The 144,179-nt window shown below is 43.8% G+C and overlaps 1 protein-coding gene across 3 annotated transcripts; it reads left to right on the top strand.

Moving 5' to 3' along the window:
- Positions 1–35,961: 35,961 nt before the first annotated feature.
- Positions 35,962–109,739, top strand: TSC22D2 (TSC22 domain family member 2). 3 transcript variants are annotated; one of them, XM_068280802.1, is made up of 4 exons: positions 35,965–38,220; positions 56,507–56,575; positions 96,865–96,916; positions 107,026–109,739. In XM_068280802.1, exons 1-4 carry the CDS (start codon positions 36,488–36,490, stop codon positions 107,269–107,271), a joined length of 2,100 nt encoding a protein of 699 aa, XP_068136903.1. In that variant the 5' UTR covers positions 35,965–36,487; the 3' UTR covers positions 107,272–109,739. The 3 variants fall into 3 exon arrangements, 2 of the variants coding, with proteins under 2 accessions (XP_068136903.1, XP_068136904.1); XR_011031376.1 differs by lacking the exons at positions 56,507–56,575; positions 107,026–109,739 and adding an exon at positions 60,899–61,054 and having other exon boundaries at positions 35,962–38,220; positions 96,865–96,915; XM_068280803.1 differs by lacking the exon at positions 56,507–56,575 and having other exon boundaries at positions 35,966–38,220.
- The last annotated feature ends 34,440 nt before the right edge of the window (positions 109,740–144,179 follow it).

Genomic DNA, 144,179 nt, shown 5'->3' on the forward strand with positions numbered 1-144,179 from the left:
GGTCTGACCAGATGACAGTGAGTATTTTAGCTCTACTTATCTTGGACAAAATCTGCTGATGCAGGAAAAGGTGGTCAATCCACAAAAACTGTCATGGGGGTTGGAATAAAATGTAGTCACGAGTATTGGGATTAAACTCTCTCCAGACGTCGAAGAGGTTCTGGGTATGGAACAGTGAGCTAATGGTTCTGGGGCACGGGATTCGAGGAGCCCTGGGGGAGCTGGGTTGACTAGTGGGCTGGGACCTATCCAGGGCCTCGTCTAGGACGGAATTAGGGTCTCCACATAGAACGAGAGTGCCTTCTTTGTGGCGGCTAATTACCTGGATTAAATGAGAAAGAAAACGCTCTTGAAAGCTATTTGCTGCATAGTAAGATACCAGAGTGAGAATTTTGTCTCCCAAGGTCCCTATTAAAAGCACGTATCTCCCGGTTGGGTCGGATATAGAGGTTTTACATTTAAAGGGAAGCCCCCTACGGAATGCTATGGTCACTCCCCTCACTTTTTCTCGAGCCCAAGAATTAAATGTCAGTGGAAAATGATAACTAAGGAAAGAAGGGAGGGAGGAGACCGAGAACATTGTCTCCTGTAAGCAGATAATGTCTGCCTTGCAAGATTTGTAGTAGTTAAATGCTTTAGTCCTCTTCTGCGGAGCATTGAAGCCTTGTACATTGTGGGAAATGATAGGGAAGCCTCTAACATCACTGGCTACAGCCATGAAATCAGCCTGGTGTAAATAAAGTTCTACTTCCTTCCTGAGAGGACAGAGCCGACGACCTTGGAAAATTAGGGGTTAGGGTAAGAAAGAGAGATTAAAGAGGAGAGAAGAAACTTCCGGGCACAAGTGTGCATAACGAAATCACCTTTATTCTAAGCTCCCAACACCTTCAAGACGTATATGCATAAACCTGACAGCTGTTTCGCAGGATAACCTGCTTCTTCAGAGGCAGCAAATACAAAGTTTGACACAAAACACACGATATATATAGTATACAAAGATAATGGCAGGTCTTACCCCATGCTGCCATCAGCAGCATGAACCGATATGGACAGACTGTTGTAAGTTGATTCCTGTTGTTAACCTTTCCATTTCAGGTCTTTATCCCCTTTTCAGTAGTCTGCAGCAGGTTGTTATACAGTTAGAGTCTTGCTGCGCGAATCGCAGGAGTGCATTGAATTGTTTGATTGCCATATATACTGTCGTTTTCATGTTTTCATTAATGATGCCTAATGATCACTGTGTTTTGTTAAGATGTTTTTAATTCCTTCTATTTTTGTATTTCAGGTCCCCCCAAGCGTTCCTAGTTGCTAGGAAACGCTATGCGGCGACTCTTCGTCTCCACTGATACCGGCAGCCAATCCTGAATAGGAGGAAGTGATGTAAGCGGATTGCGTAACACGTATTACGTGACGCTTGGGGAAATCCCTCTACACGCTCCCCGACAAGGGGGCGTGCCTCCTCCGATAGGCGGACTGATCGGCTCGGGACGGCGCTGGATACTGGCGCGCGCTCGGCAGTGGGGGCTGATCGCAGCATGGGGTAAGACCTGCCATTATCTTTGTATACTATATATATATCGTGTGTTTTGTGTCAAACTTTGTATTTGCTGCCTCTGAAGAAGCAGGTTATCCTGCGAAACAGCTGTCAGGTTTATACATATATGTCTTGAAGGTGTTGGGAGCTTAGAATAAAGGTGACTTCGTTATGCACACTGGTGCCCGGAAGTTTCTTCTCTCCTCTTTAATCTGATACAATTGTCTACTGGAGGCACAGTGGCAGCCCTGCACCTGCTGCTCCCAACCTGTCAGAGCTTCATCTTGTGCCGATTTTTCCTTGCCTTGTGGATTATATACGATTGCTGCCTAATCTGAGCACAGATGTCCAATCCGAGTGTAATAAATCACCTTTAGCTCCGGCACCAGCAACTCATCAGAGCTGCAACTCACAGCGACAGCATACAGGAGATAGAGCGGAGACAGCCTTCTTCACCTTTCAAAGGGGTTTATTAAGCATCTTGTGTTACAGTTTGATTTCTTCAAAGTATAAATAGTCTTTCCTATGTCCTATGTACATCACATATATTTACATCATACATACAGGAAGCTAGTATTCTAACTAGGAAGCATAGAGAGCCGGATAGCTGGAAAGTAGAGTGCCCCCTTTTCCCTCCGTGCTCCCTCTTTATATGAACCAGAAAGAGTTAAATGTGACCTCATCTGAGGCATCTATGATTGGTTCAGATCCCTTGTGATGTCAGGACACACACCTACTCGATTAATATTCAATAAGATATTATGCCCTAGTTGCAAGAATGTTGTGTTTTATAAATATGGCCCATGTTGATTGTTCTCGTAGTCCATTTGTCTGGGGCAGTGTAGGCCTAAGACCTTGGACTAGGAACATCTTCTCAGTATCTGCTTGTATCATTTGCTTCAAGCAGACACTGAGATGCTTCTGCCTGCATCACGAGAAACTCTATTTAAAGGTATATTCTGCGAACAAGCCTTTTACCTAAAACTCAGTCCCAATAACTGAGGCCTACTTAAATTATAACAATCCCCCCTAAAATGGCTTGATCCGCAGGTCCCAGCTTCGGAACCCAGCAGTACCTGGTTTATTTCCTTTATGTTTCACTTTTCGATGTTCGTGCTCACACAACTTCTCTGCTCTAGACGGTTACCCCTTGAAGAGAGAGAGAGCACGACCTCTTGGTCTTCCTGTAACCAGGCTCTCTGGGGAGGCCCTACTTCTAAGTCCCTCTATACCACATGCTCAGCATTTGCGTCACTTGCGTATCACTCACAAACTTGCATGACCACAGAAAAGTGAAACTTGTGTGTTTGTTACTCAATGGAGCAGTGCTAGGTGCCTTCTAAAAGAGCGCCTTTATACAGTCAGCTCCATCACCAGTACTACTAAACCTATACCTGTAACCCTGTATATCCCTTAATTTAAAAATATTCGTTCATGAGATTGTTTATGAGGCACCAATCTCTGAACCAGGTTAATTTGTTTTACGTAATTTTAACACGCAACCTCACCTGGATAATGATGCCCAAAGTTGTCATCCCCATCCCGACGACCGGTGGGTGTAGAAAGAAATTTTGAACTGCAGAGGCCCAGTCCGAGTGTCCCTGGAACATCGCCGGAAACCTTTTCCACCAGGTCAGACTGGAACTCGCCTGCTTATATTTGTGTTCTACCTTGTTAAGATCACCTGGATCATGGTGAAATCTTACCTCTAACTTAGTGTTCTGTTTGTTTAACCGTTGTAACAAAGTGTGGACGTCTTGGGTCAAAACCTGTTCCCATTTGTCCCATGTCGTGTTATCTTTCAGGAGGGGAACTTCCCGTGAAACTTTGAACTTTAGAGTTCTCTTAACAATTTGAGAAATAACGTCATCCAACCTGGATGACTGGATCCATATGGGATCTCCACTCACCCAATATGTTCCCCTTGACAGATCCCCCTTATTGGAACAATTATGAACATGTACCTTGAATGTGTCCTTAGACAGGATGCTAAAAAAACAAACCTTTCCTTCAGCCACCGGAACTATAGGTTGGGCTTCAGGGTGGATCTTTTGAATGGTAGCCTCGCATTCTGCGTTATTGAGCCCGCAGGCTTCTTCACTAAATTTGACTTGCCCCGGCCAACGCAGGTACTTCTGCAAGAATTGCCCGCATGAGGACAACTCTACTTGTTTCACCTCCCCGTCTAGCACCAAAAAAGGTTGACCTCTCAGGTCCTGGTGGAAGACACGGGTTGAGGTGGGAACTAAGGAAGTGGCGGTGCCTAAAGGAATGTTGCACCGTTTCCATTTGTTCACCCAAACATCTCGAAGCTGCCATGCAAAAGATCCTTCTCCAGAAAAATCGATATACCTCCCCTTGTCCAATCTCAGTTGCACAGGATCTTTAAGCATCTCCCTGACAAAATATGCCCCCAACTGTCCTGATTGGACCTCTTCCCCCCTTATGTCCTGAGGCACAATATGTACCTGAGGTCGGGAAGACTGTACTCTCTGCAATCTTTCAATTAAGAGTACCTCTTCACTTACCCAACTAGCATGAGGATAAGTGGCTGCATATGGACTGTGTAATATCGTCCCCTGTGGTGACCCGTGTGGTGTGAATGGGGTTCCCTGTGTTGGCTTTCCCTCCCCCGGGACCGCTCTCCCCACCCTCTTTGTCACCTGGAAATGTGGCTTGATCTCGATTTTTACTTCTTGTTTCGAGAATCACCAACCCTCGGCTTTCCAGCCTTTACGTGTGTATAGTTGTTTCAGAGGCACTCTCTGTTGGTAGCTCCAGAGTGTGATGTTGTCCCCTGCGTCTCTCCGGTAGGAGAATTGACGCCTCCTGCTCGTTCCTCTCCAATCTGGAACCATCTCACTCTGCATAACCAAGACAAGGTACCCCTGAATTACACACTCCACCTTTTGCATGTACCCATTGTACTGCAATGTACCTTTTAACAAAACTTTGGATCGGTGCCTCGATTCTGGGAGTGTGGCATTCAATAGCAGATTTACACTGCCATTCAATTCCCACTGCCCGCACACCTGACCCTTCAGACCTTTCACCCACATTGTGCCCTGAAATTTGTTTTCTCCTGGCACAAGTGCTCTTTTCCTCCGTCCCTGCATGGTCCATCTGTGCCAAGCGAAAGGAGGTGTGAAAGGATTAGTACCTTTGTCACCCAACATTAACATGTTTGGGCCTTGCATTCTCATTAACCCCTTATTATACATGAGAATGTCCTCTCTTCGTTCTCCTAGGACGAAATGGCAACCTAGGATCACCATCAGCACGGTACTCTTCATTATAAAAGCACCACCTTGGGAAAGAAAAACATTAGCAATTTGCACTATGCTTTGCTCAGTCAGTTTTTTTAGTCGTTTTCCCATCTCCGGAATCTCATTTTTTTAGTCTCTTTCCAATTTCAGGAATCTCGTGTTTTCCAAACTCAGATTGGCATCTGGAACTTTTCGCTTATCCGACTGACATCTCCATCTTTACTGTCAGCACTGCCGCTGTCTCGATTCCATATCGCCAAACTCCTTATCAAAACCTCTTGCGGTGTGTGGCCTCTGTACCAGAAACGAGCTCTGAGTCTCCCAGCAATCTTGGCCCAAGTTTTCCTCACAGGCGTCGGATGCGCTGAAGGTCCTAATGGGATCTGGTCAAACCCATTCTCTTGGACTGCCTTCCCCTATGTGTGGCGTACGTCCACTCCAATTAGGGCGCCCACATCGACCCTGCCGCTAGGATTTTCCCGACTCACTCCGCACAGAGCTTATCTCTGCTTGATAAGCTTTGCACTTCTCGTCTCTGGCCTCCGTAGTCCGCTCTTAACTCTTCCAGCTCAGCTCGCTCTGAGCTTCTCCTGTTCTCTTGTGCTTGCCTCACAGAGATCTAAGTTGCTGCTTCAAGAAGTCTCAATTAGACTGACTCTTGTGCCCACCTGGATCACCAATCAACGACCTGGGATTGGCCTAGGGTTTTCACGGCACCAACTGTAATAAATCACCTTTAGCTCCAGCACCAGCAACTCATCAGAGCTGCAACTTACAGCGACAGCATACAGGAGATAGAGCGGAGACAGCCTTCTTCACCTTTCAAAGGGGTTTATTAAGCATCTTGTGTTACAGTTTGATTTCTTCAAAGTATAAATAGTCTTTCCTATGTCCTTTGTACATCACATATATTTACATCATACATACAGGAAGCTAGTATTCTAACTAGGAAGCATAGAGAGCCGGATAGCTGGAAAGTAGAGTGCCCCCTTTTCCCTCCGTGCTCCCTCTTTATATGAACCAGAAAGAGTTAAATGTGACCTCATCTGAGCCATCTATGATTGGTTCAGATCCCTTGTGATGTCAGGACACACACCTACTCGATTAATATTCAATAAGATATCATGCCCTAGTTGCAAGAATGTTATGTTTTATAAATATGGCCCATGTTGATTGTTCCCGTAGTCCATTTGTCTGGGGCAGTGTAGGCCTAAGACCTTGGACTAGGAACATCTTCTCAGTATCTGCTTGTATCATTTGCTTCAAGCAGACACTGAGATGCTTCTGCCTGCATCACGAGAAACTCTATTTAAAGGTATATTCTGCGAACAAGCCTTTTACCTAAAACTCAGTCCCAATAACTGAGGCCTACTTAAATTATAACACCGAGCACCAGCGTGGAAGGGAACCAGGGAACGTCTGCGATTGAGACAACCTCTGTGAGTACCGCTGTGCAAGCCGGACGGAGCGACTGGCAGACCTTCCTGACTTATACTGCAAAGGGCTCGGCTTCCAGCAAGGCCCTAGGAGTCAAAGTTGTGGAACAGCGATTAACCAAACTATCCGAGAGGGAATTGCAGCTCTTCTGGACTGTTGCAACCCTTAAGAAATATCACGATAAGCAAATTGCAGCAAGGGGTTTTTGTAAGTACAGTGAAGCTATTGAGTATCAAGATGATGTTGAATTTATGACAATCTGGAAAGCTCAGCAACTTGATAATGCATTAAAACTGCAGAAGATTGTATTGGATCGCAGTGAGAAGGAGTATAATAAAGTTTCTGAGGAATTTAATGTGTGCAAACAGGAACTAACACAACTCACAGCTACCACTCAATTTACCGATATTGTCAATAAAGTCGATTTACGTCTGGGACCCCTACAAGATAACATCAAGGAGAGGAAACTAAGGAAGTTCAGACGTGACCAGGAGGACTTTCAAACAGGTCACTTGTTTGACTGGCACCTAGGTGGGGGTCAGGCACCAAAGAGAACACCTTCCCGAGGTAGGAGTGGCCGAAGAAGACGCAAGCGTTCTGGCTACTGGACCACGGACTCTGGTTCCGATTCAAGTCTTGAGGATTCAAGTACCCCAAATCGGTTGAGACCAGTAACCCCCCAAACATGTGTAAAGGCCCCTTTGGGCGAAGGACAAGGAGGGGAAGGAGAAAGCCCCCACAGACCACCGGCGAAGAAAGTAAGGTGGCACCAACAGACCTCTGGTCGGAAGTACTGGAGGAAGAAGTAGAAACACCTAAGGATGATCTTCAAATCATCAATTTGTCAGGTATTTCCTTACCAGATGGGTGTGATACACTCCTTAAGAAAGGCCTTGGTTACTCTATCACATGTGGGTTTGACAATTTTAGTTTTGAAGTAGACTGGTACAGGGCAGTCAGACGATTGAATATATCTACCTTCCAGGGATCTGTGGACAATTCTGGTCAATCTTCTGATAAAAATGTGGGGGAACTTGGTTTCACACCCTTTTCTGGTGACCTACAAGCCCTCAAAGATCTATCTGATCTATGGAAGGAAAGTAATCCTGAGGATCAGTTTGAAGAGCCGCAACCGGACTCCAGACCATCCTTCATCCCCTGTAAATCCACTAGGGACTTCCCTGTCACCCCAGGAACAGATCTTGATGCTTTCAGTATTAAGACAAGGGAGGAATTGAGAGCATTAATTTATCCTAACAGTGTATCCAATTTAACCCCACAAGAAACCCATGCTTTGAACTGGTTGAGCAAAAACAGACAGATCATTGTGAAGAAGGCTGATAAGGGGGGTAACTTGGTCTTAATGTCAAGGGAGTATTATTTAAATGAAGGTCTGAGACAACTTGAAGGTTCTGAAGGCCACTATGAGAGGCTCAGTAAGGACTCTACCATGCAATATTTGAAAATCTTGCGTACCCTCCTGAGACAGGGTGTTGAGCAAGGGTGGTTATCCCGCAGATTAGGGGAAGGCCTACTTCCAGATTTTCCACGGATCCAGTGTGGTACTTTCTGCCTAAAGTTCACAAGAGTTTGGAGTGCCACCCGGGTCGGCCCACTGTGTCTGCCAAGGGTTCGGTCACTGAACCGTTATCTCGGTATCTGGAATACACTTTAAGACCGTTTCTGGAGGAAATACCCTCCTACCTGGCAGACACACTGGCCGTCCTTAGACTACTACCCACGATTGAGTGGAAAGATCAACACAGGCTAGCATCAATTGATGTAGAAAGCCTGTATACCAGAATCACCCAGAGATTGGGAGTTACGGTAGTCAAGTCAATTTTGCTGGAGAGGGGCAAGGATTTTGAGTGGGTTGAATACATTGGCCAATGTTTGTCCTATGTGCTGAACCACAACGCCTTTCTCTTTAACCATCAGTGGTACCGTCAGGCCTCTGGCGTGGCGATGGGGACTTCTGTGGCCATCACATTTGCTAATCTTTTTTTGGCACACTGGGAGGACCAATACATCTATCCATCCTCCAATCCCTATCGCCACGCCATAGTGTCCTGGCATCGTTATGTGGACGATGTACTTCTTGTATGGAATGGCAATGAGTCCCTGTTTTCGGAGTTTGTGGATTGGCTGGGGTCCATTGATCTTAACATGCGGTTCACAGGTGTGTGGGGTGGATCTAGGATCGAGTTTCTGGATCTGGTTCTTTATGTGGATGAGGGGCGCCTCCTGTCCAGGGGCTTCAGGAAGGCCACCTCCACTAACTCGATCCTGGCTTACAACAGTTACCACCCCCGCCATGTGGTGAATGGTATCCCCTATAGCCAGTTCCTGCGATTAAAAAGGAATAACAGTAAGCAAGATGACTTTATTTCCCAAAGTAGGGAGTTGGGGTTTCGACTCCTTAATCGAGGGTATCCTCTCCCTCTTCTCATTGAGGCCTTCAATAAGGCCGATGGGCGGAGACGGGAGGATATTCTGAAAAGAGGTAGAGGTAGAAAGAATAAAAATGTTCCACTTGGTGATCTTGACTTTTCCCGGACAGATTTAATCAAGAAGACTAATGTTCCCTTTGTTTTTGACTTCTCACCAATGGCCGATAAAATCCGGAGTGTTGTCTCCAGGAATTGGGTTGAATTGCGCAGTCGCCCAAATTGGGAGAACAGACTGGCGGAAAAAGCGATGGTCACGTTTCGCCTAGCACCCACGATTGGTGACAAATTGGTGAGGAGTGAGTTTGGGGACGCTGGTGAGCCCGATTGGTTAACCAGTGCAAGACCCAAGGGTAACTTTCGATGTCACAACTGCTGTCATTGCAATCAGTTCTGGCCTTGTAAGAATATACGGCTGGGTGGGTACACAGTTTCGATTAAGGACTGCATACACTGTGGGACTGAATTTTGTGTATACGTTGTGTTCTGCCCATGCATGAGGTTTTATATTGGTAAAACCAACCGACCCATTAAAACCTGATTCCAGGAACATTATAAATCGGTAGAAACTGGGAAAGGGGCATGTAGACTTATTGCACATATTAGAGATGTCCATGCAGGAGATGCTGATTGCCTCAAAACCGTCCCATGTCCACACAGGGGGGGTTTCAGGGATCAGGCACTGAGGAGGGCAGAAGCCAGATTAATTTATCTGACAGAGGCCTGTGGGAGGATGGGCCTCAATGAAAGAAATGTACTGTGGTGTTTTTTAGACAAATATTGACTAGTAGTTTTTAATCTTCTCCTTTGACCACCGTCTGGGGTGCATGTAATCCTGTTTACATGTACCGATATGGCCAGACTGTTGTAAGTTGATTCCTGTTGTTAACCTTTCCATTTCAGGTCTTTATCCCCTTTTCAGTAGTCTGCAGCAGGTTGTTATACAGTTAGAGTCTTGCTGCGCGAATCGCAGGAGTGCATTGAATTGTTTGATTGCCATATATACTGTCGTTTTCATGTTTTCATTAATGATGCCTAATGATCACTGTGTTTTGTTAAGATGTTTTTAATTCCTTCTATTTTTGTATTTCAGGTCCCCCCAAGCGTTCCTAGTTGCTAGGAAACGCTATGCGGCGACTCTCACCGGCAGCCAATCCTAAATAGGAGGAAGTGATGTAAGCGGATTGCGTAATACGTATTACGTGACGCTTGGGGATATCCCTCTACACGCTCTCCGACAAGGGGGCGTGCCTCCTCCGATAGGCGGACTGACCGGCTCGGGGCGGCGCCGGATACTGGCGCGCGCGCTCGGCAGTGGGGGCTGATCGCAGCATGGGGTAAGACCTGCCATTATCTTTGTATACTATATATATCATGTGTTTTGTGTCAAACTTTGTATTTGCTGCCTCTGAAGAAGCAGGTTATCCTGCGAAACAGCTGTCAGGTTTATGCATATATGTCTTGAAGGTGTTGGGAGCTTAGAATAAAGGTGACTTCGTTATGCACACTGGTGCCCGGAAGTTTCTTCTCTCCTCTTTAATCTGATACAATTGTCTACTGGAGGCACAGTGGCAGCCCTGCACCTGCTGCTCCCAACCTGTCAGAGCTTCATCTTGTGCCGATTTTTCCTTGCCTTGTGGATTATATAAGAAAGAGAGAGCAGAAGAATAGAAAACACAAAGGAGAAAAAAGAAACCATAACAAGGTGCATCCCCTGGAAGGAGGCCAAACAGGGGGATGCGTAACAATCTCAGGAGTTGGCTGTCCCTGTGATCAAAGAGCACAGGGCGAGCCAAAGTTTTGCCTGGCATTGCTAGGAGTCTAGCCAAAAATATGGCGGGGGAACCTGTGACCCTGTCCAGCTATGAAGCTTAACTTAACACTTTAAACCGCTATAGAATAGATGCTTGTCACAAAATAAACTGCCATAACTAATACCATTTTAATAGTATATCAATTAAACTGAACACCATTAGAACATTAACTTGCATAAGTAGGAACTGATGTGTACTGCATGAATATAAAGCAATTCCTGACACGCAGGAACAGCTATTTACAGTGCATCCCATCCATGTAGAGATGAAAGCATTTCTCAGATATGCATAGGTAATGTTTAACGGCAATGGGTAAAGGCCTGAAAAACAATCCAGGCCTATTACTTAAGCCAATCTTTATAGGAACCACAGTATTCAGCCCGGATCAGTCATCCTAGGAGAACCCCTGGTCGCTCGACGTCTGGAAGTAGTACGGCGTGATTTGACCGTTTCCCATACGGGTGCAGAACGTGTGGAAAGTTGGCTGCGGGCAGGGAAACCGGCTGGCAGACACAGACGCAAGGCTTTGAGTTGTTGTTGGGCTTCCTCAGGTGAGGCCACGGCCACTTGCTTGTTCTGGTAAGTGAAAATCAGTTTAAAAGGAAACCCCCACTTATATTTTATGTTATGGGCCATCAAGATTTGTAGATAAGGCTTCATAGCACGCCTACGCTGGATCGTAGTGGGGGCTAGATCTGTGAAAAGCTGGTAAGTATACCCTTGAAAAGTAAGGTTATCCTTGTCTCGTGCAGCCCACAGTAAAGCTTCTTTAGTGTTGTAGAAAGTGGGCTTTACTATCACATCGCGGGGAGGACCATTAGGCTTAAGTGGTGTGAGAGCTCTGTGGATCTGATCAAACTCCAATCTAACGATCGGTATAGCTTGATCAAGTTCTTGAAAGAGAGCAGTAATTGTAGAAGTAAGGTCAGTCACTGACTCTGGGACCCCACGGATCCGGAGGTTGCAGCGTCAGGCCCTAATTTCAAAATCCTCCATTTTTAGTTGAGCAGATTGCATGTCTGTTTGCACTGCCTCAATGTCTTTCTCGTGAGCATCCAGAACCACAGAGGCATCATCCATTTTTTGTTCAAGAGCATTGGTGCGAGCACCTAGCTCTCTGAGCTCTTTTTAAGTTGACAGGTAATGCATGTGGAGGCCTCATCTAGTCTGCGCTGAAGGATAAGTTCAAACTGTTCTAACAGTAACTTGTCCCGAGCCTCTATATCCCCAGTACCTTTATCAGTAGTGGTCGGTTCCCAGTTGTGTTTGCTCTGCCAGAGGAAAAGATACAGCGCTGCTTACATCCGAGGCCGATGCTGGAGACTCAGCCCGATGTTGTTCAGGCGCCATCTTGGCCCTGCTGTTGGGAGGAGGAGATGGCTGCTGTGACTTGCTCCCGGAGGTTTTACCTCTAGCGACAGGTGTCTGCTTCTGCTGTCTGCGTTTCGCTAGCTGTGAGGATGTGAAGCTGCCATCCTCAGAGATTGGAGCCGGGGATTCCGCACGTTGCTCCTCAAGCGCCATCTTAGTCTTGTTGCCGCGAGGAGGGAGAGGGCGACGTGTCTTACCTTTGGGTGTTTTACCGGAGCGGTGGCCGCCCATCTATGCTCCGGAGCCTCTTAGAGCCTCTGTCGGGTAGGTCAGCTAGCTGTAGACCGGCAGGTGCAGAGCGAGGCTATCGTGCGTCCATCTTCCTCGGCTGCTGGCCACGCCCAAATTATTTTATTTTATAAGCATTTTAAAGCGAATAAGAATAAATAAATAATTATTTCTCAGTTTTCAACTAATATAGTTTAAAAAATAAAACATGCTACCGTAATTAAAACCCACACTTTTTATTTGCCCATTTGTCCCAGTTATTACACCGTTTAAATTATGTCCCTAGTACAATGTATGATGACAATATTAATTTTGGAAATAAAGGTCTGTTTTTTCCATTATGGATTTTGGGTACTCTAACAATAATGTAAGCCCTTATTTGCAAAAAAATAACAGTAATACACACTCATAACATACATATTTTAAAAGCATGACTGTCATTTTTACAATGGAATGATTGTGTTGCTTGTTGCAACAGTAATCATTTCAATTTAAACACTTGGGGCTTGATTCAGAAAGCAGTGCTAACCTACTTAGCACGTCTAAAGTCTGTAGACTAGTTAACCAGGGTGCTAAGTAGGTTAGCACCGGATTTCTCAATCAGATAGCGTGCAAAGTTTTGAGCGCAAAGTTTACGCGCGCAAAGTCCTATGCGCTCGCTAAGTCCCATAGGCTTTAATGGGCACTTCGCGTGGAGCGCCCTGTGCTCTGTGCAGTGCGCGCATAAAGTTTTGCGCGCGAAAAGCTGGTTTAGACGTGCTAAGGGGGTTTTCACAGGCATGCTAACAGTTAGCACCGCTTTGTGAATCAAGCCCTTGGATTGGGTTTAGGAACATATGTCCACATCTGTGGACTACCATGGGGGCCGCATGCGCACCCATGCACGACGGGTGCACACAGACGGACGAGGAGCTCAGGTGAGATTTTTAGGGACGTAGATATTCATCCCACTGGAGGGGAAGGGGTTAAGAGATACTATATAAAATGATATATCGCAAAATATTCTAATTTCAGTTCATCAGCAAGAGTTTACTAAACAAAGATCATTAACATGCTCAGCTTTTATGAAGTGGTAAATACAAATTTACAGCTCGAGAAAGCAATAGATATAGCATACTTGGACTGCAAAGGCTTTTGACACTGTTTTTAATGTTATTAATGCTCTATTAGAGAGAATAGGGAGTAATGGTTGCCATGATACAAAATTATGCAGAATTATAAACACTAAGCTGGATAGTGACATATTACTACTGGATCTCAACATCATAATGGGCAGGTAGATTAAATGTAATGTCGGCCATGCACCTTAGATTTGCCAACGGTAGCACCCATTGCAGGTTCTGCATGTAAGTAATGTAAGAAATAGAACTTTTTATATATATATATATATATATATATATATATATATATATATATATATATACCACAATTACAAACAGGGCTAGCTAGAATATGGCCCTGTAGCATGGGATGCTGCAGCAGGAAACTTTTGGCCTAGCAGCAAAGCATGAAAACTGTACAATAAGTGACCATGTTAAACCCTGAAGGTAGAAGTAGACCTAATATTAACTTAAGCTGGAGTACAAAGTTATGTATTAGATAATGTATACAAACAATTATTAGCTTTACCTCTCCCAGTATTGCATAAGTAACATAGTTTGTAATTTGTAGTTATGTTGAAACAAAAGTTACAGCATACGTATGCAGTCTTTGCATAAATCATATTTTTGCAATTGATTCATACTAATACTTTACTGTTTAGAGTATTCTCTTGGATATATATATATATATATCTTGAGTATATAGATATCAGATATGCATGTTTTAAATATCCAGGTGGATTATTTTCCTCAGATCAGTATGTTAATCTCCCTTCAGGAGGAGGACAATTTCAGGAGGTCAAGACAAGGACATTTCTGCAATGCCACTGTCTAACTCACAAATGTAAATATAAGTGTTATGCTGATATTAAAGCTTATGTAAATGTTAAGCTGATATTAAAGGGGACCTAAACTGAGAACGATATATATTTTTCTTTTAAAATAATACCAGTTGCCTGACTCTCCTGCTGATCTTGTGTCTCTAATACCTTTAGCCACAGCCCCTCAACAAGCATGCAGATTAGGTGCTCTGACTGAAGTCAGACTGGATTAGCTGCATGCTTGTTTCAGGTGTGTGATTCAGCCACTACTACAGCAAAACAGATCGGCAGGACTGACAAGCCACAGGTATTGTTCAACCCTTTGCGGCGGACCGACCGCCTAACCCCACTTAAGGACCAGGCAAATTTGCATGGGGGGGGGGCGATTGGGGGGGGGGGGGTCAGGCAGCCGGATCCCTGCAGGTGCTTGCTGGGCATCATGTCCCCTATGTGGCCAGGTGTCCCCCCTGTATGCAGCAGTCTTTACTCAACTCCCAGGCTCCAGCGATGAGCCGCTGTGGACCCTTCTGCTCTAGCCGGCATCCCTGCTCGTACTGCTGCTCAGTTCCGAGTCGTGGCTTGATGACGTCCTCAAGCAGGGACCCGGCACTGACATCAGAGCATGCGGGGATGCGGCCAGAACGGAGGGGAGCGCTGATCTTTGTGGGAACAGCAGGGATGTGAGTGAATCCTCCTCTTCCCTCCCTACCGCCGCAGCTGTCACAGTGATCACTATGATGCACCGCCGATCATAGTGATCACGTTATCAGAAGCCATATGACAGCTTCATCTCCCATCTCGGGTGCGCACGATCCCATCGGGAGCAGAAACAGCGGATGGCGTAGCTCCTACGCAGCATCAGGCTAGAGCAGCCACAAGTGCGGCGTAGGATCTAATAGAGGGGGTCCGCAACAGGTTAAAAGGAAACATCCATGTCCCTCTCATTTAAGGTTCCCTTTAAAGCAAACCTGTGAGGTAAAAAAAAGTCCAGAGGCTTACCCTGTCTTCCTCAACCTCGCTGTTCTAGCAATGGGGCCCCTGAAGTTCCCACCCACTCCGTAGGTGGACGAGTGTGGCTGCACTGTGCCTGCACATAGCATGGACCCAACTGCGCTTAGGCAGAAAAAGCTTGTTGACAGTTTTCAGAAGGACACAGCGCTGGAACGGCCTGGAGGAGGAGGATGGGGGAAGCCTCTGGATGATTTCCTCTAATGAGGATAGTACCCATTTGGGGCACTTTTTTCGCTACAGTTACATGTATGCATGTTCTTCGGGGGACTTAGATCGGTGAATGGGAATTATATTCCCATTCACTGATAGGAGGTGTAACGGCAGGCAGCGGGAGCGTGCGCGGGAGCCCGCCCGATCGCGCGCCTCACACAGTGGCAGCAGCACAGTCCTTCTGGACGGATATATCTGTCCAGATAGACTTAAGTAGTTAAACAAAGTTCTGTCTGTATACCCTGGTATGAATAGAAATGGTCAGTTAGATACGGATGCAAATTTTATGCAAAAATATATCAACTGCAGTGCATAGTTCCTGGTAGCGTGATTGTACGCTCCAGGACTTTTTTGACTGTGGCCATCTTGTGGCCAAATAGTAAACTGCACCCACATACATTTTTTAAATAAATAATTAAATTATATTACATCTAAAATTAGCCATTTCCTTCCCAAACTAAAATGACCCAAATACATTTTTTAATTAAAAAATAAATAAATAAATTACAATTTAAAAAAAAAACTACATAAATAGTTACCTAAGGGTCTGAACTTTTTAAATATATATGTCAAGAGAGTATCTTTTACATTTTTAAAAATTATAAGCTTGTAAATAGTGATGGATGCAAATTGAAAAAATGCACCTTTATTTCTAAATAAAATATCGGCAAAATAAATTGTGATAGGGACATAATTTAAACGGTGTAATAAGCTGGACAAATGGGCAAATAAAATACATGGGTTTTAATTACGGTAGCGTGTATTAATTTTAAACTATAATGGCCAAAAACTGAGAAATAATGAATTTTTCCATTTCTTTCTTAATCTTCCTGTTAAAATGGATTTAGAAAAAAATAATTCTTAGCAAAATGTACTACCCAAAGAAAGCCTAATTAGTGGCGGAAAAAACAAATTACTTTGTACATCGCTGCGATCTGCAGCAGCGCTGTACTGGGGACAGCCGTTTGACATGGCTGGTCCCCCTGGGAAGTGATCAGCTCTCATAGGCTGAAGCCGATGAGAGCCGATCTCATGATTGGCTGGCTGGGGGGAAAGAGGGAGGGGAATGGGGGGAAACAAAAAAAAGTTAAATTTATTTAAAAATCGTTTATATAAACATTGATAAAAAAAATAAACAATGTGGGGGCGATCAGACCCCACCAACAGAGAGCTCTGTTGTTGGGTGGGAAAGGAGGGAGGAATCACTTGTGTGCTGTGTTGTGCGGCCCTGCAGCTTTGCCTTAAAGCTGCAGTGGGCCAATTGAGTAAAAATGGCCTGGTCACTAGGTGTGTGTGTGCGTGTGTGTGTGTGTGTGTGGGGGGGGGTTAACACTGCAGTCCTCAAGTGGTTAAAGTCCATGGGAGTGCAAGAAATTTGCATAGCAAAGAAAGGAACATGATGGCCACATCAAAAGTCTTGTGTATGAATAATCTTCAAGCTTACAACATACCAAAAATTATAATAAGCATTCATGTGTCATGTGTATATAGAGGACGCCCATGAGGGAGGAATGTTTCAAATCAGTGCCCAGGCTCTGTACATGTAGCCAATGCTCTATGTACAGAATACTATTGCTATAAGACTGTTCCAAAATTCAAACAAATGAATGTAAAAGTAATGTTCTGCAATTTTGAAAAAGGTGCTTCATTTCAACGCCTGCCATTTTCAACACCTTGCATATCCCACAGACTCTCAACTAAAATGACACTGCAATGTTTTTGGTTATCACCCTACCCAATTCTATCATTTTTGCAAAATGTTCTATAAATAATATTTTACCTCCTAATCTCCCATTAAATATTGTTAACGATAGATTAATTAATCCTATTTCTGGATATCATGGAGTAAATTTAAAGAGGAACTCCAGTGAAAAAAAAGTGCTTCATTTTTACAATAATTATGTATAAATGATTTAATCAGTGTTTGCCCATTGTAAAATATTTTAAATCCCCGATTTATATTCTGACATTTATCACATGGTGACATTTTTACCACTGGCAAGTGATGTAGCTGCTGCTTGCTGTTTTGGCAGTTGGAAACAGCTGTAAACAGCTATTTCCCACAATGCAACAGGGTTCACAGACAGGAAACTGCCAAGAGTACCTCGGTACTCAGAGCTTCTTGTGGGAGGGGTTTCACCACAATATCAGTCATACAGCGCCCCTTGATCGTCTGTAAAAAGGAATAGATTTCTCATGTAAAAGGGGGTATCAGCTACTGATTGGGATAAAGTTCAATTCTTGGTCGCAGTTTCTCTTTAAAGTAGCCTGAATCTCAGCATTTCTTCTGTGCTCTAAAAGATTCCTTACAAACAAACAAACACAGAACATTTATATCGTGCTTTTCTCCTGGCGGACTTAAAGTGCCAGAGCTGCAGCCACTAGGACGCGCTCTATAGGCAGTAGCAGTGTTAGGGAGTCTTGCCCAAGGTCTCCTACTGAATAGGTGCTGGCTTACTGAACTGGAAAAGCCGAGATTCGAACCCAGGTCTCCTGTGTCAGAGACAGAGCCCTTAAAGGGAACCTGTACTGAGTAAAATTATTTAAAATAAACACATGAGGTAACTTCAAATGAACATTACATAGTTACCTTGCCATCAGTTCCTCTCGGAAGCTCACCATTTTCTTCTGACAATGATCCCTTCCAGTTCTGACAATATTTTGTCAGAACTGAAATATACCAGATGCTGTCAGTTATATATCAGTTGCTGTCAGTTACAGCTGAGAGGAGAACTGATGTGTCCATGTTTCCCTATGTCTCAAGTGGGTGATGTTACAGTTTAACTGTGTGCTGACCAGGAAGCTGTTATGGGGTAATAGCCATTTTCAAAATGGAGGACGGAGATTCCATTTATCACAGTGGACAAACAGGACGCAGGAGAGGAAAAAGAGATTGAGGAGTAGACTACACAGGAGGTAAGCATGACTCGTGTATGGTTATTTTGACTTTTAATTTTCAGTTCATGTTTTCTTTAACCATTACACTATCTAGCCACCGCTTACAGCCTCAAACCTATTAGCACAAACAAAAATTGTAGCAGAACAGCATTCAAACAGTTAAACACAGCACTTTGTCTTGCCACGGGAAGCCCCTTCAGCTTAGGATCCATCAGAAGTGGACATGACAGTATCTTTTGTTTACATTCCTCAGTTGTTACATAGTGTGTAACAACTGAAAAGGAGCTGTCCGTGTGAACGCACAGTTCAGAACAGCTCACTAGAAGATTTTAATATATAATAAAAAGCAGCTTGAATAAAATGCAATGGCAGCTTTCAGAGCAGATAAACTGTAGTTTGGGAACTTGTAATTTGTAAACAGACGATATTACTTGTGCACAAAAGCAAACATATTGTGGGTTATAAACTGTGGGTAATAAAAAGTAGGAAAACACATTTTTATTGAATCTTATGACAGAGTTTCAGACCACTTTAAAGGAGTTATCAGGGAAAATGAATAAAATAAGTGCTACTTACCCGGGGCTTCCTCCAGCCCCAAGCTCTCAGCATGTCCTCGCCGCAGCTCTGCTCGCAGCCGCTCACCGCAGCTCGCTCCCGATCCCCGGCGATGACGTCAGGCCAACCTCCAGGTCAGCCTGCGTGAGCGGCGCTGTCAATCACCGCCACGTGGGCCGGAGCGGACTGTGCAGACGCAGGACTACTGCAGCGAACGGCTGCGGGCAGAGCTGCGGCGAGGACATGCTGGGAGCTTGGAGCTGGAGGAAGCCCCGAGTAAGTAGCACTTATTTTATTCATTTTCCCTGATAACTCCTTTAAGTAAACTTTCAGAGGGAAATTATACAACTCCTAAGCCATTCTTCCATTCATTTTTCTCCAAAGATTTTTCCTAGGTTATAATTTCACACCTTATCAATAAAATGCTTTTCAAGCCTCCAGCAAGCAAGAAATTACCCAATAATTTTTTATAGTTATTTGTCACCTACATTTTGGTACTTTTTCAAGGGCGGATCACCCACTAGAGATGTAGCGAACGGTTCGCCGGCGAACGGTTCCAGGCGAACTTTGGGGGTTCGCGAACTTTTGCGGAAGTTCGATTCGCCCCATAGACTTTAATGGCCGCCGACTTTAACGGTTAATAGCAAAGTCCCCTTACATAGTAGAAACACCAAAATTGTTGGGAATGTTAAGTGGAATAGTGGGAACAAGAGTAAAAAAAATTTTTTCAAAAAGACCTTATACTTTTCGAGAAAGTCAATTTTAAAGTTTCAAAGTAAAATGAGGCGATTCATAAAAAAAAAGAACTGATTCATTAAAAAGAACCGGATGATTCAAGAACTGTTAGTATAGCAGAGAATGCGTCCTGAGCAGGACGTGAAGCTGCCGGCTCGCTGCTGTCTCTCCCCACCTGCCTGCACCTGTCACCCTCACCTAGCCTGGCACCCAGCGCACCCATGGGTGCCAGGCTAGGTGAAAGTGACAGGTGAGGAGGTGACAGCAGGAGCCGGCAGCTATGTGTCCAAAAGGAGGCATTCTCTGCTATGTGGGAGGCGTCGGAGATCTTCAATCAACTTAATTGAAGATCGCAACATAAAAGGGATACAGTTCGTTGGATCGTTTACCGTGGATATTGGCGTGGGAAAACTTTTTTAAAGGTACAGGTAAGTATTTATGGTTAATTTAGAATAATAAAATACTTTTCTCGTGGTTGTGTTTTTATTTAATTTAACCCTTTGTGGAAATGGGTAAAGGGTACTTTGTACCCCTATACTCATTTCTCCTCGGAGGGGGGTGGGCATCTGGGGTCCCCTTCTTAAAGGGGACTCCCAGATGCCACCATGAACCCCCCCCCCCAGGGAGTCATTGCCCCCACCTCCTCCTGGGGCACCCGAGGTGGGGAAGAGCCCCTTGTCCATGGATTGGACAAGGGCTCCGGGGAGGGGAAGGCTTGGCTGCCCCCCCCCCCCGGAGCCCCCCATACCATGGACCATGCGGGCTGGTATAGCTCAGGGTGCGAAGCCCCAGTCGGCCGGGGCTCCACATTCTGGCTATCCCAGCCTGCATGGGGGACAAGGGGTTACAGAGGCTCGGGAGGGAGGACCCCACGTCATTTGTTTTTCATTTATTTCCCACACTCGGCACATAAAAATAATAATAAATATATATATATATATATATATATATATATTTTTTTTATATATATATACACATATATATATATATATATACACATATATATATATATATATATATATATATATATACACACATATATATATATATATTTTTTTTAAAGGACTTACGAGGCCACAAGTATGAAAAAAGTTAAATACCATTTCATAATCCAGATCCATTGAGGACGCCATTTGCGCCCCCCTGTTCATTCCGCCATGGCACCTGCAGTAATACCGGCCCCGGTCGGGTCCCGACCCCTCCAAACGGGTCGGGTTCTCATTCCTCCCTCAATATGGCCGCCACAGATTGCCGCGGCTGCGCAGTCCGCAAAGATGCGATTGCGGCTGCGCAGCTCTAGGTCCTCCTCCCGATGCGTCCGATGTATGCACGCATATTGATGACGCGGCAGGAGGAGGCCCTAGAGCTGCACAGGTGCAATCGCGTCTGTGCGGACTGCGCAGCTGCGGCAATATGTGGCGGCCATATTGATTGGGGAATGAGAACCCGACCTGTTCGGAGGGGTCGGGAGTTGGGACCCGACCGGGGCCGGTATTACTACGGGAGCCATGGGGGAATGAACGGGAGGGCGCGGATGGCGTCCTCCATGGATCTGGATTATGAAAAGGTATTTAACTTTTTTCACATTTGTGGCCTCGGAAGTCCTTTAAATATTTTCCTGCTATCTTTTTAACATATCCTGCAAATTTGGTGTTGCTAGGATGTAAGGGGCCTTTGCTATTAACTGCTAAAGTCAGCGGGTAATGATAACCAACCAGAATTATAGGGGTGCAAAAGTGCTGAATTCTGCCATAGGCTTCCATTAGGCTCCCTATTTCACTTTCAAAAATCTCAAATCTTTTCAAAGGGCAATTGCTCAGCAGTGGCAAATTTTCTAGCATTGTAGGAACTGTTAGGGGGATCAAAACTGGTGAGTTTCGGGGCCCTAGGCCGAAGAGGTCATAGCCTAGGGTCACAAAAACCTGTTTATTTGGGCAATTTCAATGGTAGTGATGCTGACGTACATAAATCGCAGTCATGGCCGTTAGCAACATCTGAATTTCACGAAATGTCTCATGCAGGTAGAAGACATATTGTTAGACTTGGACTCCAAAGATGGGGTCCCTACATCTCTGCAAACCAGAGTTACAGGGGTGCAAAATTAGTAAAATCCCCCATAGGCTTTCATTGGCTCCCTATTTCACTTTCCAAAATCTCACACCTTTTCAAAGGGCAATTGCTCAGCAGTGGCAAATTTTCTAGCATTGTAGGAACTGTTAGGGGGATCATAACTGGTGAGTTTCGGGCCCCTAGGCCGAAGAGGTCATAGCCTAGGGTCACAAAAACCTGTTTATTTGGGCAATTTCAATGGTGGCGAGTCTGACGTACATAAATCGCAGCAATGGCCGTTAGCAACTTCTGAATCTCACAAAATGTCTCATGCAGGTAGAAGACATATTGTTAGACTTGGGCTCCAAAGATGGGTTTCCTACATCTCTGCAAACCAGAGTTACAGGGCTCCAAATTTGGTAAAATCCCCCATAGGGTTTCATTGGGCCTCCTATTTACAGTTCCAAAATCTCACATCTTTTCAAAGGGCAATTGCTCAGCAGTGGCAAATTTTCTAGCATTGTAGGAACTGTTAGGGGGATCATAACTGGTGAGTTTCGGGCCCCTAGGCCGAAGAAGTCATAGCCTAGGGGCACAAAAACCTGTTTATTTGGGCAATTTCAATGGTAGTGATGCTTACGTACATAAATCGCAGCCATGGCCGTTAGCAACGTCTGAATTTCACGAAATGACTCATGCAGGTAGAAGACATATTGTTAGACTTGGATTTCAAAGATGGGGTCCCTACATCTCTGCAAACCAGAGTTACAGGGGTGCAAAATTGGTAAAATCCCCCATAGGCTTTCATTGGCTCCCTATTTCACTTTCCAAAATCTCACACCTTTTCAAAGGGCAATTGCTCAGCAGTGGCAAATTTTCTAGCATTGTAGGAACTGTTAGGGGGATCATAACTGGTGAGTTTCGGGCCCCTAGGCCGAAGAGGTCATAGCCTAGGGTCACAAAAACCTGTTTATTTGGGCAATTTCGATGGTGGCGAGTCTGACGTACATAAATCGCAGCAATGGCCGTTAGCAACTTCTGAATCTCACAAAATGTCTCATGCAGGTAGAAGACATATTGTTAGACTTGGGCTCCAAAGATGGGTTCCCTACATCTCTGCAAACCAGAGTTACAGGGGTCCAAAATTGGTGAAATCCCCCATAGGCTTTCATTGGGCCTCCTATTTACAGTTCCAAAATCTCACATCTTTTCAAAGGGCAATTGCTCAGCAGTGGCAAATTTTCTAGCATTGTAGGAACTGTTAGGGGGACCATAACTGGTGAGTTTAGGGCCCCTAGGCCGAAGAGGTCATAGCCTAGGGTCACAAAAACCTGTTTATTTGGGCAATTTCAATGGTGGCGAGTCTGACGTACATAAATCGCAGCCATGGCCGTTAGCAACGTCTGAATCTCACGAAATGTCTCATGCAGGTAGAAGACATATTGTTAGACTTGGACTCCAAAGATGGGTTCCATACATCTCTGCAAACCAGAGTTACAGGGGTCTAAAATTGGTAAAATCCCCCATAGGCTTTCATTGGGCCTCCTATTTACAGTTCCAAAATCTCACATCTTTTCAAAGGGCGATTGCTCAGCAGTGGCAAATTTTCTAGCATTGTAGGAACTGTTAAGGGGATCATAACTGGTGAGTTTCGGGCCCCTAGGCCGAAGAGGTCATAGCCTAGGGTCACAAAAACCTGTTTATTTGGGCAATTTCAATGGTGGCGAGTCTGACGTACATAAATCGCAGCCATGGCCGTTAGCAACATCTGAATCTCACGAAATGTCTCATGCAGGTAGAAGACATATTGTTAGACTTGGACTCCAAAGATGGGTTCCATACATCTCTGCAAACCAGAGTTACTGGGGTCTAAAATTGGTAAAATCCCCCATAGGCTTTCATTGGCTCCCTATTTCACTTTCCAAAATCTCACATCTTTTCAAAGGGCAATTGCTCAGCAGTGGCAAATTTTCTAGCATTGTAGGGACCCTTAGGGGGAACATGACTGGTGAGTTTCGGGCCGCTAGGCCGAAGAGGTCATAGCCTAGGGTCACAAAAACCTGTTTATTTGGGCAATTTCAATGGTAGTGATGCTGACGTACATAAATCGCAAAAAAAATCCCACGCCAATATCCACGGTAATTGATCCAACGAACTGTATCCTCTTATGTTGCGATCTTCTATTAAGTTGATTGAAGATCTCCGAAGCCCCCCCCCACCCACATAGCAGAGAATGCGTCCTTTTGGATGCATAGCTGCTAGCTCCCGCTGTCTCTCCCCACCTTTCTGCCTGCACCTGTCAACCCCCACCTAGGTTGGCACTCAGTGCACCCATGGGTGCGCTGGGTGCCAGCCTAGGTGGGGGTTGACAGGTGTAGGCAGGTGGGGAGAGACAGCAGCGGGAGCCAGCAGCTTCACGTCCTTCCGAGGACGCATTCTCTGCTATACTAACGGCTCATGAATGAGCCGGATCTTTTTAATGAATCGGTTCTTTTTTATGAATCGACTCTTTTTTTTTTAAATTCAAAATCGATTTTCTCAAAAACTATAAGGTCTTTTTGAAAAAATGTTTTCCCCTTGTTTCCACTGTTCTTCTTAACATTCCAAGTAATTTTGGTGTTGCTAGCTTTTAAAGGGGCTTTGCAATTAACCATTAAAGTCGGCGGGGGTATATTTTCCCACGGTCAGAAGGAGAGTTTACATTGAAACTTTAAAATTGATTTTCTCAAAAACTATAAGGTTTTTTGAATTTTTTTCCCCCCTCTTGTAGTCACTGAAAGATCTCAGGTGTTAGACACCTTGAAACATCTTTTCCATCACTTTTCTGGCCAGCATAAATGTTTCTAGTTTTCAAAGTTCGCCTCCCCATTGAAGTCTATTGCGGTTCGCGAACTTTTATGCGAACCAAACCTTCCGTGAAGGTTCGCGAACCGAAAATCGGAGGTTCGCGTCATCTCTATCACCCACGGCAAGTCTTTCTCGTTACAGATGGAGAGGTGGTACATACAACAGAAGTGATGGAGGAAGTCCGACGGCATTCACTTCGGTTTTATTGCTCAAAGATGTCATACAAAAGCCAGGTAATGCAACAATGCCAAAACAGGTTGAATACAGATAATCTATACAAAAAGATTAACATATTAGCAAGATATGCAAATACAACATCAGCAGAGAACTGATCTTAATTAACTGACCAAACTCTGATTGGCTTTAGCAATGAGACAACAAAAGGGAAAGAAATAAGTGTATAAAATTCTTAAAGAGACTCCGTAACAAAAATTGCATCCTGTTTTTTATCATCCTACACGTTCCAAAAGCTATTCTAATGTGTTCTGGCTTACTGCAGCACTTTATACTATCACTGTCTCTGTAATAAATCAATGTATCTTTCCCCTGTCAGACTTGTCGGCCTGTGTCTGGAAGGCTGCCAAGTTCTTCAGTGTTGTGGTTCTGCTATGAACTCACCCTTCCAGGCCCCTCTCTGCACACTGCCTGTCTGTTATTTAGATTAGAGCAGCTTCTCTCTTCTCTCTTATCTTTTACAAGCTGGATAAATCGTCCTTTGAGCTGGCTGGGCTTTCACATACTGAAGAATTACAAACAAGGGCAAAGCTGTTTGCAGGAAGAAAAGAGCAGCCTGAAACTTCAGTGCATGGGGGAAAGAAACACACAAATGATCTCTTGAGATTCAAAAGGAATGCTGTATACAGCCTGCTTGTGTATGGATGTATTTTTCTATGTGTGGACATACTGTACATCAACCTACTTCCTGTTTTGGTGGCCATTTTGTTTGTTTACAAACAAACTTTTTAAAACTGTTTTTAACCACTTTTAATGCGGCGAGGAGCGGCGAAATTGTGACAGAGGGTAATAGGAGATGTCCCCTAACGCACTGGTATGTTTACTTTTGAGCGATTTTAACAATACAGATTCTCTTTAAAACCGTAAACCATTAGTAAACAATCCAATGCCAATCAAGTACTGGAGTTGGCTCGTGCCTGAGACCAGCCATCCAAAAGTATATGAAATTTCCCCATGGAGTCCTGTATCGTGTAAAATATATAATCAGTAAGCATAATGCTGTCCACCCTGGTTAGCACAAGGTTAAACTGAAGGATCGTTCTCTTCCAAGAAAGTGCTATCACCCAAAGCATAGCACTAAGTAATGCATAATACACTCTTCTCCAGGCCTTAGGAATTCTGTTGTACGGAGCCAAAACAAGGCCTGGGTCTTGGACAAGACTATCTGGTGAGAGACAAGTCCCCCAGGAAAGTCTTGGGCCCAAAAGGATACCACCACAGGGCATTCCCAAAAAATGTGAGACATAGTACGAGCCTGTTGGCAACCTCTAAAACACAAGGGGGAAATCTGAGGGAGAAATTTATGTAATCTTGCTGGTGTTCTGTACCAACGTAGGGCCACCTTTAGGACCGTATCTTGTACCGTGGCGGTTCTGGTTACCTGCTTAAGATGGAGGAAAAGTTTGTGCCATTGGGATAAATCTAGGTCTATCTGAAGTTCTGATTCCCAGTCCAACATACTCTTTGTCTTGGATTCAGTATAACCCCCAATAAAGTGCAAATAAAGCACAGAAATAGTACCTGATGAAGGTTGGTCAGAAATGTACAGGTTTTCAAAAAAGGTTGTATTATATAAGCTACCATAAATAGAGTTCCTAATGTAAAAGTGTCTAAGTTGACAATATCGAAAGTGCTCCTCCCAAGGAATAGATCTATTAAATCATAAAAGAGAAAAAGGGATAATATATCCAAAACCTATTGGAAGTGGTATAAAGGTTGTCTATCCACCAATGAAAGGCAGAGCTATCCAAAAAAGGGAATCTGTCGAAATTCACATGAAGATGATGACAGAAGATGAAAAATGATTTCCTACTTAGAGAATAGAATACTTAAGAGAAAAAAAAAGTGAATTGAATAAGGGCCTACATGCAAATAAAATGATTTCTCAGCATTTTACAGTTGAAAAAGTATCCAAAAGTTGGTAATAAAAAAGTTTTCAGTAAAAAATTATGTTGAGTATTTCTTTGCTTACTGGTGGTTTAAAGAGCATTTTATGACAAAATGCGAAAATATCACCTAGGAGAAAAGTCAGGAGAAAAAATGAATTGCATATGGGCCCTAATGGTTTAAAAGAAACTTGTGTTTCTGAGATTAACAATATGCGCGCATTTACAATACATATATAATGAGTAATAATAAGGAATGTGTCACTGACTGTCCATCTTTTAATTCATGTTTTCATTCTCTGGGAAAAGGTATATGGCTATACTATACACCCTGCAGTTGTCTTCCTCTATATACGGTATGTGAAAATGATTAGCGGTTGTTTCTCCTAAACTATTTGTCTTACTTCAATGTGTCAATGTTACAGTGCTACTGTAATTTGCAAATGAAACAAGATATATGACTATTTGCTATTGCCGAGATGCAAAACATTTCCCACATATGAGGCCCTGGCTGGCAGTTTTATCCCTCTCATAGGAAATGCTGTTGTAGTGCCCACTAATCCTAGCACCAGTATCTCATGACTAGTGCTGATGACAGTTAGGCTATGGAAGCAGATTAAGGAGGAAAAGGTTGACACAATTTATAACTCAGGCCTGGAGTTTTATGCCATACACACAAGTTAAATGACAGACCTTAGAAAAATACTAGTGCATCGCAGCACAGGATTTGGACACTTTTTCAGGTTAAAAATGATATACTGTTAATACTTAGTCGATACCAATTACAATATATGTTAACCTGGCAATTAAACTACAGGTCTTTTTAATTTCCTCGACATTCCATCGACATTCCTAAGAACTGTTTGCATTTTTCAAATATTCTAAACTTTATAGACAATCATGAGAAAAAGAAAAGTACATTCTCTTTCAATGCTAAGGATTTTTACTCAGTAGGGCATAATAAAAAAAAGAATCATCTGGACCTTAGCAGATTCTAAAATTATATAAATCGAACCTGAGGTGTAACAAAGCATATAAAAGATTAAACCATGTTGTTTATTCAACAGTGATGAAGCCAAAAAGCAGACGCCACAAATGAAACACCCATAATTCAGTAGTTAGATGAACCACCTTTAACAGCAATAAATTAAAGTAACTGTTTTTCGTATGACCATGTCAGTGTCTCACATCCTTGTGGAGGATTTCTGGCCTAGTTTTCTTTATAGCATTGGTTCAGTTAATTGAGGTTAGTGAGCATTCCTTCATGCACCGGTCTCTTAAATACCTGCCACAGTATTTTGACTAGGATGAGGTCTGGACTTTGAGTGGGCCAATGAAACATCTTAATTCTGTTGTAGACATGCTTATGTACTTGGGATCACTGTCTTCTTGCATGACCAAATTTCAGCCAAGCTTTAGATGATGCACAGATATAATCATATTTAAATCTAGTACTGCGGTATACAGAGGCCAACTCTAAGGCTAGGTCTGCACTACGCCAGATGCACAGCAGTGTATTTACAGCGTATCTGCTCTGTCAAAGGGTCCATTGAGATATTCACTTTCACCATCGTTGTGTATCCAGTTCACCACTGCTGCCGTCCTTTGGGTCCTCCTCCGCTGCTGGGCTTGGGGACAAGCACTGGGAGACCGGGCAGAAGCATAGGGCTGCCATTGTGTTATAAAAGATCAATGGGAAATCTACCTAGTAATTGTGACGTCATGTGCAGAGCACTCCCGGCTGCGCGCTGTAGGACGCGTACAGCCGGACCAGTGCCTGCGCACTAATGCTCGACTCTGGCGACCTGGAAGTGGCTGCCCAGGGGCATTTAGGTAAGAAAGATGGGGACAGATGAGAATGGGGGAGTGGTGGCCATCATGATACCTCCCTTTACATTCAAAGTTAGTGGTCGGGAGAGGCACACCTTTCCATAATGTTCGGGTGCATAACCACGGATGCCAAACAACATCCAGAGAACAGTCCAATAGTAGAAGAAATTGGTTAGCACTCCAGCTTCTCAGTGAGCAAAGTTTTATTCTCCAATCACATGTCAACACTTAAGTTAACAATTGTTTCGGGGCCATCAGGAGTCCCCTTCTTCAGAACAGTGCACTGTTCTGAAGAAGGGGACCCCTGATGGCCCCGAAACTATTAACCTCCCTTTACATGCCTGCTAACCCCGTTTCTCCTATTTGTTTCAACTCTGATATCTTTTAAAGAAAAGGTTCACGGACATGTTTAAAAAAATAAAAATACTAATCCACTTACCTGGGGCTTCCTCCAGCCCGTGGCAGGCAGGACGTGCCCTCGACGCTGCTCCAGAGGTTTCCGGTCTTCTCCGGTGGCTCACCCGACCTGGCCAGGCCGGCTTCCAGGTCGGGCTCTTGTGTGCTCCAACGTGCATCTCACGCGATCGCGCTGACGTCATCGGACGTCCTCCAGGCTGTACTGCGCAGGCGCAGTAGTTCTGCGCCTGCGCAGTACAGTCTGTAGGACGTCCGATGACATCAGCGCGACCGCGTGAGACGCACGTTGGAGCGCAAGGAGAAGTCCGACCAGGAAGCCGGCCTGGCCAGGACGGGTGAGCCACTGGAGAAGACCGGGAACTTCCGGAGCGGCGTCAAAGGCGTGTCCTGTCTGCCACGGGTTGGAGGAAGCCCCAGGTAAGTGGATTAGTATTTTTATTTTTTTAAACATGTCCGTGAACCTTCCCTTTAAGCTCACCAACTGTGCCAAACAGGGACAGAATTGTACTTTTTGCCGCACAAGGCCCACTATTACCAACCACCCCCTGACCAACAGAACCCACCCATCCCCCTGCATGCACAATTTATACACACCCTTTTCCCAGCAAAAGCAGGTGGGTTCCCATGAATATTGAACTGAATAGCCACTATATTCACTGGATACAGAAATTACATCGCCATAGCCTCCCTAAATAATAGAATTAAGTGACCATATGCTGTAAGAATTACGTAGTCACATGCTCCCGAATAAAAGTACTATGTATTCACGTACGTATTCCTATAGATAGTATATAAAGTAGTCACAAGTACCCAAATTAAAAAAAGAGTCACATGCCTCCAGACAAAAGAATTGATCAGACCTAAAAAATGTAATAATGAACAAACCCAGGGCTTGATCCACCCCCGCCCCACCGTAGTCCGTGAGGTCCCTCGGCGCCCTCTGTTCTCCCGCTGGCGGTTCTGTTAGCTGTGCAATCTGACTGTAAGTCATAAGCAAATGTAAATGGACTGCCCATCTGCGTACTTGGCTCCATCACATGCCTGTACCCGTGGGTGCTCTGTGCACGGAGGTTCATTCTTTTGAAAAGTTGACACGACTCCTGGCCGGGTCGTGCAACCAAAAGAGCCATCAGTGGGAGAATGGAGGGGACCCAGAGGCAGCTGAGGGACCTTGAGAGCAACAGCGGGTTGGAGGGAGCCCCAGGTAAGTTCAGTATTCCATTTTAAAGGTTTGTTCAGGGTCACTTTAAGTAGTCAGGTGTCTCAAGATAACTTAGCCACTTAAATCTATCTGGACGGATATATCCATCCAGATAGACTGTGCTGCTCCTGCCTGAGGCACGCGATCGCGCGTGCTCCCGCCGCCTGCCGTTAGCCCCCAGATAAATGAATAGGAATATAGTTCCCATTCATCGATCTAAGTCCCCTGCAGAAAAAACAACGGTCTCTTATCAGAGACCTCGGTCTTTCTGCACAAAAAAAAAAACGTTTTCCGTCCTCCTAGTGCTTCCTGGAAGCGAGATTGTCTGCTTCCAGGACTTTTTGACTGGCCATCTATTTGGCCACCTTGTGGCCAAATAGTAAAACTACACCTACATACATTTTTTATTAAATAATTACATTATATTACATTTAAAAAATTTTGTTTACCTCCCACACCAAAAATTACCCGAATAAATGTTTTGATTAAAACAAAAAAATGACAATAAAAAAAAACAACAACATACATAGTTGCCTAAGGGTCTGAACTTTTTGATAATGCATGTCAAGATAGTATATTAATATAATTTTTTTTAATTATAAGCTTGTAAATAGTGATGGACGCAAATTGAAAAAAATGCACCTTTATTTCCGAATAAAATATCGGCGCCATAAATTGTGATAGGGACATAATTTAAATGTAATAACCTGGACAAATGGGCAAAAAAAATGTGTGGGTTTTAATTATGGTAGCATGTATTAATTTCAAACTATAATGGCCAAAACCTGAGAAATAATACATTTTTTCCATTTCTTTCTTAATCTTCCTGTTAAAATGGATTTAAAAAAAATAATTCTTAGCAAAATGTACCACCCAAAGAAAGCCTAATTAGTGGCGGAAAAAAACAGGGCTGTGGAGTCGGAGTCGGAGTCGAGGAGTCGGGCAATTTTGGGTGCCTGGAGTCGGAGTCGGGAAAAAATGCACCGACTCCGACTCCTAATGAATTTGTAACTGTAATTAACCACTTTACCCCCGCGCGTACGTATTTCTCCGCCCCTTTTTCCATCCTTTAAAAACCAGGGACGGAGAAACACGTACTTTCCGCGTTCCCGACGCTGCCCGCGCTCCCGCTCGTAAACACGCCGCCCGCCGCTAGTAAACACGCCGCCGCCCGCTCGCCCAGAGATCAATGAACGGGAAAATCCATTCCCGTTCGTTGATCTAAGCCCCGCAATGATCAGCTGCTCTCCTATGGGCAGCGCGATCATTGTGAGAAAAAACTCACGTGTCCAGCCTCCTTATTCTTCCTCCAAGCTTCCGGAAGCTTGGAGGTCGCATTAAAACAAAAAGTTACTGTGGCTATCTTGTGGCCAAATAGTAAACTACACCCTACACATTTTTCACATACAAATAAATGACTTTTACACATAAAATTAACTCATTACCTCCCACACTCCCCATTTTTTTTTTTTTTTTGTAATTAAAAAAAAATTAAAAAATTTGCAATTAAAAAAAATACATAAATAGTTACCTTAGGGACTGAACTTTTTAAATATTTATGTCAAGAGGGTATAACACTGTTACTTTATAAACTATGGGCTTGTAATTAGGGATGGACGCAAAACTGAAAAAAATGCACCTTTATTTCCAAATAAAATATTGGCGCCAAACATTGTGATAGGGACATAATTTAAATGGTTTTATAACCGGGACAAAAGGGCAAATACGTTTCATGGGTTTTAATTACAGTAGCATGCATTATTTAAAAACTATAATGGCCGAAAACTGAAAAATAATTATTTTTTTCCCCACATTTTTCCTATTTTCCCATTAAAACACATTTAGAAAAAAATAATTCTTGGCATAATGTCCCACCTAAAGAAAGCCTAATTGGTGGCGAAAAAAACAAGATATAGTTCATTTCATTGCGATAAGTAATAATAAAGTTATAGACGAATGAATGGAAGGAGCGCTGAAAGGTGAAAATTGCTCTGGTGTTCAGGGGGTAAAACCCCTCAGTGGTGAAGTGGTTAAAATAGAAAATATGATAAAATGTTCTATTTCTCAGATAATAGTCATTAAAAATAATGTATATATACAGTATATATACAGTAATAGCTTAGTCCACAAAAATGAAATAAACCAATCAAAATTAGTTACTTGTGCTGCTGCAATAAAGCAGTCCCCGTATTTTTAAGGTCAGATATACATATCTGATTGTGACTGTATATATGATGTGTACACAGGAATCTCTTATATATACTAAATAACATCTATGCTGTAAGAATAAAGCCTGATGTGTAGCTGTGTCACTAATAGAGATGGTCAATGAGATGGAAATAATTCTGCACTGATGCTGATTTATGCAAATGTATGCACTCCCTTTGCTGATGAAATCAAAGAATGTGATATGTTATTAAAATTTGGTTTGGTGACTACAAATTAAAGGGTAACTGAGACGGATGAAAAGTAAAGTTTTATACATACCTGGGGCTTCCTCCAGCCCCCTTCAGGCTAATCAGTCCCTCTCTGTCCTCCACCACCCGGATCTTCTGCTATGAGTCCTGGTAATTCAGCCAGTCAGCGCTGTCCGGCCGCATGCCGCTCCCACAGCCAGGAACATTCTGCACCAGCGCAATAGTGCTGCACAGGTGTAGTATGCTCTTGGCGGCGGAGTGTGTGCATGCGCACTACGCCTGACTGGCTCAAGTACCTGGACTCATAGCAGAAGATCCAGGTGGTGGAGGAGGACAACGAGGGACTGATTATCCTGAAGGGGGCTGGAGGAAGCCCCAGGTATGTATAAAACTTTAATTTCATCTGTCTCAGGTTTACTTTGTTACACAGTAGTACTATACTCTACATATGCACTCCCCACAGAGCTGCAGGGAATCCACTGAGAATGCTGTGCACATTGAACACAGAGGTGTTGTCTGTTTACAATCTCCTCATTCCCCTGCAGAGTACCTGCACATTATTCTTACATGTACCCACACTTACATTGCCTAGGGCCTGATAGATGTTCTTTGTTCCGGTTTGTACCTTTTACAAGTACTCTTACCAAGGACTAGTTTTAGTCTAAAGGGAATAAATATAGTAGTCTACATATCCTTCTCACTTCAGTTGTCTTGTAAAATTCCTAAGCGTTGGCAGTTAAGAGACGAATTTCATGTTACATACTTTTAATCAACAAAAATGTAATATGCAAATTAGAGGAGTCGGAGTCGTGGAGTCGGTGGAATCCTAAACTGAGGAGTCGGAGTCGGAGGATTTTTGGACCGACTCCACAGCCCTGGAAAAAACAAGATATAGCTTAATTAATTGTGATAAGTAGTTATAAAGTTATTGGTGAATGAATGGGAGGTGAAAGTTGCTCAGATGCATAAGGTGAACAACACTGTAGGCTAAAGAGGTTAATGAAGCCGCAAGTTGCCTAAGGATAACATAATTAAGTTGCCCCTAGATATTAGTCTCAGGTAGCCAGACCTCTTCCCACCTCCCCCCAGTTATGTATAGGTAGCCAGATATGCCCCCCCAGCGATATATAGGTAGCCAGACCTATCCCCCCATTCCCAACACCGAATTATAGGTAGCCAGACCTGCCCCCCCCATGATGTTTAGGTAGCTACACTTGTCCCCCACCCTCAGCTATGTATAGATAGCCAGACCTGCCCACCCTCCCCCCATGATGTATTGGTAGCCAGACCTGTCCTCCCTCCCCCCTGTGATGTATAGATAGTCACACTTGGCCCCCCTACCCCCAGCTATGTATAGGTAGCCAGACCTACCCCCCTCCCCCCAGTAATGTATAGCCACCACCTGCTCTCCTCCCCTTTGTTTGCTGTCTCTTTCCCAGCATCAGATCTTAGATCTGCTGTGCCCGGAACTCACAGAAACGAGCTGTACACAGCAGCTCCACATACAGAAAGTGATGTCACCGCTCACTTCCTGTATACAGAGAAGCTGTGCACCGCTCATTCTCCTCATCTCTGTGAGCCCCAGCAACTGCTGATCTGAGGTCTAATACCTGGCAGGAGGCAGCGTCAGCGAGCCAGAAGGAAGCAATGCAAAGAGGTATGAGATGCAGGCGATGGATGGGCGGCAGGCGATGGAAAGGAGGACAGTGATGATGAGCCTACACACTGCAAAAAGCCCCAGCATTCCCACTGCTCTAGGCACAGGCCTAGGTGGCCTTTCCTTAAATGCGGCCCTGGTGCCAAAGTGTCCATAATATAGCGAGTCCTACTCTAGTGCAAAAAGTGTTAGTTGTCTTTATGTCTTTCTTATCGGTACAATGCCAAAAGCCTTTATGTCTTTCTTATCGGTACAATGCCAAAAGCCTGAAAGTCAAATACATGGTAGTGAAATTCAAAAACACCTTACCCTCCAATTAACTTCTAACTGAGCTCTCTAGACTTGCTCGTAGTTATGCACGCTCACTGGAATTTATAATAAATATTGCAGGGGATGAGCAGCACAAACCTAATTTAATGCAATGTATGTAATGGAGTACCCGGATGCATGCATGCGCCATTGAAAAATACATAAATACAAAGATCTGCAGCACACAGCAGAAGAGCAATAGGAGCTCATGGTCACACTTTACAGTATTAGTACAAAACTGTAATGAAAAAAATTTGGAGGCTGCCTGCCATATTTATTTCCTCTTAAACACCAGTTGCCCGGCAGCCCTGCTGGTCAATTTGGCTGCAGTAGTGTCTGAATAACACCAGAAACAAGCATGCACCTAATCTTGTCAGATTTGACAATAAGGTAAGAAACCGTTGATCTGCTACATACTTGCTCGGGGTCTATGGCTAAAAGTTCTCCCCATACTCGTACTACTGGGTATTTGGTTCATTCCACCAGTGGTGTAGCTAAGTTGCTGTGGGCCCTAATGCAAGTTTTACAATGGGGCCCCCCCAATAACTCTATACATAACAATTGATACAGCGCACCAAAACCTGCCAATGGCAACTACAGTGTCAGAGGTACAAGAAGGGGATGGGGAACAGTTTGTAAGTGATTACCACTATTCAAAGTATCTACAGAAGTCATTATTATGAGCACAGGACCAATAGAGAGCCAATACTGTAGTTGCTGGAGGGCCCTTTTGGGCCCTTCTGTTCCAAGTGCCACGATGCGGTTGCAACCTCTGCAACCCCTATTGCTACACCCCTGCATTCAACCTTAAAGTGGATCTGAACGCTTGCATGGGACAAAATGAAAACAGAGAAATGTATCCTGTATGTATTTAGAGAGTTTAGCCTGTTTAATTACTCATTTGTGACTAAACACAGATTGTAATTTGATCTCTCCACTGTATCACATGGCTGCCAATGGCAGACGGCATATAAGCCCATTTTAAAGCACAGGCTGTTAACAATGTCTTCTTCCATGAATATGCAATTAGACAGTGCAGATTTATTGTAGGATTTGTATCAGCTGTAACAAAGAAATGTTTTCTTATAGGTTATTGTGCTGTTGCGTATCTTTTAGAGCAGAGAGGATGTTCTGAGTTCAGGTCTACTTTAACAATAGATATACTATTCCGCACATGGGGACGTCATTGTATGCTGGTAACCTGTGGAGCTGCACTCTTCAACCTATAGGGCAGATTAAGCCGCATATTGATAAAGCATCAGCCGTGCAGACTGGATGCAAAGCCTGTGCAAAGACCATCTGTGCTGTGGAGGACGGTCCGCTTTAGCCTCCGGCGTAAATGGATGACATAGATCTTGCTATACTGGCACGCACGGGTTAAAGAACCCATGGAAACACTGCGCAATTCACTGCGAGCCCAGCGTCACAGACATCTCGGCAGCAACAGAACCCCGTGACCAGCCGCCTTGGACTGAACCACCAGCGCCACTCCCCACTCCTCCTCCCGCTAGAATGTCCCAAGGGAATGGTTTCTCCCGAACTCCAGCCCCCAACACCTCTTCCTCCTCACACACTCCTCTCGTGTGACGTCGCTTGCTTCCAGCCAATGGCAAGCTCCTATCACTGACTGAAGTCCAGTCCGCTTCACATGCTTTTCCCACAGCGCCCCTGTCGGCCATATTCAGCGGAGAAAGGCGAGAAGGGGGCGGACAAGCGTTTTGAATTTCAGCGAAGCGGAGGTGGAAGGAAGCGACGAGGGCGGAGCCTGGGGCTCCAGGCGTCACTAACAGACATTTATCTCCCTTGTAGTTTCCCTCAGCTTCCTCAGCGTCTCTCACTTCCTCTCCGCGCTGTGTCTGGTGACTGAGAGTTTCCAGCCGGAGCGCCGTATTCTTCTGACATGGCAGCCGTGCCAGAGCGCAGCTAGGGGAGAGCCGGGGGAGCCTGTTCCCCCCTCCTCATCTCCCTTCTCTTCCTGCCTGGGCTGGAGTGCACCGGTTGTCCGTGGCCTGTCCGTCTGTGGTGACAGGAGGAGTTCGGGCCTGCTTGGCACGCCGCTATTGGAGGCTTGGGCCGAGTGCTAGTCAGAGCCGCGATGTCTGGCTTGCGTTAGAGCCGCGTACGTAAGCAGAAGAGGCCGGAGCGGAGCCGCCACATCTCCGGGGAGAGAGGGGAGCGTGTCCGGGCTCTGCCCCCCTCCTCCGTCTCCCGACATGTCCAAGATGCCGGCGAAGAAGAAGAGCTGCTTCCAGATCACCAGCGTGACCACGGCCCAGGCCGCCAACAGCATCGCCGAGGACACCGAGAGCCTGGACGATGAGTCCCGCACCGAGGACGTCTCCTCCGAGATCTTCGATGTGTCCCGGGCTACGGACTACGAGCCCGAGGAGGTGGTGGAGAGGAGCTCCTCCGAGGAGACCCTGAACAATGTGGGAGAGGCCGAGTCCCCCGGGGCCATGTCACCCAACGTGCCGCAGGAGGCCCCCCTCATCGGATCTAATGTGACTAGCAGGGTCGTCCCTCAGAGCCAGCCTACCCCTGCAGCCTCTACAGGCAGCCCCCTCCCGGCTCACCCGGCCACATGCAGCTCACGCTTCAGGGTCATCAAACTTGATCATGGCTCCGGGGAGCCGTATAGGAGGGGCCGCTGGACATGCACGGACTATTACGACAAGGACTCGGATAGCACTTTAATAACAAGGACTGGAGACACCATACGGCACAGCAGCACCTATGATCACTCTGCTGATAGGGACAGTGGGCTGGGCGCAACAGGGGGCTCATTGGCGACGTCTGCTGTGCAGCTAGGACATGCTCCTGACTCTATAGCTGACAGCTCACTTACTGCTGTGTCACACTCGTTTCACACCGACAAGATGAACCAGCCCTCCCAGCAGCAACATTTTGTCATTGGGCAACAGCCCTTAGGTGGAGCAGTATCTCAGGGTTCTGCTCCAGCAATGTATCCCGGTGCTGCCGTCACTTCTCAGCAGATGATTGCTCAGCAAGGCCAATCTTATGTCTCTACACAAAATATTGTTCAAAGTGGACACAACGGCGTAGGCCATGCAGCGCAGAATGTATCCACAGCTCAGCCAATGCTGTCTGCAAGTCAGCAGCATAATAGTGTTCCAGTCAGTCAACCCCAGCAGTTCATCTACTCCCAATCACCCATGCAGTCAGGGCATATGGTCACACAATCCTCTGGTCAGGCTGAGTACATGCAACATATAACAGTTATACAGTCACAAGGAACAAATCAAAAAGCTGCAATGTCAGTTACTGGGGCTCCATCCAATCTTCCAGACCAGCATCAGCAAGCCAGTGGAGCACAACTTATGGGTCTTCATTCTATACCTAGTGACACAGTGAGCCAAGGAACGGGACTCGTGCAGAGTGGGCAAACTCCCCAGAGCAATCCAGCTCATATGCAACAACTGGGAGGTGTGGCACAGCAAACTGTGACCCCTATTGGTGTAGTGCAACAAAAACCTATTAGTCAACAAGTGAGTGGGAATAGTCCTGTGTCTGGAATTCTGGGCAGCCATGCCATGACTTCTGGAGTGCAGAATGTGCCCAGCACGAGTGTTTCTGGACTAACGAGTAGTGTGCCTAGTATGTCTGCCATTCCTGTTACTATGCCAATTACTCCCGCTACCTTTGCACAGTCTCCGTTAAGTAGTCATACTTCTGTTAGTAGGAGTAACAGCCTAATACCAACAGTTGGGCTTCTACCAGTGCAAGGTACAAATGTACATACAAGTCAGTTTCAGGCACAGTCACTGACTGGTCAAATAGATGATAGAAGAAAGTCGGAACCACTACCTCAGCCGCCAATCCCTCTGATTTCTGAGAAGTCTTTTGTGAAGGTTCCTATTATGGACATTCTACCAAACCCTCTTCAATTACCCGTATTTGGTTTACCTGTTGATGGTGAGGATGACAGGTATGAAGTATTTCATATTTGTCTTTACTCTATGAATACATTTTGTTTCCAGGAACTTTAGCATGGTTTCTGTTTATATACCGGTGAATGACACACTCGAACAGCAGGTTTGTAATGTGCTGAAGTATGAATTTATGCAATTCGACTAGGGTTATAAGTCTACAGATGTTCATCTATGACGTTTTTACTGCAGTGAAGATAAGGTGCTTTTGTATAACCGATATGTGGTTTGTGCATTCATTTAGAACACCCCATGCTGTTTGAGTAAATAAACTCTCTCTCTCCTCAAGGAAATGCTATTCCCTCAACATTCTATAAAGTGATCAGTGTAATTCAGTTATACAATGAAATATTGGCGTCTGCATATATCATCTAATTTTATTGTAAAATGTCATTTTCTTGTGGTTTTTTTTTTCTTTTCCCTCTGCTGCTCTCTGAAAACATTGCAGAGTGTTCAGTCTCATGTGACATTTGTGTTTATTAATAAAGTGTGCCAGAAGTCTTCCTGATAAAACAAAACATTGAGCAGATTGTTGTGCATAATTTAGGATGCATAAAAATGTCGTCATAGTAACGATTGTTATGAAAGTAGTCATTTCAAGGAAGACAGCAATATTTTTATTAATGTTTTATTCTTTTGTGAGTTACGTCTCTATAGGACTTTCTATTTATAGATAACCCAGCTATAAGCTTTCACACTGGCAGAGTAGCTGACTCCTACCAATTTTGTTAGGGCTGCAGCATATGGGCAGTGGTAGTCACATGTTGAATACATTAACCTCTTGTTGGAAATCATCCTGTTTGCTGCACATGGATTTTTGTTTTGACAATAAATTGATTGCTAGCCATCATGAAAGCCTAGGCCCCTAAACTACCTGGATAGATATGCATTCAGTGGTAGTTCAGTCTACTAATTGATGAATTTGATCATTTTAATGGACTCTGCCTGTAATTGGATGTCCTTTTAAAAACCAAAAGGGCTGGAACCCACAAGGGCGTTTTTGTGAGCATTTAGGGAGCACTTGAAAAACGCTAGCGTTTTCCAAAAAACGCTCAGCTAATGTTAATGGATGGGGCAACTTCCACAGGAGCGTTTGCGATTTGGAAAATCGCAAGCGCAGGACATGTAGCATTTTGTTAGCGTTTGCGCTTCAATGTAAAGTATATCATCGCTGGCGTAATCGCTCATCAAAACCTGCACGGAGCGATTTTGCTAGCGTTTTATAGTTACTGCACACTGTAACAAAATTAAAATGAATTGAAAGGACCAGTCAGACTTTAAAACGCTAATCGCTACACAACCGCTAGCAAATTGATACACTTTTTAAAAACCCTCCCTAAAACGCTCATGAAATCACTTACAAACTGCTCATACAAAACGTTGTAAATTAGTTTGCAATTTTTTTTTTTGAATTGCTATGTGATGAATTGCTATGTGATGTGCCCATTAGGACACATTTGGATAACGTGAGCCTTTACAGTGCAGATATGTGAACATGCCCATGTTGTTGTATGGGCAGTGGTGATTACATTTTCGACTTTCAGGTTGATGTGTATATAGTGCAGAGTGATGCTTTGATCATTCTTCCTTGATCAGGATACCAGTTTAATATTGGAGATGCTTATTGGGCCATTGTTGCTTCTACTTCTACCTTCATGGGCATCAGGTGGTCATTTAGGGCCAATTCATACCATGTATTGTGTAATGTGCATGTTATGTTAAATCTGCAATTGTTGGCATTATGTGTGTGACAGTGTGTTTAAAAATGTTAAAGCCAAGTAGTGTTAGCAGGCATAGTCAGGGTTATTAAAGACCTGAGACCAAATAAGTCTCAGATTTTATACTTACCTGGGCTTCATTCAGCCCCCTTGAGGCCACTCGGTCCCTGGCAGTCTCTCCGGGTTGCTCCTCTCTCCCGTTGGACGGCCCAGTACTGTGGCCGATAGAGATGGGAAGTTCGGATCTTTTCAATGATCCGGATGATTCGAATCGGATCATTGAAGAGATCCGGATCTTTGATCCGAATCTCGGATCATTTTACTACCGGAAGCATTCGGGGGTGAAATGAACAGCAGGACAGGTCTGTGGACAGGAGAAGGGGAGGGGGGGTGGACACACAGAGAAGGGGAGAAGATGGACAGAGGGCAGGGAGTGGACAGAGAAGGGAGGAGGAACGAGCAGAGAGCAGAAATGTTTGCACGTAATACCCACATGCTGAAGTCATATGCTTTACATATATTTCACCTATATGCTCATCTGTACACTTTGAAAGAAAAGGTCGCACAGTGAAAGAAAGCATTCCCAGAAGATAAGTGCAGCTGTTTAGTGCCCAGTGCAGGAGGATTATATTGCCTTTCAATCACACTGTCTGCAAAGTTACTGAGCTGTGCTGAGCCAAAAGCTTCCAATGTGATCACTGTGCAGCACTACGGAACAGCCAGCCTATAATGGGCAGCACGTTACAGCCAGTATGTGTGCTCTACACATATCTGGCAGTGGCACCCATGTCCCCTCTCTCTCATCTACCTGTCTCCCTGCAAGGCTGCCTCCCATCCAACAGAGCGATCCCTGCTTCCAGGACCCCGCTGCCCGCTGAGAGGGGGCGTGTCGCTCCTGGCCCCGCCCCTTTTGCGATCCGAATCGTTCATTTTGATGATTCGGATGATCGACTCATAAAAAAGATTCGGATCAAAGATCCGAATCGTTCATGATCCGGACAACACTAGTGGCCGAGTCATGCTTCGTTGCCTGTCCGCACATGCGCGCCGAAGTGTGATTAAGCTGTTACTGGTCATCCAGCAGGGGACAGTATCGGCCTGGGGTTATGGTGAAGGACCGAGTGGCCTCAAGGGGGCTGGAGGAAGCCCCAGGTAAGTATAAAACCTGATACTACTTTGGTCTCAGGTACACTTTAGGGCTCCGTCGCACGTTATAAAATACTTTAACGCAGAGTAAAGTCTGCAACATTCACAGTGCATACGTTGCGTTAGTGTGTAGCGTTATTAAAAAGTGCTGCATGCTGTGCGTTTAGCAATGTATCTGCTGCGTTGTGTTGCACATGCTCAGTTAAAAAATTTTTAAATGTAAAGCAAGTGCCGTTTTCGTTCCATCAGTATGCGACGAAAACTGCGCAGCAAGAGACACAACGCAGTGCAAAATAACGTCCAATTTCATAACCTACATGCACTGCGTTAGGGGGATGTTGTGCGACTTTAACATCGCATCAAACACAATGTCCCACTGTAAAAAAGGCCTAAAAGGAGCACTATTGCACAAAAAAAATTCACAAAACTTAAAATGCATGTAAACACATACAGATGAGAAGTATGTTTTCTTGTTGCGGTCACTTACAGTAGGTAGTAATCTGACTGAATTGGTTTTGGACTAACCCATCTCCTCATCGGGGTTCTAAGGGTTTTCTTTAATTTTCAAAAGCACTTAGTGAATGGCAGTTGCTCTGTCCAACTACCAAAAAGTGAAGAGGGTAGTGAGACTGGCCAGCATCTTTGTAGAAATCCCTTTTAGGGAGTGCCTTATAAAGATTAAAGGCCATGCTAAGAATTCTTCCTTGAAGGGATGGACTGTCGGTTCTGTCAGATTTCTACTATCTACTGTAAGTGGCAGCAACAGGAGAAAAGTGATTTATGGCTAATTATACTCTCAAAGAACCGTACTTCTTACTTTTGTGTGTACATGTATTTTAAATGTTACAAATTTTTTTTTTTTTTGCGCTAGCGGTCCGTTAAGAGAGGGACAATTAGATCGGAATGATTTGGGCTTTCATGCAGACTTGATGCAAATTGTGTAGTGTGGAATTGGGCCACTGAAAATTGACAGGAAGTGACTGGCCTACCTCTAAGCGGCATGCAGTTTGTATTGAACTTGCGCGCAAACCAGAATCTTTACCCTATCATTGATCATCTCTAAAACTCACAAAGTTGTGAGCAGTGTGCATCTGTGCGTTTTTTTTTTTTTTTTTTTTTTTTTTTTTTTTTTTTTTTTTGTATAGTGTGAATGGGCCCCTTGCATTTGGATAGGGAAACCTGAATGTGTGTGCAGCAACTAGTTTTTTATGTCCACACTGCTTGAGGGAAAAAAAATTACTTTACATTTTTACCCAGCTTGCAACTGGACTAATCAAAATGGACAAGGAGTGCATTGGCCTAGCTCAGGGCACCGTAAACGTTATGATCGCATATTGTCCACCTAACGCAACGCCTGGTGGTGTTGGATGTGGATGTCAGAGCGAGCCGCGTTGTGCAGCTCTCTGGCGTCCATGATGCGTACTCTTGGACTCATGCGGCATCACGTGGTCCCGCCAGCCAATCGCCGCACAGAGCGGCCGCTCCAGGAAATACTGCACACGTCACAAAGTGCAGTGAATATTAATTAGCCATGTGCCTGTCCGCTCTCCCCTCCTCCCCAACATTACTGAGCATGTGCAAGCAGTCTAATGCGGCTTAGCCGCGTATAAAGTACTGCATGCAGTACGTTCTCTTGACGTGCCAGCGTTACAATGTAACGCAACGTTGGCATTGTGAACAGCCCATTGATTTTTCCATTACTGTGCAGTGGGCTGCGTTACAGGCTGCTCTAACGTGCGCCTGTAACGTCCCACTGTGAAAGCAGCCTTAAAGAGGAACTCCAGTGAAAATAATGTAGTAAAAAAAAAAAGTGCTTCATTTTTTTTACCATAATTATGTATAAATGATTTAGTCAGTGTTTGCTCATTGTAAAATCTTTCCTCTCCCCGATTTACATTCTGACACTTATTACATGGTGACATTTTTACTGTGGGCAGGTTATGTAGCTGCTCGTAGCTGTTTTGGCTGTTAGAGACAGCTGTAAACAGCTAATTCCTGTCTGTGAACATTGTTACATTGTGGCAGTTTGCCCAGAGTACCGTGGTACTCAGAGTTTCTTGTGGGAGGGGTTTCAGCACAAAATCAGTGATACAGCGCCCCCTGATGGTCTGTGAAAATCATTATATTTCTCATGTAAAAGGGGGTATCAGCTACTGATTGGGATAAAGTTCAATTCTAGGTTGGAGTTTCTCTTTAAAGTTAAAAATTGTAAGTTATATATTTCCAGGATTCTTCACCTTTTATCTCATGTCACTTGTAGGTTCTGGTACCCTTTAAGCTCTAGCCCAAGGCAGAGTGAAAAAAAGTTGGCTTTTACTTACCTGGAGCTTTCATATTCTTAAAGGTCCCTTGGTGTCATCCTGGTGCCCCTGTTTGTCCACTGTCAGTCCCAGTAAAGTCTGCAAGTTGGCTGGGTCGCACACTATAGCACGTGCTGTCCTGGCTATGCACCTCTTCAATTGTGAAGGATACATCCAGGCTAAAAGAAAAATCAAAATTCACTTACCTGGGGCTTCCTCCACCCCCTGGCAGATGTCCTGTGCCCTTGCCCGCAGCTCTGGTGGCTCCCAGTGTCCTCTGCTGCAGAAGCCGACCTCACCTGGTTGGCTTCTTGTGCGCTCCACTGCGCAGGTCACGTGGTCTAGCTGACGTCATCAGGTATGTACTGCGCAGTAGTTCTGCACCTGCGCAGTACTGACCTGATGGCGTCCGCTAGACCATGTGACCTGTGCTGTGGGACAGGGAACCTTAACTAAGAGGGATATGGATGTTTCCTTTTAAACAATACCAGTTGCTTGGCAGTCCTGCTGATCTCTTTGGCTGCAGTAATGGCTTAATCAGACACCTGAAACAAGCATGCAGCTAATCCAGTCTGACTTAAAGTGAACCTGAAGCCAGGACTGCTGCAGGGGGCTGGTAGAAGCCCCAGGTGAGTAAAACATTTTTTTTTTCTGGCTTAAAGTGGACCCAAACTAAAAATACAAGATTACAGAAATAAAATCTATTTTCTAAATTATAATAGCAGCATTTTTTCAGCTGCATGATGACAAATATAAAATATTTTACATTTATTGGAGAAACCCCTCCCTTCCTTTCATATTGCCGGCAAACAATCCGGCAAACTGGTGGAGTAGATGGTGTCCAGCAAAGGAGGAATTGCTAATGGCTGCCACGTGTATAACCCTAGTTATGCAAAGAGAAGGGTGAAAAGCATGCACTGAAATGCTCATAGGCTTGAAGGAGTGTTTATTTATATTTGTGTGTGTGTGTGTGTGTCAGAGTGGTGCAACTAAATATTTTGAATTAAAAAAAAAAAAAAAAAAAAAAGTTTGGTTTGGGTCCGCTTTAAGTGTCCCTTTAAGTTAGAGCACCTGATCTGCATGCTTGTTGAGGGGCTGTGGCTAAAAGTATAAGAGACAAAGGATCAGCAGGAGAGTAAGGCAACTGGTATTTTAAAAGGGAAAAATCCATATCCTTCTCAGTTTAGGTTCCCTTTAAGTAAAGATGTGAAGAACGCTCAAAGCAGTAATGGTACACTATGATCAGCTTATTCCTTAAGGTGCATAAACATTGTCACCTGCAGGGATCAGGACTCCATTTCCTCTGACTGGGGAGGAATGATGTACATACACATGTGGCTACAGTTTTGCAGCTGTAGAAGGGGGAGAAGGTACTCCAGTGCAGCGCATGCCAGAATGGTTTGGGGGGGGGGGGGGGGAGTGTAAGAAGCAGAACCATGTGCTCAGACAAGATCCAGCACTTTAGATCTCAGTAACACATTAGGGACGCTGTGCATACTAGATTCTCGGCAGAGATGGCCCTGACTGGTCGCCTAAGCGGATTCAGCCTTTCCTGATTACTTCCTAGCCTTCTGTACTCTGGGCCTCAAACTGTAAACTACTCTACTGGAAAACATAAGTGATCCTGCAATATTGGATCCTACAAAAACTTTACCATCACACAAACCTACAACCATATTTTTACTAACAAATTATTACATAACCAAGTTAATTCAACTAAATTACCAACAAACCAACAGTGGGCCTCTGTGGTTGTGTCGTGCATGTAAAGGATGTTAAACACTATAGTCCCTTACAGATCTTTTCAGCATATGTGGATGTGATCTGTACATATAGATTTATAAAAACTGATAGGTTTACTGATTGTTTAGAGGAATTTAAGTGTGTTCTGCTTTCCCTTAGTCAGGGCAGTGGTTATTGGTGTTCTCTGGTTTCAGTTTACGTCATTATAGACCAGGCAAATCTCACCAGTGTTCTCCCAAAGCCCTGTTTGGGCGCTCTGCCCGGCTAATTGTGGCAAGCGCCTGGCTGTGAGGGCTCTCCTATCAGTGGAGGCAGGGCCAGCCAGGATAGCGGTGAATAATAATTAGGAGGCAGGATCACACACTCACCTCACCATTCCATTTGTCAGCAGTTCCCATCTATGGCTGCTGCTAACAGGACAGTGAGCTGTGAGTGTGTGATCCCGCCTCAATTATTATTCGCCGCTACCTAGAGCGAGTGTAAGGGGGCGGAATGGAATGCCTGCTCTGTGCACTTCTTGCAACAATAAAGACATGTAATTGCTCTTTCCGGTGTCACCATGTTATGCCTGTCATTCCTTATCAGTCAGTTATCCTATATCATAAGGGTAGCACTAGACAAACTGTCACTTGCATGCCTGAAGTTTAAGTCTTTCCAGCACAAAAAGAAACGGCCTACTTTCTACTGTGCTTGGCACTGTCACCTTGGATACGCTTGAAATTACCTTTTGCATTTTAATATGCAGCCAGCTAGCAATTTGCAAAGCATACTGAATAAAGTATGCTAATTTTCTGGTCTGGAATCTGTACGGTTTCATTGCAGTAGGCCAGGTATCCTCTAACTGCAGGAGTGAAGAACACTCACAGCCTGAATGATTGATTTGAAGAGGTTGCTTATTTAATTTTACGTTAGCCTTGAGGGGATCATGTGCACCATTTTCCCCCTCCCCTGGTTATTTTGGCAAAAGTGTCCAGGCCTCCGCTTTTTAGTTAATCAAAATTATTAAATTGTCCAGTGTGGTGCTAGTCATCGCTTAAACCAGATTCCTTTTTCTGGGTAGCTACTTAAAGCTAATGTAAATGTGTTTGTCCATTTAGATGTATCTCTGTTATGTACTTTTTTCATATAAAAGCATATTCTGAAAGGAGCTGTAGTGTCAGAGAATTATTTTTTTTTGTGACAATTCGTTTTGGTGTGGAGGATGTGCATGCAGGAGAATGTTCCTTGAAAAGTCCTCCACATTTGGCACCTAGGTAAAATATGACTGTTGGAATAAGAACAGAGTACAGATCATTTTCCACAGATAGCTGACCAGTATAAACTGCACAGGCTGTATTCCAGGAATAGGAATGAATGAATGGATGTGATTGTGAACTGTTGGCTTCAGTGGCTAGGCAGCTGAAGACCTGATTGTAAGACCCTCATTTTTAGGTACCTGTTGCTTCGTTTTGCTTAAAGACTTGCTTGTAAACTGTTCATTGAACCAGATCAATTATACAATTATAAGTTTTGAGACTCAATGCTTGTTTCGTTCATAGTGTATAATATATTCAACTAGAAAACAAAATCTATATTTAATGAAAATTGAAAACCCTGAGGGGGGGGGGGGGGGGGCAGGCATGTGTAGTGGGCCCTCCTCCATGCCCACCGCTAACTATAAAGCCCCACCCCTCCGTTCTACTTCGACCCATTCTATTTTGATGCTTCGAAGCTACTTCCTTCGGCCGAGACCGCACAGGTGGTGCACGGCGACACGTGTCCTTTGATCATGTACCCGATGTCGGGAGTGCCCTGTGCAGGTGTTGTACGTCACAACTGCGTAGTGTGTCTGCACGCCCACGGCAGGGAGCGCTTTGTGCAATCAAATGATGCACGTCGCCGGGCAGCATCTGCGCAGTCTTTGTCGACTCTCCCGACCAGGAAATGGCTTCAGAGGGGTCAGTACATCATAAGAGGGGGAGGGGGCATGGAGAGACCCCCATGCTGCCATAATTCCTTCTTAACAATGCCAGTTGCCTGGCAGCACTGTTGATCTTTTGGCATAAGTAGTGTCAAACCCTGGAATAAGCATATGGCTAATCCATTAAAACCTGAGTCTGAGTACGTGATCTGCTGAATGCTTGTTCAGGGTCTATGGCTAAACGTATTAGAGACACAGGATCAGGAGGACTGCCGGGCAACTGGTATTATTTAAAAGGAAATAAATATTGCAGCCTTCATATCCCTCTCACTTCAGGTTCCCTTTAGGTTTTTAGGAAAATATAAAGCAGTGGTTTCTTGATAATTTTCTGGCACATTGGCCTCAATTCTGGTAAGTTTAGTCTTTTACACCATGTAAGTGGTATTTTACCGCATGCAGTAAAAATCAGTTTGCTATTCTTAGATTTTAGTCATAATTTACCGTATGCAGTAAATTGGGTCATAACCTGTGCGGTATTTTACCAAAAGTTGGAATCCTCATGAAAAATAGGGGGCATGTAGGCACATAATTTACTGATCAGTTTAAAGTGACTCTGAAGTCTCTCTAAAATCCAATTTTTACTTAACCTCCCTGGCAGTTAATTTATTTTGCCAAATGGGCAAAAATCTTTTTTTTTTGTTTTTTTTTTTAGTTTTTTTTGTTTCATGTAAAGCTACCAGAGTGGTAGCTACATGAAACACCACTAGAGGGCGCATGTGTCCCTCTAGTGCGATCGTCGCCGGCATCAATAGCAAACGGGGGGCGCGTATATAACGCGTTCCCCTGTTTGGCTTCTCCTGTCGCCATGGCGACGATCGGCATGACGTCATGGACTTCAGCCGACGTCCTGACGTCAGGCGCACTCGATCCAGCCCGTAGCGTTGCCCGGAACTCATTGGTCCGGGCAGCACAGGGCTCTGGCGGGGGGGGGGGCCCTCTTCCGCCGCTGCGGGCGATCGCCGCAGAGCGGCGGCGATCGAGCTGTGCGCGCGGCTAGCAAAGTGCTGGCTGCGCGCACAGCACTTTGAATGGGGTGAATCGCCCCAACAGAGCCTGAGAAATCCTCCTGCGCGGCATAGCCCGAGCTCAGCTCGGGCTTACCGCCAGGGAGGTTAACTTAATTAGCCCTAATGCCCTACCTAAAATACTGCATCCCCACGGCTGAAATTGCAATAAAACCCCCACGAATTCCCTGTGGGGAGGTTTGGGCAGCGCTTCCTGTAGAGGCAGAGCTTTGAGCAGTAGCTCTGCCTCTACGCCCATAAATTCGGCTCTGATTGCTGCCTCTCTCCACCCTTCTGCCTTCTTTCACTGAGAGGGGCGGGGGAGAGGCAGCGATTTAGCGCTGATTGACGAGAATGTAAGCAGAGCTACAGCCTGAAGCTCTGTCTCCCTGGGCAGCAAAATCCACGACCAAGAAAGTAGTGGATTTTTGCCCTGGGATTCAGGGGATATTATAGCGATTTCAGCCGCGGGGATGCAGCCTTTTAGTTAGGGCATTAGGGCTAAAGAAGTTAATTAAAAAACAGGATTTTAGCGAGACTTCAGTCTGCTTGTACTTGGCGGTAAAGTCATTTTATATGTATTTTGCAGTTTAGTGGAGTTCCTGTTCCTGTTTTAGTGGATTTCCTATTCAGGCTGTGTTCTACAGAAGAATAGTAGAAATATAACTGAACTATTTACTGGATTTTGATTGATTTTGACTATCCTAACTTATGACAAGTCAATTAAAGAATATTATTTACTGCATGGCAACCGCTGGAATACCGCACGTTTTCCCGCATTTACCGCACATTGTACCATATGTTGGAAAATGCAGAAAAATCTCAATTGCCAAAAAACCCCCCAGAAAATGCCACATGAGGTATTTTACTGACAAATATTTACTGCACATAGCTACCAGAATTGAAGCCTTGGGTGGATAACTTGTAATCTGCATGATCAGTTGAAATGCCGGTGAACCAGTTTTACAGCTTTTAATCTAGTAAAGGTGGCCATACACTTATAGATTTGCAGCAGATTCGACCATCAGATTTCTGTCAGATGCCTGTCAAATCGAATCTGACAGGAATCTATCTGATGTGTGCCACACATTAGGAACAGATTTCCAATAGATTTCAGAATACTTATACATTATATGTATATGTCTTGTCACTAACTGTCCCTCGGAGGAGCTCACAATCTAGTCCCTACCATAGTCATATGTATATATTGTGTAGTTTATATATTGTAGTCTAGGGCCAATTTAGAGGGGAAGCCAATTAACTTATCTGTGTTTTTGGGATGTGGGAGGAGAAAACCGGAGTGCCCGGAGGAAATCCATGCAGACACGGGGAGAACATACAAACTCCTTGCCGATGTAGACCTGGCTGGGTTCTAAAATCTGTTGAGGAATCTGTCACGTGACCTTGTAACCTCCAGAGCAGAACATGGGTAAAAGCATTTACTTGTTATGAAGGAAAGAAAAAATAAGGGGGAAAAAAAAAACAGGGCTGTGGAGTCGGGGCAATTTTGGGTGCCTGGAGTCTGAGTCGGGAAAAAATTCTCCGACTCCTAATGAATTTGTAACTGTGATTAAAATAGAAAATATGATAAAATGTTCTATTTCTCAGATAATAGTCATTAAAAATGTGTATATATACAGTAATAGCTGTGCTTAGTCCACAAAAATGAAATAAACCAATCAAAATTAGTTACTTGTGCTGCTTCAATAAAGCAGTCCCCGAATTTTTAAGGTCAGATATACATATCTGATTGTGACTGTATATATGATGTGTACACAGGAAATATATATATATATATATATATATATATATATATATATATATATATATATATATATATATATATATATATATATATATATATATATATATATATATATATATATATATATATATATAATTTTTTTATATTAAATTAATATATTATAATTTTCTAGCCAGAACCCGTAGTGTGGCCACTTCGTGTTCTGGCTGGCCAATGTGCAAAGTGGCCGCAGCGCAGGGACCAATGTTAGAAATGTTATGTTTACTCTGTCTCGCTGCGGCCAAATTTATTACAACTTGCTTAATTTAAATATAGCCGGCGGCCACTTCGCACATTGGCCGGCCAGAACCCGAAGTGGCCACACTTCGGGTTCTGGGCGTAACATCTATACTAAATAACATCTATGCTGTAAGAATAAAGCCTGATGTGTAGCTGTGTCACTAATAGAGATGGTCAATGAGATGGAAAAAATTCTGCACTGATGCTGATTTATGCAAATGTATGCACTCCCTTTGCTGATGAAATCAAATAATTTGATATGTTGTTAAAATTTGATTTGGTGACTACAAATTAAAGGGTACCTGAGATGGATGAAAAGTAAAGTTTTATACATACCTGGGGCTTCCTCCAGCCCCCTTCAGGCCAATCAGTCCCTCGCTGTCCTCCACCACCTGGATCTTCTGCTATGAGTCCTGGTAATTCAGCTAGTCAGCGCAGTACAGCCACATGCCGCTCCCACAGCCAGGAACATTCTGCACCTGCGCAATAGTGCTGCACAGGTGTAGTATGCTCCTGGCGGCGGAGTGTGTGCATGCGCACTACGTCCGACTGGCTCAAGTACCTGGACTCATAGAAGATCCAGGTGGTGGAGGAGGATAACGAGGGACTGATTATCCTGAAGGCGGCTGGAGGAAGCCACAGGTATGTATAAAACTTCAATTTCATCTCTCAGGTTTACTTTGTTACACAGTAGTACTATACTCTGCACATGCACTCCCCACAGAGCTGCAGGGAATCCACTGAGAATGTTGTGCACATTGAACACAGAGGTGTTGTCTGTCACACATAAACCTTGTTCAGATTGCGCATGAAGAATGTGTAATAGAGGAATAATCTCCTCATTCCCCTGCAGAGTACCTGCACATCATTCTTACATGCACCCACACTTTGCCTAGGGCCTGATGCATGTTCTTTGTTCCGGTTTGTACCTTTATTTATTTATTTATTTTTTTTACAAGTACTCTTACCAAGGACTAGTTTTAGTCAAAGGGGAATAAATATAGTAGTCTACATATCCTTCTCACTTCAGTTGTCTTGTAAAATTTCTAAGCATTGGCAGTTAGAGACAAATTTTCACGTTACATACTTTTAACCAACAAAATTGTAATATGCAAATTAGAGGAGTCGGAGTTGGTGGAATCCTAAACTGAGGAGTCGGTGGCTTTTTAGACCGACTCCACAGCCCTGAAAAAACCCAGATCGCCGCCGGTAATATTTACCCGTCCGCGATGCCGCGAGAGCCGCAGCTTCACTTGACGCTACGACGATCGTACATGACGTCATGCGCAGTCCTGAGCCTCCTCGCGAAGCCTGGAGGTGAAGGCTGCGCCATTGCGGGATCCCTGGGGGGTATGTATTACGGCGTTGTTTGCGGGTGATTGGTGGGGACCGGAGGCACTTGGGGGACATCATTAGCAAAGTGCTAGCTTAAACATATAGAGCTACTTTTATTTAAAAAAAAACAAAAAAAAAAAAAACCTCCCGGGGCTAAGTGATCCCCTGCGGCGGCTAGCCTGGCACTGTCGGGCTTACCGCCAGGGGGGTTAAAGGAGTTATCAGGCTATTTTTATCAAAATAAGCACTACTTACCGGGGGCTTCCTCCAGCCCCAAGCTCCCAGCATGTCACTCGCCGCAGTGCTGCACGCAGCCGTTTGCCGCAGCTCCGTCCCGGTCCCCGGCGATTGACGTCAGGTCAGCCTGTACTGTGCCTGCACGAGCGGCGCTGTCACTCACCGCCACGTGGACCGGAGCGGACTGCGCAGGCGCAGACCTACTGCGCCTGCGCAGTCTGCTCCTGGCCACGTGGCGGTGATTGACAACGCCGGTCGCGCAGGCACGGTACAGGCTGACGTGGAGGTCGGCCTGATGTCATTGCCGGGGACCAGGGCGGAGCTGCGGCGTACAGCTGCGTGCGGCGAGGGACGAGCTTGGGGCTGGAGGAAGCCCCCCCCCTCCGTAAGTAGTGCTTATTTTGATTAAACATGGCCTGATAACTCCCTTTTTAAGTTCATTCTGTGGACATGCATACCATTTGAATCAAGACTACTAGTAAACTGCAGCTCTGTAGGACATTCTTGTTGAAGTACAGTATTGCTTGGCTTTTTCCTTTTTACAGCTTTGTTTAAGCATAACACTCCTAATTCTTGAGGCCAGAAAATTAGTGATAATGCTGCGTCCTGACTTCGTTTAGAATCCGTGTTATAAAGTGGTATTTGAGTTTGAGAGTGTGAGTGTGTCTTTAACTTTTTTTTTTTCTTGTAACTATTCTGCAGCACCTGCAACAAAGCAGGTAGAAACTGTTCTAGAATAAAGCTTTTTCCTTATTTTTGTTGCCGTGGATTGACTGTCTAAAATGATAGTTTTAAATAGTTTTCCCTGAGGAAATCCTTTAGCACTTGCATAAGTAAATCTCAAACTATTTGGACATTTAGGGATTTTAAAACGGTGTCCCAGTTTTTGGGCATTCTGTCTGTATGTTACACCTGCAATACTTACACTAGCTTCTTAGATAAATCCTAGTGACTGGCCTGTCATTCTGCTGCTTGACCTCTGGCTTCTCAGCATAGTGCTGTGCATATGGGAGCTCTGCACACACCCTTCACAAATACTGTATGACAAAATAAAATGCAGCGACCCACTTACTGAATTGAAGGGGAAAAGGCTGAGTGGTCATCTGACGTCAGGTGGTTTTAGCAAAGGAGCCAGGCGCTTAGATGAGCTTAGCATTTTCTTTTTGTAATGTATTTAAAATTCCTGTCCAGATGAGTGAAGAGCAATCTATCCACCGCTCCTTTCCAATTGCATTACTACCTGCACATGGAATCCATTTTATTTTTTTGGGATTGTGACCAGCACCATGGCTACTGCAGAGTCACTGGTCTAAAGTTAATCTTACAGCAACTTTGGTAGGAACTGGGGTGTGACAGCTCTCCACTAGCTGGGAATAGCCACTTAACTGTCAGCTCCATGCTGACAAAGGGCATTTGTCTACAGCAGTTGTGTCAAATGTCAAATTGGCATTCTCCTGTATATATCTATACTAAGAATTTAAAAAAGAAAAAAAAAAGTGTTGGAGTTGTTTGTATGTCAGCCTGCAAACCACTGGAAATGTTTGTAGTTATGTCATTGTGAATTCTGCATAACAGGTCAGTGTTCTCTCAATGTAATCGATTTTTATTCAACCATATGTATGTTGTGTACTCAGGTGTGCAAGAGCACACGTGTCCCAATTTCTGTGCAATAAAAATTAGTACCAACCATTGATAAGGGAGCACAGAGCTAATATAAACTTGTTTATTCAAAAACTTTAAGTTGCAAAAAGACACAGACTGACAAACCTATAAAACCCCCCTTAAAACCAAAAATGATCAATAGGACTTGCAATGAGCATGTGTCCCTAAATAGGAGTGCACTTCCTATATATCTAGGATTTAGAACATGCATGCAAAATATCTTCGGGCCCAGCTTGATCAAGACTACATGACATCGAATGCAAGGTTAGGAACCGTGTGATCTTCAATACTGGCCCCCGTGTGCAGCTGTGCACGCCTCTGAGTTTTCACACAACCATTACTGACACATAGCAGTTTGTATGTCAAACCTCAACCGGCTGCTCTGTATGCTTTTACTTTGCCAGACTTGGTCACTCACGTGTACCCTCCACGACGGACTGGGGCTCACCACTCGTTTCCTCACTGCACAGACAAACTGGTGTGGCGTGGGAGTTCCTCCATCTGTGAACCAAGAGGTGGTGAGCATTAATTGTCGTTCCTCCGGCTGTTAGTGATGATCGTCAGACGCCAGGAGGAAGGTTGCGGAGGCACAGGGGCACAGTACCACGCCTACCGAGCAGCGGACGTCGCGTATCACGTGACGCGTTTCATCCACTTAGGATTTCTTCAGACGTCTGAAGAAATCCTAAGTGGATGAAACGTGTCATGTGATACGTGACGTCCGCTGCTCAGAGGCGTGCACAGCTTGACATACTCTACAGTGTACAGCTTGACATACAAACTGCTATGTGTCAGTAATGGTTGTGTGAAAACTCAGAGGCGTGCACAGCTGCACACGGGGGCCAGTATTGAAGATCACACGGTTCCTAACCTTGCATTGGATGTCATGTAGTCTTGATCAAGCTGGGCCCGAAGATATTTTGCATGCATGTTCTAAATCCTAGATATATAGGAAGTGCACTCCTATTTAGGGACACATGCTCATTGCAAGTCCTATTGATCATTTTTGGTTTTAAGGGGGGTTTTATAGGTTTGTCAGTCTGTCTTTTTGCAACTTAAAGTTTTTGAATAAACAAGTTTATATTAGCTCTGTGCTCCCTTGTCAATGGTTGGTGCTGGTATGAGTAATGTATTAGGTGAGACGAGCGCTATATATAATTTATAGCTTCTGGTTGATATCCTGTGTTTTTGCAGTGTTTCTCAATAAAAATTAGTGTTTTGGACATAATTTGATGTGGCGCGTTTATACCTGAAATTTTTTTTCTTTTGATTAAGGGCTTGTTTCCACTATTGCGGTGCGGAATCGCCTGGATTCCACCGCTGATGAAATCGCATGCGGATGCGATTTCCCATGCGTTTTTGCCGCGAATTCGCATAGGTGAGGGTATATGCGAATTTAACCATGTCACTGCCTGTTTGAATTACATTGGTACCTATGCGAATTCGCATGAAAATTCGCATACCATAGCCGCATGCGAATTTCCTATTAAATACATTAGCGGCGATTCGCATGCATTCCACTCGCAGGCGAATTCGTTGGCTCTTTTGTGCGTTTTTTTACCACTGAAAAAAACGCACATCACCAACGCAACAGTGGAAACAGGCCCATCCACTTGCATACCATGTGCGAATCTGCATGCGTTGGACGCATGCGGATTCGCGATAGTGGAAACGAGCCCTCAGTGTTTTCTCAAGGCTGTTTTAGCCGGGTGCTCCACCCGGCTAATTTTGGTGAGCACCCATCTGTCATCGGCTCTCCACCTAATCTTCCTCCAATGCTGTAAGCATAATTGCGGCAGCCCTGCATTCCCCTGTTGCGCCCCACCCGGCTACTATTACCTGCCACCCGGCAGGAAAAAATTCTGGGGAGAATACTGCGGATACTTAAGAAGGTGGGATTTTCATATAGAAAAATGCACAGGTTTTTTCCACATTGCGGGGCTATGCGACTATGTACATCAGTAGCATGATGGCAACACTCACACATGGGTGAAAACCAGGCTGCATTAATCACCATTGGGAAAGAAATTGTGGAAACTGTGGCAAGCACAGTTAAAGCTCTGATGCGGTGGCATTAAGATGTGCCTCCATGGGGTGGACTCCTCTCCACTGCCGGTGCCAAGCATTTGCAAGTGCCGTGTTGGTGTGCAGGAGCTGCTTGACAGGTGGTGACTGTGCCACTTGTATTTGCCGATGTAAAAAAGGTGGGAAGGCTAGGGTGTAACACATGATAAAGAACACAGCTTTTATTTTTTTTTTTTTTTTTTTTTTTTTTTGTTTTCCCTAGCCTAAATATACTTGTACAGTGTTTACTGCTTTCAGATATTACTATAAACTATGCTAGGAAACTGTAAGCTATAGTTTTGTGAAGACTCAGTGTGTGTGTGTAATGCTGCATACACACTTGAGATAAGTCTTTGGAAAAGCCAAGATCACAGACCAATTTTTACCCCATTCCATGTAGTATGAGTGCCATACTCTACACAGTCTATTCTATGGAGCTGAACTCCCCATCAGATAAAATCTTTGCAAGATGCTGCACACAAAGATGCCCGTACACATTCAAAAGATCATTAGCTGCAAAAGATCTGTTCCTGCAAAAGATCCATTCCTGCAAAATGCATTCATAGTCTGAGATCTGCAGATCATCATACACACCTTGTTTTTAACAGGCAATCCTCTGCAGATCAGATCCACCAGGATGGATTTTCAGATCTGCAGATGATTGTGAGATATGCAGATGAAGTCTGTTAAACAAGGTGTATATGAGGATCTGCAGATCTCATAGACTATGAATGCATTTTGCAGGAATGGATCTTTTGCAAGAAGTGATCTTTTGCAGATAATAATCTTTTGAATGTGTACGGGCATCTTTGTGTGCAGCATCTTGCAAAGATTTTATCTGATGGGGAGTGCAGCTACAAAGCATAGGCTGTGTAGAGTTTGGCTCTCCTACTACATGGAATGTGGTAAAATTGGTCTGTGATCTTGCCTTTTCAAAAGACTTTTATCTCAAGTGTGTATGCAGCATAAGTCATTGTCTTGCAGTTTTTGTTTGTTTTTACAAATTTTGCCTTCACGCTGTATTATGCTGGACACATTTTAAACATTTTAACTTGGTTCTTGGGTCTCGCAGGAATCCTTCCTCTGCTTTCTATGAAGCATTTCAAGTGAAGTTCCGTGGGTCAAAGAAACTGGGTGATAGGTATGACCTTACATGACCACGTGCAGACGTTTGCATGGACAGCTTGCAACGAGCTTGATTCTTGCATTAACCAAATGGGAATGGTGCTATCTAAATGATTCAGCTTTTGCAGGGCAATATAACTGTTTGGGCGTGGGCAGCTTGTGATGCGATTTGTTAGAGTTCAATTAAGTAACCATTCTTCCCTCCTCAGGATTTTCTTGCTCCCTTCAATGCTGAAATCCAGTTCTGGTCTTCCATATATTTGGACTTGATTTAAAAAATTCTGCAGAAACTTTGGCTGCTATTTTTTTTTCCTCTTGATTGGTTAGGTCCCAAAATGGAGAACGCTAAAACCCTATAGAGCATTAAATTTTATACTTTTTTGGGCTTTATGATTTGGAAATAAAGTGAGGTTTGTAGATGGTATGTAAGATGAGAGCAGATCTTTCAAATCCCACCCTACCCCAAGCCAAGCTAGTTTTGGTTAGTGTAGTGTTGAACCCTACTCCAGCATTGTTCTTTGCTGACTAGAACCACAAAATTACCATTTTGATTTTGGCTTACAAGTTAGCCTTGCTATTTGTAGCAGTCCTCTACTATTTCTTGCATTTCGTTGTATGTTTTGTACCATGGGGAGTGGGAGAAAAGGTAGGAGGCTTTCTTTTGCACATGAGAGCCAAGTTGTCTGGAAAGCTATGGACTAGCTATTCTCCTATGTGTGGTGTAAAAGATATGGGGATACCTATACAGAAATCGAACAATCATTTTGGTTGTCAAGTTTGTCTGTACTGAGACAAGTTTACCACAGCAACAAAGCAGGAAGATGGCTTAACGAATGATCAAAGAAACTGTTTTTCTGTAAACCCCACATACCTATAGCGCTTTTAGCCAGCAGCACTAAAATGCTTTTTGGAGGTCTCTCATCATGGGCCAGTGTGGGGAAAAAGGCCTTGTTTACCAGCTGTTTTATACCAATTTTGTGTCAGGGAGGCAGAGCTGAACTGTAACCTGGCTGTAAGGTGTTTACTTTACACTGCGTGACAGACACACACACAGGAACACAGAGCTTCAGCTGATGATTTACACCTATTTGAAGCTCTATTTCTGCTTTCTATCATTCTGAACAGATTCCACTCACTATTACAGCCACTGCAGATTGTTTCTATGTGCTGGGCACAGTCCTCCGCAATAGTAATGCTCACAGTGAGAACTGTTCTATGTAAATGTCATTTTCTTCATATAAAACATGAAAAGATGGGAAAAAAAGCCTTTGTATTGCTATTTCTAGTAATTACTGGAAATATATGTGGCATTTAGAATTTTAGTGAACTTTGATAGTTGTCCTTGAAAGAGGAACTGTAGTGAAAATGACAAATAATATTGCTTAGTTTTTACAATAATTATGTATAAATGATTTAGTCAGTGTTTGCCCATTGTAAAATCTTTCCTCTCCATGGCTTACATTCTGAAATTTATCACAGATGACCTCTTTAGTTTTTGCTAGGTGATCTGTGCGGAATGTTCTATGCACAGAGGGAGATACTGGTTGCTTGGCAGTTGGAAAAAGCTTCCATTTCCCATAATGCAACAAGGTTCACAGACAGCAAACTGTCAAAACCATGGTCATGACATCACACTGTGGGAGGGGTTGTTTCACCACAATATCAGCCATACAACTCCCTGATGATCTAATTAGAGAAAAGTTTGATTTCCGATGGGAAATGAGGCATCTGCTACTGATTGGGATTAAGATCTATCCTGGGTTAGTTATTTAAACTTCCACTGAAGTCAGTGTTGAACACCAAAAATTGCATTTGTAAAATACTTTTTACAAATACGGTACACCCAAACATTTTAGTTCTAAAGATAAATGCACACTATTTAAAAGAAGCATTCTTTAAGCTGGCCAATAACATCAAATCTTCTTCATAACATGACTGGGTTTTAAGGTTCCACCCTCAACTTGCGAACAGCTGCATGGCTATAATTAGTATAATACCCAACAAAATGATGCACTGAAGGAGAGGCAAAGCAAGCTCAACCTGTGTTCACTTACTTTCCAGTTGTGTAGAGAAGTACATGGTTTTGCAGTACCAGAGGTTACCGTCAGAGGCCTGCTTATGCAAATTCTTGACCACAGTAAAAACGTGTCAGTTGCAAAGCTTTCTGTATGGGGAGATGAAGGAATACGAGACCACCTTGTGTTAATATTTGGAGCCGCAGGGCTGCCACCTTTATTACAAGAACTAGCAGAGAAGGGGACTAATTTGGGTTACATTGGGAAGTACAGTTAGAGACCCATTAATGTTATGAGGAAGCCACATAAAAGGCTTGCTCCTTTACTATTTAGAATACTACAGAAAGTGATTACTAGATTGTGTTTTTACACAGGAAATTGAAATTTGTGTGCTGAGTTAAGCAGAAAGAGGTGATCCTTCTGTGATTGCATTGCAAATGAAAAAATAAATAAATAAAAAAAATAAAAAATCAGTTGACCACTTTTATTTGAAGAGCTAAGTCAATGTCGCCCCCTTTATGGTACCACATGGGATGCTGAAGGAATGGGTGACCCCTTTCATAATCCCCTTAGGGTATTGCGCTAAAGGAATGTTACCCTTTGTTACTGTATGGGGAGCTGGAGAAGTGGGGTGAGACCTTTATGGAATTGCAAAAGCCACTGGAGTAATTGGCCCCTATATGGCACTGCATGGGCCACCAGTGGAATAGGTCACCTCTTTGTGGTGTCGCTTGGCCTGCTAGAGTGATGGGTGATCCTTTTAGGACATATGGAGAAAAAGGAATGTAAGACCAGTTTACTCCTTTGGTGGCACCACTATTGTACTATATGGTGAACTGAAGGAATTGGTGACCCCTTTATGATCCCACATGAGAAAGTGAAGGATTGGGGACCATACTGTATCTCATGGAAATGGCTAAAGGCAGGTTTCTACTCTTCCTGTCCACTTTAAAGATTTTTCTTTCCAGTCTGAAATTTATCAGCTATGAAGTAACACCTCCCTCCCCTCCACACACATGCTCGTGCACACACATATGGTCCGCTTTGCCATTTTATTTTTGTCATTACACCATTTCTTTCCCCTTACAAATTATTGTTGAAGTGTTTCAACATTTAAATAGTAGCGCACTGTAACATAACTTTTTATAATATATATTTTTAAGAGTTGCATTGTATACTATTGCGGTGACAACGTTACGTAGTTTGGTTGAAAAAAGACCAATTCAAGGAAGTTGCAGAGCTTAAACTGGGGTTGCCTATGTGGCTATGCATTTTGGCAGAGCTATGTAAATACTGATCCTAGCGTGGCAGTTAATTTGTGGGTATAATGGTTTATACAAGTATTTCGCGTTTTCCATTTACCCGCTTTTTATATTGGTATTTTAAACTAGTAACTCCACGTTTAATCATGTAAGCTTGGCCTGTACCCACCCAAGCTTTTTTTTTTTTTTTGTGCCCTTTAGTAAGGATTAAACCTTTGCAGGAAAGCCATCACAAATTGCAAAATAAAAGTGGTAACGTTGGAGGGTTGTGTTTTTTGTAAGTATAGTATTAGGCATATTATAAAGGTTGAGGTTGAATTATGAAATTTACCTAAGCATGACATTGGCACTTGATGCTAAGCAAATCTCACTTTGTTTTTTTTTTTAATGTTTAATTGGCACTCCCATGAAATGTATGGTGGCCATCTCTAAAATGTGATTTGTCCAAAACCTTTCAAAAGGCCAGATGATGCCTAACATTTGAGATCATTTACTGTACTATACACACAAGACAAATTTATCAAAACTGGTACAAAGAACCGTTTAGCAGAGGGAAGCAGTTGCTCAGAGCAAACAAAGCTAATATTTATCTTTATCTTTAAATGGAAATTGAATAGTTACACTGGACAGTGGCACTCAAAAATCTAATCTCGTGATTGAATAGTTATCATATTGGGTCTTTTGCCACTTTGTGTGGTACAGATCTATTTCCCATAAAGTCTTGAAGTGTACTTCAGTAGCTGATAATGTGGGCTAGCTGACGGCTGTACACGATTAAAGTCTAGACACAAACACACTATTACTGAATTTGCTGCAGTGCTCAAATGAAGTAACATTTTCTGAACAATTACTGGATCTTAAATAATATGAGATTCGTGTTCATCAGGCCAGGTCATCTCATTATCGCTTTATTCACATCATTTTGGTTGATTTCCACATCCAAACCGAATTACAATAATCCATTTTTTTTCAGTCCTCCGTATCCTCAGTTCCTGATTCCTAGATCCTTAATACATGTTGAGGGAGCTCTCTAATCTAATTTTGTACAACTTTTTTCTTTAGTCTTTTAGATCTACAGTATTTCTATTTTGCTTTGGAGGACCCTGGAACTGGATTATAGCAGTCAAGGGAGCAGGGGCTACCGTAAAAAGAAAAATAAGGTTGTGAACACCGACCGATTTTAGCATCTTATTGTGTTCCAAACGAAAAAAATGAAAGGTAAGATTGATTTCCATGATTGTAGTAGGTAGTTAGTGAAAAACATTACATGCAGAGTTTTTTGTAAACTCTGGGTTCATAGTGATAGTTCAGTTCACAGTGGAATGCTGTACCATGAGACGCTTGGAGCGGTGACTGTCCGCTAGCTTCTGTTTGTAAGGTCAGCAGCGCAGTTCAGCACTACACTAAAAATGTAAGCTCAAAGGCTGTGTGGTCACCATATCGCTGCATAGCATCAAATGCAGTATTCCTATCTGTGCCTCCAACCCTGTTTACAAAGGTGACTGGATTTCAGCTTTGCATAGGGGGTTTTGAAAACTGATCAACTACTTTTAATTACTGATTTAGAACTGTTAGTAGCTTTAAAGCTTTGTATGCAAATATGTAATTTTGTTCAGAAACTTGCCTTACTAACCTTTTGGTGCATAGCAAGTTGGTGGAGATTTCTGATTTTAATTGATCATGCTTCCGTGGACTGGTCTTGTGTGTTGCATAATTTGTTCTGTCTTTTGTATCTTCGTTCTTGCACTTTGGTTTGAATCATGTAATGCATGTTTGTGTCTATTTGCATAGTGCATTGCTTACTTTGACATTTTACCTATAAAACTGTTATGTTTTACACTGTTTTAATTCTGTTTTCAGCCCCATGTATACACTGGAAGTGAAATTTAAGTGTTATGATGCATATGATTTGCAGATTAATGAATTGGTTATTCTTCATATTGTTTCCTAAGGGAAGCTTTATTTTAAGCCTTGCTGGCGAGGTTGCTGTGTGACTTATCCCTAGAGTAACCAGTTCATCAACTGGTATTCACAAGTAGGGCCCTATTTGTTTAGTGGGTGTATTAAGGTTTACAGCACCAGAACCCAAAAGCAACAAGGCAAAAGCAGCATAAGATTATTACGAAACATTTAAATTGTATTAAGATTAAGCTAAACTGATTGCAAAACGCAGGTTAGAGTTTAAAATCAGGGAAATGGCATCAACTGTTTCAATTAGTATGATCCAACCGCGGTGCACATTTCTCCCAAATGCAATTGTCATCCTACTGTCTTGGCTGCGATTGAGCTTGTTATACTTTTTATACAGAAGCTCAATCGCAGTAGTGAAAAATATGAAGAAATGCAATCCAGTTTCATAGTGGGGAAAAAAGCCCTTATTTAGCTTGAGGGGGGGGGGGGGGGGGGGGGAGAGAGACAGAGGGGATATGATAACATGTACAAATAGAGGGCAATATAAAAGCTTGGCAGGTGAGCTTTTTGTCCCTGGGCTTGTACAATGGACAAGGGGTCATGATCTGTGCATGAAGGAACATTTTTGCCATCTATTTAGAAGGGGTTTGTTTTATCGTAAGAGTTGTTAAAATCTGGAATATTTTTCCTTAGGAAGTAGTTGTGGCAACCTGTCTGAATTTTGAATTTAAAGAGGGATTGGATACTTTTCCTATAATATCTAGCTAATTCCAGACAGTGTTCTCCCCAGGCTCTTTTAGCCGGGTGCTCCACCCGGCTAGATTTGGTGACCACCCGGCTGTCATCGGCTCACCTCCTACTATGCTGTAACCAGAGTTGTACAGAGAAGCAACGGCCCTGCATTTTCATCTCGACCCACCCGGCTACTTTTTCATGCCACCGGCTACTATTTCCTGCCACCTGGCTGGAAAAAAATTCTGGGGAGAACACGAAGACATTTAATTTAGGAGTTTACAGTATACAACTATCTGGAGCCTGAAAGGAATTGGCCCAAACCTGTGTTTTTTTTTTTTCCCCATGCCTTTTTTTTTTCATTAACTGGGATATGTACGGGTTCATGTTTGAGCAGGTGATGTGTGCTTCTCTTTCCCTGCCCACAACATGTCTTTTTCCCTGGACAAAAGAGCTGGTGACGTGTGCATCTCTTACCCCGGGCACAACTGTTAGTTTCACTTGTGCTTAGGCCAGATTGAAAGTTTATTCTCCCTTTTTACTGCATGCAAAGAAGACATTGTGCATGCACTTGTGCACAAGGAGATGAGGGGGGGGGGGGGGGGGGTATATAATGTAGGTCAGCAGCACAATTGCTATGTCAACATGTACTGCTTGCTTTGCAGTAAGACGCATCCACAGCATGAAAGACTATAGCCAAAATAAAGTAAAAATGTGGTGGTCTTTTTTTTTTTTTGTGTGTGTGTGTGATAACTTTTGATGCTAGTAAAACTTTTTTTTTTATCTGATGTGTGGTGGGCACGGGAGCCATCCTCATTGATACATTGAGCTCCTATCTGTCTCTATCCACTACTTCTGTATTCCATATTGTTGTGCCATTCAGCTTTTTTGTGATAGGGGTGCTTTATACTGTTGTATTTTTATTCAAGCCCTTTTGGTTGATGCGGCCTATTTGACATAATGTGATTTTATGGATTTCCTCTATCTGCTCAGTGTCCCAGAAAGAATCCTTCTGCTCATTCCTATTTTGACACATTGTTTGGTCTCCCTGCTCCCATCTTACTTTGATTTATAATTGTTTTTGTTGCTGATCTCTCTAAATACAATTTTTGATTATCTTACTCTGCCTTCGATTGTTGTTTTTAATATATGGATACTTTTTGTAACTATATTATGACTTCATCCATAGTTACCTCGTTTTGTTTATTGGCTTGATTTTTGCTTTGTACTTTAGTGTTTATAGGCTACTTTATTACATAAAGGGACAATAAAATGTATTCTGATTTTTCCATATGTGAAATGGTCCAACGATGGTGAATTATGCAAGTCGTGTTATACAGTAATATGCTGTTTTAAATTCTTGTTTTAATTTTTTTTTTCTGTAGGAACATTTTTTTTTTTTTTTTTTTTTCTTGAGTAATGGTGCCATCCTGTGGTCATAATAGAGCATGGCCATATTCATTTAACTCCCGAGCACTTGCATACATTTTATAGGTTGTGTAGTGGATGTGTTCAGGTATGCTGACTAGAGTTGGGCCGAACCTCCGATTTTCGGTTCGCGAACCGGGTTCGCGAACTTCCGCGGAAGGTTCGGTTCGCGTTAAAGTTCGCGAACCGCAATAGACTTCAATGGGGATGCGAACTTTGAAAAAAAAAAATATGCTGGCCACAAAAGTGATGGAAAAGATGTTTCAAGGGGTCTAACACCTGGAGGGGGGCATGGCGGAGTGGGATACACGCCAAAAGTCCCCGGAAAAAATCTGGATTTGACGCAAAGCAGCGTTTTAAGGGCAGAAATCACATTGAATGCTAAATGACAGGCCTAAAGTGCTTTAAAACATCTTGCATGTGTATACATCAATCAGGTAGTGTAATTAAGGTACTGCTTCACACTGACACACCAAACTCACCGTGTAACGCACCGCAAACAGCTGTTTGTGTAGTGACGGCCGGTTCACTGAACACAACAGGTATGCAGTGGCGTGTTCACTAAACAGGTATACAGTGGCGGGTCCACTGAACAGAACAGGTATACAGTGGCGGGTTCACAGAACAGGTATGCAGTGGCAGGTTCACTGAACACAACAGTTATGCAGTGGCGTGTTCACTAAACAGGTATACAGTGGCGGGTCCACTGAACAGAACAGGTATACAGTGGCGGGTTCACTGAACAGGTATACAGTGGCGGGTCCACTGAACAGAACAGGTATACAGTGGCGGGTTCACAGAACAGGTATGCAGTGGCAGGTTCACTGAACACAACAGTTATGCAGTGGCGTGTTCACTAAACAGGTATACAGTGGCGGGTCCACTGAACAGAACAGGTATACAGTGGCGGGTTCACTGAACAGGTATACAGTGGCGGGTCCACTGAACAGAACAGGTATACAGTGGCGGGTTCACAGAACAGGTATGCAGTGGCAGGTTCACTGAACACAACAGGTATGCAGTGGCGTGTTCACTAAACAGGTATACAGTGGCGGGTCCACTGAACAGAACAGGTATACAGTGGCGGGTTCACAGAACAGGTATGCAGTGGCAGGATCACTGAACAGGTATGCAGTGGCAGGATCACTGAACAGGTATGCAGTGGCAGGATCACTGAACAGGTATGCAGTGGCAGGATCACTGAACAGGTATGCAGTGGCAGGATCACTGAACAGGTATGCAGTGGCAGGATCACTGAACAGGTATGCAGTGGCAGGATCACTGAACAGGTATGCAGTGGCAGGATCACTGAACAGGTATGCAGTGGCAGGATCACTGAACAGGTATGCAGTGGCAGGATCACTGAACAGGTATGCAGTGGCAGGATCACTGAACAGGTATGCAGTGGCAGGATCACTGAACAGGTATGCAGTGGCAGGATCACTGAACAGGTATGCAGTGGCAGGATCACTGAACAGGTATGCAGTGGCAGGATCACTGAACAGGTATGCAGTGGCAGGATCACTGAACAGGTATGCAGTGGCAGGATCACTGAACAGGTATGCAGTGGCAGGATCACTGAACAGGTATGCAGTGGCAGGATCACTGAACAGGTATGCAGTGGCAGGATCACTGAACAGGTATGCAGTGGCAGGATCACTGAACAGGTATGCAGTGGCAGGATCACTGAACAGGTATGCAGTGGCAGGATCACTGAACAGGTATGCAGTGGCAGGATCACTGAACAGGTATGCAGTGGCAGGATCACTGAACAGGTATGCAGTGGCAGGATCACTGAACAGGTATGCAGTGGCAGGATCACTGAACAGGTATGCAGTGGCAGGATCACTGAACAGGTATGCAGTGGCAGGATCACTGAACAGGTATGCAGTGGCAGGATCACTGAACAGGTATGCAGTGGCAGGATCACTGAACAGGTATGGAGTGGCAGGATCACTGAACAGGTATGGAGTGGCAGGATCACTGAACAGGTATGGAGTGGCAGGATCACTGAACAGGTATGGAGTGGCAGGATCACTGAACAGGTATGGAGTGGCAGGATCACTGAACAGGTATGGAGTGGCAGGATCACTGAACAGGTATGGAGTGGCAGGATCACTGAACAGGTATGGAGTGGCAGGATCACTGAACAGGTATGGAGTGGCAGGATCACTGAACAGGTATGGAGTGGCAGGATCACTGAACAGGTATGGAGTGGCAGGATCACTGAACAGGTATGGAGTGGCAGGATCACTGAACAGGTATGGAGTGGCAGGATCACTGAACAGGTATGGAGTGGCAGGATCACTGAACAGGTATGGAGTGGCAGGATCACTGAACAGGTATGGAGTGGCAGGATCACTGAACAGGTATGGAGTGGCAGGATCACTGAACAGGTATGGAGTGGCAGGATCACTGAACAGGTATGGAGTGGCAGGATCACTGAACAGGTATGGAGTGGCAGGATCACTGAACAGGTATGGAGTGGCAGGATCACTGAACAGGTATGGAGTGGCAGGATCACTGAACAGGTATGGAGTGGCAGGATCACTGAACAGGTATGGAGTGGCAGGATCACTGAACAGGTATGGAGTGGCAGGATCACTGAACAGGTATGGAGTGGCAGGATCACTGAACAGGTATGGAGTGGCAGGATCACTGAACAGGTATGGAGTGGCAGGATCACTGAACAGGTATGGAGTGGCAGGATCACTGAACAGGTATGGAGTGGCAGGATCACTGAACAGGTATGGAGTGGCAGGATCACTGAACAGGTATGGAGTGGCAGGATCACTGAACAGGTATGGAGTGGCAGGATCACTGAACAGGTATGGAGTGGCAGGATCACTGAACAGGTATGGAGTGGCAGGATCACTGAACAGGTATGGAGTGGCAGGATCACTGAACAGGTATGGAGTGGCAGGATCACTGAACAGGTATGGAGTGGCAGGATCACTGAACAGGTATGGAGTGGCAGGATCACTGAACAGGTATGGAGTGGCAGGATCACTGAACAGGTATGGAGTGGCAGGATCACTGAACAGGTATGGAGTGGCAGGATCACTGAACAGGTATGGAGTGGCAGGATCACTGAACAGGTATGGAGTGGCAGGATCACTGAACAGGTATGGAGTGGCAGGATCACTGAACAGGTATGGAGTGGCAGGATCACTGAACAGGTATGGAGTGGCAGGATCACTGAACAGGTATGGAGTGGCAGGATCACTGAACAGGTATGGAGTGGCAGGATCACTGAACAGGTATGGAGTGGCAGGATCACTGAACAGGTATGGAGTGGCAGGATCACTGAACAGGTATGGAGTGGCAGGATCACTGAACAGGTATGGAGTGGCAGGATCACTGAACAGGTATGGAGTGGCAGGATCACTGAACAGGTATGGAGTGGCAGGATCACTGAACAGGTATGGAGTGGCAGGATCACTGAACAGGTATGGAGTGGCAGGATCACTGAACAGGTATGGAGTGGCAGGATCACTGAACAGGTATGGAGTGGCAGGATCACTGAACAGGTATGGAGTGGCAGGATCACTGAACAGGTATGGAGTGGCAGGATCACTGAACAGGTATGGAGTGGCAGGATCACTGAACAGGTATGGAGTGGCAGGATCACTGAACAGGTATGGAGTGGCAGGATCACTGAACAGGTATGGAGTGGCAGGATCACTGAACAGGTATGGAGTGGCAGGATCACTGAACAGGTATGGAGTGGCAGGATCACTGAACAGGTATGGAGTGGCAGGATCACTGAACAGGTATGGAGTGGCAGGATCACTGAACAGGTATGGAGTGGCAGGATCACTGAACAGGTATGGAGTGGCAGGATCACTGAACAGGTATGGAGTGGCAGGATCACTGAACAGGTATGGAGTGGCAGGATCACTGAACAGGTATGGAGTGGCAGGATCACTGAACAGGTATGGAGTGGCAGGATCACTGAACAGGTATGGAGTGGCAGGATCACTGAACAGGTATGGAGTGGCAGGATCACTGAACAGGTATGGAGTGGCAGGATCACTGAACAGGTATGGAGTGGCAGGATCACTGAACAGGTATGGAGTGGCAGGATCACTGAACAGGTATGGAGTGGCAGGATCACTGAACAGGTATGGAGTGGCAGGATCACTGAACAGGTATGGAGTGGCAGGATCACTGAACAGGTATGGAGTGGCAGGATCACTGAACAGGTATGGAGTGGCAGGATCACTGAACAGGTATGGAGTGGCAGGATCACTGAACAGGTATGGAGTGGCAGGATCACTGAACAGGTATGGAGTGGCAGGATCACAGTACAGGTATGCAGTGGGCTGAGGGCTCACTGAACAGGTATGCAGTGGCAGGATCACTGAACAGGTATGCAGTGGCAGGATCACTGAACAGGTATGCAGTGGCAGGATCACTGAACAGGTATGCAGTGGCAGGATCACTGAACAGGTATGCAGTGGCAGGATCACTGAACAGGTATGCAGTGGCAGGATCACTGAACAGGTATGCAGTGGCAGGATCACTGAACAGGTATGCAGTGGCAGGATCACAGTACAGGTATGCAGTGGGCTGAGGGCTCACTGAACAGAACAGGTATGCAGCCAGGAAGAAGTTAAGCCTAACTAATCTTTCCCTATATGAGAGACTGCAGCAGCTCGCCCTACTCTCACTAATGCAGGCACACGAGTGGCCGTAATGGCCGCCGCTGCCTGCCTTATATAAGGGGGGGTGGGGCTCCAGGGGCTAGTGTAGCCTAATTGGCTACACTGGGCCTGCTGACTGTGATGTAGAGGGTCAAAGTTGACCCTCAGGTGCATTATGGGGCGAACCGAACTTCTTCCGCAAAACGTTCGCGTGCGGTACCCGCACGCGAACCACCTACGTTCGCGCGAACCACGTTCGCCGGCGAACCGTTCGGCCCAACTCTAATGCTGACATGTAAGACTGGTAAATGCTTTTAAAACCAGACAATTGCTGCAGATCCTGTAGGTTTTTTTTTTTTTTTTTTTTTTTTTTTCCTAATTCTAATAGTGCGGTAATGAAACAGTTTGTGTCGGTAAACTGAATGAAGTGTAGTCATGAAAAAAAAAAAAAGATGGGGGGGGGGGGGCGGGGGGAGTAAGGAAGCGATAAATAACGTTATCGCCAACAAAGACCTGGTGAGTTTGCTCTACTCGGTAGCATTTTTAGGTGACAAATGGAGCCCTTTGAACTTAATTGTATGGCATTTTTAAGGATACAGAGGAGGAAGGGTGGTTTGTAATATCACCCAGGTTTTTAAAAATTGCACAGTTAGATAATTTATAAGAATAGTTAAAATATATCTATCACGTGTCTAAAACTGTCCACTTCTTCCCAGCATGCACCTTGTCATTAGGAAGTCAGCAGCAAACTACCGCACTCAGCAAATTATACCGCCAGCTTTCCGCACCTTAGCGCACACTTACCAACTGCTATCGCAATCACCTCGCACTCGGAATTACCAACTGCTATCGCAATCACCTCGCACTCGGAATTACCAACTGCTATCGCAATCACCTCGCACTCGGAATTTTTTTAATGGAATTCGCGGCAAAAGCCCTCATTTACCGCTACCGGTAATTTCCCGCCCTTCTCTGAACTACCGCACTCACTTTTATGAATCGAGGCCAATGTGTGGTGTGCACAGGATTACAGAACAATTATCCTCAATACTAACTGATTAGACTAGACCAGTGATCTGCAAACTTAGCTCTCCAGCTGTTTAAAGGGGTTCTGTGGGGGTGTGCTGAGGGTGAAAACAGACACTTACCTGAAGCTTCTATCAGCCCCTGTAGCAGTAATGCCTCACGCCGTCCTCCTCCGATCTGCCGTTCTCTGCCACAGACTCCGGTCTAGCGCGGCATGCTTTCCAACTGCGGCTGCGCGGCCCTGCTCGCTCCTGCTTGCGTCATCAGAAGCGTACTGCGCAGTACAAGAAACCTTCGTCCTGCGCAGTAAGCTTCTGATGACTCGATCGGGAGCACGCATTATTCGGCTGTGACGAATTGCCCGGTGTCGGCGGCTGGGATCGGCAGATCGGAGGACGGCGTGAGACATTACTGCTTTAGGGGACTAATAGAAGCCCCAGGTAGGTGTCTGTTTATACCCTCAGCACACCCCCACAGAACCCCTTTAAGGAACTACAAGTCCCACAATGCATTTGATTTTATGAATCATGACTGGCTGGCTACCTAGCTTTATGTAGACAATGTTTTGTCATGAGGATATTGGGTAAAAAGCGTTGATATAGTGGTTCGTCCTCCTAAATGGGTTTTTTTATGCGGGGGGAAAAAACGTGGTTTTTTTTTTTTTTCAGCAGATTTACATGTCCGATTGATTTCCATTCACATGTTGGAAATTATCTATCGAACCATCTATCTGAAGTCTTTCCCCCCCCCCCCCCCCCCCACAAAAAAAACCTCATGTTTTATTCCCAGCATAAGGCTTCAGATGCTAATTACTAGTTGTTCTGATTTCTGTCACCTGACTGCCTCGGAAGGCATTTGATAACACTTGTGAAATGCTGCTCGTGGACAGTCCTGATACTGGGCTTGCGATGACAAATAAGCAATATTGGCCCATATGCAATTCGCTCTTTCTCCTTTAGTTTTTTCCAAGTTGATATTTTTACACCTTGTCAGTAAAATGCTTTTTAAGCCACCGGGAAGCAAGAAAATACTCAGAATAATTTTGGCAGTGCTTTTCCCTTTTTGATTTTTTTTTTTTTTTTTTTTTTTTTTTTTTTTTTTCTTCCCCCAATTGCAAAGTGTTGAAGTTATTTTAAACAGATTGAAAATGATCTCCCAGGAGAAAACTTAAGTGAAAAGGTGTGTGTGTGTGTGTGTGTGTGTGTTTTCTCCCAAATAAAGATACTACAGATTATTTAACAGGACAAACTAGTATTAACATACTGTTCAACATTGCGGTATACAAATAATTAATTAGAGAAACATTAAAGCAAATATGTGAGATCGTTGGGTGAAAAATGTACTTGCCTTGTTAGAGGAAAACCCCTGGATCCTGCAGAGCATGTGCCGCCTCCTGACCATTGCTGGGTGCTGGGACCCCCTGAAAGTTTATGGCCGCGCTCCCATCTATGAATGACCATGACTGCACTGTGCAGGCCTGCTCGAGCTTGGCCAATCACGTCCTGTACAGCGCGGGCATGCTTGCTTATCTTTGATTTTTTCAGAGGTTTTTTTTTGGGGGGGGGGGAGGGAGGCAGTGCTGGATCAGTGGAGGCAAAGGGCGTGGGTAAAAGCCTTTCCTCCACTGAGGTAAGTACCCATTTGGGGCACTTTTTTTAAATTTATTTTTTTCCTTTCAGGTACACTTTAAAGAACAAGTGACACCCATGCTAACCTAGAAATAAAAAAACACATAAGTAGGTAAATGCTACTTCTACTTACATAACAGATGTATTGTGCTATCCATGTAATGATTCTTGTGAATTTTACAAAGGAAAAGCAGAAAATACTATTCTAGGCAGTGGCCATCTTGCTAAGCTAATATGACATCATATCCTCCCTGACTCTTGCTTTCCCCCCCTCACTTCTCTTGCTCATTGTGTATTCATTAGCTGCCCTCCTCCCAGAGTCTTCAGACACTCCCACTGAGGTGTATACTAACAACTGCACTTTTTTTTTTTTTTTTTAATTTACACATCCAATCACTGAGTCACCTCAGCCTTGCTTGTAAACACAAGTAATCAAAGGGAGTTTCTGATAAGCAGCAAGGCAGGGAAATAAATGGAAGAGGAGGAATATATTCTAGATAAAAAGAACTCCCAGCATTCAACTCTTTGGCACTGACTACTAAAGGGCCAGTGCTCCTAAAGTATGTGATAACTCCAAACCATAACAGCAGAAAAAGTTTTGCAAGTTTTGAATGCAGGATTAGCATCTTTATCACTTAATACACTCAGACCAGTTGCTGTTGAAATTTGATTTTTATGGTGACAATACCGCTTTAAAGCAGGGGCTCACATATAAGGGGATCGCACATGGTTTCTCCCCATGCAGAATCCCACCAGATGGGATGGCCCATGTAAATCTTTGGTCTCTTTCACATGCAATGCGGGTCATGCATGCGGGGGAAAAAAAGCTTGCTGCCTCTAGCACAATAGCACACAGTGTGCAATTCATATTGTTGACATTCAGCAGCTGACTAGGTAACTCACATTAAAACTTGTATTGCGAAGAAAGAATAATCTGCTGAAAACTGTGGTTGTAAGTGTGAACCCTCCCTAAGGCTAACCTCACACTAGAGGGTAAAATATATTATCTCCTGGAATGGACCAGAGCAGACAGGTTGATGGATTCTATGTTAACCAATTTTGGACTGCAAGGCTCTAGCTCTGAAACGGTTATGTATAGGATCCGTTTGGACATTGGCCTCAATTCACTAAGATCATGCTGGAGATAAGGCAAGAGAAAACTTACCTTTTTGCCTGACAACTCCTTTTAAGTTGCCTTCTCTGTAGTTATTTTCACACGCAGTTAAATAGCCTGTCTTTAGAATTCTGGAGTTAGTTTAAGGATTGAAGAGTTAACTTAAAGACAGAAGAGTTAACTTTAGGTTTGCCTGAGGTAAAATGTTTCCTGAATACTACATGCCTCATCACCATGGTGATCATTCTAGAAACGTTATTAAAGACAGGCGATAAGCATAGTGAATTGAGGCCATTGTGTCTGTTGCAGGGATGGAACAATGATGTACAATACTGCAAAACGTTTCCGGACACTGGACGGAAGAGGAACTTGTCATAGACAGCATGTTATCTATGACATGTTCGATGCAACAGACCCCAGCGTACTACTATGAACCACCCACGGAAGGGCTGCGTTCAACTGCGAAATCGGCCTTTTATTTACAGTAGTTTCATTTGGTTCTCAAAGGATGAGGCTCTTCTTCCTTCTGCAAACATGGAGCTGATAACAGCGCACACATCCTAGCAAATACTTCGGATAACAAGATGAGATCATTGTGTAGAGAGAATGCACTGGATCTTGCCACACTGTTCTACATAGTGCTGATATTGCAGGCAAGCTATTAGCCTCAATACGTACAAAAGGTGAGCATGGCTGTTACTGCCGTATCAGTCGGCTGCAGCTCGCGTTCTGCTGTGTTGCTGCAGCACGGCTTAGGAGTTGGATGCATGCTGCATAAATCTGCAGCATGCCATCCAGATTCCCACTGAAGTGCAAGCCATGCTACAGATGGGCAGTGTTTCCTTGTGTAGCTCGCATGCGATGAAACACTGCAAATCTGTCACTAGCGGCAACAGGCCCTTACTCCATAACACTGTTTCATATTGTGAAGTATGTGATGATGGAAAATTTGTTTAAACTATATTTAAAAAAAAAAAATAAAAAAATTGCACAATTAAGTTCTGCCTTCGCCCTTCCAGTATAGGTGGTTATTGTTGATTAAAAGGAACTCGCAGTTAGAGGGGGATATAGTGGCTGATATATTTATTTCCTTTTAAGCAATAACATTTGCCTCTCAGTCCGGCTCATCTTTCTGGTCAGTGTCTGAATCACACACCTGAAACAAGCATACAGCCAATCCAGTTCGATTTGAGTCGGAGACATATGATCTGCAAGCTTGTTTAGGGTCTATAGCTAAAATTATAAGAATCGGTGGATACGCAGCACAGCCAGGCAATATGCTTTGTTTAAAAGGAATTAATATGGCAGCTTCCTTATGTCTCTCGCCTCGGGTTGTAAGGTAGTGTGTAAGGGGTACAAAGGACAGCAGTTCTGGAAATGTGGCTAATAGCTTACAGGTACAACAAAGGATAATTTGCATCTTCAGCAGTGATGCATCATGGGAGACATCATATGCTCACTTGAACCCGAATTAACGTAACTAACGTTGTTTGGATCTGCAAGTCTGATTTTTACAGTATACCTTACATTTTGCTACAATTTTTAGGTAAGAATTATCCTTAGTAACATTTTTATTTTAATTCAGATGCTCTTTAAATGTATATGTAGTAATAATGGTAAGTAGAACATAGAATAGAGTCTCTTATTTTTATTTTCGGTTTGATTGTAAAGGTTTAAAGGGAACTAAGCTGTAAATGTTGAAAACTTGCCAGACCTTCCCCCTATGGGAGGTTCATGAACTTGTGTGGGCTTCTGGAGGTGCAGCAAGGATTAATTTATGGTAGGGCTGCTCTGCCGCCTGTATTGAAGCCTCAGACTTCTTTCGCTCGGTACTGCAGGTTGGAAATTATATAGTGTCCCTGGCTACCACAGTGCATATCGGGAACACATGATGTATGTCGAGAAACTTAGTTTGCATTGATGTGAATACATATCCTGGCCGGGAGTTGTAGTCCCATCAGCTACATCTCCGGGGACACGCACTGTATCCTCCTCATGGTAATTTCAATCTGCGGCACAGGACAGAAAATATTGAGGCTTCCGTATAGATGGGGAAAGGGGGGCCACACATTTTGAATCTCACTTAGGGGAGATAAGTTTAATATGCTTGGTGCACAAAGGAGGACCCAGGTGCTCAGTATACTAGTTCATCCTTCCCCACCATAGCAAATGCATTTGGTCCCAACGCTTGCCCAATGGATCAAGAGCCGATCCCTGAAGGCAGCAATCTTTTAAAAACAAAGTGGGAGCTTTCAGCGAACAGAATACTTTGCTGTGGAGCTATTTCTTCATTAGTCAGGGATAATTGGTTATATGTACACAAGCGCACTCTAGGATGACTCTCCGGGTGTGACAACATATGTGTAAACACATGTGCAGTGACAACTTTGTGGTTTACGTAGCTTATCTCTCCAGGTCAGCACTATTTCTGAAGGTAACAAGAAAAGCAGTGACTAATGTAGTTCAGAATGCAGTTAATCTTGTGACGCACCCACAAGTATATATTTCTTCAGAATTGGGAATTGAGTTTTAGAGCAAGAGGATCTTGAAGTGTTATGCTGGAAATACACGGTTCGTTTATGCACCGGAATCGAGCCGATGGCTCGATGCTGGCGTGTGGATCGATTCCTGCTCGTCCCTGCGGGCATTTCTTTATCTCCCGTACGTTTCTTCTTTTGTTCTCCCCGCTGGTATCAAGCGCGGAATCAATCCGGCGGGGTATTGGACAGGTCAGAAATTATCAATCGAGCCATCAGCGGCTCGATTGATAATCTCAAACAAACCGTGTATTCCCAGCATAACTGTCGGGCATAAAATCAAAAATCAATTATTTTATTTGAATCTGGGAGACCAGCAATAAGGATGCAAACCAGGCAATCCAAAAGTTAAAAATTACTCTTATGGTGCCCATACACGGTACATTAAAAACGTTTGATTTTCCCGTTTATTCGACCAAAACAATGAAATCGAAAAAGTTAAGAATTTTTTTTTTCGATCAAGAAAATCAAACTTTATTTATTTATTTTTTTTCCCCCTACAATAAAAATCCGATCGGACATGTTATTCATTCTAACGGAGTAATCGAACTAAATTATCTAATCGAAAAAATTGTACCATGCATGGGCACCTTTACTTTTCCATCCATCATTCCCCAGTTTCCCTGGTTCTTCTTTGGTACAACTGCTGCATAAAGGAAGTTGCAGGGCATGCTGAGTTTTTTTTCCTTCCCTTTCTTTACTTCCCCCTCAGACATAACTAATGCAGCCTGATTGGCTGAAGCCTCTTTGCCTCCTGTTTTCCTCTCCCACACCTCTGTTCCTCTCTGGCCAATATTTCTCATGCAGAGACGATACACTTTCTACAGCAGAGCTGGGTGGGAGTGTCTGAAGACTGGAAGGAGGGCAGGCAATGATGGACAGAGTAAAGGGGCCCATACACCTAACTATTTTCCCGCCGATATACAGCCATTTCGATCAGTGATCGAAACTGCTGTGAAATCGCAGCGCACACCGCTGACAGAACTATCAATTTCCGTCCGAAATCTATCGTTCCCGTCGATTTCCATCGACCCATCCGTGCGGAAGATTTTTTTCTCGGTCGCCGGTGTGTCGGGAGTGCGTCGTTAGCGGCGTTCGAATGCCCGACGGCCGATGCAATACAGTGGTAATACATTACCTGCTCCAGCCGGCGCGAGTCCCCTGGTCTTCTTCTCCCCTCCGGGCTCTAGAGCTACACAGAACTTCCTGTCCCGGCAGGAAGTTTAAACAGTAGAGCGCCCTCTACTGTTTAAACTTCCCCTGGACAGGAAGTTCAGTAGCCGGAGCGGAGAAGAAGACAGGGGTCTCGCGCCGGCCAGAACAGGTAATTATGCAAGGGGGGGGGGGGGGAGCGGCAGCTCCACAGATTGTGATCGGTTTCAGGTTGAAATCGATTCACAATCTGTTTGCAGTAAAGGTGGCCATACGATCCCTCTCTGATCAGATTCGATCAGGGAGGGCTCTATCAGTTGGTCGAATCTGATGGCAAATCGACCAGTGTATGGCCACCTTAAGGGAGGAAATGTCAGGATTGGAATTTTTTTTCTATAGAGAAATCACTAAAATCAAAATGTGGATAGTGCAATACCTCTATTGTGTAAGTAGAGCAAGTATTAACCTCCCCGGCGTTCTATTGAGATCGCCAGGGAGGCTGCGGGAGGGTTTTTTTTTTAATTAAAAAAAAAACTATTTCATGCAGCCAACTGAAAGTTGGCTGCATGAAAGCCCACTAGAGGGCGCTCCGGAGGCGTTCTTCCGATCGCCTCCGGCGCCCAGAATAAACAAGGAAGGCCGCAATGAGCGGCCTTCCTTGTTTTGCTTAGATTGTCGCCATAGCGACGAGCGGAGTGACGTCATGGACGTCAGCCGACGTCCTGACGTCAGCCGCCTCGATCCAGCCCTTAGCGCTGGCCGGAACTTTTTGTTCCGGCTACGCTGGGCTCAGGCGGCTGGGGGGACCCTCTTTCGCCGCTGCTCGCGGCGAATCGCCGCAGAGCGGCGGCGATCAGGCAGCACACGCGGCTGGCAAAGTGCCGGCTGCGTGTGCTGCTTTTTATTTGAAGAAAACCGGCCCAGCAGGGCCTGAGCGGCAGCCTCCGGCGGTGATGGACGAGCTGAGCTCGTCCATACCGCTCAGGAGGTTAATGGTTTTTTTTTAAAGATAGTATGGCTGACAGCTCCTCTTTAAAGGTGTAGACCAACCTTTCCATATACCCTCAATGGGAGCTACTAGATGACAATGCTGTCTTTTTTTTTTTTTTTTTTTTTTTTTTTCTTCTCTGGTGGTATAGTGAGATGCTGGCACATTCATGTCCTCTTTAAGGGCTGGTTCACAGACCTCTTGTAAATGTCAGCCTTGCGTGGCTGTAAATGCCTCCCATTCAAATTACTGGGCAGCCCCAGTGCAGTTGTTTACCCCAACCCTGCATTTTTATCACCATTTATGCCTGCCTGAGGCTTAAGCAATCCTGAAAGCAACATGTAGCGTCCAGATTTGCTTTCCATGTCCCCCTGCAAGGGTGAAAAACGCCACTAAATGAGTCTCTGCAAGCATGCAGAAAAGCAGTTTGAGACACTGAGCAGAACTCGATGTGAACTGACCTGTAGTAACCAGCCAGTCATTGTCACCCAGTGCCATTTGCCTAATTTGTGAAAGCCGCAGGAATCCTAGCTGCCATCTTGATCCTTACAAATGCTGGGGGGGGGGGGGGGGGGGTATCCGTTACCTGCCCTCCTCCCAGAGCCTTCAGACACTCCTACTGAGGTCTATACTAGGAAGTGCACACTGTCTTATGTCATCAGGAGGGGGGAAATAAAGGGAGGAGAAGGAATATATTATAGACTGCCCCCCCCCCCCTCCCCAGCACGCAACTGTTTAGCCCGATGGTGGCAGTTAAAGGGACAGTGCTCCTAAGGTATGTGATAACTTCAAACTACAACAGCAGAAAGTTTTGAATGCAGGATTAGCATCGTTCTCACTTAATACACTCAGACCAGTTGCCGTTGAAATTTGATTTTTATGGTGACAATCCCACTTTAAAAGGAAATCTAAAATGGGTACGGTATATACCGTAATCCCAACTTGGGCGGCATTTACACTGTTGCAGTTTACAGTAATACCACTTGTGATATCGCATCTTGTACATCACGTGATTACTTTTATTTTTGTCTCTATGCTGTAGGCCTTGTTCACCCTACAATTTGGATGAAGTGGATATGAAAAAAATGAATTTTTACAAATTGTTCTGCATGTGCAGGTCATTTCAACTTGCATTGTTGCACATAGCAATGCGTTTGTGCTTTAGCCTGTGTTTTTTTCTTGCGGAAAAAAAAATGTAAAAAGGTGTACTACGTGTAGTTTTGTGTTTAGCTGTTGAGGTTCACTGATGTGAATGGTTTTAAAGTTTCATGTACTTCTGTATTTGTTTGTAGATCGTACACAATGTACAGCACACTAAAGTAAACCATGCTGCGCATAGTGTGCACAGACTGATCATAAGAGCTGCTAAGAACAGTGTAATCAGTTTCAAGACTTTCATTGCTGTAGCATTCTGGCTCAGTAACTGCATTCTAGTGTTTCATAATATATTCTTTCCACTAGAGGGGAGCTGTGGACTGGTGTACACTGGAAGCCTGCATTTCAGATCTCTTTGAAGATCCGATTATGCAGCTCAAGAATTGGGAAAAATAAAACTGCCAGCCCATTCAAGAATTGTTGAAGGAAAAGATTGCATTTCCAAACTTGAATCCTTAACTTCACGCCTACATAAAATAGTAATTATTGGATCTGTGTTGTATAATCTCTGCTGTGAGGAGAAATAACTGTGTGTAGCCAAAGTTCATTAGTTCCCAGCCTTTTTGGAGCCATGACACATCATGCCAAACGTTAAAGGGGCACTACAGCGAAAAAACTGTAAAATTTAAAATATGTGCGAACATATACAAATAAGTACTTTTTTTTTTTTTTCCAGAGTAAAATGGGCCATAAATTACTTTTCTCCTATGTTGCTGTCACTTACAGTAGGTAGTACAAATCTGACAGAAGTGACAGGTTTTGGACTAGTCCATTTGTTTTTATAGGGGATGCTCAGGGATGTATGTATTTTTGAAAAGCACTTAGGCCACATACACACATCAGACCATAGTCTTTTGAAAATGAAAGATTACAGACCAATTTTACCCCTTCCATGTAGTATGAGAGCCATACTTTCACAGTCTATTCTGTGGAGCTGAACTCCCCATCAGAAAAAAATCTTTGCTAGATGCTGCACACACAGATGCTGTACACATTCAACAGATCAGTATCTGCAAAAGATCTGTTCCTGCCAAAGATCCATTCCTGCAAATTGCATTCATAGTCTATGATATCTGCAGATCATCATACACACCTTGTTTAACTGACATTCATCTGCAGATCAGATCCACCAGGATAGATTTTCAGATCTGCAGATTGTCTGATCTGAAGATGAATGTCAGTTAAACAAGATGTGTATGATGATCTGCAGATCTCATAGACTATGAATGCAATTTGCAGGAACGGATCTTTGGCAGGAACAGATCTTTTGCAGATACTGATCTTTTGAATGTCTACAGCATCTTTGTGTGCAGCATCTTGCGAATATTTCTTTCTGATGGGGAGTTCAGCTCCATAGAATAAACTGTGTAGGTATGGCTCTCATACTACATGGAAGGGGGTAAAATTGGTCTGTGATCTTTCATTTTCAAAACACTATGGTCTGATGTGTGTATGAGCCTTTAGTGAATGGCAGTTGCTTTGTCCAACTGCAAAAAAAGGGAAGGAAACAGCATCCTGGTATCAGTAGTGCACAACCGCGGTTGTGCACTACTGATGCTGTTTCCTGATGAGGCCGATTGAAATCGGCGAAACATGTCGAGCTATACAGCACCCTAGCACCTATTGACCACTAAGTCATCTGGACCTGGACTTATTACAGTGGAAAAAAGTCTTCCTTTGGAAACAAGCCAGATGAAGGAGCACCTATTTGGATCTGCGTATGTATACACCAATTTATGCTTTGCCTGCATGAACTTTGCTGCTATTGCTTCTTTGCATTAGAGGAATTTCCAAGCCCACACACATTTTTTTCCCCCTGTGTTCTGCGAGTGGGAGCACCAGTGGACATTGCTATAAAGGGCAGGAGTTCCCCATCCTTGTTTCATTGAATGAGACTTTATTGCTACAGGTGCAACTAACATCTGCATGGCTTGCTTTGTTGCTGTGTAAACATCTACCTTTATACGCTTGGTCCTGACTGGGAAGATTTTGGCTTTTCCTGTTGAAATCTACTAGTGGATTCTGTGCCCATTGTCTTCCTATTCCCTTGCATTATATTGCTTCCTACATATGGGATTATATTTGGACTCCCTCTGGCTTCATGTTTTTCCTTTTTGCACTTTACCATGCAAGTGCTGTGGAACATTTCACCTTCTAACAGGTCCAGATAGAACTGTATTTATTTGGCATAGGGGACTGCAGCCCCTTATTGCCTCTTAAGTGGTCGGTTGGTTTAATTACATTGATATCAGCATATAAGATCAATCTTACTTCTGTTTTACTGGCTTTTAGACTTTTGATAACTGTAGAGATATAATAAAGATTTTTCTATTTTTTCACATGCACCCAAGAGTCAACCCTTCTTTTGTGATATTAAATGTTTATTGTTGACATGGTGCATGTGAAATTATTATTCATTTGTACAGGTATATACCTTTTCTATTTACAAATTTTTGGTCTCGTCTGATTTCAAAGCACCATTTTTTTTTAGCAATTTTGTAAGTTCCCACAGTAAAAATGTCACCATGTAATAAATGTCAGAATATAAATCAGGGAGAGGAAAGATTTTACAATGTGCAAACACTGACTAAATCATTTATACATAATTATTGTAAAAATGAAGCACTTTTTTTATTGTAGTATTTTCACTGTAGTTCCTCTTTAAATCTTTTTAGGGACTATCTTACTGAATCACAGATTTGTACTACTTACTGTAAGTGACAGCAACATAGGAGAAAACTAATTTATGGCTCATTTTACTTTAGAAAAAATGTCCTTATTTGTATATATTTGTACATATTTTAGATTTTAGTTTTTCACTGTAGTGCCCCTTTAAGATCTCCATGACGCACTGTTGCTGGTACAGTGGCAGCTGCTAATGAGTGTCTTCTCTTGCTGCTGGCATAGTGCCTGCTGCTGCTGGGGAGTGACTGTTACTGGCAAAGTGGAGTGGCTGCTGCTGGTGAGTGGCTATTACTGGTGCTGACATAGTGGTGGCTGCTATTACTGCTGGTATGGTGGTAGCTTCTAATTGGTGGCTGCTGCTTGCACAGTGGTGACTGCTGCCTAAATATGGGATATATATAGCTGTATAATCCTAATGCTGGGTACACACGATGCGATTTCCCGATCGATCCGCGGGATCGATTATTTCCGATATGTTTGATTGGGTTGCGATCAATACAGCTGTCGATCTTGCATACTTAACATGCAAAATTGACGGCTGTATTGATTGAAACCTGATCGAGCATGTTGGAAATCTATCTCACTGATCGAGCGGGAAATCGCATGGTGTGTACCCAGCATTAGAGTTAACTTGGCCATACATCTAGTGATTTTTGTGTGTGTATTGGCACTGCAACGATGAAATCGGTCAAACGCATCAATCTGCCATGCTGGAAAATCTTGGTTGAACATGATAGATTGGGTGTGCTGCGGTGACTGAGGGTTTGTTTTTTTTTGTTTTTTCCAAACTCTGCGTACAATGTCTAACTTTAAAACTTGGCTTCATCACCATGCTCTTTTGTTGGGTGTCATTTGCATCATCGTTTGTTCCTTTATCTTTATTCATCTTTTCTATTCCTCTTAGTTCTAGGGAGACTCTCTATAAAGATATATAGGAGAAGGACACTCCTATCTCCTTAAAAATATACAGGGAAGGACAGAAAAGCGGGAAGAGATCATCCCTCCACCCTGCTCTTCTCCATACTCAACCTTACTTTCCTGCATTCTCTGCCACAAAACCTTGAGATTAATGCTCAATAGAAGAAAACAGAAAATTATAGATGAGAAAAATAAAAAACCCGTACCCACCACACGACTCTCCCGATAGTTCATCTGACGGCTGGTGACCACTCGGACGAAAGGCTGTCTCTGCGCCCCCGCTGTGTGGACATGTGTACAACCACGCGAATGTCGTCCAGCAATGCGCACCTACTGCCACAGCAACCCACATCCCCAAAGACCCTGCGCAAAACACCCGACCGGCTACACCCACCACCCCTGTTGACCACGTGCCGTTGTGCACCGCGACATCATGAGCAGGAAGGGGATTCGCTTAACGTTCGTCGCCAAGGGGTCTCTTATTGCTTATCGTAAAGGTGATAAGGTGATGTAGCAGGACCCATCGGGTGGTGAATATTGAGATTACCATAACCCAGCAAGCAACCATAGCCCTTCTTCCTTCTAACAGACAACCAGGAATGAGTTCACAAATAGTGAGCTACCCGAATTTGTGATTAAAATGAGGCTTAATTGCCTCAGTTGTGCAGCTAGGAGAGAGGGGGTTACTTACCCATGAGGCCGCGGTCTTCTATGCAGTTCAAACGTTTTGCACGTGTCTTAACTGGACGCGTCGCAAGACTTGCTACCGTGCACTTCCTCCTCCCGGCTTGAAGGAGGAAGTGCATGCAGTGAGTCTTTGAATGTGTCCAATAGGACGCGTGCAAGACGTTTGAATGCATAGACAGCGGCCTCATGGGTAAGTAACCCCCTCTCTCCCAGCTGCACAGCTGAGGCAATTAAGCCTCATTTTAATCACGAACTAGAGTAGTTCACTACTTGTGAGCTCATCCCTACTGACAACCCCGTACGTAAAGTGTACCAGGGACGAGTTACTACAAAAGACCCATACACACCTGAGGCTCCCTCCAGCTCCACCTGCACATACTGCCCGCAGCCCCGGCACCGCGCCCTGCAACCCCAGCCAGCCCACTGTCAACCTGCCTGGCGTTCTATTAAGATCGCCAGGGAGGCTGCGGGAGGGTTTTTTTTTTTTTATAAACTATTTCATGCAGCCAACTGAAAGTTGGCTGCATGAAAGCCCACTAGAGGGCGCTCCGGAGGCGTTCTTCCGATCGCCTCCGGCGCCCAGAATAAACAAGGAAGGCCGCAATGAGCAGCCTTCCTTGTTTTGCTTACATCGTCGCCATAGCGACGAGCGGAGTGACGTCATCGACGTCAGCCGACGTCCTGACGTCAGCCGCCTCCGATCCAGCCCTTAGCGCTGGCCGGAACTTTTTGTTCCGGCTACGCTGGGCTCAGGCGGCTGGGGGGACCCTCTTTCGCCGCTGCTCGCGGCGGATCGCCGCAGAGCGGCGGCGATCAGGCAGCACACGCAGCTGGCAAAGTGCCGGCTGCGTGTGCTGCTTTTTTATTTGAGCCAAATCGGCCCAGCAGGGCCTGAGCGGCAGGCTCCGGCGGTACTGGACGAGCTGAGCTCGTCCAGACCGCCCAGCAGGTTAAAGAAGCGGTAACTGCTTTTTATGCTGCTGTGTCCTATGTAGGCATCAGACATCCAGGCCACTGACCCCACAAGTGCGAAATGTAGAATTTTCTCAGTTTGTGCCATTATAGTTTTAAAAACAAAACTTTCTACTGTGGATAAAACCCACTAATTTTATTTGCCCATTTGCTGGTTATTGCAACGTTTAGAATATTTCACTAGTACAATGTATGGCGCCAATATTTTATTTGGAAATAAAGGTGCATTTTTTTCAGTTTTTTGCGGCCATCACTAATTACAAAACCATAAATTAACAAAAGTAATATACCCTCTTGACATGCATATTAAAAAAAAATTTCAATTCCTAAGGTAACTAGTTTGGGTTTTTATGTGTTATTTTTTTATTTTTTTTTATTTGGGTACTATGGGAGAGCGTGGGAGGGAAGGCGTTAATTTTAAATGCAAGTGTGGGTATTTTTATTAAAATGTATTTAGGTGTAATGGTACTATTGTCGCCTCGCATATTTCCTATTCGCATGCTATAAGTACGTGAACAGAAGTAGACTAGCACCAAGGTTTGGTTTTCTGTCCAAAACAGTATTTTGATAGTCAGTATTTGATTGGGGGGGGGGTGATACAGGAGATCTCTGGCATTGCCGGGGCACTAAGCAGTTGGCAAAAAAAATTTGATTTTCTGCCTGTAAACTAAGTACTTTTTTTTTTTTTTTTTTTTTTTTTAAATAGCCTGAAATGTGGGGAAATGTTTTGGGAAGCTGAATTTTTCGTACTAAGACCACTAGCTCCCCCAGCCCCTAGAACAGAATTGTGACTGATTATATTTTCTGAGCTATTCACAATTCTGCAAAGTACTCTTGATTAAGTTAATATAATTAAATTAGGATGACTAGACCTTGGTGAATGGCTTAAAAAAAGTAAACTGACTAATCACTTGTTGACATATTCTCTCTCCTCCCATTGTGCTGGATCATTTATCAAATGGCATGGCAGGTAATAACACACCCATTGTTGATAAAGCTTTAAAGCCCAGCTGCAATTCTTCTGGTGACACATCAGCTCCTTGCATCGGTTTATACAACTCTGTCCCAGCACAGGAGAAGGTTGGAAAGCACTGCTTAGCTCCTGGGTTTTTCCTTTTAAAATAGGAAGGCTCACTAAATGTGAAGGATAAAATGGCGTGCAGACGTTCTTACATGAACTCCTCATTCTCGCGCCCTCTTTCTCGTGTGAGACCATGCTGGTGAGTGAGCTTTCTTTTTATAGTTTTCTCAAGATAAATTTTATTAAATGCCTTTACTGAATAAAGTGATGAAATTGTTAATGTTCTTTTCTGATGTGATTGAGTTTGTGTTAACTGATTACCACTGCGGTCACATTTCACTACTGCTATTGGATGAACATTTCCACGGTGCACTGCTAGTTTGTCTATTACACAGGTTCTCAAAGTGTTGGGACTTGTGTTGTGGGAGTACATGAACTTGTCACAATAAATCAAACCTGGTAAGATTTTGAGAAGAATTTGGCATTAATGAAATACTTAAAAAAAAAAAAAGTATCTTAACTAATATATGTATCAAGGTGTACTTGAAGATATACACGAAAGGGAGTTTGTTTTCTAACACTGTTTTCTATAAAAAGTGGTAAATGCTATTCTAGTACATAGGCTGGAAGTAGGGCTGTATACCCTTAGTATAGGAGAGGCCATTTCTTTATTTTTTTGTAGGTTTGTGGAGGATGTGCAGTGTAGCTATGACTCTCTTACCTTGCAGCAGGGGAGTCCCAGGTTCAATTTCCAGCGTGGGCAACTGTGTCCATGAGGCTTGTATGTTTTCACCTGTATACATAGGCATCATCCTACATTGCCAAGACACACTGGAAGGTTAACCAGCCTCCTCAAGTAATTTACCCTAGACTTTAGCAAACAATAGCAGATTGGGGTGTGCACACACAGTATACAGGCATGACTGAATGAGCTCTGCTCGGCTCCTTGTGTAGTGAGTGCTCCAGGAAAAAAGCACTTTACTAATGTTAGCTTTTGTAAGCTTTCTTGTAACAGGAGTTTAACTGTCCTTATGATGCTGCGGAGCTGCAGAAATGTGTGGGTGATTGCTGGTAATAAAATTGCTCACTAATGCACTTTTGTTAAATGCAAGGATACAATCGTGAACCATGGCATTTGCAAGTGTCTTCATTCCTAAGGATGCTTTAGCCGTGTTCCCCAACCCTGTCCTCAAGGCCCACCAACAGTGCATGTTTTGTGGAAATTGACACAGGTAGGTGATCAGCTCTGTTGCAACACTAATTACCCCACCTGTGATTGTGTGGTTTCCTACAAAACATGTACTGTTGGTGGGCCTTGAGGACAGGGTTGGGGAACTGTGCTTTAGAGGAAGAAATTGTCAATTAAAGCACCAGATATTGAATTATGTGGATAGATTTAAATTGTCTGGTTACTTGTGTACCCATTTGTACAAAACTTTTGTAGGTCCTTACCTAAAATGTTGTATAAGGTATACTAAGTTAGCAGCACCAATGTGATGTCGCGGGGTGAGCGATGAGAATGCTATTGGCCATGACTCGGCCAAGTTGATCCACCTTGTGCATTGTTGGCTGGGCGGTGGTCAGGGGCTGCTGTGCACATGCTGGATATTTGGCAGAGGCGGTCATTATTGTCCACCTTAGCTGACTTGAATCTAGCATCTGTACAGAACTTTAGACTCGGCTAGAGCTCTTGGTGTATTACTTGTGATGGGTTCAGGGTGTAACTCTGCTTGTCAGTCCAATTTATTAAAACAGCTTGTAAGGGCCCATTCACACTAGAAACACTTTTCTGAATGTTTTGTGATTGATTTGCATTTTTAAAAATTGCTCCCATTCACTTTCATAAAAATCGTGGAAAAACGCCAAACATTTCTACACAATAGGATATTCTGGGATAAAGGGTACATAGTGTAATGTTGAGAAACACTGGACTAGAGAATAGTAAGCATCTGTTTAGCTCTCTGCTCACACAACTGTTTAGAGAACCTGTGAATAATTTTCATGTGGCTTTCACTGCTGGTTTAGAAACGAAACCCTGGCGGAGAGTGCAACAAGTATTCGGTATAACAGTTGACTGACTTTTTTATAAGTCGGGCAAGGCAATATTTAAAAGGTGTTAGTGCATGCTATGGTGTGCTTTGTGGGAATGGTAACACTGCTGTTCAAGTTGCTGCACTGTGCACAACCTTTTTAACTGCATTTGCAGACTTAAGTATTTCTTGTTTAAAAATCATTTCTATTATTTGTACTATTGAAGCTAATATAAAAACCAATTGCAACTCATTTACACTCACTCACTCCCTCCCTCCTATTATCCCTTAACACTTCGCAATAGTGTGGTTGCATGACTCGCGTTGCTGGTCCTTTACTGCAAATACGGGCTTCTTCCCACACTCTGGAGAGCCAGTCAGTAACCTGACATGTCCTATATTCACCTGTGGGGGGGGGGGATGGGGGGCTCTGCCGTTTTGCCTCCGAGAAGACAAAGTGAAAGGGAGGGATAGTGCTTAAAGGGAACCTAAACTGAAAGGTATACGGATCTTTCCTTTAAAACAATACCCGTTGTCTGGCAGTCCTGCTGATCTTTGTTTGCAGTAGTGGCTGAATCACACACCTGAAACAAGCATGCAGCTAATCCAGTCTGACTTCAGTCAGAGCACAGTATCTGCATGCTTGTTAAGGGGCTGTGGCTGAAAGTATTAGAGATATAGGATCAGCAGGAGAGTCAGGCAACTGGTATTATTTTAAAAGGAAAAATCCATATTCTCAGTTTAGGTTCCCCTTAACATAACGTGGACTGTGGTTATTCAGCACACTAAAATACGCCAATATTTGCTGGGGCACCATGATCTGTAGTTATTCCCCTGTCCCTCCCCGGAATATTTTTTTTAAAAAGGTAAGAAGGGGAAAGTGACAATGACCAGGAAGAAGCTGCAGTGCTGGCCAGAGTTGATCTCTCAGGCAATTGGAAGAAGTGAGTGAGGTCAGGTGATGGCTCTGTGTGAGATGAGAAACTTCCACTCTTTCGGTAGCTAAAAACTGACAGGCAGGTATTTCAAATATACATACAGAAAAAATGACTAATGCAAAAAATAGAGCTTTTAAAACTTATTCTGTGCATTGAAAATTAGAGGTTGAACTAGAAGGGTTTTAAAGGGATACTGTAGGGGGGGTCGGGGGAAAATGAGCTGAACTTACCCGGGGCTTCTAATGGTCCCCCGCAGACATCCTGTGTTGGCGCAGCCACTCACCGATGCTCCGGCCCCACCTCCAGTTCACTTCTGGAATTTCTGACTTTAAAGTCAGAAAACCACTGCGCCTGCGTTGCCGTGTCCTCGATCCCGCTGATGGCACCAGGAGCATACTGCACAGACACAGACCATACTGGGCTTCTGGTATACACTCCTGGTGACATCGGTGGGAGCTAGGACACGGCAACGCAGGCGCAGTGGTTTTCTGACTCTAAAGTCAGAAATTCCAGAAGTGAACTGGAGGTGGGGCCGGAGCATCGGTGAGTGGCTGCGCCGACACAGGATGTCTGCGGGGGACCATTAGAAGCCCCGGGTAAGTTCAGCTCATTTTCCCCCGACCCCCCTACAGTATCCCTTTAACTGAATTTTTGTTTGTACTAGTAGCAGAGTATGTGTGTCTTTATTTTTTTTATAATGCCAGCTCTTGATGTAGTTTCCTTCGGCATATTTACAGAGCTGTAAATGTGCAATAAAGAAGAAAATGGAGTCTCCCCATCCCTCCCAGAAGTGTAGATATAATGGAATTATTAGGTGTAGCAAGTTGAGCAAGAAGTCTATGAAAAGAAACTTGCTCAAGAAGGCATTACCTCATTATGTGACTATTAATGATTAACCGGACATCCACTACTCATCATTCAATCACAGAGATGAAAGTAGCTTGATCTTTATTACATCTGAGGACTTGTGATAGTGGTGTGTACCCAGGGCACAATCCAATGTACTTTAAGTTCAATGCTTAGGTGTTTTTTTTGTTTTTTTTTGTTAGACATTTCTACTGGATTCCGGATTATTGGAGAACTATCCATTCAGGGTTAGGGTTTATCAGATGCTAATAATTCTGGCTTGCATTCCGATGTATTGCCATTTGCATGCAGCCTGAATTTGGTCCAGTCCACTTAACTTCCTGTCAGTTTTGATTAGCCAATTCAATGCTGTGTACAGTTTGCATGCTAGATAGAATTATTTGCATCTCATTGACTCAGGACCCCATTCGCCATCTGTATCCTTTAGCATAGATTTTCAGAGCTTCAGGCTGTGATGTTCTAAGAAACCTTTTGATCACCTCTTTGCAATCTGGATAGCCTGACCATTTTTAGGGATTGTCAGTGAGATGCAAACTGTTCTGAGTTGATAAAGGATTATGTAGATCTTGCATGCAAATGTATGCTGCTAGAAAACTTGCGGTTTCTAATTCTGTCAAGCTAGAATCTGATTGGTTCATGCTGCATAAGTTTGCATGCAAGAACTACATAATCCTGTTGATGCAGAACAATTTGCGGGTTACTTTTGTTCACAAAACCTGTTTTCAACGGTATTTTGAGCTGCCTTGGCTCAAAACGGGTGTACCAATCTATTACGTTGCATACTTAGAGCTGCAGGAAGAGCTATGCTTTGATTGGTTCAGACAGACTGCTGGCGATTGTCCCCACCAGGGTATACGCTGTGTCGTAATTGAGATGAATGGGAGCATCCATGTCACAGCATTACCATTGCTTGATCCAGCACCGCAGTTTATCGAGATTCCTCAGGCGCTGCATGTCAATTGCATTTGCTGTCAAACACTTTCTGGAAGGTAGCAGAAAAACGTTTGAGCAAAACAATTTGCCGAGAGCCGTCAGTGTGAACCTGGCCCTAACACTCCTTGTGAAAAGCAGTTTTCCAAAGACTAGAAGCCTGCTTTTTCACATGCTGCTGCTCTTATGTCCCTTTTTTTTTTTGTACAAAGTGATGGGCGGGAGTAAATTTGAATTTATTATTTTTCTAAAAGCAACTCTTCTTTTGAAATGAAGAATCCAACAGACGTTTGGTTGTTTTGTATTATACTAGTGGTAACCCTGGTTATTCTGTGAGTACATCAGTTGAACACACTATTGCATGGCATAAACATTACATAAGGGGCAACAAAATAACTTGTGTTTACTGATATAATTTCTGTGTAATGGCATTTGAATGCTTCATTAAAGAACAGTAAACATTGTACACATTTGAGTTAATTCACATGCCCCTTCTATGAATCTAACCTGTCAGAAAACAGAAACCAGATTTGCAGTGACTGCCTGAGTCTAGAAAGCATGGCCGCACATGTGCATATTCTTTAGTATAGCTTTTTAGCACTTTAGCCTTGGAAAGAAAAGGCGGTATAGATAGGCTCTGTACAGTGATCTGCTGTATAAGATTTTAATAGATACAGAATTTAAGAAACCTACCAGTGTAAGAGACTGAAGTCATAAATGTAAATATGAGCCTCAATAGTACTGCACAGTAACTTCTACATTGGTGTGGAAACATTGTGGGGCCTTAATGATATTACCTATTGCTGTATATTTCAACGTGACATTATGATCTTTAGACGCAAACCAACCAGTAGAGCTCTAATTAACCTTTTTAGGTTTCAGGACGTAGATTCTACGTCACAATTGAATGCTGCTCTTTGTTCCATGACATAGAACCTACGTCCTGCATTTGAAACACTGCTAGCCCCGTGCGCACGGCGCGTATACAGATCAGTTATGTGAACTTCAGTTCACATGAACTGATCTGATGACCTGTGTAATGAACGATTGCTGCTGCAGCAATCATTCATTACATGTTGGGGGGCGGGCGGGGCACAGGCAGGTGTTAAAATAAGTATTGGCGGCGATCGCGCGTGCCCACAGCTAGTGAACTGATTGGTCATGTGAACTTCACATGAACCAATCTGATGACCTGTGTAATGAGTGATTGCTGCTGCAATCATTCATTACATGTAAATAATGTAAAAAAAAAAAAGTAAAGTAGTAATTAACAAAAAAGTCACATGATCACACACATTGTACTGATTGGTACATGTGAACTAATGTTCACAGAGCCAATCAGATCACTTTTAAGATGAATGACATAGTGGAGCAGACGAACATATATGCTGCACAATATATTGCTGACAAACCAAAGTCAGTTTATGCCACAAAATGGACACCAACTGATTTGGCTGAGCTCAATTTTTCTGGGCCTAACTATTAATATGGGCCTAGTATGGAGACCACAGCTCAGCATGTATTGGAGCAAACATCCACTCCACCAGTCTCCTCAGGATTCGGGGAAAATGACAATACGAAGGTACAAAATGCAATAATGTGGAAGACCTCAGTCGTGAAGATCCATCTCAAGACCGCTTTTTTAACCTCCTTAGCGGTATGGACGACTTAATACGTCCATTACCGCCGGAGGTCGCCGCTCAGGCCCCGCTGGGCCGATTTGAATATTTTTTTTTAAACACGCAGCAAGCACTTTGCTTGCTGCGTGTCTCACCTGATCGCCGCCGATCCCCCGCTGCGATGCAGGGCCCCCCAGGCGAGACCCCGTGCGCTGCCTGGCCAAGTGCCAGGCAGTGCTGAGGGGTGGATCGGGTCTCCCTGTGACGTCACGACGTCGATGACGTCACGGCGTGCGTCGCCATGGCGACGGGGGAAGCCCTAAAGGAAATCCTGGTTTCAGAACGGGATTTCCTTATGGCTTACAGCGCCGGCGGCAATCGGAGGGGTGGGAGGGATGCGGAAGGGAGGGGGGCATCATGTAGCTAGCGCTAGGCTAGCTACATGATTGAAGAAAAAAAAATGAAAAAATAGCGCTGCGCTGCTCCCTGGCGATCTTTAATAGAACGCCAGGGAGGTTAAAATAAGGCCACTTCTGGACCATCTGAATGCAAAATTCAGTGAGATTTATGTACCTGAGCAGGAGATCGCAGTTGATGAATCCCTAATGCCCTATAAAGGGAGGCTGAGCATAAAACAGTACATCCCCAGCAAACGAGCTCGGTACGGAGTGAAACTGTACAAGCTTTGTGAAAGCAGTACATGGTACACCTACTCATTCCGTATATATGAGGGGGAAGGACAGACTACTACAGCCTGAGGGGTGCCTTGCTTATAAGGGCACCAATGGAAAGATTGTCGTAGACCTTATTAGCAGGGCTGTGGAGTCGGAGCAATTTTGGGTGCCTGGAGTCTGAGTCGGGGAAAAAGTACTCCGACTCCTAATGAATTTGTAACTGTAATTAAAGTAGAAAATGATAAAATGTTCTATTTCTCAGATAAGTCATTAAAAATGTGTGTGTGTGTGTGTGTGTGTGTGTGTGTATATGTGTATATATATGTATATATGTATATATGTGTGTGTGTATATATATATATATATATATATATATATATATATATATATATATATATATATATATATATATATATATATATATATATATATATATATATATATATATATATATATATATATATATATATATATATATATATATATATATATATATATATATATATATATATACATATACATATATACACACACACACAGTAATAGCTGTGCTCAGTCCACAAAAATGAAATAAACCAATCAAACTGAGTTACTTGTGCTGCTTCAATAAAGCAGTCCCCGTATTTTTAAAGTCAGATATACATATCTGATTGTGACTGTACAGTATATATGATGTGTACACAGGAATCTCTTATATATACTAAATGACGTCTATGCTGTAAGAATAAAGCCTGATGTGTAGCCGTGTCACTAATAGAGATGGTCAATGAGATGGAAATCTGCATTGTTGCTGGTTTATGCAAATGTATGCACTCTTTGCTCATGAAATCAAATAATTTGATATGTTAAAATTTGGTTTGGTGACTACAAATTAAAGAGTACCTGAGACTGATGAAAAGAAGTGTTATACATACCTGGGGCTTCCTCCAGCCCCCTTCAGGCTAATCAGTCCCTCGCTGTCCACCTCCACCACCTGGATCTTCTGCTAGGAGTCTAGGTAATTCAGCCAGTCAGAGCAGTCTGGCTACGTGCCGCTTCCACAGCCAGGAGCATTCTGCACCTGCGCAATAGTGCTGTGTGGTATCAGAGCTACCGATATGAAGAGATAGTTTACACGGTTTTGCACACTGCTCTGTGCTGTCAGAGTGGCGTTATGGCAAAAATTAGATTTTTGGATGGCTATACTTGAAGACATTCGCCTCAATTCACTAAGCTTATCTCCTGTCTTTAATAACTCTTCTAGAGTTGTTACCATGGTGATAAGGCATGTAGTATTCAGGAAACATTTTACCCCAGGCAAACCTAAAGTTAACCCTTCTGTCTTTAAGTTAACTCTTCAATCCTTAAAATAACTCCAGAGTTAGACAGGCTGTTTATTAACTGCATGTGAAAATAACTACAGAGGAGGTAACTTAACTACAGAGGAGGTAACTTAACTACAGAGGAGGTAACTTAGAGGTAACTTAACTACAGAGGAGGTAACTTAAGGAATGAAGAGATAACTCTTATGTGGAGGTAAGTTTTCTCTTGCCTTATTATCTCCAGCATGATCTTAGTGAATTGAGGCCAATGTCTAAGCAGTTATACAAAAATAGACTATCAATGGAGTTTTTTGCCCACAGCAAGCGATACGTTTTGTTTACTCCCATTCTGATATAGACAGCATTGCTTACATTACTGATTAGAAAAGCTACCAGTGTTTTTACAGAATGAAATTATGACAACCAGCGGAGTATTTTGTGGAGCAGTTTTTTTTCTTTAAGCCACGAGGAGGTATTGAGTACATGTGACTAACTGGGCCAGAGGAAAAGTACAGCATATGTTTATAGGTGTGTGCGTGTATAGTTAGTTACACAAGATGAGATGTTGCAGATAAGTCACCTGTATCTAGGCCACTGCTGCGGAACCCTGATCACCTTTGCTAGGCTATTCTTATCTTGGATAGCTGGGTATTCCTGTGTTATAAATGAAGATCTTAACACCTCTGTTTAGCGAGACTGTGCTTTAAAGATCTTTAAAGAACTTATATGAAAATAACTAATGATAACCTGAACTGAAAATAAAAGCAAGGTGAGCCTATGAAAATATAGGTGGTACCATAAGGTACAAAACTGCTAATCTCTACCCTGCCTCAGAATCTGGTAATGCTGAAATCCCTCTACTCCCTGTGGCTTTGACAGGGTCACTATGCTCAGCAGGGCATGGTCTGTAAGGAGCAGGGATGGATGGACATCACTGGAAAGAAACACTCCACACAGATTGTTCTGCCGGAACTGAGGTCAAGGGACCTGGAAGCAGAATACGGAGAACTTGGAGGGAACTTTCCTGGGGAGGTATAGCTAATTTTCACCTCTGGTTCCTATTAATGTGTTGTCCAGAGATGGGCTTTAAAGTAAAGCCTATGGAGATGGTGGAAAGGTGAATAAGTCCCTGCGTCTTATAGTCCGAATGTATGCCAGTGTAATGTGCAGGGAAGCCCTTATATAGCCGGCGACACTCCAAAGTCCCCCTCCTAGTCCATAGGCGCCAGCCATGATCCACCTCTAGCCTGGTGCCCTCCATCCTCCTCCTGGCCAATAGCAAAATAGACGCTGGGCCCGCCTGAGGTGCTGTCGGCCTCCAGTTATTGGCGCAGGGCAGCGCCAATCACAATACAGCGCTCAGCCCGACATGCAAGCTTTGTTGAGCCCGCCCAAGATGCTATTGGTGGTCCAGTGACCGCGCCAATCAAAATACAGCACTCGCCCTGCAATCACGCTACAGCGCTCCTGCAACAGGCAGAGCTGGAAGCAGCATGGCAGCCTCGCTTATCCCTGACTCTGTCCCACAGAGCAGGCGCTGCTGGTGGCTGCGAAAGATTCAGAAGTGTGGGGCAGAGTGTATGCACAGCCGTCTCCAGCCCACAGTAACAAGCTGTAGTAAGCAGCTGACAAGGGCTCAAGCAGGATTACCAGCCAATCAGTGGCCACTGGATGTTGTCTGCCACACACCGCAGAGAAGCTATTCCAAGACCTGAGAAGGGTGAGAACCTCATAGCAGGCAAATAACCTTTCCTAAGCCATTTTGCAGTATGATTTGCATACAACATACTGCATGCAGTGCATTCAGGGCCCGTTCACACTTAGAATCGCAATTACTGCTGGCGTTTTGCAAGGAGTGATTTTTCCCGTGAATAACGCTGAAAAATCACTAGACACTGCTGTGGTTTTGTAGCGATCGTGATTAGCGTGCTTTGCACGCTAACCACGATCGCGGAACGCTCGTCGCCGGCAAACCGCTGCATGCAGCACGGTTGTGGTTAGCGCTAACCGCAACCGCAGCAGTGAGAGCACTTCCACTCGCTACATTGTGTAGCGTTTTTTTGATAAACCGCTAGCGGTTTGCCGTGAGCGGGAATCGCGCGATTCCTGCTCAGGTGAGAACGGACCCTAACAGTGTGATGAGCACATTTAAATTGACAGCGAGGCATACTTGCATTATACTGTATGCCCCGATGTATGGTCTCACCACAGCGGCAACATGCAGTGCAGTGTTTCGGGACTATTGCTATGCAATTGTAGAAGAATCGCAACAGAATCTAGCAAGTGTGGAAGGGGTAAAGGGTTTTGCAGGGGAAAATAAACGTTGTAACCCATTCTTTTCCTTGAGCACTATCTAGGAAGCGTAATCCAGATTGGCTTCTATACAGTGTATATGCATTCATGTTGTGTGTTTTCTATAAATCATCGCTTTAGAAAAATGCTGTATAAATGTGTGTGTGTGTGTGTGTGTGTGTGTGTGTGTGTGTGTGTGGCCTGTAAATAGTCAGTTCCTTGGGTGTACCAGAACTCGCTGAGAAAGATGTGATGCATTTGATAAGCTGGTAGATTTAGTTATACTACGCACAAGCAACTCAAGTGTTGTGGTTTTTTTTTTTGTTTGTTTGTTTTTTGTTTTTTTTTTAGATCTACATTTGTAGATCTAACCTTTTTGATACATTTTACATATCCACATTCCTCTATAAAGGCCATGGTTAAAGAGAACCCGAGCTGGGTTTGAAGAATGTGATCTGAATACAGAGGCTGGATCTGCCTATACAGCCCAGCCTCTTTTGGTATTCCAAACCCCCTGTAGAGGCAGATCCAGCCTCACTATGCAGATCATTGTTCAAACCCAGCTCGGGTTCTCTTTAATGTGAGCCTTTTCTCTGCAACGTCCAAATAAATGCATGCAAAATACAGTGTGCTTGAACTTGGGCTATAAAGTTATGGTCTAAGCGAGGGAAAATAGATATTCACTAATGTAACTAGAGGGTATTTGTTAAATGCTTTGCAAAGTTCCACTGTAATTGAAAACTCAGCCAATAGGTACCCCTCTAATTATGGTCAGTCCACACTATGATGGACGCAGCCAGAGTGGGTAAAGTACTTTTATGTATTGGACCAGCTTTGTTGGTCCATTGAGATGTTTGCTTTGTCTGTTGAGCAGAAGAGTGCCTTATTATAGAATGTGCAACATATCCGCTGTCTGTCATTTATCATGTGGGTTGCCAAGGCCCATTGTGGTATTACACCAGACAAACCTGTATTCAGTGAACATTGACTTTGTGTACGAGGCACAGATCCACTCTACATGTGTCTGGTACACTATCATCCACTCTGTAAAATGGCCTGGGAGAGGGCTTAGTTGGAAGCTGAAGTACCTCTGGGAATATATAAAATCACTTTGGCCATGAGGTGAGAGAACTCTCCTTGCCCCTTCATGTAATAGTGGCAGAGGTTGCTTTTCACAACCGCACTTGAGGGTATCCCTGAGACAATATATCTTGGAGGTGATCTGGTGATGATTTCCTTTTTTATTTGTTTTTACCAGTGGTGGAATCATTTAAAAGGGACATTGTGCAATTTAGACGAGTCTTAAATGTTTGGGTTCTTAAATTTCCGTGATGAGTTTTCTCTGTTGGGGTAACTTTGGCCACTCTTTCTTCATCTGGAGATGGTGGCTCGATTCCTGCTGCATTCGAGATAACTTTGCGACCTTCTTGTACATTTTTTTTTTTTTAATGTAATTTGAAGTGTGGCATGCCATGTGACATTACCTAAAAGGTTTTGCTGGAAAGGTTCTATTTAAATGACATTTCAACAGTGCTGCCAATGGCCAAGCTGGGGTGTGTCTATTCGATTATCCTTTGTTGAAATTTAGATCATTGGTTTATTTAAAGCGGAGGTATTTTTTTAAATGTTTTGTTTCCTTAGGTTGTGTTTTGTATTATAACATTTTGTTTCTCAACATATTTAGCATAAGACTTGCTCTGTAGCTATGGGATTATGCAAATCTTTACAACCTTGTGATTAACTCATCTTGATTAAATATTTGTTCTTTCTTTAACAGTTCATCAAGTGCAAATGTTGTAGCCATTGACAACAAGATTGAGCAGGCAATGGTAAGTAAAGTTTAAAATAAATTTCCCTTAATATGAAAGTGGTCTCATTCATTTCCATAGCATGTACATGATAGATAAAATCAGTTTTCCAATGCCTCCTGATCCATTTTCCCTGTTTTTTTTTTTTGCAATTCAAGAATTGGAAGCTTATTCTGAATCTAATTTTTCTTTCGCTAATTTGTGCAGTTTTATATAATTCGTACATATGGGTTTTTAGAGGGGGGGTTTAATATGCATCCCATATTTGGGTTTGGTTTTTCTTGCACCAACAAGTGGCCATTCGGGAACATCTTGGCCAAGAAAGTCTCTCTCATGCACATGTTTTCTGGAAGGGGCTCCATAATGCTTTACACCGTAGTACTTCCTGCAGTATAAAGAAGAGAAAGACTGGCACTAGATGAGGGTAAGAAGACTCTGGGTTCACCGGATTGAGTGCTCCATGCCAAAACATGCTCTCAGAAACATACAATTGTGCGTGAAAAGAGGCACTGTAGTAGCAAAGTGCGGTACCTTTTTAATCCACGGTGTGAGGCACAGTATGGGTACACAGTGGGGGTGAGTAGTACTTCCTGCACTACCCATAGCAACAGTATGTGCGGCTTGGCTGTAGCTGAAGGATATGTATCTCAGCATGGAGCTGGAACTGTTCCTCATAGGGATCAGCATTGGCTCAGTAATCCTGATTCTAAAGATTTATACACAAGCACACAGTACAGTGTAGGCAAATTCGCCCTTCATTTTGTACATTGTATAATAGTACATATACAGTGTAGACATTCTGCTAGTGGGATTGATGCCTTAACCACTTCATGTCATGAGCTGTGGGGTATAAATGAACGCGTGTCCCCGCAGCCCACGTGTACTTGGGCAGAATTGACTTTATAAATCTCCTATTTGTGCATCTTTTAGTGCAAATGGGCTCTTCATTTTGCAGGAAGTGGTTAAGGCATCTTCAGACAGTTTCAAGTATGATTCATAGAACTGACATACTTAATTGACTAGTGTAATTTCCTGTGATACTTCTAATGGAGACCTGCCGCACGACTGTCTCAGGAGAAAAGCGTAATCGGCTTGCCAAATCCAACAGTCGTTATTATCCAGATCATACAACAGTCACTGAATGGTTATACAAGGTGTCCTTACATGGTTTGCATAAAAAAATAAATAAATAAATCTCCAAAAGCCAGGAAAGTTCTGGTTGAAAAAGAGCGGCACAGGAGTGACCTCATGCAGGAGCTGGGTAATGGGGAGAACTGTGCTATCAGCTGAAGCGATCCACCAGGCTGATTGCCAGCCAAGGGTGGTCGGAGCTGATATATGTGCTGGTTTCACAGCAGAGCCGGTCATTATCAGCCGATTCAGGCAAGCTTCATCTAGCTTGTGTGTGTATATAGCTTTATTTGCATCAGGAGCAGAATTCTCAACATTTCTATATGCTAGACTATAAAATGTGATATAGGTTTATCTATATAGAAGTATTGCTTCTTCAAAGTCCTATGGTTATCCAACTTAAAGATGCATGCATAAAGTTTCAACCTCTTCAGGGCACTTTCACAGGGACAGTTGACAGCTGTGCATCCATGACTTGTAACCTCCTCCCATGTAGCTGCTGGCCACGTGCAAGCAGGTGCAAATGTTTGCTAAATGACACCTGACCTGCGCACCCGATTAGTGGCAGCCAGACATTACATAGCTTTCTAAATCTCTGCAATTGTACTGTCAACCACTGACAAACTACAAATACCACCATTATGGTTGCATTACACAGGAACTGAATGGTGCTTATTCCCATGCAGATTAGGGGTCCATCTCGAAGATTTAGCCCCCCCTGTACTATAAAGGGTACCTGCAATAAAGTGTGTGTGTGTGTGTATATATAGTTCCAATCCTACTAGCAAGCCTACCGATGTGCCTTCACAAAAAAAGGTCAGTTGGGTAGTGGTATGTGTCTGTGCCACACTGTTGCCAATGGTATGATCCTCAGATTAGGCTGCAGACTGAACTCTTCTGTCATTGAGTAATGACATGCTTATGATCGAGTATTGCATCTCCACTTTTTCTGCATGAGTTGTCTGATAGTTTTGCATTGCCCACGTGTACTTGTGTACTTAGGCAGAATGGACTTCATAAATGCATTGCTGTCAATTGTATTTCTGCATGTGAAAAAAAATGTGTGAACTAGCCCATTGATTAACATTAGTTGCCATTTCCCTGTGCAGAAAATGCACAGACAAACTGATGAGTGGAGACAGGCCCTACACTGCTATTTTGATACGCTGGTGTAAATGTTTTTCTGAGGTTCCTACTTGAACAGAAAAAAAGGAGCACAGCCTAGTTCAGTTTAAGAACTGTCTCTTGTCAAGTTGTCCAGCTCACTGAATACTTGCTGGTTTTGGAAACTATCCAATCCCCTTTTAGATGCAGATATAGCATTTGTCATAACTACTTCCTGTGGTAAGATATCCCACATTTTTTACCGTGAAGAACCCTAACTGGCTGCATAATCTCCTTCATGCATAGTTTATGCTCCCTTGTTTCTTGTATAGACTAGGGATAAAAGGCTTATTGACCAAGCTTCTATATTGCCATTACATGCGTTTTATATTAGGGACGTAGATTGCCACTAAGTAATCTCTTTTCCCAAATTAAATAGGCCTAGTGTATCTAACCTTTCCTTGTGAGGCCTTCAAACCTTTTGATTTAGTTGCCTGTTTTGGTACTATTTAACTCAAATATTCTTCCTGTAATTTGGTTTATCTGTCAATTAAAAAAAAAACATTATGTTTATTTATGTAAATGTGTTCATGTCCTGGATCACACTACTTATTCTGCTTTGTGTGCTAGTAGTTTATTTCATTGTTCCTTGTCATTATCTGTAGTCAGTGCATTGCTCACTTTTTCATCAAGTACCGGATGTTCTACTGCCCACAAAAGAGCTAAGAAAGGGAAGTAAATGTCTGTGTGAGTTGTCAGTGCAGCTATCACCGGATAAACCTTGCATATCATCAAAGCTGTAAAGGGAGTCTATACTCATTATCTCTATGCCTCACCTGATTATGTCACAGTCATGCATTACCTCAGGGTTCACCCACAGCAGTCAGCATAATTGTTGAGAAATAATGGAATAATGTCCTCCCACATGTCCATTGAATAATTTGTGCTGATATTCATGGCATACATGCATTGGCTTAAATTCATCAAAGGGTGTTCGATAACAAAATCCCAGTCCTTAAAATACCGCATTCGGTATTTTACACTTCACTGTGCTAATTCATCAATATTTTCACACGTGGTAGTTGTTCGGTAAGTTACCAAAGAGGTCCGTGCAGTGAGGGCATTACAATAGGAAAGAGGCAGCACCAACATCCCTATACATGTGCCTTTTATATTTGTTGTGCTGCCTCTGCTCTTGCTGAATCTGTCTCATTAGTCTTAAAGAGAACCCGAGGTGTGTTTAAAGAATGTTATCTGCATACAGAGGCTGGATCTGCCTATACAGCCCAGCCTCTGTTGCTATCCCAAACCCCACTAAGGTCCCCCTGCACTCTGCAATCCCTCATAAATCATAGCAGTGCTGTGAGGCTGTGTTTACATCTGTAGTGTCAGTCTCAGCTGCTCCCCCACCTCCTGCATAGCTCCGGTCCCTGCCCCCGTCCCTTCCCTCCAATCAGCAGGGAGGGAAGGGATGCAGACGGGGACCGGAGTTCTGCAGAAGGCGGGGAGTGCAGCAGACTGACACTATAGAGATAAACACAGCCAGCTCTGACAAGCTGTTTGTCAAAAGTGTGGCTGTGATTTATGAGGGATTGCAGAGTGCAAGGGGACCTTAGGGGGGTTTGGGATAGCAACAGAGGCTGGGCTGTATAGGCAGATCCAGCCTCTGTATGCAGATAATATTCTTCAAACCCACCTCGGGTTCTCTTTAAGTTTCTATTTACTTGCCACAGCTTAGATGTACTGCTGAGAAACATTACACATTCCCTGCTTAGGTCATTTTGCCACGAGCTCCCACTTGCATCCCTGCATATTTAAACAGGCACTCAAGGGGTTACACTACCGAAGGGTGCCTAGAAAAGAAGGGTGCCTGGAAAATAACTTGAATTCTTTTCTCTCCCCTGGCTGCCTGGGGGGGTCTGTTCCACCCGAGAAGCCTGGCCAACCTATCAGCAGCACTTGCAGGGGACAGGGGAGGTTTCTATGGTCCTGTCACACACTGAGAAGGCATTCCAAGCTCCTTATCGACAGGGGAGAGCTGGAGATAAACACCGCACCGCATGTTATCGAATGCTGTGAGCTTGATGAGTTAACATTTGCTGACATTTTACTGACATGTGTTAAGGTAATCACTTAACAAGTCGGTAATTTATCTCTCTGCACAGGAATGTCTGCTTCTCATGCGGTAACTGCTTTGATGAATTAACATTTTACTAAGTGCTCCGTAAAGTCAGCTGTTTTCAGCATTACCGAATGCGGTAATGCTTGATGAATTGAAGCCATTGTGCCATTTAGAGCTAAAAAAAGCCTGTGACTTAGAGACTATGGCCTCGATTCATCATTCTCTTTGAGATAACTTTTTCCAGTTTGTTAAATTACCGAATTCGAAGTTTAGCGATTTCTAGTTGTATTCATCAAGGTTTTTCCTCATTCGGTGTGAATTCGATAACAATTCGGTAACCATTCGGTAACGTGTCGATATTTCCATTTTACAGTGGTACTTTAACACAAGGCCATAAGATTCCCATGGAATTGTGGGTAAAAGGCAGTCCTTTGAGCACTACGTAGCAACATTCTGAATAGGGCTTTACACCTGGACCAGGATTCTGAAAGTGGTTGGGACAATCCCACAATTTGATAGGAGCCTTTTCTAAAAACTTAGCAAATTAGTTAACCCTGACACTGCCTGTGTTCTCTTACAAGATGATTCAAGAGAAATGCAGATGTCGTGTTATAGCAAATAAATCTATTCTCTTACAAATTTATATGGTTGCAGACCTTATTCTTGCCCTTCTGTGCCTTTGAATCACTCTCAGCTGATACATAACCACTTCAAATGGCTCCATCTTCTCTGTCAGCAATGATCTGACAGGAATAACGACAGAGCAGTGAAGGAGATAACTAATCCTAAATGTAACGCTAAACCACGCCCACTTTCTTTTTCATGAATTGCACTTTATTCCGTTTTAGCGAATCGTTACCGAATGTTCGCTAACAGCTGTAGATAACTTTGATGAATCCTGAAATGAAGTTAACAAATTCGGTATTTTACCAAACTGTTAACAAATTTGCTAAGTGTTGATGAATCGAGGCCAATGGCCTCGATTCATCAACACTTAGCAAATTTGTTAACAGTTTGGTAAAATACCGAATTTGTTAACTTCATTTCAGGATTCATCAGTTATCTACAGCTGTTAGCGAACATTCGGTAACGATTCGGTAACGATTCGCTAAAACGGAATAAAGTGCAATTCATGAAAAAGAAAGTGGGCGTGGTTTAGCGTTACATTTAGGATTAGTTATCTCCTTCACTGCTCTGTCGTTATTCCTGTCAGATCATTGCTGACAGAGAAGATGGAGCCATTTGAAGTGGTTATGTATCAGCTGAGAGTGATTCAAAGGCGCAGAAGGGCAAGAATAAGGTCTGCAACCATATAAATTTGTAAGAGAATAGATTTATTTGCTATAACACATCTGCATTTCTCTTGAATCATCTTGTAAGAGAACACAGGCAGTGTCAGGGTTAACTAATTTGCTAATTTTTTAGAAAAGGCTCCTATCAAATTGTGGGATTGTCCCAACCACTTTCAGAATCCTGGTCCAGGTGTAAAGCCCTATTCAGAATGTTGCTACGTAGTGCTCAAAGGACTGCCTTTTACCCACAATTCCATGGGAATCTTATGGCCTTGTGTTAAAGTACCACTGTAAAATGGAAATATCGACACGTTACCGAATGGTTACCGAATTGTTATCGAATTCACACCGAATGAGGAAAAACCTTGATGAATACAACTAGAAATCGCTAAACTTCGAATTCGGTAATTTAACAAACTGGAAAAAGTTATCTCAAAGAGAATGATGAATCGAGGCCATATTTCCATAGAGTTCAACCAGAGAACAAAGTACAACACCAGCCTGCTCCCTCATATATCACTGTTGATCCAGATCCCTCAACAAATCCCGAAAAGCGGAGTGCCTGCACAGCCAATATTTACCTACCGCGATCAGGTGCAGTAGTGGCTCTTCGTTCGGACTAAGGCAGGAATAGCCGAGTCCTATCGATCCGTTCTACTGTGCAGGCGCATAAGAGAAACAAAGTTCTGATGCTGTGAAACTGTTAAAGAAACACCAGGCCTTTTCAGTGCTGCTGAGTCGATTTTTAGTCCGGAGGTTCACTTTAACTTACATATGAGATTTGGCATTACCATGATGGGAATTGAGGGGAAATCTATCCAGCAATGAAACCAATGGCTGCAATACATACTGCATAATCCTGCATCAGCTCTAAATTATTTCTAATGTTAAACGCCTCATAAGACAGAGCAGGGAAAATCATAAATCTTGCAAGACTTAAGCCCAATCTACACGATACGATTCTTTGTGCGATTCGATTACGATTCTATTTACGATCCGATTAAATCTGACATGTCCGATCGGGATTCAATTCAATTTGCCATTGTTCTGCAATGGCAAATCGAACTGAATCGAATTGATTCCTGATCGGACATGTCGGATTTAATCGGATCGTAAATAGAATCGTAATCGAATTGCACAAAGAATCGTACCGTGTAGATTCGGCCTTAATAATTCACCCCTCTGTGAGAGGATAGGAAATTACTCGCATTGGGTGGTTGCCCTCTAGCAACTAGGTTTGTATGCCTTTGATGTGAGGCAGATAATTTGCTTCACTCAAGGGAAGAGTCTGGGCACAATGCTGAATTGAGAAAGATAAACGTCACCAATAGGAAGATAATCCAGGTAAGTCCACAAAAGCAGAACCACCGTAGAGTTCCCCCACAACTTGAAGCAGTCTCTTAGGGCTCGTTTACACCATAGCGAATCCGCATGCGGCACCGACATGCGGATTCGCTTGGTACATTGAAGTGGCCGGGGCTGTTTCCATATGTGCGGCGTGCGGGAGCGATTTGGCGGCGGGCCAAATCTGCACGACGGGACCCACAGAATTCGCCTGCGTCGGGAATCCATGCGAATCGCCGCTAATGCATTTAATAGGAAAAACGCATGCGTTTTTTACATGCGTTTTTACCCGCGATTCGCGTGCGATTTCGCACCTTTTTCAATGTTATTTTGCCTTGGCAGAGTCATGGTTAATTTCGCATGGCACCCTGCCATGCGAAATCGCGGGTAAAAACGCATGCGGAAACTCATCCGCATGCGTTTTTACAAGCGTCGGGATGCCGGCGAAATCTCTTCGCAACAGTGGAAACGGGCCCTTAATATTTGGCCAACATGTCACATGTAAGGGAAAGGAAAACTCATAGCGTAATCTGCTTCAAAGCAATTGTCCGTCACCGCTCCTGTGTGCAAAATTCCACTTCCCATAAATAGCTTTATGTGCTGGTGCCCCCCAGTAGATCCACACTCACCCTCTATAACCTCCACAAATCATGAGATGGGGTTCAGAAGCATATGGGGGTGTACAACCCGGCGTTCGAACAGACCATCAGTGATAAGCCACTTCAATGAGGGAAGATCACAAAGGCTATACAACTAGATTCTCATAGCGTAAAAACGTTTAATAAAATATATAAAAAGGTTGCACTCGCAAAAGGCGTAGTTCAAAAGACATTGTACATGTAACGAAGTAGCAGTCCCGGGTCCTGCTCATGTGCATGCCGCCTCAGATCCAGCCTCCTGCGTACTACCCGACAGCTGGTCATGTGGGATGCTGCTCCAAGGGCGGAGCTACGTCCCACGTGACCGGCTGTCTGGAAGTAGTACCTCTTTGAGTGACTTTTTTTTGCAATAGAACAGGGCGCTCTATTTGAACTTCCTGGTCACGGAGTGACACAGGAAGTGCCGGGATGGAGCCGGAACAGAGCCGTGCAGCGTGGAGAAGATGCCCGGGAGCCAGCATCAGGTAATGTATACGGGGGGGGGGGGGGGGGGGGACAGGTGGCAGGAGTAGCTCAACAGATTGTGATCGGTTTCAGGCTGAAATCGATTCACAATCTGTTTGCAGTAAAGGCAGCCATACGATCCCTCTCTGATCAGCTGACAGATCCCTATCTGATCAAATCTGGTCGATCTAATGGCAAATCGACCATTATCTACAATGGGAGACAAAGGAGCCATCATCAAACATCAGTAGTCCAAGGCTGTAATGCAAGCATGTGAGGGCCTTTAATCTTGCACTCTTATGTTTTTAAACAGTGAGGCTGGAAATGCAGTTTTAGACAAGGTCCACACTTGTGAAATTTGCAGCCAATGTTATTCGGTTGTGTTTGAATGCAAATTTCTCAGGCGAAGGGGAAAAAACCCTTATAAACATGCAGTATGATTTAATACACTGTGTGGGTTTTCTCATTGACAATCATTGAGCCACTGTGGCACAATGTGCACACAAACTCCTAGTGTCAGAAAAATGGTGTGCAAAAATAAAAAATGCTTGTTTTCCGCTCTGGCAAAGATGCCAAAAAAATTGTGTATTTATTTTTCATTTTTTTCCCTATCAGCGGCTCGATTGATAAGGTGAAGGAGACTGTATATGCCCAGCATTATGTGTGCACATTAGCAGTTACCTTTCCCCCTTGCCGCCTCCTGTCATTTGCCAGGACTGATCATCTCACCCGGTGTGCTATTTTATTTTTATTTTTTTCTCCTTGCAGGGACAACAATTCCCACGGTTTGCTCCTCTGCCCCTCCTCTCAGAATCAGAATCATACCATAGTAGCACGAACATGCTATTTGACCATAACCTGAGAAGTGTATTTGTACAACGCTCATGTTATAACTGCAGCACAAAGCTTATCTGTAAAAAGATGTTGAACGTGTACCCATCTTAGGAATAGCAATAGACCCATTACTGTCATTCAGTTCCAGCACATCAAATAACTTTGAAAGTGCAAGATAAGGTTTTGTGATATTGGGGCTATGGATGTGAGACAACTTCTGTTATTGCTTAGTTGTGATTTAAAAGCTCATTCCCCCTTAAAGAGGAACACACACGTACACTTATTGCACTGTCCACGTTTTGATTTTAGTGATTTTTTTTTTTCTACAGTAAAAAAAAAACGAAAATCCTTCTTAGCATTTCCCATTTTAAGTGTGGCTATTTTGAAGCCAATTCTGATGTCATTTCCTCCCTTAGGGCCCGTGGATGGGCTTGTTTCCACTTGTCAGGATTTCTTAGCGTTTTTCTGAGCAGAAAAAATCTGCACGCCAGAGCCAACAATCGCATACAATGTAATTAAATAGGAAAAACGCATGCGTATTTGCCATGCGTTTCTATGCATTTTCGCATGCGTTTTTGTGTAAAAATCACACCAGCATTGACATGGTTTAAAAACGCTTGGCCGCAAAACGCATGCAAAATCGCATGGAAAAACTCATCCGCATGCAAAATCGCACATGCTTTTTCCACACTGGAATCGCACCGCACCAATGGAAACGTATCCTGAGTCTCCTCTGCCTGATTTGCCTGCCCTTCTCTATAGAAAGTGCATGAGAAATATTGGCCAATCCAAGAGGAACAGAGGTGTGGGAGGGGATAACAGGAGGGAAAGCAAATTGGGCTGCATTAGTTAAGTCTGAGGGGAAGTAGAGAAGAAAAACGGGACAACCCAGCATGCCTTGCAACTTCCTTTTTGTGTACCAAATTTTGTGTGTACCAAATAGGTCAGGTAAACTGGGGAAGGGGAATGATCATTTATCAACAAGAAAAGTAAGAGATTTTAACTTTTGGATTGCCTGGGTAGCATCCTTATTTATCAGATAAAAATAAAGAATTGATTTTTGTGCCCGACAGTTACTCTTTAAATCAGTATGCATGCACACTTTTGCCCCAGATGTTTTCATTTGTATAGTGTTTGGTGTCATTAAGACAGCAGATTGTGAGTCCACTAATGTTTCCAAACATGTTTATTTTTTGCTAGGACCTGGTGAAAAGCCATCTGATGTATGCCGTTAGAGAAGAGGTGGAAGTCCTAAAGGAACAAATAAAGGAATTAATAGAGAAAAACTCTACACTTGAACGTGAGAATGCACTGTTAAAATCTCTCTCTAACAGCGATCAGCTGTCACAGATGTCAGCTCCAACTGGCCTCAGTCAACAGCCTCCAGTGACTACAGCTCCGCAGACTACACACCCTCCGCAGCAACCGAATGTCTCTACTGCATAAATTGTACAAACTGCTTATGTCGCCTTGTTCAGCAATCTGTCCTTGTGTGCCACTGCTGATCTCTCCACTTCAAAAACAAGAAAACCGAAAAAAGAGAGCAAAGTAGCCATGCTTCATTTTGTGTGTTTGGCCTTTTCAGTATTAGACAACTGTACTCCCTGATCTCTCATTGAGAGAGGTGAAATCTCTTGCATTGTATGTCGAACATTAGCAGAATTATGACTTGTGTACTTATGTATGTGTGTATGTATATGTGTATATACATTGTATACACAAACACATGTACATACACACACTTTATGCAGCGACTTTGTCTACAACACATGGGATCCTTTTGAGGAAAATCAGTTCTTTGACTTGCACTGTATTCAGCAGGGATGGTAAGTGAGGTGTTAGTAATCCTGAGTTGATGCTAATGTTATGCAGATGTATGCAGTGTAGAAATGTCCATTTACAAGCTGCATATATTTGCTTAACATTTGCACTAATTTGAGATTATTAGCATTATTGACCGTCTCGAATATTCCAAGATGTAGCCCTCCTTAAACTGAAGGGGACAGAAGCAGCATTTTATGTCACAAAAACCCACTATAGCCCCAAGGAAAGTTTGCGTGTCAAACTTGTAGAGTCTCGTTTTAATGCCCTGCAATAAAAAAGCCATTGCAACAAGCATGCAAGGCATTTTGGGTAATGCATCAAGCCGTGTAATCTTTATGTATGACCCTGATTGCAAGATATTCCTCTTGTCATGTGTGCTGTGAAACTGGGCTGTCCTAAAGAGCATAGCATGTATGGTATGTTTGTGTGTTAACACACAAATGCAGCTTATGTCTAACTAGCCATGTACCTAAAACTGAGCATGTCCTTTCTTAGTTTCTTTGGGAGAAGAGCCTATATACGGTAATCATTATTTGGTGGTTTGTTCAAAGAACATTTTAATTGCAATGTTACATAAACCTGCTCTGTACATTAACATGCTACAGATGCCTGTTTGTTGTACCGCTTTATTAGGCATGTGCTAAAAACCAAGTGCAACTACTGTACAAATTGCTGTAACAACTGTCTTGTCAGATCACCGTACTGTATGAAGTGGGTTTTCAGTAACATAAAATACTGCTGCAGACCGCAGTTAAACGCTGATATCCAACAAAGGGTTTTCCTTGAGCGCAGGTGGCTCTCCCAGGGGTGTCTCCTGTAGATTATACTCTGAGCCATATTTTGTCAGGTCTTTGTAAGAAAGCCTAGTCATCGTATCCCTAATGAGAGCCACCTTTCTTAAAGAATAAGTAATATTTTTGCCTCTATTAGTTTCATTTAAGTGTTTGTGTTTTATTTATTACAGGGCTGCTATTTTCATAATGTGTATGAACAATGTCACCGACACTCTTTATTTTATTTCCTTATTTAGAGAATAAATGTAAATCTATCATAAATTGTAGAAGGGGAACAGGATCGCATTTTTCTAGGGGAAATGTTTCGGCAATAACTTGAGCATACGTATCCTGGCATATATAAATATATAATGAACACTAACCGCAATCTACTTTTTTTTTTTTTTTGGTATTTATTTGACAGTAGTGATCCAATTTGAATGTACATTTTGTAAAGTGTAAGTATGGATCCATAATGCACCTGTACAGGAGAGCAACAGTTATGATACAGAAAATAAATGATAGATTAGCTATTTTGATGAAGAAATTTTTGTTTTCTCTTGTGTCCAACAGAGAAAAAAAATGCCATGATTCCTATGCTTTTAGACAATTTATGTGAATTATATAAGTATATATTATTTTTTTTTAGGGTGGGATAAAAGAAACTGTGAAATTGATCAATCTACTTTGTAACCAAAGAAGCAAAGCTGTGTATTCTTATTTTATTTTTTTCTTCAATGCACATTTTTCTGTATTTTATTCAGTGTTCTCTCATCACATTTATTTCCTCCCCCCCCCCCCCCCCCCCCTTCTCCCCCCTTGCCGTTTAGCATGATCTCTGCATGACCTGTAATCTCTGAACCACTTTCATACCTCATTTTATTTTTTTTGTCCAGCACTCTTATTGTACTATGTTATCTGTGAAGCGCGTCCAATAATAACAGTAGACAGCTGGTGTCAGTGGAGATAAGCTAGTGTGATGCACACTAGTTACCATTCAGAAGCCGTAATATGATTAAGTGAGCCATCTTCTGTTTATTTTAAAATGGTGTTATAAATGTGCAGATATGCAGAAATCCAAGTTTTGTTACAATGCTTATTTTAAAGTAGACCTGTCTAGGAAGCTGTTGTTGGCTGTAGTCAAGAATCCCATGTAAAGCTAGAGGCTACCATGGCTCTGTTTCTAGCATGCTTTGGAAATGACTTATGAGAGTCCGTGGCAGCTTCTAAGGCTAGATGGGAGCTTTAACCTCACCAAGTAACAGACAACCTTACAGGTTCCCTTTAATGTGTTTAATAAATTCAACATGCAGATTATTTGCAGTGTATATGGAGTATTTAAATATAAAATACAATTGTGCATTTCATAAATACATTTGCAGGAGCATCTTTTTGTGTATAGTAAAAGGAAGTCTGTCAAATTATTGTAAAAAATATATATTTTCACATTTTTCTGAAAATTAAATTGTAGTTTTCTTGAAATAAGTGGCTCTAGTCTACAACATTATACGATAGAACACTTCAGATTTGAGGGGAGGGGTTGATATGCAAATTGGCTTATTTTTAATAACGTACTTGCAGAGAAAATAAGCTGAGAAAGATGTAGAATCCTAAACATTTTAAAGGGACCCTGAACACAGAAAATAAACGGAAGAGCAGTAGCCCGTGAGGTCTCTCTGCCTCCGCTCCATTCTCCCGTTGGTGGCTCCGATACCTGGCGACTTCGGCTGATAACCCGTCTGTTACAGTAAGCGACCTACGCATCCGCGGTTCAGTCTTTCAAGAACGGTGCATGCGCATGATGCTTATGGTAAAAGGCGCAGGGACATGCCAAGTGTGTGGGAAGGCTGCGCATGTGCAACTTCTGCCAAAGTCGCCTGATTGACTGAACCCCCAGCAAGACCACGGAGGGGACCCAAAGAACAACGAGGAACCTCGCAGGCTACGGGGGAGCAGGAGGAAGCTTCAGGTAAGTCCAGATTCTGTTTTTCTGTGTCCAGGGTCCCTTTGTCAGGGTGAAAACCACCACACACACAAAAAAAAATTACACAGGTTTGTTTTAAGACGCTATATGGTATATTCTGTGCAACAAAAAAACTTCACAAAATCACATTACAGAAAATCTTTAATCAATTTCAAAGGTGTTCAACTGATAGAAGGGGAATTCACTTAGGAATAAACCTTAAAATCAAAATATTTGAAATATTGTAATCAAACGAAGACCAGGATAACTTGAACCGTAATCCAACAGTGTACAGTCAGTTTTTTCAGCTTTATAAATACATTTGAGACCAAATGGACACATAGATGCGGTATGCTACATCCAAACTCAATACTTCAATGCCTTGACAGTTTGACATAGGAAGTCTTCTGGATACTCCGTTATTCCAGTGGAGGTCATGCCCACTATACAATACTTTTTATAGGTTAGTAATGAAAACCTGGGCACAGCTGATCACTGTTGTTAGAATACTATTGTGTTGATCTGCAAAAGATGTTTTTCAGACTGCTGTGGGCAAAGGTGGCATTGAGCTGTACAAAGCTAGCTGTAGCAGTAATCGGACATTCCATCAGATGGCTGCTGAGTGTCAACGGATGCATAATTGTACCTAGGTGAATGATCAAGATCAGTCAGATGTCTATAGTTCATCTGATAGTGTATGGTAAGTAGAGTTGGCGGTCGAATTTGGAACACCGATATACTCCCGATTCAGACGGGGTCAGGAGGAGGTCACTGACTTGCATACTTTTTACGAGACTCTAATACGGTGCCCTTCCGGTTTTGTAGGAGGAAGCATTAGTCATGTGACACGCAAGTCAGTTAACACCTCCTGACACGCCTCACCTTTTCTGTGCTCAACTATGGTAATTCAGAGTATGCGGATGTTCTGAAGTTGCTATGCCTAATTCAAACACCAAAATTAATGGGAAGTTTTAGTTTTCTTGAAGTTCCCAGGAACTGTGGATTTTAATATTGTGAATCAGCAAATTGCCCAAACTTCAAACTATCCCCCCTCCCCCTTAACTTCGCAACCTATAGGTGCAATATTTTTGCCGTGCATTTACTACTGAATATTTCTGGCCTGTAATCTGCATACAAGTTTCAGGTCTATAGCTACATTACAGGAACAGTTTAACATAGTTCTGGTTTACAATCACACAAGAATGACATGTTTGTTTAAGATGGTAGTGGTTGGATGATCATTAATTACACAATGAAACACAAACTCTCCGAAGTTAAATCATTCAACTGCATTTCCATTACCATCCTAGTAGGAGACGGTCAGTGCATATTTAGCAGGGGGTTGGAGCAATTACATCTTTTAAAATGGCAGTTTCTATTTTTATCTTACTACAGGTTTCCTTAAAGGGCAACTGAAGTGAGAGGGATATGGAGGCTGCCATATTAATTTCCTTTTTAAACAATACCAGTTGCCTGCCAGCACTGCTGGTCCATTTGGCTGCAGTAGTGTCTGGATCACAACAGAAACAAGCATGCAGCTAATTTTGTGAGATCTGACAATGTCAGGAACACCTTATCTGTTGCATGCTTGTTCAGGGGCTATGGCTAAAATTACTAGAAGCCAGATGATTAGCCAAGCAACAAAGAAATAAATATGGCAACCACTATATACCTCTCACTTTAGTTGTCCTTTAAGAGGGTTTTTGATGCTATATAAGGCCTGGGACCCACTAGCAGCGCTTTTCTAGGTTTGTGATTTAAAAAGCTCTTGCTAATGTAATGCTATGGGGCATTTTTTTTTTTTTAAAGTGGGATCACACCCATAGCATTACATTAGCGAAAGCTTTTCACATCACAAGCACTAACAAAAAAGCTTCCAAAAGTGCTGCTAGTGCCTTCCAGGCCTAAAAGTCCGTAATATTAAAGTGGATCCGAGATGAAAAACTCTTTTTTAACAAGTAATTTGTCTATGTATCTTATCTAAAGTTTAAATTTTTTACATAGCAAATCTAGCTGCAAACAGCTTCAGCACTATATCATTATTTCTTCCTGTGATACGAGTGGCCATGTTCTGTTTGTTACATTACACACAAAGCTGCTCTGCATCTCCAGCCCTCTGCCTGTGAAAACTTCACTCCCCACTCCTCCCCTCTGCCTCTGAAATCTCTGGCTAGTAACCTCCTCCTGCCCAGACTGAGCTCCCATAAGCCCTTGCTACTAAGGCTCAGAGTGCCAAGGCACTGGAGGAGCTGTGGGCGAGGTTTGTTTAGTTTATAGGGAATTCGAGTATTAAAACAAAGTATTTGGCTTGAGGAATGCCCTATAAACTATATGAAAGGAACACAATTATGCAATAGGTAAAAGTTTTTATCTCGGATCAACTTTAAAGGGAAGGTCCAAGCAAAATAAAAAAGTTTCACTTACCTGGGGCTTCTACCAGCCCCATGCAGCCATCCTGTGCCCTCGTAATCACTTACTGCTGCTCCAGTCCCCCGCTGGCAGCTTGCCGACCTGAGGTCGGCGGGCCGCATTGTGTACATTTTTACGCATTCCTGCTAGTGCAGGAACATTAACACATACATTTTTACGCGTTAGTGGTTCAATGCGTAAATTTTTACGCCTTGCACCACTAACGCGTAAAAATGTATGTGTTAATGTTCCTGCACTAGCAGGAATGCGTAAAAATGTACACAATGTGGCCCGCCGACCTCCGAGGTCGGCAAGCTGCCAGCGGGGGACTGCAGCAGCAGTGAGTGACTACGAGGGCGCAGGGTGGCTGCATGGGGCTGGTAGAAGCCCCAGGTAAGTGAAACTCATTTTTTTATTTTGCTTGGACCTTCCCTTTAAGGTTTTTGTTGTTAAAATGTTTCCACTTTGAGCCCTGTCAGTAGAGGCAGTGCTTTGTATTTCATAATGCTGTGTGTCTGTGTCAAATGGGGGACAAAAGTGGGGCTCAAAATTTGTTTTCCTAAGCAGATTAGCAAATAAGGGTACTGTTTACATTCATGCTTGTGATTCTTTAGGACTGGGACCTACTAGGAGTGCTTTTGCAGCACTTGCTGGTGATCAGCAAAGCACTACTCTAGTAGATTCCTATGGGGGTGGTCCTACTGGCACCATTGCGATGAATGCTTTTTGCAGCATGTTAAGAATGATTGCATCCATGGCTACCATAAAAAAAAATTGTTTCAAAAATCACTGTGAAATTGCAGCAGTTCAACTAATAAGCAAATCATGGGCGGTTAGCAAGTGCCTGTAGTGGGTCTCTGTCCTCAAAGCGCATGCGCAGTAGCCCAGACTCATCCTGACTGAGCCTATTACCAGGGCTAATCATGGCTGAATAGCAGACCGCGGGAAGATGGCGAGGGACTTGTGCATTGAATCGGATGAAAATTGGTGCCACCAAGTGAATGCCTGACCGACCATGCGATCAATTTAAGGATAACTGTAATGGTGTGCAATTTTGGACAAATGGGATGAAACGCCTAGGGCTGTGCATCCCCCTCTGGCACACTGCAGGTTATATATTACCTGGCTGTCTCTGGGATTCTTCAGTTCTGCATACAAACTTGGTTGCCTAGTAAGGGTGTGTCAGACGTCAAACACGTGGCCACGTTACTAGGCAACCAGTCAGTGGGGACAAGCAGAGGTCACACAGGGCGGTGAGGCCGTCTGATACAGTGTCACCAGGCCGATTCTGGATCAATTTCAGCATGAAAATGATCAGGAATTGGCCTGCGGTGTATAGGCAGCTGACAGATCTCACTCTGATCAGATTCAATTAGAAAGAGATTTCTCTTGGTTGAATCTGCCCATCATCGCTAGATGTATGGCTAGCTTTAGACATATAAGCTCAGCAAAGGACTTTGAACATAGGATTTAATTAAATGTGCCAACAATGCAAACAAATGGGGTGGGGAAAAGGGTATCCTTTTAGCAAAGATGGGAACCTACCTAGAAATATAGAGGTTGCCCTATTTAATTCCTTTTAAACAATACTAGTTGCCAGGTGTCCTGCTGCTCTTTTTACCATCAGTAGTATATGAATCATACTTGGTAATAATCGAGATTTCACACTAGCACTGGAGTCCTCTTGGTTTACAACCAGTAAGATACACCCTGACATCAGGATAACTGATATGCCTCAACTCCATCAAGCATATTAGAAAGCTCTTACCACATGGAAAGTTGAAATTACTGAGCAGTGAGGTAAATTACCGACTTGCTCAGTAAATACCTCAACAAATTTCAGTAAATGTCCATTCATCAACGTTACAGCATGTGGTATCAGGTTCGATCATTACCAGCAGCTCCAAGGTGGTGAAAAACAGCTTTGAGTGCCTTCCGTGTGGATATCCCAATGATTGATGAGGATGGAGCTAATAGAAAAGGCCCTAGCTAGCTCTTCTACCCCCCCCCCCCCCCCCAGGCAGTGAGCAGAGAGATCATGGAACGAAAGAGGCTTCCCCGGCGTCTGTTTAACCTCTTAGGTTCCTGTTTGAAGATGTGGAGGAACTTAGTGGGGGAATCGCCTAAGCATAATGTGTAACGTCTCCTGGAAGTTCTTCTAAGCTGTTGCAACTAAATAAAATGTTAAGAAAAACGAATGGACAGATTCAGAGTGAGCAGAGGCAGTATAACAAACAGTATAACATGTACATCTAAAGTGATGCCTCTTACTATTGTAATGGCCTCACTGCATGGAGAACAGCATATAACAGGGACTCTTCTGCTGTTACGAACACTTTTTTGTCAATGGGCTTTGGTAAATTACCGAATTTTTACCACACCTGTGAAAATCTAGATAAATTGGCAATATGTCTAAAATACCGAATGCGTTTTTTAAGGACTTGTTTTTTTGGGTTTTTTTAACGAATAGCCTTTGGTGAATTTAAGCCATTATTTCCAAATAGTTCAGTTATATTGTAAAAATTGAAAGTCCAGGTGGTCCACTGAACATTATGCCCAACTTGACTGTGAGAAATGGTTTGTGTTAAAAGAAAATACAAGAAAAAGCTCATCCATACTCAATTCTTACCTGCAAAAAGTAAAACCTAACCCTCCATTAAAAGAACCTGAAGTAAGTGGTATGTGGAGGCTGAAATATTTCCTTTTAAACTATGCCAGTTGCCTGGCAGCCCTGCTGATCTATTTGGCTGCAGTAGTTGTCAGATCTGACAGAAATGTCAAACACCTGCTCTGCTGCATGCTTGTTCAGGGTCTATGGCTAAAAGTATTAGAGATGGGATCAGCAGGGCTGCCAGGAAACTGGTATTGCTTAAAGGGCCACTGAAGTGAGAGAGATATATGGAGGCTGCCATATTTATTTCCTTTTAACCACTTGAGGATCACAGTTGTAAAGACCAGGCTCTTTTTTTCATAATTGGCCAAGCATCAGGGCCGCACAACACAGCACACGAGTGATTTCTCCCCACCAACAGAGCTCTGTTGGTGGGGTCTAATCGCCCCCCAGTTGTTTGTTTGGTTTTCTGACAAATATTTATGTTCATATGTTTTCATTTTTCACTACCTTTTTTTTTTTACCAATCCCCTCCCTCCCCCCAACCGGCCAATCACGCGATCGCCTGTCATAGGCTTCTGCCTATGAGCCGATCGCTCTCTTGTCCCCAGTACAGCGCTGCTGCTGACCGCAGCATTGTACTCTGTAAAGACGGCGGTTTTGCCGTCTAACAGTCTCCCGAGCTGCAATAGCCGCTTGGAGACTGAAGATGGGGTGGAGCTCCGCCCCCAAGAAGGAGATGCGCGCGCGATCTTCAGTAGCCGGCTCCAGGGCCTGATGCCAATTGGCGTTAGGCGGTCCTGGGGCTGCGGCCACACCCATCGGCGTGGAGCGGTCTTAGAGTAGTTAAAGCGGACCCAAACCAAACATTTTAATTAAAAATATTTAGTTGCACCACTTTGACACATACAAAGATAAATAAACACTCCTTCAAACCTATGATCATTTCAGTGCATGCTTTTTACCCTTCTCTTTTCATAGCTAGGGTTATACTGGGGACAGCCATTACCAATTCCTCCGTTGCCGGACACCATCTGCTCCACCAGTTTGCCGGAAAAAATGCCAGCAATTTGAAAGGAAGGGAGGGGTTTCTCCAATAAATGTAAAATATTTTATATTTGTCATCATGCACCTGAAAAAAGGCTGCCATTTATTATTATAATTTAGAAAATAGATTCTATTTCTGAAATCTTGTATTTTTAATTTGGGTCCACTTTAACAACTTCCCGACCGCCTAACGCACAGCGGCGGCCGGGAAGTGTACCCTGCAAGGACCAGCTCACCCACAGAGGTGGTGGTCCTTGTAAGGGCATGGGCGGAGCGATCTCGTCATCCTGACGCCGCTCACCCGCCGGCTATACGGAAGCGCTGGCGGGATGTTAAACCGACGATCGCTGCATACAAAGTGTATAATACACTTTGTAATGTTTACAAAGTGTATTATACAGGCTGCCTCCTGCCCTGGTGGTCCCAGTGTCCGAGGGACCACCAGGGCAGGCTGCAGCCACCCTAGTCTGCACCAAGCACACTGATTCCCCCCCCTGCCCACCCCCAGACCCATGTTTACACCCAATCACCCATCAATCACTCCCTGTCACTATCCGTCAACGCTATTATTTTTTTTTATCCCCCCTGCCCCCTGCTCCCTCCTGATCACCCCCCCACCCCTCAGATTCTCCCCAGACCCCCCCCCCCAGATCCCCCCCATGTACTGTATGCATCTATCCCCCCTGATCACCTGTCAATATCACCCATCAATCACCCCCTGTCACTGCCACCCATCAATCAGCCCCTAACCTGCCCCTTGCGGGCAATCTGATCACCCACCCACACCAATAGATCGCCCGCAGATCCGACATCAGATCACCACCCAAGCGCAGTGTTTACATCTATTCTCTCCTCTAAACACCCACTAATTACCCATCAATCACCCCCTATCACCACCTGTCACTGTTACCCATCAGATCAGACCCTAATCTGCCCCTTGCGGGCACCCAATCACCCGCCTACACGCTCAGATTGCCCTCAGACCCCCCCTTATCAATTCGCCAGGGCATTATTTACATCTGTCCTTCCCTGTAATAACCCACTGATCACCTGTCAATCACCCATCAATCACCCCCTGTCACTGCCACCCATCAATCAGCCCCTAACCTGCCCCTTGCGGGCAATCTGATCACCCACCCACACCAATGGATCGCCCGCAGATCCGACATCAGATCACCTCCCAAGTGCAGTGTTTACATCTGTTCTCTCCTCCAAACACCCACTAATTACCCATCAATCACCCCCTGTCACTGCTACCCATCAGATTAGACCCCTATCTGCCCCTAGGGCACTCAATCACCTGCCCATACCCTCAGAATGCCCTCAGACCCCAGCCCTGATCACCTCGCCAGTGCATTGCTTGCATCTATTCCCCCCTCTAATCACACCTTGAGATACCCATCAATCACCTCCTGTCACCCCCTAGCACTCCTATCCATCAGATCAGGCCCAATACAACCTGTCATCTAAAAGGCCACCCTGCTTATGACCGGTTCCCCAAAATTCGCCCCCTCATAGACCACCTGTCATCAAAATTTGCAGATGCTTATACCCCTGAACAGTCATTTTGAGACATTTGGCTTCCAGACTACTCACGGTTTTGGGCCCGTAAAATGCCAGCGCGGTATAGGAACCCCACAAGTGACCCCATTTTAGAAAAAAGACACCCCAAGGTATTCTGTTAGGTGTATGACGAGTTCATAGAAGATTTTATTTTTTGTCAAAAGTTAGCGGAAATTGATTTTTTTTTTTTTTTCACAAAGTGTCATTTTTCACTAACTTGTGACAAAAAACAAAATCTTCTATGAACTCACCATACTCCTAACGGAATACCTTGGGGTGTCTTCTTTCTAAAATGGGGTCACTTGTGGGGTTCCTATACTGCCCTGGCATTTTAGGGGCCCTAAACCGTGAGTAGTCTACAAAACAAATGCCTCGAAATGACCTGTGAATAGGACGTTGGGCCCCTTAGCGCACCTAGGCTGCAAAAAAGTGTCACACATGTGGTATCGCCGTACTCAGGAGAAGTAGTATAATGTGTTTTGGGGTGTATTTTTACACATACCCATGCTGGGTGGGAGAAATCTCTCTGTAAATGGACAATTGTGTGTAAAAAAAATCAAGATTGTCATTTAGAGATATTTCTCCCACCCAGCATGGGTATGTGTAAAAATACACCCCAAAACACATTATACTACTTCTCCTGAGTACGGCGATACCACATGTGTGGCACTTTTTTGCACCCTAACTGTGCTAAGGGGCCCAAAGTCCAATGAGTACCTTTAGGATTTCACAGGTCATTTTGCGGAATTTGATTTCCAGACTACTCCTCACGGTTTAGGGCCCCTAAAATGCCAGGGCAGTATAGGAACCCTGCAAATGACCCCATTTTAGAAAGATGACACCCCAAGGTATTCCGTTAGGAGTATGGTGAGTTCATAGAAGATTTTATTTTTTGTCACAAGTTAGCGGAATGTGACACTTTGTGAAAAAAAACAATACCAAATCAATTTCCGCTAACTTGTGACAAAAAATAAAATCTTCTATGAACTCACCATACTCCTAACGGAATACCTTGGGGTGTCATCTTTCTAAAATGGGGTCATTTGCAGGGTTTCTATACTGCCCTGGCATTTTAGGGGCCCTAAACCGTGAGGAGTAGTCTGGAAATCAAATTCCGCAAAATGACCTGTGACATCCTAAAGGTACTCATTGGACTTTGGGCCCCTTAGCACAGTTAGGGTTCAAAAAAGTGCCACACATGTGGTATCGCCGTACTCGGGAGTAGTACAATGTGTTTTGGGGTGTATTTTCACACATACCCATGCTGGGTGGGAGAAATCTCTCTGTAAATGGACAATTGTGTGTAAAAAAAAAAAAAAAAAAAAAAAATCAAGATTGTCATTTACAGAGATATTTCTCCCACCCAGCATGGGTATGTGTAAAAATACACCTCAAAACACATTGTACTACTTCTCCTGAGTACGGCAATACCACATGTGTGGCACTTTTTTGCAGCCTAACTGCGCTAAGGGGTCCAAAGTCCAATGAGCACCTTTAAGCTTTACAGGGGTGCTTACAATAAGGCACCCCCCAAAATGCCAGGACAGTAAACACACCTCACAAATGACCCCATTTTGGAAAGTAGACACTTCAAGGTATTCAGAGAGGGGCATGGTGAGTCCGTGGCAGATTTTATTTTTTTTTGTCGCAAGTTAGAAGAAATGGAAACGTTTTTTTTTTTGTCACAAAGTGTCATTTTGCGCTTACTTGTGACAAAAAATAATATCTTCTATGAACTCACTATGCCTCTCAGTGAATACTTTGGGATGTCTTCTTTCCAAAATGGGGTCATTTGGGGGGTATTTATACTATCCTGGAATTCTAGCCCCTCATGAAACATGACAGGGGGTTAGAAAAGTCATAGATGATTGAAAATGGGAAAATTCACTTTTTGCACCATAGTTTGTAAACGCTATAACTTTCACCCAAACCAATAAATATACACTGAATGGGTTTTTTTTCTATCAAAAACATGTTTGTCCACATTTTTCGTGCTGCATGTATACAGAAATTTTACTTTATTTGAAAAATGTCAGCACAGAAAGTTAAAAAAATCATTTTTTGCTAAAATTCATGTCTTTTTTGATGAATATAATAAAAAGTAAAAATCGCAGCAGCCATCAAATAGCACCAAAAGAAAGCTTTATTAGTGACAAGAAAAGGAGCCAAAATTCATTTAGGTGGTAGGTTGTATGAGCGAGCAATAAACCGTGAAAGCTGCAGTGGTCTGAATGGAAAAAAAAAGTGGCCTGGTCCTTAAGTGGGGTAAAGCCCACAGTCCTCAAGTGGTTAAGCAATACCAGTTGCATGGCTATCCTGCTAATCTTCCGTCTCTAATACTTTTAGCCATAGACCCCGAACAAGCATGCAGCAGATCAAGTGTTTCTGACATTATTGTCCGATATGAATGATTAACTTCATGCTTGTTTCTGACATTATTTAGACACTCCTGCATCCTAATAGACCAACAGGGCTGCCAGGCAACAGGTATTATATAAAAGAAAATAAATATGGCAGCTTCCATGTACCTCTTGCTTCAGGTTCCCTTTAACAATGCTAAAAAGAGGAAGAGTAAAGATTAGTTACAAACTATAAAACCATTGGCTAACCCTGGATATGAGAGAATGCTGTTAACATTTGTGCACAGACTGTATGTGACCCCAGAAGTGAAATATTTGCTGTGCAGGCCTTTGACCAGAGCACGCATGTGTATATCTCTGGTTTTTCAATAAAACTCCTTGACAAGCAAATAAAGAATCCAATAAACTGAGGCAGGGGTCACTTTGTGAAATCGCAGACCTTTTGCCACAATGAAAAATGCATGTAATGCTTTTCTGCATAGTGTTTAAAAAAAATAAAGGTACAACCTGCACTACTTCCCTGTACAACACGTGATTCCTCTTAAAATTCACTGGCTACTGTAAAAAACCACCTGCATAAAATGCAAATATCGTGTGACAAAAACGCTTGTGAGAAATTGTCTTCAGTTCCCACAGACACAGGTTTGATTCTCTCTCAAGAAGCCAATCTATTGTTCATACACGAAATAAAGTCCTTGCACTGTTAAATTGTAAAAGGTCCTTTCACAGTATACGTGTTGTAATAAGATTGCAATAGTGGCAAAAACTTGCATCACATGCTAGAAATGCGATGCATACTGTGAAGTATACAGTTCATTGAAAGTACGGTATATGTCACTGTAAATGTGCATGTTGTCCAGGAACGACAGAACCCGACGCACTGAACCCAATGTGAACGTACTACAGAAATGTAATTGCATTGTACATTGTAGCCAAATTCCGTGCATCCCCACTTCATTCCCTCCAACGATAACCAGGGTTGTATAAAAGATGGTAGTGTTGTAGGTCGAATTCTGCATAGCCGATTCAGAATACCCAAGTACTCCCAACTGCCGATGTTCAAAGCACCGACAGGAGTATTCAGGCATTTCAAATCGGCTCTGCCGAATTCTAACACCAATGCTGAAAGCCAGTCTCTGCCAAAAATGGTCTAGTAGGTGCCGCCATAGCTACAATTTACATTTTTACATTTCCTTTTTTTCCCAGCAATAGTACATGTTGCTTAGCCATAGCTAAAGGACATGTCTGCGTGTGTTTGGTTCCCCCAGAGTGTTATCCACAGGTTTGGGCTTGATAAAGACTGTCAACACAAATCGTGCATGTGTACACACCTTAAAGGGAACATGAGATGAGAGACATGGAGGTTGACCCGTTTCCTTTTAAACAATGTACATTGCCTGTGGATTTTCTACCTTTAATACATTGAGCCACAGATCCTGAACAAGCATGCAGATCAGAGGTTTCTGTCTGGATTAGCTGCATGCTTGTTTCAAGTGTGTGATTCAGACACTACTGACCAGAAAAATCACCAATGACTGTCAGGTAACTGGTATTGTTTAAAATGAACGAGGCCAAATATTAAAAATAGTTAAATACCTGCATGAAATTTTAATGCACGGAGGAAGCCATCCGCGCCCTCCGTGCTGTTCCGCCGGGTCCCCACTGCTCAATATCCCCCCGGGGGTCCGCTCTCGACCCCACAGCATGCCACCTGCAAAATGTCCGCCCGAGCTGGCCGCGGCTGCACAGTCCGCACAGACGCGAATGCGCAGCTCTAGGGACTCCCCCGGATCCACGCTACAGGAGGCGGCCATTTTAGTGGAGGCAGGAGAGCCCGACCCGGGCTGTGGGGTCGGGAGCCGGCCCGGGGGGCTAATGAGCAGTGGGGACCCGGGGGAGTGGCGCGGATGGCGTCCACCGTGCATTAAAATTTCATGCAGGTATTTAACTTTTTTTTTTTTTTTAGGATTTGGCCTCGCGAGTCCTTTAACCTCTCTAGCGTTCTGGACGAGCTCAGCTCGTCCAGCAAAAACTTGCAGAAAGTGTTTTGGACGAGCTGAGCTCGTCAATCCCGCCATGGAGATTTCTTGTTTCTCTGCACCGCCCGCTGCAATTTTCCCTCATCAGAGGGATTCCCCAGGATGGCTGGATGCCTGACTTTACGCTGTGGATAGCGATCTGTGCTACCCCCAGCATACAGAACAAGCATCCAGCCACCCTGGGGAATCCCTGTGCAGCTGGCGGGGCAGAGAATGTGCTGCGTGCAAGGATTCCCCCTTTGTGTGCGGACGGGTGTCCGTTCTGTGCAGGGGGATTCCCTATGCGGGCTGGTAGTGGCCGGCCGGGATCCCCTCTGTGCAGCAAGGGGGGGTGGCGTCCCAGTTCTATGCTGACTGGTAGTGGCCGGTGGGGACCCCCCTTCTGGGCGGGGGGGTGTTCCCGTCCTTTGCAGGCTGTGGGTGGCCGGTGGGGACCCCCCTTCTGGGCGGGGGGGGGGGTGTCTCCGTCCTTTGCGGGCTGTGGGTGGCCTTTCCCTCCCCCCTTCCCCCTGAACCCCTTCTTTCGGGTGTGAGTCCTGTTTTACTCACCCAGGCTGTCTCCAGCGGCGCCAGCAGAACCCCTTCTTTCTCTAACGCCGAAGTCCCGGCCTGTGACGTTACCGCTATGAGGCTCGGTGACGTCACCAAGCCTCGTAGCGGTAATTACACAGAGCATGAGACTTCGGGGATGGAGGAAGAAGGGATTCTGCCGCCGCTGGAGACAGCCTGGGTGAGTAGAACAGGACTCACACCTAGGGAAGGGGTTCAGGGGGAAGGGGGGGCTTGCACGGGGGATGGGAGGAGGGAGGGAAAGGCCACCCACAGCCCGCCCAAAAGGGAGGTCCCCACCGGCCGACCACACCCCGCAAAGGACGGGGACACCCCCACCCAGAATGGGAGTCCCCACCGGCCACTACCAGCCAGCATAGAACGGGGACCCCCCCTGCCCAGAAGGGGGGTCCCCACCAGCCACCAACAGCCGGCCCCACCGGCCGCACACAGCCTGGGGGGAGGTGGGGGGGGGTAGCTTGGCACCCTATTACTGGCTACACTACACCTGGCACCCTATACCTGGCACCCTATACCTGGCTACACACCTGGCTACCTATACATCTGCCTACACACCTGGTTACCCTGACATCTGGCTACATGTGGCTCCCTATACACCTGGCTACACATCTGGGTATTATACTCAACATTGGCGTGCTGATCCCTCGTCGCGTACCTCTGATAGCTTTCCCAGTGCCTTCTTCCATGTCCTTGTGTGAATTTTGCTTCTCCCTCAGCGATGGCATGTCCCCCGGCGATCGGCGTTGATGACACCAGGGTCACACAGCGTCATCAACATCTCGCAGTAAACACTTTTTTTTTTAGTTGAATTCAATACAATAACCTTTATTGAATTCAATATAAAAAAAAATGATTGCAAAAAAAAAAGAAAAAAGGTTGAAAATTATTGGAAATTAATTGAACCACTTCTTGCACGGAAATCCTGGGGAAATAGAACGCCAGGGTGGCTACGCCTCTTTTCCACAGATTTCTGAACTGCTTAGCACAACTGGGGTAAAGAGGTGCCCGAATATGTATAAAACTAGGTTAAAAACAGTGGTAAAATTCAAAAGGAGGAATGCTGTGACTTACCTAAGAAACGACAGTCTCTTGGGACAGAGAAATTTATTGAAGAACAGGCAATGCGTTTCATGGGTACAAGCCCGCTTCCTCAGGCCAGTAACAGTGCCTAGAACTGCCAAATGTACATGGCTCAACACACAATTTCAAGTACTATAATCAATAAAAATACAATTTACACCTAGGCCATAATAGTAATAATAATAAGACCTTGGTTTATGTAGTAAATTCTAAAATCCTTAATCTAAAAATAAATGTCAGTATATTGAATACAAAATGGGAGTGTGAGAGATCGCGGAAAAGCCGCCGTGAGTACTACTGAGCAGGCGGCTGATTCAGCGTCCAGTGCGGCGGTTTGCACGCGGAAGCGTGTGTCTGGTGGCAGAGCGGGACGCGGAAAAGCCGCCGTATGCAACAACAGTCAGGCGGCTGATTCCGCGTCCAGCGCGGCGGTTTGCACGCAGCAGCGTGCAGCTGGTGTGGCTGAGCCTGTTAGTTCACACAGGTTTAGGGCTACACGCGCGCGCGCCAGAAGTCAGGACCTTTATGCCAGCAGGAGATGTGTCAGCTGATCAGGATGATCAGCTGATTCCTGCTGGACTCCTGATTGGCTGAGTGGTTCGGGCGGGGCGGCAGAGTCCTGCAACTATATATACAGCTTGCTTGTCAGTTGCTGGTTGTCTGCCGTTGCGATCACTACGTGGAAGCACTCAGACCTTTAGTCAGATCCTACAGTGTGTTAGAACCAGGTGGACCTGGGAATTCACACTTAGGGCCTGTACACACTGAAAAACGCAAGCAAAATCGCAAGCGCATGCGTTTTTAAAGTGCCTGTAGTTTTAAAAAACGCATGCGCTTTTGCCTGCGTTTTTTGTGCGTTTGCGTTTTTCTTGTAATTGCTGATTGGCTAAAGAATCCTTTGGTTTTTTTTCTAGTTTACATTTCAACAGGAATCAGGAGATTGCAGAGTCTTCTGGGATACTGACTTCTGAAAAACGCAGGCAAAAACGCAAGCGCATGCGTTTTTAATGCGTTTTTCATGCGCTGCACTTAAAAAAGCGCAGCAGGCACTGCGATTGCGTTTTTCAAAAAACGCATCGCACCAGTGTGTACAAGTCATCACGATTTTCATTCTTTTTCAAAAGACCTTGCGATTTTAAAAACGCATGCGTTTTTAAAAACGCAGCGCAAGCGCAGCAGTGTGTACAGGCCCTTAGCCAGTTTACTTGTACTGTTAATCTGTGTTATTATTCAGACTAGTTCCAGGGTGCTGAGACCAAGGACCTCGCACTCAGACTAGGCATTGTTTGATATCTGTTATGACTTATTGCTTTTCTGACTACTCCTCTGTCTTCTGATTCGGTACCTCGCATATCTGATATACCGTTGCCAGACCCTGCTTGCCTTGGATACCGAATCAGCCTTCTGTCTTTGTACTTTATCTGTTATCTCTGTTGCTGAACCTCTGCCTGTCTGACCATTCTCCCTTCAGTGGAACGTCTCCCACTGGAGGGTTATCTCTGAGGCTTGCCTCTCCGAGACGACTGCCCCAAGCAGACGATTACTGCTAGGGGTCGAGATTCCTCACTCAGCCTGGTTAGAGGATCTCACTCACGGGGTTCCCATTCAGAGGTAACCACACCTCTGAGGAATTGCCGTGCGGTGGATATTTTCACACCTCTGTGATTTATATTACTGTCTTTATTGTGTTCTTTTGCTGGTGCCCAGAGGTTAGCAATATATCTGATTATCGGTGATACTGCAGATCATCAATAATCGGGTATATATCTGCATTCTTGGTGATACTGCAGATCGCCAATAATCAGGTATATATCTGCATTCTTGGTGATACTGCAGATCGCCAATAATCAGATTCTCTCTGCGTGCTGACACCGATCGTTACAGGGAGCTTACTGCATGCTGTCGCAAATGTATACAAGTGATTACTCATGCGAGGATCCATGCATATATACAATCCCCTATTTATTGTCCAGTGCTGCGTAATATGTTGGCGCTTTATAAATTCAATTAATAATAGTGGGGGTTTCACTGGTGAGGAAGCGGGCTTGTACCCGTGAAACACATTGCCTGTGCTTCAATAGATTTCTCTGTTCCAAGAGATTGTCATTTTTGAGGTAAGCCACCTCATTCTGTCTTTTGAATTTTACCATTGTTTTAGCCTAGTTTTATACATATTTGGGTGCCTCTTTACCTTTATTGTGCTGAGTGTCACCTCCTCACGCGCAGTGGTGAGAGAGGTCTAGTCTGGTCTCACATGGTGGACGCCATAATGAAAACCAGTTTTTTACTTTCAAATAGAGCGACCATCCCTAGTCCCATATGGACACCCTGGCCATATGCAATTAACTTTTTCTCCTGAGTTATCTCCTAGGAGATCATTTTTATCTTCTCTTTAAAATAACTTCTCAGCATGTTACAATTGAAAAAGTGCCCAAAAGTTGTTGCAAAAGTACTATCAAATACATTTTGCGTAATTGCTTGATTGCTGGTGGCTTGAAAAGCGTTTTATGACATTTTCTGAAAATATCACCTGGGAGAAAACTTAGGAGAAAAAGTGAATTGCATATGGGCCCCTGACCCATATGCAAAAAAGGTTTCTCCTGACTTTTCTCCTAGGCGATATTTTCACAACTTATCAATCAAATGCCTTTTAAACCTCCAGCAAGCAAGAAAATACTCAAAATAATTTCTGCAGTACCCTTTCACCTACGTTTTGATGCTTTTTCAAGAGCAAAGTGCTGAAAAAATGATTTTAAACAGTAGATAAAAAATTATCTCCTAGGAGAAAACTCAGGAGAAAAAGCTAATTGTATATGGCCCCCTGAGTGGAGCCGGGTTTATTGTCATCACCTGCTTGAAGGTGTTGGCTGCCCCCCTGCAACCTGCCTTCATGAGTAGCCCTTTTATAGATTTGAATTTTTAACATATTTATTGAACTTACCACTAGAGATGTCGCGAATCTCCGATTTTCGGTTTGCGAACCCTGTTCGCGAACCTTCGCGGAAAGTTCGGTTCGCGAAAAAGATTGCGAACCGCAATTCACTTCAATGGGGAGGCGAACTTTAAAATTTAGAAAAATTTCTACTGGCTGAAGTCTTGATAGAAAGCATGTTTCAAGACTTCTAAATCCTCCCTCCAGTGTTATGCAGGAGAACAGAGGCGCCAAAAGGATAAAAGGAAGCTAAATGAGCTTAAAAACCAAATTCTTGGTAAATAGAGGAGGTAGTGGTGGACTTACCTCCTCCAAGTAGACACACAACGACTGTAGTAAACACAGTCAATATATTTTATTTATGAACTCCAAATATGCAACGCGTTTCGCAGGTTTGATCCCGCTTCATCAGGCAATAACAACGGAGCAATAGCATATGTGGTCAGTAGAAGAGCCAGGCACCTTCTACTGACCACAGTAGGTGCCTGGCTCTTCTACTGACCACATATGCTATTGCTCCGTTGTTATTGCCTGATGAAGCGGGATCAAACCTGCGAAACGCGTTGCATATTTGGAGTTCATAAATAAAATATATTGACTGTGTTTACTACAGTCGTTGTGTGTCTACTTGGAGGAGGTAAGTCCACCACTACCTCCTCTATTTACCAAGAATTTGGTTTTTAAGCTCATTTAGCTTCCTTTTATCCTTTTGGCGCCTCTGTTCTCCTGCATAATATTGAGTCCACCCTGGGTGGAGGGTTGAACCCCCTTTTTCTCATCTACAGAGAGCGACTTCTTATTCCTGAGTGGGGTCAGGAAAATCTCCCCACCTGCCTTTACAGTGGTTGCCTAATGGTAACCCTGGTTTGTGAGTATTAATATTTACTCTATCTAGTAACCAATTACCAGTACATATTACACTATTGGGGCTCTTGGTGTTCCTTGTTTTTATCCCTCCAGTGTTAGGAAGACCTCCACCCTCCTCCCTCCAGTGTTAGGAAGACCTGCCTAAGGCCTCCTACTGAATAGGTTCTGGCTTACTGAACAGACAGAGACGAGATTCAAACCCTGGTCTCCTGTGTCAGAGGCAGAGCTCTTAACCATTACACCATGCAGCCACTGCTTACGGATATGTAGCCAGACATGGCCTTGTCTTTTGTGTTCAACAGAGTGTGCCCTAGTGGCTGCAGCTCTGGTGCTTTGAATCTGCCAGGAGAAAAGTGTGATATAAATGGTAATTGTCTTGTCTAATTTTTCTCTTGCATTGAGCATAAATGGTACATGCTAGGCTACTTTCAGCTACTTTCAGCTAGTAGTGTGGGTGGTATAATGGATATGTTAGTGCATGTGCGCCGCCTGTGATTGCACTTCCATCCCACTGCACAAGTACTACTGAACGAGCGCACAATGCTCTTGGTGGTGGGAGTGAGATTGTGGGTAACACAGGAGCACGCATGCATACAAGACACTGGCCCTTCGGGTCGGAGAGACTGGCAGTAGGACCCTCGAGCAAGATGGAGCTGCTGTGAGGAACCAGACAGGCTTCTAGGGGCTGGAAGAAGCCCCAGGTAAGTAAAGCAACTCCTTTAATCTGACTGCTCCAGGTCTAAGTTGCATGTATTTGCATAAAATCTGCTTGCAAGCCAGAATTATTTGCATGTTATTGGCCATCTTTAGTCATGTGTCTCTAACACACCCCATTCCAATACAGCCATGTACCCCATTAGACTCTCCATTATAGCAGTGCCCCCCAATAGATCCATAACAAAGCCATATGTCCCCACTAGAACCATAAGTACACCATAAAGCCACATATCCCATTGACTCGCCAGGATAGACATGCTCCAAAAAGCCCCTAACATAGCCATATGCCCCCAATAGACCCCTAAGTATATCCACGTGTCCTAAGTAGATCCACTATGTAAAGTTCATCATAACCAGGGGTGTTGCTAGGATCCTAAGAGATCCGGGGCACATGAACTTAACAGCGGTCTAAGTAGGACAGCCCAGCATAATGTTGGATGAAGCCCCCTCTCCATTAATGCAACCCCCCAAAAAAAGAAAATGCAGCATATCACATAGGCAGAGTTACCCGGCTTCATAGGAAGTGCAGACATTTTTTTTTTTGTGTTTGTCATAAATGACAATATCTGTGCCCTGATTAGAGATAGTCTGCAGAAGGACACCAAGCCTAGTCTCCTCTGTTGTCTGTGATGAAGATTCAGGATGTAGGTGAGGAGGTCATCTCCCATGAGTCCCATAGGAAACTCTCAAAAACAGCTGAAGTCCTGGAGCTGCTGATAGGAAGGGTTCCGGGAACTGACAATACGTCTATGATTTAGAGAAACAGAGGCAAGGGCAAGAGTACAAGGGCAGCTGTTGCAAGAGTTATCCCTATCATCTTTGGCTGCACTCAAAGTACATCTAGTGTGAGTCACAAAAAGCCTTCCTCAAAGGTAAGCAAAACCCTATTGTAATGAGAGAGCAGCACTCCCTGATTGCACACAGATTACCAAAGCAAAATTGAACAATTTCCTTTCTAGTTAACACCCATTCTGCCCACCAGGAGAGTCAGTCAGTATGCTGCAATGAATACTAGAGGTACCATGCATGTACCACACACCCGGTGCTGATTATTTACAAACAACCCCCAAAACAACCAATTTTTTTTGATGGGATGGTTGATGGGTTGGGGCGCCAATGGTGTCGCTGCAAATTTTTGGGGAAAAGGAGTCATCAGGATGTGGACAGAGCTAACCATTATGAAACTGTACTCTATACAGTGCTGCAGAAGATGTCAGTGCCACTGGCTTCTGCAACAGTAGACTGCCCTGCATTATTGATTCATTATTCTGATCAGGATAAATAATCAATAGTCTAGGGCACTCTGGTATTACAGCAGCCAGTGCACATGGCTACTAATGACAGGCAACTTCTAAAGGACTAAACACATCCTGCCACTTCTCCCTGTTAATGTTCCAGGTGCAGCACAGCAATCATTCTCTCTACTCACCCTGCTGCTCTGCACATTCACTCACTGCAGGCTGTGTGTAGATAGCAAAGAGACACATTGCCCATGGGACAGGAAGGGGGCGGGGTGCTACGTCTAGTGCAGGATGTAGTACAGTCCCCTGCACTGCCTGCTGCTATTTTCCTGAATGTAGCCCAAACTATGAAAGGTGGAAGAACACAGTGGCTGAGCACCACCGCAGCACCCCTAGCCATGGCTACACCCGGTGCTGTGAGAACCTGCAGACTTATGGTAGGTATGTCACAGGTATCAGTAATTAAAGGAATGATTTGGCAACCTAGGAACAATGTGAGCGGATCTCACAGATTATATAAGCGCTTTGAGTCCTATGGGAGAAAAGCGCTATAGAAATGTTATTGTTATATGCTGTGTGAACTAATGACCCTGCCTTGTTGCTGATGCCATGGACCCCCCAAGTAGCATCTGAGTAGTCTCTTCTTGCTCCCACTCATACTCCATTGAATAAAGGAAACTGAGCTGTGGTGCTCTGTAAGCTTCTAGTAAACTATTCTTAGCATTAACAGTTTAAAGAGAAGCCTTAAAGAGAAGCCGTGACCAAGAATTGAACTTCATCCCAATCAGTAGCTGATACCCCCTTTCCCATGAGAAATCTTTTCCTTTTCACAAACAGATCATCAGGGGGCTCTGTATGGCTGATATTGTAAAACCCCTCCCACAGTGGGATGTCAGGACCATGGTCCTGACAGTTTCCTGTCTGTGAACCTCATTGCATTGTGGGAAATAACAGCTGTTTACAGCTAGGTCCAACTGCCAAAAAAGCAAGCAGTGTCTCCTTCCACTGACATCACCTGCCAGCAGTAAAAATGTCACCATGTGGTAAATGTCAGAATGTAAATCAGGGAGAGGAAAGATTTTACAATGGGAAAACACTGACAAAATAATTTATACATAATTCTTGTAAAAATAAAGCACTTTTTTATTAAATTATTTTCACAGGATTTCCTCTTTAAATAGAAGTACAGTGATGCTGCTTGTACTAGCTAAGGAGATGCTTAAGTGAGTGGGCTGGCGGGGGTAAGCAGTGTGTAGCTATGGATCTGTCAAAACCAACCTTTGCTCCAATGCAGAAGCTAATGTAATGTCAGGTGAATATGTGTGGTTTCTGCTATGGTCATTGCCTGTACTCCTACACCAGAATGTACGGGAAGTTAACCATTTCTGCACACTTATTTTTAGAACCAGAAAGGTTGGAAGGGCTGGGTGACATGCTGCCTACCTCTTAGTGGGTGCTCACTCCCAGCCAGCAATCAGCCATTTTATATTGGTTCACAGACAGACAGAGAGTCAGTCAGCCAATCAAGTGTAATGGTATACACCGTGTCTGTAGTACCAAATCTAGCAGGAGCTAAATTGGTTCAGCAAAAAACAGGTGAGATGGTTCGGTTGCACATAATCGTAGTCTATGAATATGTGCAACAGAACTCTCTCATCTGTTTTTTTTTGCTAAACCTTTACAGCTTCTGCTTGATTTGGTGCTACAGACACAGGTATATACTATAACACTTGATCGGCTGTCTGGCTGTCTGTAAACCAATATAAAATGGCAGATTGCTGGCTGGGAGTGAGCATTTGCTTCTCTCGTGTTTTGCATTCAGCATATACAGTGTAGAGGAAGTGTGGGTGAACCCCCTGGTGGTGGGAGCACCGGGGCTCATCTGTACAGCCCCTCTTGGTATCGCATGTGTGTTTAGGGGTCCTGGGCAGTGGCAGAGCCCGGGGCCCCCGTCTGTCATGTGCACCAGTATTTGTACCTGTTGTGGACATGGCTGGCCTGGACTAATTTTTCTGCCCCTAGGCTAACTTTCTTGTTGCTCCCTTTTCATGTTCAGCTACCGCCCTCCCATTCCATGTGCAGCCTTCTCTTCTATGTGTATTGAAGCCCCTTTCAGTTATTTACAGTTCCCATGGACAGCAGCTCCTCTCTTCCATGGGCTGCCACCTATTTTCAGCTTCCATTTCCCATTTGCAGTCTTCTCTCCTATATGCAGCAACTCATTCCATGTCTAGCAGCAGCTCCCTTTAGCAGCAGCTGCCCAACGCCAAAGCCTTTGTGGCCTTTTTAGAAATCTGGCCCTGCATCTCAGGGCTAGTGCACACCAAAAACCGCTAGCGTAATGGCAAACGCTAAGCGTTTTTTCAGACCGATTCCAGGCATGTGCCTAGCGATTTTTTAGGTATGCCTAGTGATTTTTGCTGCGTTTTGGTGTAGCAATTTTTTTTTTCACAGTTTGAGCTGGAAGTCAACAACTTTTCCTATACTTAACATTGAGGCTGAATTGCCACAGTTTGCATTTGGGAAAAAAAATCACATAGTTCTGATGTGATCCATCCCATACAAAGACATTAGCCAAGCGCTTTTTTAAGCGCTAGTGTTTTAAAAAGGGCTCAGAAGAGCTCTTGGTGTGCACCAGCCTTAAGTCATAAGACTACTGCAGCTACTTTTTGAATTAAATGGTACAATCACACTACAAATTGTTTTCAAAAATATATTTTTGCGCATGCATTTTCTTACACATATGCCTGTTTTTACTTCCATTTTCATTAGTATGTAGTACTCAGCAGTCCACTATTCATGTTTGTTTCGGATTCCCTAGCAGGTGTTGGTTGCTGTCCTATGTGACAACTATTTTATGAAAATTCAATACAAGTTTGCTTTGCAAGGCTTGAGTGAGTTGTCTAGAGCCCCCCTTTAGAATTTACTTTGCTTTGCCTCATGTATGCAACTCCCTTTACCAGGTAATGCTTAGCAGACTGTTATTTCATGTTGTTCTTTAAGCTCACGAGTAGACAAATATCACATGGAAAGAATGGGTCATGCTGACATTTCTGCAAACCTGAAATCCGGGCAAGTGTGATATTAAATTGTGACACTACCCTTTTGTTTAGAGAGAAAAAAATGTTCAGCAAGCATGTAAGTTAGATATTTTGCAAAGATTTTGGCAAATATTCCAGGTCCTTCCCAGAGATAATTAATTTCCATTTTTTTAAGTGTGGTGCAAAATTTGCTGCAATTTGTGTGCAGACTGAAATCAGATCACTCAGATGCAGTCGTTGTTGGATTGGCCCAATTCCAAGCTCCATGCAAATTGCAACAAAATTTGCATCAAGTCAGAGAAGGTAGCATCTCGTAGATATCTCTGGTCATTTCCTTGTTGATGTGCAGTGTCTTCCTGCTAGGAAATGTTGAATGGGTGTGTCAGTCAGGTATAAGGGCCTGAGCCCACTGACGCAGTTGTGTCCTCTTTTGAATTACACATCAATGTTACAGATGCTGAAAAGCGGACAGAAGCGGACACAACTGCGTTAAGGTGCATCTTATAGTACAGAGCGACTTATAGTCCAAAAACTACGGTAACATTAAATTTCAATATGAAATACTAAATTGTTTTTTTTTTTTTTTTTAAAGTATAGACATTCATTTAACTAATTGTACACTGAAACCTCTCCCCAACCCCCCCAGGCATCCTGCCAGTGTCCTTTTGTATACTGGGGCAACTACTACACGGCTCCCAGAATTGCAAATACAAACAAAATTCTAGTACAATTGCATGTGTATGCGTTTTTCATGCATTCGTGTTTTTAAAGATCGCGGTAGCCTGAATTTGATGCAGCAACCCACAACATTTTAAACAATGGTGGAAGAGTGGAAGGGAAGTATTGTTGTATTATCTATTTATAATGCTGTTTGGTTTCTCTTTATGTTCTCTTTTACTTCAGTAGTTTCCTGTTGACAAATTGAGGTGTTATAACTGCTCACCATTTCACTTCCTGTGATTCTTTTTTTTTTTTTTTTTTTTTTAACTCAGCTTATTGCAACCTGTGCAGATTAATTGGCTTTATTGGCCCACCTCCCGATACAGGTAAGATTTGTATGAAGTATCAAAGAACCTTGCGGTTTTTGGTCACCCCAAGCTGTTTGGTTACTGTGTTGGTTTTAAGAGTCAATACTATTTTATTCCAAACCTAATACTATCTCTACAGTAGAGAAAAAGGAAAACCAGAAACAAAACAGGAACAGAACAAATGAAAAAAAAAAACTGGACATGCTAAGTCGAGAATGAGACTTTGACAAAAAATAAGTAAATAAAAAAAAGAACAGAATGTAAATCCATCCTCACTCATACCGGTCATAGCACTGACACTATTCTGCCCATATATCTGTATTAGAAAATAGAGTTGTTGTGAACCTCTGATTTTTGGTTCGCAAACCTCGAACATGCAAAAAAAAGTTTGCAAACATGCAAACTTTTTGAACTGCCATAGACTTCAATGGGCAGGCGTACTTTCAAAACTACAAACACTAATTGTGGAAACTAAAGTGATGGAAAAGATGTTTCAAGGGGTCTAACACCTGTAGGGGGGCATGGTGGAGTGAGATACACACCAAAAGTCCCGGGGAAAAATCCGGATTTGACGCACAGCAAGATTTAGGGGCAGAAATCACATTTTATTGCTTAATTGGAGGCCTAAAGTGCTTTAAAACATCTTGCATGTGTATACATCAATAAGGTAGTGTAATTAGTGTACTGCTTCACACTGACCGTCAGACTTAACTCACTGTGTAACGCACCACAAACAGCTGTTTGTGTAGTGACGGCCATGCTGGACTGGTGCGCACCATGGCGAGAGTGCAGGCGATGGCGGTTTTCAAGCCCATATGGTCGGGCTGAGGTAGCTCAATGACAGAACAACAGTGACTGAGTGTCCAGCTGATCGAATTTGGTCTGTCCACAATGAAGCAATGACCTTATTATCTTCTTGGGTCAGGTGTGCACCCCAACACACTCATTTAGCCGGTCATTGCTTCATTGTGATACGCAAGCCCCTTCACCGCGGCAAGGTAACGATCACGAAGGGGAATTAACACATGTACATGCCTTTTGTGTTGTTGTTGCAGCCGCAGGGCTGCTAGAAAAATTAGACAGGCATGTACACGCACCAGAAAAAATATTATAGCGGCCGCAGCAGCCTTAAAAATTCAAGAATCCACCTGGAGTCCTGGGCCCTGTTGGTGGTAGCGGAGTAGGCAGTCAAGAGGCCTACAGGCAGAGATGCTGTGTGGGGACTGACTTAGTCTTGGGGCAGGCAGTCACACGGCGTGCAGGCAGAGATGCTGTGTGTGGGGACAGACTTAGTCTTCGGGCAGACCTGACCATGCTTTGCAGACCAGGCATTCGTGGTCAGATGGACCCTTGACCCAACGCTGTGTGCCAGAGATGACACTACTTGCCTTTCAAGATCGCGGTACAGTTTGGGTATCGCCTTTTTTGAGAAATAATTGCGTGATGGTATCTTCCACTGCGGTGTGTGGCTTTGCTTTTGTGTGCTGCTTTTCCTCAGGTGGTCATCCCATTGCATTTTGTGCTTTTTCATCATGTGCTTTCGTAAGGTAGTTGTCCCTACACGGGTCTTGGTCTTTCCACGGCTCAATTTTCAGTGGCAGAGAGTACAGATGGCTTTGCTCTCATCTGAGGCAGACACACACAAAAATGTCCACACCGCTGAGCCGTGGGATGATGGCACTTTGGTGATGGCTGCCAACTGAGTGTTGAGTGGGGTGCCAGAATCAGAGCAGGAGGAGGAAGATATATCACTCTTCCGTGAGGAAGATGAGGTGTTCTGTGCTAAATGTTAAATAGACAACTACATCCTGACAATATTGGGGGTAGATGACACGTACCTTCTTCTGAACACTGTAATTTGGTCGAGGGCCACACAAAATCACGACAGCGTGACCTCGAACAGACCTTCCGGGTGGCCTGCCTCTGCCTCTTGTTTTGTCCATATTGGGCGGGATGAAGTGAAAGGTATGCACTGACTTGACTAATATGATGTGCGGTAACACAGGTGCAGTGCAAAGGTTACTGCTAGTACAACAATGTGCGGTTACACAGGTGCAGTGAAAAGGTTGCAGTGACTGCTGGTACAACAATGTGCAGTGAAAAGGTGCAGTGAAAAGGTTGCAGTGACTGCTGGTACAACAATGTGTGGTTACACAGGTGCAGTGAAAAGGTTACTGCTAGTACAACAATGTGCGGTTACACAGGTGCAGTGAAAAGGTTGCAGTGACTGCTGGTACAACAATGTGCAGTGAAAAGGTGCAGTGAAAAGGTTGCAGTGACTGCTGGTACAACAATGTGTGGTTACACAGGTGCAGTGAACAGGTATGCAGTGACTGGTATATAAAACTGCGTGCTGTTACACAGGTGCAATAATAGGTATGCACGGACTGGTATTACAAATGTGCACAGGTACAATGAACAGGTATGCAGTGACTGGTATATAACACTGCGTGCTGTCACGCAGGTGCAGTGAACAGGTATGCAGTGACTGGTATCAATACAATGCGCAGCTGTCTCACACACACAGGTGCAGTGAAAAGTTATGCAGTGACTGCTGGTATATAACACTGTGTGCTGTCACGCAGGTGCAGTGAACATGAACAGGTATGCACGGTCGGACTGGTATTACAAATATGCAGCTTTCACACACAGGTGCAGTGAAAAGGTAGGCACTGAATGTGCTGGGCCTTGCACAGTATAGCAATTAGCAAGGGCCAGCTGCAACACACAGGGCTGTATAATGCAGTGTCAGAGGCACACAAAAAAAAGACTTCACAAGAACATTAGCTCTGAAAAGAGCTCTTTTTGTGGTGCTTTTCAACAACAAATATCAGCTAGGAGCAAGCTACAAAAGCCTAACTAAGCCTTCCTATCTCTGCAACAGGTTCCTCTCCCTTCTCTCACTACTGCAGCAACACCGAGTGAGATAATGGCCGACACAGCTGCCTTATATATGGGGGGGGGGGGGGACTCCAGGAGGGAGTGTAGCCTGATGTAGAGGGTCAAAGTTTAGCCCAATGATGTAGTAAAGGGGCAGGTCAAACTCACCATAAAGTTCGCGTTTCGACGCTTACGCGAACCACCGATGTTCGTGCAAATAAGTTTGCGGCCGAATCATTCGGGACATCTCTATTAGAAAATCTTGACTCAGACTACCCCCCTTTTCTCCCTCCTACCTTTTACCTAATGCTGTGCACCTCCTTTTTATTTGTGCTAATAGTGTGGGCCTTCTGTTTCTGCTAAGCCATGGGTCTCACACCTGTCTACTCAAGAAAGCTACCAATCTCATCTAACCGGTTTTGCATGAAGGAGGTGAGTTTTTTATTCCAGTTCCTCGAAAGGGTACATAAGGCGAGCAAATAAAGTTTTAGGCCCGGTTCACACTGGCACGGATGCAAAACTGATCCATAGAATGGATCACTTTTTAAACACATCCGTTTTCCATCCGTGACAATTCGTTCTGTTGGTCCAGAAAATTTGCTGCAGATGCAATTTTGCAGTCCCTTCAGCGGAACACACCAAACAGCTTAATTCGAATGGAGCAGTGTGAACAGACCCTGTTGATTATCATAGGATCTGTTCACCTCCGTTAGGGTCCATACCATTACGGTCTGCAAAACAGACTTTTTTTTTCGTCCAATGTGAACTGGGCCTAGCTCACCTGGGGCTTCTTCCAGCCCTTAGAAGTCTACCAGTGCCCACACCACAGTTATGCTCTTCCCCAGGCTGTCCTTACGCCCTTTGTAAGATCACGACCCATGGCTGGGCCGAGATCTTCTGCACGCCTCTTGTGATTGGCCAGAGACTGCTGGTACAAAAACTAGGTTTACAGACGTCATGCCGCATTGAGCCACCAATTTCTTTGGCTCCTGATCCTGTGATCACTGTGAGCTTATGTGAGTGGCTCAAAGTGATCACAGGGTCAGGAGCCAATGACATTAGCTCCTGACTGGCTCATGGAGCTCTGCTGGCACGATCACCGGTAGCAGTGGGTCCATGCAGAATGCGGAAGTTGAAATCTATGCCCTGGCAGATAGGCAGACATAAACAAGGCATTCACTCGTTCAAAAGAGGTTAAACAATGCCCATTGCCTGGCAGTCCTGCTGATCTTCTGCCTCTAATAATTGTAGCCATACACCCTGAACAAGCATGCAGCAGATCAGAGGTTTCTTACAAAATTATGACCAGATAACCCACATGCTTGTTTAGGTGTGTGATTTAGACACTACTGCAGCCAAAGAGATCAGCAGGACTGCCAGGGAAATTGTATTGTTTAAAAGGAAACAAGTATGGCATGGTCCCCATATACCTCTTGCATCAGGTTCCCTTTTAAAACCCCTTCTATTTCTCTCCTGAACTTTTAAACAACAGGGCATGCCCACATAAAATACAATTCTGCTTCCTCTCATAGGACACCTGGCTTGACTTCTACTGTAATGCAAGACTGCTGGAAAAGGTAGTTTGGCATCTATTGTTCTACAGGTACATACTTAGGGTATCATGTGGTCACTGGCTGATTGTCCCATTGGCTGAATCTAGAGAGGAGAGAAAATGAGTTGTAGTGCATGGAGTATATTTACTAAATACTTGTAGATGTACTTATTTTAGCCACTTCTCCTCCCCCGGGACGAGTAAATACGTCCCTGCAAAATCCCTCTTCTTCTTGCAGGGATGTAGGTACTATGTCTCTTCCCTCCGCGAACTCCAGCCCGAACCCCCCCCCCCCCCGCACTCCCACACTCGTTATCATCGCCAATCGTTAGACGGGAGATCAATGAAGGGGAACTGAGTTCCCATTCATTGATCTAAGTCCCCATGTGAATGACCGCCACCATCAATGAGCAGCGCGGTCAATCACAAGAACTGATACTTACACATCCACGCATGACTTCATGTTTGCGTAGTGATACTACGCACAGTAAAGTTAAGCGCTAGGACATCTTGTGGCCAAATAGTAAAATTACATCTACAAACATTTTTTTCATTAACAGACATTTTTTTAAATGTAAAATTAACCCCTTACCTCCCACACTCCCCAATAGTTACCCCCAAAAAGTTTTGTAATATATATATATATATATATATATATATATATATATATATATATACATATATATATATATATACATACATATATATATATACATACATATATACACAATTAAAAGAATACATAAATAGTTACCTTAGGGACTGACTTTTTTTAATATGTATGTCAAGAGGGTATATTACTATTACTTTTTAAATTATGGCCTTGTAATTAGTGATGAATGCAAAACTGAAAAAATGCCAAATAAAATATTGACGCCATACACTGTACTAGGGAAAAATGTTAAACGTTGCAATAACCGGGACAATTGGGCAAATAAAATGTGTGGGTTTTAATTACGGTAGCATGTATTGTTTTAAAACTGTAATGGCCGAAAAATGAGAAATAATGATTTAAAAAAAAAAAAATTCTTATTATTCCCATTAAAACGCATTTAGAATAAAATAATATTTAGAAAAAAAAGTACCCCCCTAAAGAAAGCCTAATTAGTGGCGAAAAAAACAAGATATAGATTGTTTTGTTGTGATAAGTAGTAATAAAGTTATAGGCGAATAAATGGAAGGAGCCCTGACAGGTTAAAATTGCTCTGTTTTTTAAGGGGTAAACCCCTTGGAGGTGAAGTGGGTGATATCAACAGTCAGTGCCCAGATATCTGTAGATAAATATCTTGTCCATTAAAGTAATCTTTGTATGATTTGTATGTATAATCTTTGTATGAACCCAAGAGTCAGTTTCTCTCTGTTCAATTTACTATTAATTTCTTGCTGACATGGTGCATGCAAATATTTTTCTATTAGCATAATTGCTGATCTGCATGGTTATTTATATATAGAATATTTGTGGGTTCTTCACTGTAGGGGCAACCAATTTCTTTTTGTGTGCTTTATCTTGTCCATTACCCTCTTTTTTAGAACAATTAATTAGCGTAATCTGCTTTTGAGTAAAGGCCCATACACACGTCGGATTTTGCCGAACGACGGGTCGTTTGAACGTCCCGTCATTCAGTCGTCCTCACGCCAAATCAGGCGTGTGTACCTAATGTCGTTCGGGTGATAAGACTGGTCTTGAGCGATCCGCCCGGCCAAGACCAGTCTTATCACCCGAACGACAGTCTGTACACACGCCTGATTTGGCATGCGGACGACTGAATGACGGGACGTTCAAACGACCCATCGTTCGGAAAAAGTCTGACGTGTGTATGGGCCTTAAAGGTATTGGCCGTTCCCCTCACATTGGGGCACATTCACCAAACCCCGGAAACTTTAACAAGTGCAGGCAGCATACATTAAAGGGGAACTTCAGCATAAACAAACATACTGTCATTAAGTTACATTAGTTATGTTAATTAGAATAGATAGGTAATATATTTTTTTACCCACCCTGTTTTAAAAGAACAGGCAAATGTTTGTCATTTATGGGGGCTGCCATCTTTGTCATGGGGCAGCCATCTTTTTGGTTGACAGGAGGTGACAAGGAGCAGGAGACACAGTTCCAATTGTCCTGTGTCCTGATAACCCCTCCCAGCTGCACACGCTAGGCTTCAAATGTCAAATTCAAAATGTAAAAAAAAAAAAAATTGCACCAAAACAGCAGAACGAGAGCAACAACATCAAAAATCCCATCATGCTTTGCACAACATCAGGGGAAAAAAGCCAGGCAGTTTTCTTCTGTGCAGCTAAAAATGAGGCTTGGATAAGAGAAACAAAGTTCTGATGCTGTGAAACTGTTAAAGAAACACCAAGCCTTTTCAGTGCTGCTGAGTCGATTTTTAGTCCGGAGGTTCACTTTAAGATTACCAGGCTTTATGCGAATTACATAATGTTTCACATCATTTACACATAGTACATAATTATATAAGCAACACCTAGGCTGCTTATGTAACAGGCAAATTAGGATAGCAATGCATATGTACAGAACTCAGCCCCAAACGGTCACTCGAGGAATCCAGCCCTGATCCCCGAAAAAGGAAAGAACTCTACTAATTGGGCACCGTTTAGCACCTAGTACTGTTCTGTGAAAGTCTCTCCCTAATGTTAGAGCGTCTCTGACAGAAACGAGAGGTGATACAAGAAAAAAGAGAGAAAGAGCCCTAGTGAAAGGATGACTTCAAACTGCAAGTTCCAGTATACAAAAAAATGTAAATTTTTAACCTATCAAACAATATCAAAAATACAAGCTATTATAAACAATATTAAAAGATCTCCATGATGTGAGTGTACTCATAAGTCCCTATAGTCTCCTAATAATGATCAATAATTAAAAAAAGTTTTGTCTAAGAGACCACCCTGAGGGCTCGTTCACATTGTAGGTGTTTTTGTTATTTTTTCACACTCAGGCGATTTTAAAAATCGCCTGCCAAATGCTTGTGCAATGAATGTCTATGAGAAAGTTCATATCAGTGCGGGTCCTGCGTTGTTCGTTCAGTAAAGCGGTGCGTGTACCATTTTTGAGGCGATTCTGCCTCTATGGAAGGTATAGGAGGAACGCAAAACGCTCACAAAATCGATTTGTGCAGCGATTGCGTTCGTGTTTTTAAGAATAAATACATTGCATTTATTCTTTTCCAGTTCAAAGAGTTCACTTTGAGCACTCTCTACTGTTTGAACTTCAGCTTGCCACAGGACGGGACAGGAAGTGAGGAGGACACGGAGGAAGACACCGGAAGAAATGTCAGCATGGACCCCGGGACTCGTGCCGGCGGACAGGTGATATTATTGCTGCTGGCTGGGGGAGCCCAAATTGGGGGAGGCCTGGGGGTGGTGAGGCAGGCAGCGGCTACTCCACATGTTTTGAAACAATTTCATGCTGAAATCGATTCAGAATCTGTGTGTAGTGTATGGGCAGCCAGTAGATCCCTTTCTGATCAGATTCAGTCAGAGAGGAATCTATCTGTTGGTTGATCTGGTGGCTATCGACCAGTGTATGGCTACCTTCACCTCTACCTATTCAATTGATTAACTTACAAACAGTTTTAAGGTGCCCATACACTCGTCAGATTAGCAGCAGATAGATAAATACTCCATCTGATGATCTATCTGATGCGTTTTTAGGACATTTTTTACTAGGATAGAATTCCAATAGATTTCAGCTTGAAATCTATTGAAATTCGATCTGATGGCATTTTTTTGCCATCAGATTTCCATTAGGGCCAATGCAAAATGATAAGCAATCTCATCAGATCGACCTACATTTTCCACCCTGCCAGTTCGATGGAAATCCATTGAAATCGATCGAAATCGGCCGTCGATCGGTGGATTGGCCAACCGATTTGCAATCGATCAATCGATTTTGATCGATTGGTCGGCCAGAAATTCGGTTGAGTGTATGGGCCCCTTTAGACAATTCATTAATCAGATAAGGAGGAACAGCATATTTTTATTTACCAGGCGGATGGATTGATCATCTACCAGCAGTACAAAACAATAGTATTGGCAATTCAATCAATTTTCTATCAGCAGATAGCTGATCAAGATCAAATACTGCATTGTGATAGACCAATCATTTCTCATCTGATTGCCATTTTTATAAAGGGGGAATCCATTGTATAATCAGGACACAACCAACTCCTGTGTACTTTAAAGGGGAATTCCAGGAAATGTCATTGTGAATAAATGACAAACAAAAACACTGTCTGTTTTTGTAATTTATTCACAATGACATTTCCTGGAATTTCTAGGAGGCAAATATTCACTCACCAAGCTGCACCTAGCTATTCAAATTGTCTGTAGGATAAAGGCAGTCAGCACATATAAAGGCACAGTTTAATATTAACATCGTCCGTAGTGTTGTACATAGTACATTGGATAGCATAGATACATGAATTTGTTCAATCAGGACATCCACCAATACAAGTATAAATCCATATAATAAATTACAGCAGAATAAGAAACACTAAGAGGAGGTCCCTGCCCTTATGAGCTGACAATCTAGAGGGTAGTAGGGTGGAGACACTGGGGAAGGAGACACAGGGGCTAGTGGATGAGGCAGTGAGCGTCCACTGCGACCTACATCAAATTATAGGCCTGTCTGAAAGGATGTGTTTTGAAAGTACATTTAAACGTTTCCAGTCATGGAGCATGACAAACAGGCTGTGGGAGAGAGTTCCAAAGGAGAGGTGATACTCGTAAGAAGTCCTGAATGCAGGAGTGAGAGGAGCTGACCAAGCTAGAGGAGAAGATAGTCTTCTCGGAGTAGTAAAGGTTCCGGGGGCATGGTATCTGGAGATTAATGAGGAAATTAATGGAGATTAATGGAGGTGACAACTTATGTAGAGCTTTGTATGATACGTTAAGGAGTTTAAACTGGATCCTGTGAGTCATTGGTAGCCAATGGAGATTAGCAGAGAGGGTCTGCCTCAGAGGATCGGGAGGAGATGTGGCTGAGATAGGCATCAGAGCTCAGTAGGGACTGAAGAGGTGCCAGTCTGTTTTTTGGTAGACAACAGTAGTGAAGATGGGATATGATCATTTGATATTAAAAACCAAAATAGCTTATTAATTGTCCCAGGCCATGGGTGTAAATGGAGAAGAGTAGAGGTCCAAGGACGGAGCCTTGTGGTACACCAAGAGACAGTGATTGTGGAGAGGAGTTAGTATTGGAGTAGGAGACCATGAAAGAACATCCAGACAGGTAAGAGTGGATCCAGGAATGTGCTAGGCCCTTGATCTCCAGTCATGAGAGGGTCTGGATGGTCAACAGTATCAGAGACGAAAGATCAAGGACTATTAGCACAGAAAAACTGCCTTAGTGAGAACTGTTTCTGTGGAATGCTGAGAGCAGAAGCCAGACTGGAAGGGGTCCAACAGGGTTATCAGAGAGAAAGTCAGACAGTGCATGCACCTGGACCTGCAGTACACATGCACGAGTGGCAATGGCTTACTGCACAGACGTGGTGGCCGCATTTGTGCATGAAGAGGAGCGTGGCCCCAATCAGATACCCAACAAGCCCTTGTTGGAAATCTTTGGAGGGAGGGGGGGGGGGTGGGGGAGGTACGTGAGCGGCAAAAGAGTACTGGAGGATGAGGATGTTGTGGAATTCAGATGCCTCCCTCTTCTTAGGTAAGAATCTCCTTTTTTATCAGAGCTGTGGCTCGGGTACACTTTAAAAGGATCAGAGCACATATAGCTTGGGTATGGGTCTTTGGAAGGGGAGGGGTGGCTGGCATTAATTACCTTCAAAGGGCTGTTTCCTAACCCTCTGTATATATGCTGTCCTCCATCTTTGGCATATCTGCTGTT

This window comes from Hyperolius riggenbachi, chromosome 4 (genome assembly GCF_040937935.1).
Source record: "Hyperolius riggenbachi isolate aHypRig1 chromosome 4, aHypRig1.pri, whole genome shotgun sequence".
Taxonomy (NCBI): domain Eukaryota; kingdom Metazoa; phylum Chordata; class Amphibia; order Anura; family Hyperoliidae; genus Hyperolius; species Hyperolius riggenbachi.

What these genes read in the sequence shown, in the direction of transcription:
- TSC22D2 (XM_068280802.1), top strand. Translation starts at nt 36,488, where the DNA reads ATGTCCAAGATGCCGGCGAAGAAGAAGAGCTGCTTCCAGATCACCAGC. An exon ending in TCAAAGAAACTGGGTGATAG is followed by an intron (nt 56,576 to 96,864) that starts GTATGACCTTAC and finishes TTTCTTTAACAG; the next exon opens with TTCATCAAGTGCAAATGTTG. An exon ending in ACAAGATTGAGCAGGCAATG is followed by an intron (nt 96,917 to 107,025) that starts GTAAGTAAAGTT and finishes ATTTTTTGCTAG; the next exon opens with GACCTGGTGAAAAGCCATCT.